At 35.5% G+C, this 144,179-nt stretch overlaps 3 protein-coding genes across 9 annotated transcripts in view; 1 reads left to right on the top strand and 2 right to left on the bottom strand.

The window, feature by feature from the left end:
- Positions 1-776: 776 nt before the first annotated feature.
- On the bottom strand, positions 777-55,864 carry Ifih1 (interferon induced with helicase C domain 1). 2 transcript variants are annotated; one of them, XM_063259167.1, is made up of 16 exons: positions 55,062-55,859; positions 49,000-49,168; positions 40,876-41,022; positions 26,938-27,042; positions 21,317-21,537; positions 15,746-15,956; positions 14,513-14,730; positions 13,373-13,489; positions 11,148-11,271; positions 10,386-10,652; positions 9,625-9,884; positions 7,208-7,357; positions 5,564-5,725; positions 3,431-3,621; positions 2,561-2,651; positions 777-2,463 (listed from the first exon to the last, which is right to left on the bottom strand). In XM_063259167.1, the coding sequence occupies exons 1-16, from the start codon at positions 55,515-55,517 to the stop codon at positions 2,284-2,286; spliced, it is 3,069 nt and encodes a 1,022-aa protein (XP_063115237.1). In that variant the 5' UTR covers positions 55,518-55,859; the 3' UTR covers positions 777-2,283. The 2 variants fall into 2 exon arrangements, with proteins under 2 accessions (XP_063115237.1, XP_063115238.1); XM_063259168.1 differs by lacking the exon at positions 5,564-5,725 and having other exon boundaries at positions 55,062-55,864.
- A 31,128-nt stretch (positions 55,865-86,992) lies between these two features.
- Gca (grancalcin) lies at positions 86,993-105,902 on the top strand. Of its 2 annotated transcripts, none has more exons than XM_063259175.1 (8): positions 86,993-87,235; positions 90,160-90,303; positions 93,432-93,501; positions 98,368-98,411; positions 98,694-98,841; positions 100,978-101,091; positions 102,534-102,592; positions 103,464-105,902. In XM_063259175.1, exons 1-8 carry the CDS (start codon positions 87,005-87,007, stop codon positions 103,488-103,490), a joined length of 837 nt encoding a protein of 278 aa, XP_063115245.1. In that variant the 5' UTR covers positions 86,993-87,004; the 3' UTR covers positions 103,491-105,902. The 2 variants fall into 2 exon arrangements, with proteins under 2 accessions (XP_063115245.1, XP_003478721.1); XM_003478673.5 differs by having other exon boundaries at positions 87,105-87,291.
- Kcnh7 (potassium voltage-gated channel subfamily H member 7) overlaps positions 105,823-144,179 on the bottom strand; it is a 444,168-nt gene continuing 405,811 nt past the window's right edge. For 4 of the 5 annotated variants that reach the window (XM_063259170.1, XM_013142651.3, XM_063259171.1 and 1 more), the window contains 7 exons: positions 138,042-138,294; positions 135,235-135,440; positions 133,352-133,427; positions 127,140-127,403; positions 122,459-122,627; positions 116,822-117,014; positions 105,823-115,655 (listed from right to left, as the gene is read on the bottom strand). In XM_063259170.1, coding sequence (XP_063115240.1) covers positions 115,389-115,655; positions 116,822-117,014; positions 122,459-122,627; positions 127,140-127,403; positions 133,352-133,427; positions 135,235-135,440; positions 138,042-138,294 — 1,428 coding nt within the window. In that variant the 3' untranslated portion in view covers positions 105,823-115,388. The remainder of the gene's footprint in view (positions 115,656-116,821; positions 117,015-122,458; positions 122,628-127,139; positions 127,404-133,351; positions 133,428-135,234; positions 135,441-138,041; positions 138,295-144,179) is intronic. The other variant, XM_063259169.1, reaches the window with a different exon arrangement.

Raw genomic sequence — 144,179 nt, forward strand, 5'->3', positions numbered from 1 at the left:
CATTGGAGTTTCTTACAACTTTTTTTCTTAAAAAGTCTTTACATGGCAAAATAATGAACACCATTTTTTGGCTTCCAAAATTTAACTTGACATTTGAGCCATTTCCAGTAACTAGAACCATTTCTCTCAATCAGTACCAAAATCAAGTAAAAATGGATCAAAGACCTGGGTATAAAAACAGAAGCACAGAAACTGCTGGAAGATAAAAATAGGAAAAACATTGCCTTGGGACGATTTAGCTGGTGTATCTACCTCCTCTGTTGGGTCTCTGGAGAATCCTTGAACAGACATGAGCTACATTTAAGTGTGGAGTATACACATTTGGTACTTAGGTCGCAGTTGATATTACCACAAGTCATTAGACAAGGCCTTAAAAGCAGCCAGAGTGCCAGAAGCATAAAATATGAGGATATTTTATGAGCTATAAAATATGATGGCTCCGTGGGAGCTTGGATATCATTGAATCCAACTTCTCATTTTCCAAGAGAGGAAACAGGATCTATGAGATAAGGGTGCTCAAAGTCACTCAATCGACTAAGATTCTCCTAGAAACTAAAACTGAGGCATTCTAACTCCCCACTGACATCTACTTGTCATGAACACATTCTGAGAGTCACACTAAAATATTATGACTATTAAATTGCTGTGGTTTCAGCAACAATCAAGAAAATGCTATAATAGTTATATTTGTTTTTGAATCAAGTATATATACCTAGTTCAAGTTTGAGGTACTATCACAAACTAAGTTTTATACTATTTGAAACGTAATTTACAACTTAAATTAGAAACAGCTTTTTATTGGAAAGAGTTAATAGAAAACATAGATGAAAAACCTGATATTTGTTGATACCTCAAAAACAGTCCACATATGTTAGAGTAGTACATTGAGCTATTTTTTGCATTTGGTTTCCTGCATATTTTCCACAACATTCTAGGGGACAGCAATAATTTAAATGGAATCAGCTGGGATTTTCTAAATATTTTAAGAAAACCACAATTATCTTTTGCCCTCTTTCTAACCAAGAGCCCTCACTGGATAATATTTATTTTTGCTAAGTTGAAGAAAAGATTCAAAACTATTATGATACTGAATTCAATTAATCCATTAGATTACAAAGTATTTTTTCCTCCAACATCTTTCTTCTTGGTCACAGGAGGTAACTGTTTCTGTGGTACAAGGCAACTGTGAAATTTTGTAAGTATCAGTTAAAATGGCAACCATAGTTTCTTTCTCAATACTGTGACACTTTCCTGATAAAAGAGGCTCCTTTTCCACCAGGAGAACATCCTGTGGCATTCCCCATATCCATCTTATAACTGCTGGTGCTACATCCATCTTCAAACAATAGTTCTTTATTCAGAAACACTGAAAGTGTCATTGCTCGCAGAAATTCTTCTATTCTCAGAAATCACAGATAGAATCAGACATTTTCTTTTTATTCTTCAGTATTTCTTTCTTGAGAAATCATGAGAACATTACACAAAAAGAGGAACCGCTCTCCCCACAGATAATCCCACAGGCAGTATTGTCTGAATTTAATCACGACTTTATTGTTAGGTAGTTATGTCTGTAGAGAAGAGGACTGAGGAAGTAAGCCCTAAACTATTTGATGCTGGTTCCTCCAAACACTGTGTTTTTATGGTGCTTCATGTTTATCAAACTGCTTTCCTCTGGATATATTTGTACCACTGGACAAATGGCATGGTGCCAGAATTCTAAGACGGCCCCAAGATTCCGGCCTGAGGTCTGATGCCTTGAAGTCTCCCTTGCCTTGATTCTTTGCAGGTAATACGGGTATGATAAAATAGTTTGTCCTATTATCAAAGTTAAGTTCTATGAAAGACTCCATCTTAGCAGGCTTGAGAGTTTTCCTGCTGCCTGGAAAGAAACAAATGTCTACACTGGGAAAAGACCTCCAGAAAGTTACATAGTAATGGCATTCCTAAGAGCTGAGAACAATTCCCTGTGCACATTCAGCAAGAAAAATAGAAATCTTGGTCAGACATCTGCAAGGCAACAACTTCTAGCAGTAATTTCAATGAACTTAGAAATGTCAGTTCTCCTTCCGTAGTACTGTAATGCTCAACACTGATGATTATTTTTGATAGGTTTTTTCCTCTGTTAGTTAATAAGATGGATAATTGAAAGCAAAATTAAAGTGCTCCTTTAAAGTGCTCAATATAAAGTTTATTAATTCCACACCAGTTCTTTAGTATAAATATTTCTCAAGGTAAAATTAAATGTTAAATTGAAAATATTCCAAGAAAAACTTGACTCAGATGCTAATCTTCATCACTAAAGGTACAATATTCTGAGTAGTCAAGCTCAGGAAATGTGATAGGTAATTCAACCCACTTTTTGTATTGCTTCTTTTGTGAATTATCTTTGAAAACCACTACAAAATTCTTTATTTTGAGACAAGGAAAATCTAAGCCTTTGTGCACCATCATTATTCCCCAAGCCTGGAAAACAAAACAGAGAGTGACAGTAAAGTTAAATGTGCATTCAATCAAATACTCCCGGTAATCAAATAAAACTGAGCCTGTTACATTTACTCACTTGGCCACATTTGCAGATAATCTCTCCATTTGTTTGATAGTCAGCGAACTTACTTTGCAGTGCTTTGTTTTCTCTTGTAACATAGAGTCGCCTAAAATGATAAGGAAGAATCATCAGTAGGAATCGGCAAAATATCGATGTGCAGCCAGTGGCTCTGTGTTGGACCTGAGGCTCTTGCATACGCTTAGCATTTCACACCTCATTTCTTCTCCCTCCGCTTCCCAGGTCATTGTGGAAACTGAAGTTGATATCCTCTTTCTACTCAACTGTCAAGTGCCTTGTCTTTTGTGAGTTCTTCAGTTACGTTAGTTATTCTGAATTGATTTTTGTTGTTCAAAATTTTGAGAACAAACAAAAACATCCATAAATTCTGTGGATCAATATGTGCTTGAGTCTTAAATCTCTCCCTTCCAGCCCAGAACACATTATTTTAAAAACAAACTTAATATACAAATAAAGAATTAAAGTAGTTAAAAAAAGAGAGAGAAAAAAGGTTATGTTTTTTGCACTACTAGTCTGGTTTTTAATCTTACACATGGTAATTCACTTTATAAGTTCCTATGCAATAAATCAATGATATTAATCCTGGCATAATAAAAGAGGGATGGAAGGAAGGGGAAAAAAGAATCAAAATATGTTATGTACATGTACCAATTTACTATAATGGATAAAGTCATGTACTATAAACATGACTAATAAAAGTTTAAAAATTAGGAACTAAATTAAGTAAATAGAAAAACATTTGAAATGGGCATATAATTAGAGGGTGTAAAAAGAAGTTCTAAACAAAACTCTCACTTTCACAATTTGTGAAGAATATGGCAGTTCATTGCTAGTTGGAAAATATTCAAAGGGTCTTTGTGGACTCACTTGAATTCTTTTGTCATATTGACATGATGCATCCTCTCAATTACATGAATATCTTCCCCTGAGCAGGCTAGTATTTGACAGTTTTTACAGAGAAAAGTTATGGATGATGGGTTGTTCTTGAAATGCTTTACATTATTTCTCTTTGTTTTCATTTTATTTTCCATTATGTTTTGCATCTGGAATACCAAAATCTGCGTAGAGAAGAAATATTTAATTTTTTTATTTCATTATTCTGTTGAAATAGAGCTTCTGGAAATATTTGCAAATATCTTAAATAGTTAGAAAACTATACACTTAGCTAGTGGTCCAAGACATAAAAATAATGAGATTATGATTCCAGAGAAGTTCTTTGGTAATTATAATAAGTCCAAATAAAATGTAAAAATGTGTAAGAGCTGTTGGGTTAATGGCAGAGAAAATGCTTAAGATTCTCATCTTGCCCCTAGAAGTCTGACTTGATTTTAAAAAGTTTTGTTATCTAAGGTCTGCATATGACATGGAAAGTAAGTTTCACCTTATGTGCCAACTCCTACCATTTATTAGTAGCCAAATGAATACTGCATTTTACAAGGTTCACAAATCAGAAGAATGGAGTCATTTTCCTAGCAGCTGTCACTTCATAATAGTTTTTACCAGTTTTTGAGTGGTGTGGAGTGGCATGTGCCCTAAATCATTGTCATTCCTCTTACGCTCATGTAACTACTGCAGTCTCAGGACACAAAATCTCTTAGCCAAAGGAAAACTATAAAGGTATTTTATTTTGGGATACCTGAAAGGACTAGGTCTACTGTGATTTGAATATGGTTTGTTCCCCCAAATTTGATCAGATGTACAGTTCCCAAAGTTTTATGTAAATAGTGTTGTGTGTGAAGCTTAATGTGGCCATAATCATGAGCCAAAATAAACCTACTTTCTTTAAAAGTAACCTACCTCAGGGATATCATTATAGTAATAAAATACTGGTCAATGCATTATTTTATCCTAAAAATTGTCTGGGGCAATTTGACTCATAAACTCCAGAGATTTTCCTGGAGTTTACCTGAAAGAACTAATCTTGAAATATCAGCCTTAATAAATACCTACTTGATTCATTCTCTTAGGACATTACATGTGAGGCAGCAAATTCTGAGTGGAGTTATTTGATGAAAAAAGTTTGATTCTCCAAAATATTTGGTTTGCTTTATATTTAAAGGGGTTTTAAAATATAAATTTGAATAGAAACCTGGCCAGGAAACCTTGGAATTAGTTAAAGCTTTGCCACCAATTTGAAAGCAGCCCTTTCCTGAGACTCTATTTACGGTAGAGCCAATTCCAATGTTAAGAAACTAACATTCACACCCATATGCAAGGGTGTGAATTTTCGTCTAAATGGATTGTTTGCTATTATAGTAGTTACAGTCTTTAATTCAGTCATATGAAGGATTGCCTGAAATATTGCAGAATACATTCTTTCAGTATTCCTTCACACAATTCAAATAACCCTGTGAGTAAATTGAGGTGCAGCTAGAGGACATATTAAAATCATTCAGATGTAACCTCAATGTACTTCCCTAAGAGGCCTTCCTCAACCATCCAATCTAAAATAGCCATTGGTAACTTATTTTATATCATTATTTCCCAATTCTTTAGCACTTATCTTTATATGATTATATGTTGCTATTTAAATTATTTATTTGTTTCTCTTCTCCAAACCTCCCAAAGGACACATCTGTCTTTTTTGTGTTATTTCTGTGTTCTCTGAATCTAGAGCATTCCCTGGCACACAATAGGCATTTTATAAATATTTCTGGAATAAGAACAAATGTGCTTGTATGACAGAAAAGACTAAACTAACATTACAGAATTAGGTTAAATGGTTAAGCTGAGCTAGTCTTTTTGAATCAAGGAAATTTCAAATTTACCGAAGTTAATGGTTTATTTCCCTGGAAAACGCAAAGACTTCCTGACAATTTCCTGCCCACTTAAGATCTTAATTCTTTGTATGTGACTATGGACTAAACACAACTCATCAAACTGCAACTTATCTTTCAGTATAATTTCTGACTGGAGAAATAGCCAGAGACATTTCAAAGATAACAACATTGCAATAATTTTAAAATGAAAAGTAAGTTACAAGGTGGCCCAAAACAATACCTTCTGAGCATACTCCTCTGGGTTCATATTCTGAACATGATGGATAGCTTTATACATCATCTTCTCTCGAAAATCGTTAACTGTCTCACGTTCAACAACTCCCGAACCACTGTGGGCAACCAGGACATAAGTGCTCTCTTCAGCTCTGGCTCTACCTCGGGCCTGAGAATACAAAGCATTTCAACCTCATGAAAGGCTATGCCTTGCTAACTTTCCTGTGTCAGGCCTGAAATGATATTCCTTGCTCAATTTTAAAAAGTGAACTTAAATACAGAGAATACGTTCTACAGCAGTGATGGTCAGGCTTCCACCCCAACATTCAAAGGCCTCAATTACATAATGCTACACTGTCTGGCCCTCTTGTCCCCAGAGAAATCCTGTCAAACCATGGGAACCATAGCAGTTGTTTGGACTGGACGCCCTGCCACCCAGGAGGAATGAAGGAAGAGAATGGGCATCCTTGATCCTTGCTTCCAGGCTGGTGAGAATGTAAATCTGTTCCTGGCATCCCGCATTAGATTTTGAATTCCTCTTCCCATGGAACTATGCTCACTTCGAAGACAAACTTTTACAGACCTCCTTAGAAAATGTTGTTTCAAGTACATTTTGAATACTATAGGCTTTTTTGGCCTGGCTCAGGAGCTGAACTATCAGCTGTAATATCCTCAAGGAAAAATGCATTCCCAATGACAAATCCCTCTGATTTGCAAATCAATTCTTTAAATACTTCTTAATGTGATAGCTACTTGGTTATCTCAGCCCTCTTTGATAGGCCTTCCAGTTAAGGATGCAGTTTTAATGACTAACAAGAATCTTTTAGTTAATCTGGACTCTTATGGAAGAATGTTAGGACTCTTAATTAGCATAAGTCCTATACATACTCATCAAATGTAACTGTAGTACTATCAATAGAGGCAGATAAGACATAAGGCAAAATTTGAATGAAAACTTGGATATCTTGCTTTCTTATTTGTTTACTCCACTTGTAAGTCTGCCCTACTTAAGATTTCATCATGAAAGATTTTGAACATGTAGAAAAGTTGAAAAAATAAATGAAAGAAATACAGAAATAGTAGGGCTCCCTAAGGAGGTTACTTTGTGAGACATCTGTGGACAGTGTAGTTAAGATTCCTGGTCCCTCTAGGGAGTCACAAATATCTTTGGAATTAAGGAACTCTTCCGACTTTTACGAATAGGGCTACTGGCCTGGTTCAGAAAAATCTCAGGACACAGAAATAAGAGAAGACTTGTTTAAAAACATGCATAAATGAATTTCATTTGCATTAAATAACAGGAATATAAGTGGCAATACTTTACACTTCTTTAAAATTGTGTTTTTAAGTTGAGTATGCCTATAACTTGAGGCATATGCCTGTGACTCCGGCACTCTGAGAGGCCAAGGCAGGCAGACATCAAGTTCAAGGCCAGCCTGGGCAACTTAGTGAGATGCTGCCTTGAAATAAAAAATTAAAAGGCGTGTGGGTGTAGCTGATGTAGTTGGTTGAGGAAGCTCCAGATTCAATCCCCAGCATTATCAAAGATTAAAAAAATAAGATATTTTGTGCTATTTTACTAAGACCAAGTAATTAACATAGGCACACAAAAGTAAAACTTAATATATTAAAAAGAAAGATCTTAAAGTACCTGAACCATTGCTATTTCATTAGTGACAAGACTGTAACGGATAATAATATTACATTCCTTGATATCCAGACCTTCTTCTGCCACTGTGGTAGCGATAAGCAGATTTATTTTTCCAGTGCGAAATTTACTAATGACTTCTTTTTGTTCATTCTGTGGAAACATTTTATTAAATCAAATTTTGTGATGCTAAACACACGCAAAGCTTCTAATTAGAAGAAATAGTAAATTACAACTGGTCAGTGTAAATCAGGAGATTAGATCATACATGGATTTGTTGCCATCTGTTTTTTGGCATTGAACAAAGACACGATGGTGAGACAACATTTGATTTACAATCTGGGATTACTACACAATAATAAAAATATTTCCATCCTCCAGTCTGGAGGTGGAAAGAGCATCATTTATGCCAAGGAAATAACTGATGGTGGTTTGGGAGGATGAAAAGATGAGATGCTGTTGGCTGAGAAAGGTACAGTAATAAAATGTTAAAATTGGCTACTCTGTTTAGTAATTTAACTTCTGAATCTTTAATATTCTGAGAATATGATGCAGTGACACTTTTATAGGCTGTGAAGTTTTGAGTTACAGAGAAAATTATACTGCTTGCTGCATTCAGTTACTTTAATTTAAGGATCATTCAGACAAAAAAACTGTGACGTACTTCTGAAGGACCACATTGGCCGGAGAACTACAAGGGTAGAGAGCTATCTCATGCCTTATACCTTATTAATTGATCAAGATAAATATATGACCTATTCAAAGGGATAATATAAATAAAATGGAAGAATAGATTGCTAAATACACAATTATAACATGTATTTTTAAATGAAATAAAGTTTGAAAGTTGACATAAATATATTGAAATACGCCCTCTTGGCCTTGTATAGAATGAATAGGTGAGCTAAATCAAACTCTTTTGTATCTATACATTAAGTGGAACAAACTTCCTGCACCAACTGTGTGTTCTCCCTTCTTTCCCTTCTCTTTCTTCTTAGTTACATCAAGAGTTTTTAATTTGACTCCTAACTACTGAAGAACCCCGTAAAGACTCCTCAAGAGTCTTTGATAATTTTTTCCTAAGCACTCACATCTACTGATAAAAACTTAACACATTCTTGGATATTAGCAGAGCATGTCTGGGCCTTAATTCAAAGGGACAACTGTAATAATGAAGTTTCAGACACGGTGTCAGATCTTGCAGTCTCATCAAGGAGACTCTTAACTCCCCACTTCTGTGTCATCTCCTCCAGTTTACAAAGTAAGGATGTAGGAAGCGAGGAAGAGAGTTCGTTCTGTATTTTGCCACGTAGTTCTCAGATGAGAAGCAAATAAAGACTAAGTTGTTTAAAAATTGGCTTTTCATTTGAACCTCACCTCTTTTTAAACAGGAGCTAAGGCTACTTACAATAAAATCTATAACACTAAAGCTAATAAATAGAAACTGAAAAATAGACTCAAAGTAGAAGAGTATAGATGTATTACTGTAAGGATTAACAAAGAGATTATGAGACTAAACCAGTTTTGCCTTCAAGTTTCTTGGAAGCAAGGATAAAAAGCGACAAATTAACCAAATTCAACCAATTCTCATCCACTAAGAGGAAACAAACTCATTACTCAAGGAAAACAGTGTTTCCTCTGGCCCTGCATGTTAGAGGGAATTCTAATATAAGTGCATGCAAGGGGTATATTCAGAGTTATAGTGAACAATTGCACAAACTTGTTTTTTTCTGAGCACAAATTAGATAGATTTACTTCTCTCCATAGTTCTGAATTAAATGATCATGACCGAAATGAAGTGTCCTGTTGTCTGGTAAGACTCAGGGTTACTATGACTTTAGCCTTCAGAAGAGCCCTGCAGTAAGACAATGACTTACCCATGTTTGTAATGTCTACAAGTGTCATTTTTGTCTCCCAAGGACTTTGTTTTAAACTATTCACACAATAAGTAGTAGAGTGGAATGAAAAATAAAATAAAATGAAAAAAATAATAAAAGACAGAAATCCTTCCCAAACCCCAAATCTGTAACACATCAAATATTTTAATTTTATGAGTTCTCTTATAGGTTTCATGCTATGCATAATTATAATTATGAAGCATATATTTTCATGAAATTTTGATTTTTGTCACGTGATTTCATATGGTAATCATTTCTCTACATTGTTTTTTAAGTGTCACTCATTTTTGCAAAAGAAACCCAACTTAGAAAGTTCCTCCAAGTATGTGAAAAAAATCTACTGACGATATTTAGAGTATCACATACCATAGACTAGGTTGCTGCTAACCTTTATTCCAAGAATAAGTGTTTTATTTTGTAAATATGGTTGTAGTTGATTGAGAGAACTGATGAACAACATTACAAATAATTTTACAAGAGTGAAGACAGCATAAGAAATGAAGCGCAAACAGACGTTTATACCTGTGTCATATGCTTGAACTCGCTGCTGTGCCCAGCTCCAATCAGATGGTGGGCTTTGATGCCTACGTCTGCAAACTTTTCATTTTCAGCAATCCACTGGGAAAGGGCATATGCACTTTGTCGAGTTTTTGTAAAAATTATTCCACGTGTTGGTTTCTCAGTCCTTGTAAATTGTTCCAATATGGTATTCCTCAATTTGCTCAGCTTTTCATTTTCATGCTCTGGGTTATCAGCCAGTTTTTTCAACATTTTTTTGTTTTCTTTAAGAAAGAATTACAATTGCTAATGTTAATTAGCTTGATTTAGCCATTCTACTCATGTATGTATATATATTTCAAAACATCATGTTTTATATCATAAGTATGCACAATTTTTATTTTCAAGTTAACAAACAAGTAATTTAAAAAGTTATATGTAAAAATTAGTGTAAATTAGTAAAATATGTGAATAATTCAACTGAAAGATTTTATGTAGCGATAAACTGAGTTATGACTTATCTGTAGTTGATTATGCATTAAATCTAAAAACCAGGCTGCTCTAATTAATAAATTAACTTTGATGACAAAATGATAATAAAATGATCGATATGATCATACAACTAGTAACCTGATCACATCAACTGGAAACAGCCACAATGTAAAGTAATTTCTTTCAAAATTAATTTAAAGCAGGCTTTTGGGAATGCTTATAGGAAGCATAAGTAGCTTCATGTTAAACAGTTAAATGCATAAGACCACCCAACAGATTACCTTTGATCTTACCAAAAAATAAAGTCATGAGAAATCTATCTGTTTTATCTTCTTTCACCAGTCTCTTCGTATTGTCCTTATCTTTATCACCATCACAGCCATCATCATCACTGTCATCTTCCTGAACTGCAAACTTCTTTGCAGCCTCATCATGATAGAAAGTTTCAAGGTGATTGTATGCATCAATCATTCGGATTGTGTCATTGATTTGTAGGGCCTCATTATACTTCCTCAAATGTTCTGCACAGACACGGATTTTTCGATCTCCTTCTCTAGAAGCTAAGGAAGAATACAATATGTAAGTGAAATAGTGAGTGCACAAAACCTACATTGCGGGCAATATGTTATGACTCCAAAACTGGGTTCACTCTGGTTTTCAAATAATTAAGTTAAGGCTCAAAGTGCACCATGAATTCTAAGAGGGCTCAGGTTTTCTGACTCCTAGATTTGTCGTTTGAGCAATGTATCAGCAAAACCACACACTGGTTTCTGGATTCGTGGAGGAATGACATGCCAAACGTGTTAGTGGAGTGTGCCTTTGGAGATGGAGCTGTTAATATTTAGCAAAGATTTTAAACATTAGCTAAAAATCAATAAATGAAAGAGAAAACTGGCTGATTTGGGATGTCTTTCTTTAGATAAAGAATTAGAACAAAACACAGAAATTCTATTTGATATTCTATTTGCTTTCAGTTTGGTTGTGACTGTGTGATAGAATCACTGAAAATCTTGGTATAGAAATGGGATACACTGTTTGATCCAAAACTAAATTACCTTTTTTTTCCATTTGAATGGTCCATTGCTCATAATTTTGAGTTCCAAAATCTGACATCGAACTCACTTGGCAGTAAGCTTGAATGCTTGACATTATTTCTAGTAGTTTGTCTTTAAATGGATCCTAAAAATAAATTATACACATATTCTTATCTATCTATATTGTTAATGAATACCATTTTGCTAAAATAATTTACATGCTAATAATTTAGCTAAACATTTGTTTAGCTAAAGTAACAGGACAGCCTCTAATCACTTCTTTACACATAACATTTACTTCAGTCAGCTTCTTTTTTGACTCTCTAAGCCACACCCAACTAACATATACTGATAGAGACCACTTTGAAGCAGTTCTGAGCAGGATTAATAAACCAACTGGCTTTCTATGTTTACTTGTGAGTGTGTCCCAGCCTAAACTCCTTGTCTGGAGATGGACAGCAGATTCATAGTAAGTGAACTTCTATGAATCACTGGTCTCAGCTGAGGCCTATATCTGTGATGCTGTGACCCCCTCAAAGGACAAGATAAGGCCACAGCTGGGGATATCTGGCTCCAATCTCAGTTAGCTAAATAGAGACTATAATTTTAAGCTCCACTACTGCAGTAAATGTCAACCTGGAGATAAGCTTGTTCTCCTAAGTAGCATAATTTACTATTTGAAGAAGTCTTTGAACTGACTCCCAACATCTTGCTCAGTTTCCTCGGTATCCACTCATTTTGTTTGAAATCCAAATAAACATGACCTGCCCAGAGAAGTTCTTCGTCTCAGCCCCCAGTGAATCTTGAATTCTACTAGATTTTGATCCTCCTGGAGCCCTAAAATTAGACCTATTTATTTGTTTATTTAAACCTTCGATGTCCACCACTTCGGGACATTGCGGGTCTGAACAGTCTACAATAACGAATTTCTGCTAGCATTTCCAATTTAAAGATTTTACAAAAGTAAATGAATATTATAAGCCTAAATGTGAAACATAACTTTAAAAGACCTTGTGAGTTAATGTCACAGTTTAATTACAATGTCTACAATCTGTTAAAAAAAAAACATTCCTCTTTGAAGAACTGATTTCAGTATTATTTGTACCAAAATAAAAGGTTAAGATAGTTTGAAAAAGCCACATAAGCAAGGGTATATATGATTAGATTTATATAACATTCCAAATCAGTCAAAACCCATCGATAGTTAGAAATCAGGATGTTGGTTCTTTTTGCGAAAGAGTGATTGGAAGGAGAAATGAGGGAATTATTTTAAGCAAAAAAGATGGCAAATACTTTTTAAAAATATCCTGAGAAAGAATTTTCATGACTCAAAGCAGAAACATGCAGTTAAAATTATCAACTAAAACTAGTTGAATAATAAAAGACGGAAAGTGAATAAAGTATATTCAATTGTACCAGTACAATTCTCATAGTACTGTTTATCAAAATTAAAAAAATAATCTTTGAAAGTCGGTTACTAGTACTGTTTTAATACATATGATATTTCTAAGCAAAGTATTATCTACCGCATCTTTTTGAAGCCATGACTTTGTGTTTGCTCAGCAGGCATTTACACTACTGAGCTATATACCCAATCCTATGAAATACATTTTAAATGATATTAAAGTTATTAGTGATTTCAGTTAGCTATAATTTATCATGCTTTTTCAGTTTTACAGAAGAAATTAGTGATATAACGTGCTGTCCATAATGTCCAAATTGTTTCTCAGTTGATTGTTATAATCAGTAGAATATTTATCAGAAAGCACCATTAAAGTTTCATTTCTTTATAAAGGCAGTACTTTCCCCAAGAGGTAAATATGCAAATATGCAAATGAGGTATGATTTCCATTAAAATTGTCAACTATTATCTGGTAATAACAAAGTAACTCTGTTGGATGTCAGAAGATCAATGCCAGAATACATTAAGAAAGCAAAATTGAGGATAAAACCAACTGTCATAAATCCTCCAGATTATTTATACAACCTTTCCTTAACTAACCCTTCCAATGTTCCTATGTAAGAATTACTACCGAGCTACTATTTATACAAACCAGAAAATTAAAAGATAGATGGAGGAGTAAACAATATTGCTTTGCTACCCAATATTAATTTGAAAAGTACTGTAACTTGTTTTCAAAACTTGTTAAATACTATTATTTAAGCGGACAATACAAATTAGCCTTGCTATTCTTCAACTAAATGTGGTGTTACCAAGCATATAGGCTGAAAATATTAATACATACTTCTCTAGTGTCATCTGCAATCACAAACTTCTTACATGGCTCCTTTATTTGGTCTTTGAGTTGATTATAATAGTCTTTCACTGTTTTAATGGTAGATGCATCAAGATTGGCACAAATCTGGAAAATAGACATATTTAAATATTGAAATACCACTAAACAAAAAAAAATACTACTTCCTTATAATTGATTCAGCGTATATTTTTTTGTGAAAGAAGTTTGTAATGTTATTTGCTAAATATTTTAGTATTGCTTTACTGTGGATATCATTAACCAATATTTATCCTGATAGAATAAAAAGAACTTCTAAATCCAGTTAGTGGGAAGTTCTAGAAAAGAAGTATTTTTCTTTTCATCCCTTAATTTCCATTTTGCAGCTGAAAATTAGATATAAAAGAGTACAGCAATGTATAGAAATTGAGAAAATGGTAATGAGATAACTGTAGTACATAAGCATATTAAGGGTCAACTTGACATCTCTGGATCACATTATCAGCCTTTTCCACACATAAAGAAGACAGGACAAAGCTGGAAGCTGATTTAGCATTTGCAGATTGTAGATTACAGCTAATCCCTAATCCCAGTAATATATTACATTTTGGAGCCAATGACTATGCCTCTTGAATTTCTTTTTCTGCTAATGATTTTTACTAAATTCAACTTAGAGGAACTTAAAAATTCAAATGTGCCACATACTTTTGAATTACAATGATTCATTTAATACTTGAGACCAACAGAAGCACATGTTAATGAATTTTTACCCCTGTACTGGGGACTGAATTGAGGGTTTTCACACTGGGCTACATCTCCAGTCCTTCCCTTTATGTTTTCTTTTTCTTTCTTTCTTTCTTTCTTTCTTTCTTTCTTTCTTTCTTTCTTTCTTTCTTTCTTTCTTTCTTTCTTTCTTTCTTTCTTTTTTTCTTTCTTTCTTTCTTTCTTTTTCTTTCTCTCTCTCTCTCTCTCTCTCTCTCTCTCTCTCTCTCTCTCTCTCTCTCTCTCTCTTTCTTTCTTTCTTTCCCTTGAGACAGTTCTCTCTGAGTCTCTGAGTTGCCTAAACTGGGTTACATTTGTGATCATCCTGCCTCAGTCTCTCAGAGTGCTGGAAATACAGGTGTGTGCCACCATAGCCGATTAATGACTTACTTTTAAAATGTGTTCTTCAGCCTTGGCTTGCTTCGTGGCGCCTCCAACACCAGGTGAAGCTGTTAGACCTAATATCTGAGGCAGGGGAACCACTGATTTGTTTTCTTTCTGAAGTGCCTTATTTTTCAACTTCTGTTTCAGATAACGCCTCATGATGTTGTTATAGACATCTTCTTTGTTGGTGTGATGACATTCATCAATGATAATGAGGGAAAAATCTTAAAAGAGAAATTGAGTAGTTTATTTTCCCATGCACCAAGCTACAATGACAGAAATGTCGTAACCTATGAATTGCACAGCTGTGAAGTTTTCATGGCCAAGCTTCTCACACAATCTCCTTTGGTCTGTAGAAAGAAGTTTCACTATATAAAGCACCCACACAAAACAAGTCCATGTATACCAACCATGATAATGGTTAGATGTTATCCCTCTTTAATAAATGATAGCAAGAAAGTGCACAGGCCTAAAAATATACTAAGGAATGAAATTCACACTCTGCTTTATTGTAAAAAGCACCCAGGATTATACTTTTATTCTTTAGTAAAATATTTGATTTGGAAATTTTATTTTGATTACATAAGATGAAAACTGTGTTAAAGATGAATTTTATCTCGTATTCATATTGCTTTTAATTATTATACTTATTTTTGCTCTCGCCTTAACTTTCTCCTACCTTCTCAATTCACAGAAAATAAAAGGACTATATTTTTACTCTGTGGAGAAAAAGGCAGTTCTAACATAATCCACTAGCCAATAAAAATATTTGGAAGATATTTCAGAAATAAAGAATCCATGAGTGCTTGATTTAATAATGATATTGTTTTGCAGAACAAAGAGGCCTATTTGATGTGTGTGTGTGTGTGTGTGTGTGTGTAGTATTGAGGATTGAAATTGGAGTCTTTGCACTGAGCTATATTGCCAGACTTTTAAAAAAAATTTTTTATCTTGAGACAAAGTTTTCTAAATCACTAAGTTCACGCTGGGCTAAATCTTGGGATTCTCTTGCCTCAGATTCCCAGGGTTCTGGGATTATAGGTGTATGCCACCATGCCTGACTTACTTTTGTTTGCCTATTTTTCCCAGGAAATAGTTACTGAAAGCTTAATGAATGGAAGACAATCTGAACCAAGGTTAATTTTTATCAGCATTTATGATTCAACTAATAGAGTTGGTATTACTGACTATAATCCTGTTAGCATTTTTTTTTTTCTAAAAATAAGCATTTCAACCAACCTGATAGCTGGACACCGGCATCTTCTCCACTTTCTGAATTTAAGAGGGAGTTTTCAAGGATTTGAGCTGTACTGATAATAACATCATGGGATTTGACAACTTCTGGAAATGATATTTTCAGCTGAGTGTCACCACTTAATCCAGTAACACGATACCATTTCTTCAAAAATGGTTTGAACTCTTTAGTGAAGAGCTGTTCAACTAACATCACCTTAAAAATGAGAGGATTTAAAAACGAGAAAAAGAGAAAAAGTGAAGTCAGAGCAAAAAGAGTATCGCTCAAAGACCTACTATGTGCGAGACATTAGAAGTGTTTATATAATCAGTTAATTGGACATAACAACCTCTTCACCATCTCTTGCTTTCATCAGGAGGCATTTATTGTTTACTCGTTTGCTGTGGACATTGTAAAATATGTTTGGTGCCTTAGAGACATTCAGTCTAGCTGGACATATACATCAAGATTAAATAAAATTAAACACCTTATTGTAGCACAGTGTGATAATTCACTCAGGAAAAAACATACAAAGTGATAGCAAAGAGGAAGAAACAACCACCGCTTAAAGGAAGGATTTGGAGTGAATTTGATTCTGATAAACAATGCTTCAGTCAAGATTTAAATTGCAACGGATGTTGGATATGGAATGTATTATTATAATTTGTGGAGCAGGGCTACGCTGTGAACATTGGGCAGTGTATTTTAAATTCATAGAACAGATCACAGGAACCTTATGAGTTGTACCGTAGTGATGACTCACCCAGTTGTTTGTTTTGGGATCAAGCCTAAAGGGCTTGATGTCTTAAGGGCTGGAAAGGGCAGGGAACCAGGAGGGAAGAGTGAAGGCCCTGACTGGAAGAATGAATGGGAAGTGAAAGAATGAACGGCTGCCACAGCTTTGGTGATTGCAAAAAGACAAAATGGTAAATTGATGTGGCAAAGAAGTGGACGTTTTCCACCCTGTTCAGTTGCCTGTATGTTATAATGTCTAATGAGGTGGCTGGACTGACACCTCAGCGCTACACCTTACTATAAATCCAAATTCCTCTAGACCAGCAGAGATGAGGCAGCCCATCTTGAGGGGCTGATCCTAATAGGATTTGCCCAGTGAAAACCCAGAGGCACAAGTGTGACAAATAGAGGGCTGGCAGGAAGAGTTTCAAAGGCAAATTTCAACCATTCACAATTATGTCACTCTTAGTGTGATTACCTGACAATGTAATCAGTGGGTATCTTGCCAGTAATGTGCGGAATATCTGTTCTTCACCTTTTTACTTAAGGTGAATCTCATTTATGTGTTAAATATGGATTGACAATCCCATTGGCTGAGGCTAGCTACATATGGAGAGCATCACTTTAATTTTCAGTAGTGATTACGGAGGCTTCTAAGAATGGATGTGGAGAGGACAGTGAAGAAAGAGGTAACAGAATCCATAAACTCCAAGGGGGTCCTGGGGACCTAAAGTGAATAATTAAGGGTGAAGAGCACGAGAACTTTACATAAGGTGGAAAGACACTCAGAAAAACTGTCACAGTGTTTATTTTTTTCCCCAAAGGACACTCTTTCTGGTTTACCTGCCACCAAATCACTTAAGAGTTTTGGGAAGTACAGGTGCTAGAGTGCTACTCAAAAACTTCTGAATCTAGGGACTAACTCAGGACAGGGCCTTAAAATTTTCACTTAATGAAGTTCCCATATGATTGTTAAGGCCTTAAAATTAGAGCACTACAGCTTTTCACTCTGCTCCACAAAGCCATCCCTGACTGATTTTTTGCTACAAGTACTATTTCCACTATGTAAAACATACAGCATGATCTGGGATGGGAGTTGGGGAAAAAAAAAAAAAAAAAAACCCTCTGAGAAAGAGTATAAAATCGGCTGGTGGGAAAAGACAGCTTTCTCAGGAGGAGAGCGCTTGGAAAGAGCCACTCAAGTCACTGCATGTGGGTGACTTTGACAAAGTCTAGATCATTTCAGGCATCTTCATTTTCTCATCAAAAATAATCACGAAGGTTTACCTGTCACATGGTTAAATTAAGTAGAGGCTAACACATTGCTAGTACTCCAAAAATTTCTCTGCTATACCTTCCATCTTTCTAGCTGTAGAAGATGGCCAAAAAAAAAAAAAGGATCAGATGACTTCCTAAGAGAAAGGTTAAGATTTCATCTCCGCTTCTTATAATCACTGGGTGGTCCCAACGAGGCCAATTAAAACATTGGAGGCTCGACTTTCTGATGGGAAAAATGATTACCTTGGAATAACAATGTTGGTTTAATGAGATAATATATAGTAATATTTTCAAGTGTGGTAAAAATTTATTATAACCTAAACATAAACGTATCATTTTTTTAATTTATAGTTTCCTTGGGTATAGAATCTGCATTTGATTTATTTTTCAATACATTCATGCTGAATGACATAACCAATAATCTGTGTGCCATGGAATTACATAGCAACTTGAAGTCCTCCCATAAAAGTTGAGTCAAAACTTTCTAAAGGCAAGCAGCATTGTCTCATGTAGAGAACAAAAGGAATTTATCACTGGAGATAGGGGGAGATGGTGTTAGGATTCACTCTAAGTGGCACGGACTTCCTACTGAAGGACACAGAGAAAGCCAGATGCAAGCATGACATGGCTAATCAGGAGGTGTGTGGTCTCCTTGGAGCCTTTTCCTGAGATGTGACAGAGTGCTTGCCAAGACTAATCAAACCCAACTGCTCCCCACTTCTGCTGAATCATATGGGGCTGCACTGTAGCATCTGAAGGAACCTGGGATTTGTCTCTTGTGATGTGGAAGCCTTAGATAGGAAATGGAAAGTCTGGGAGCACAGGTGGTGTTTTCATTTCTCCCTGCATTTGAAAGTGATAACTCTGGAAAGGGCAGAGGAAGCGAAAGTAAATCGTATGAAGAAACAAGATTTCTCTTTTCTAGATCAAAGGTTACAGTATCTTGAGATATTGGGCTTAGGTACAGATTCAGGGTATTTTGATTTACTGGGCTAGAGATTTCCTAACCCGATTAAAAACAGCTGAAATTATGGTAAGATTCAAAGAAATGGGGGCAGATAACAATTATGGAATAAGTGGGAGGACTAGTGTAGGAATTCCTAGGAGGTCTGAGGAGAAAACAATAGAAAAGAAGATCGGGGCTTCGAGTTATGTCCTCAGATGTTCTCAGAACAGTACAGGGAACAATACAGATAAATTAGACGGCCATCCTCAAGAATCACCTATATATGGTGGGATGAGAGATTTCTGTCTAGACTAAAGCACTGAGAGAATGGGAGGTGCATTAGACAAAGACACGAGACCTGAAAGGATCAAATAAAATGAATGATTTCAAAAGATACACATAAGTATTTGCATTTGAGCTTAAAATTAATTGCATAAAAATAAGGGAGCTGTGGCTTAACAGGTTTCAAATGAAAAGAACTTAAGACTTTTAGAATGGCAAGGCAGATGAGTTTGTGGCTGTCAAGGGCAACCCATTCATAGGCAGAGGAAAGGTGAGATCTCATCTCTCCTGTACTCTGCTATGGTAAGACCATGTCTGTAGCATTTTCTTTCTCTGGACGTCATGTTTTAAAAGGGCCCAATAAACGTCTAAATGAGCAGGACAACTTAGAATAATGAAGAATCTGGAAAATATGCCCTATGTACAAAAATCAAGACTATGAATGCTTATCCTGGAGTAGGAGAGAAAAATAACATAGGATCTACAAGACATGGTTGTGAAGAGTTACTATGAGGCAAGAACATTAAAATTTACTCTATATAATCACAGAGGAAAGAATTATAACCAATGAGTGTGAGCATCAAAGAAACAAATTTGGTTCAACGTATGTATGACTTTCTAACAGTGTCAGTTTTCAAAGAAGGGCTAGATCCGTCTTTTTAGGTGAGATTGGCTTGATATGTGGAAGTTACCTAGCAGAAGTGAGACTACCACTCTGCAAAGAAAGAAAACTGGATCTCAAAGGATGCTTCCATCTCTGACCCTGTGACCAGATAAGGAAAAAACAGAAAGAGATGAATGAAAAACAATTCCTAGCCTTTGGGGCTATATGGTTTAGAGGAGGTGGTGTAATTAAAAAAGAGACAATAAGGAAAGGTGCTCTTTGAGAGGGTATATGGAGACGATGAATTTCAGAAAATGACAAAATGATCAATTGGCATAAAATATCAGTTTAAATAACTTTGAGGCCAACTATCTTTGTTCTTTTCTCCACATCTGGCACTTCTGGCTAAAAGGACTCAGGCCAAAGCATTTATTTCATTAATTGTAAAAGTGAGGTAAAAGGATAGAAGGAAGAGTTAATATTTTTTGGGTCTGACTGGGAATTTAGCTCAGTGGCTCATGTTCTTGCCGGGTAAATGCAAGATCATATATATATGAGTTCAATCATATATATATATATATGTATCAGACTTTTTCTCTACACACACATACAATCTAATTTGAGTTTCAGAATGTAATAGTTACTATTTTGTTAATTTTATGAGAACCAATTATGGATAAACAACTTGTCTGAACTACACTGGGAGGTGAAAATAGGATTCTAAATTATTTTATTTTAAAGGGTGATATCATTTATTGAAAAGTTATGGACAAATACAGTCTAATGAAGCACTACTATCATCAAACTAAGTAGATAAATAAAAGTGTTCTAAAAGTAGATATCAGGATGTAAAGGGAGCTCTTTAGGGTTACCAGAAACACACGAAGTGCATTTGGAATTACATGACAGAAATTACTCAAAGCATGGATTCTGAGTATATTCATTAGCATTTAAAAGCAGGTTAGTGTTAAAAGGTTTTTAATAACAGACATCTAAAACATGAGAAGTTTTATAGTCTTACTATATTCTATGTAAATGAAAACATAAGAAGGGAAAAAAGACTACTCTTGCTTGTGAACAGAATACTTACATTTATTCCATAAAATAGAAATAATTATCTTCTTGATCTACAAATTTATAAGTTAATAAATTCTCATTTATGTGAATAAAGCTTGAATAATTAGACTATTTTATAATGAAGAAAAAAAACTTCAGGTACAAGATACAAATTATCAAAGAAAAACTTCAGTTGCATTTAATGTTACATGTATATAGCACGTATAATCTTTGAACAGTGTTCATGTATATAAGTAAACCAAATATTCATTTAACTTACTTTTTATCCTCAAACTACATCATAATATATTCTAGATAAAGAGGTTTGGCCATCTTTGAGTGTCAGTTTTTAAAGAGACTCTAAAAGATAGTATTTGATCTAGATTCCAGAGATACTTTCAGATCACTCGTGTTTATATGCAGTGATAGCTTAAATCAGTTGCCACTGGAATACATTTTGGTAAATGCAATATTTATACATAGGTTATACCTATATTAATTTAACATTTTGGCTTCATAGGAAGGATACCATGCTAAGGCTAATCCCTTACTTGCTATATTATATTATGCTAAATTAAATTAAATCTCCTTGTTACATGGCTACAAATGTTATTACAGAAAAGAATAATACAAAGAAAATGAAGAAGAGATGTGACTTCTGTGTTGTTTGAGTACCTTATTGACAAGCACGATAACTTTTCCAGGCTCAGATGCTTGTCCCTTTTTATCCAAGTGATCCTTGGCAATGTAAACGGCTACTCGGGTTTTCCCGCTGCCTGTAGGAAGGCATATGATGATATTTTTTCCTTCCAAAGCTGGCTGGGCAACTTCCATTTGGTAAGACCTGAGCTTTAGTTCTGGCTCAGGAGATGCTCTTTTTGCCACATTCTCTTCATCTATAGAAAGTTAAAAAGAAAAAAGAGAGAGAAACAGTAAAATAACTAAGGCCAGGAAGCCTGTAATTGATCATAGGCCTCTGTGGCTTGTTTCCTTTTCAAACCTACCTTTTTTCTGTTTTCTGCACCCACAAATCAGTGGCTTCTCTGCATTTTCAGGTTATAGCCCAGAAACTGCATCGTGGAAGTGGAGTAGGGGTGTGTGCAAGGGAATGAGCTAACAGTATAGAGGCCTGGGGGTGCAGGAGCTGGGAGTTTGTTCTCAGAGAGTGCACAAAGCCAAAGGGATTTACAGAAATTGCTGCCGCGCAGGACTGACAGTTGTGGCTGTTAATGCATCAGCTTTCCTTGCCTTTGGTTAGCCATTGTGCCTTGTTTTTCTTAGCCCTTCCATCTAAAAAAGTCAGGAGGAACTAGAACAGTAGAACTCTTTGATCTGTATCACCTTTATTCTTTACTACATAGAAGATATTACAGCTGATATTGGCTCCTTTAATGGTCAAAAATTTGTCTGACAATGAAACGTGAAAAAACCATGTATATGTACAAACACACACACACACAGAGGAAGAGAGAGACTGAGAGAGAGAGAGAGAGAGAGAGAGAGAGAGAGAGAGAGAGTCTTTATGAAGAATTGGTTCTAAAACCCCTATGGATATCAAAATCTTCATCACATTCCCCCATACCCTTCAAATAATTTTTACATTGCTTATAATATCGAACGCAACGTAAATATTATGTAAATATTTGTCATTTTGCATTATCTAGGAGGCAATGATGAGAAGAAAAGTCTGTGCTTAGTATGAAAAGTGTTTTGATCGGCAGGTGGTTGAGTGTGCAGATGTGGAACCTGCATACAGGGTTTGTGTGTATGAAGTGTTCTTTTCCTACTTGAAGAAGTTACATTGTACAAGGCAATATCCAGAGAGTAGGAGAAAAATTCTTCTCATGCTACTCTTTAATTGTTAGGTTTTCAATTTTGGTTAAAGTAATTTTATTGCTTAGAAATAGATTATGACTAATTTTGCCACTTAGTTTTGATGTGTGAACTGTGTAACTTCCTTATATGTATACTACTACATATTAATAATTGTCCTGAAATCTAAAGCACAATATATTAAAATATTTCCAAATAAAATAATTTAGATAAATTGAAAGTAATGATAAAGTAGGTACTAACATACATTAGTTTTATGACTGTGAGGATAAGATTATTATGACATATCTGGGTTCAAATTTATTTTATCTATATTTGACAAGGCAGAAGATCTAAAAAGGTATAGCTTAAAAATTAATAGCAAAATAAATACTAATTTAAAAGTCTATCTTATGTTTTATATAATCACCAGAAAAAGTGAAGTGTCAGTACTTACCAGTATGCTCTTTCTCTTATCAATGATTATACTAAAACTAAACTAATATAATCCCATTAACTTCTAAAAAACTTGCTGATCGCTTCATTTCACCAACTGAATGATTCTACTTAAGTGAGTTTTAATTTGTTCTACTACCTGAATAGGTAGGAAAATTCACACCAAATACCACTTAGCAAGAATCGTCTACTCATCTGGCAGGAAGTTTGCTTTCTGTATGCATGAGTAAAGACAGATGCAAGACATTTAAGCTATCAGTGGATCATCTGCTGATTTACGTAATTTAATATGACTGTCATGAAAAACTCATATTAAGATCATCAGCATTTAAAATGCACATTTTACAAGTATTGTATCTGTGTTTGTTATGAACTCTGTAGTACTTTTAACAGTTCATTGTATTATGTTTATGTAAAATTCAGATTTATTTAAGAACATTACTTCTCTATTAAATACGTACATACATATATATATATTTTTCTTTTGTATAGGACATGGAACACATGACCTTGTGCTTGCCAAGCAGGCACTGTTCCATTGAGCTATATCCCTGGCCCAACTAAATGGTTTTATAATCCTAATATTTCATCTCCATTATGAGCATATATCATGTAACTTTCCAAAAAGAACTATATTTACAAGTTTATAAAGGAAGATGTATTTTCAGCAATGTCTAAAGCAAGATCCAGTAGTCTATACTTGCTAAATTGTTATTTGCTCAATAAAATTTGTTAGACGATATCAATGCATTCTTTTCATTGATTTTCACTGTGGAAATGTCTATGTAGATTTTAAAAACAACAAAATTCTGTCTTCCTAGTACCTTTCAACAATGATTTCTTATTTTGTTTTTCATATCCTTCAAAGTAACAAAGTTTAAAAAGAGAAATGTATATTCATATTCTAAATTTCTATCCTAAGAATGTAGAACCAAGTCCAATTAGTTAATATCACTTATGCATGTTAGGTATTTACTGTACTAATAAATTTAAGAAATAGAATATTAAAAGGCTTATTGTGTTCACAATGTAATCAAAACCAAACTCCAAAATGTGAAGTTGTTCTGTTAATTAACTGCTTGTGTACCACAAATTCATTTTTGTAAATATTTACCGAACACCTATTATCTGCCATAAACTGCCAAATAATACTCATTGTAAGGTATTTGGTCAGCTAGATACCTCCACAATCGTCTACATTTTTTAATTCAAGACAAAGAGATCTGATGAAAAACACCAAGTTTAAGAAAGAAGCACACAGTGGGTGTGTAAAAAAATTGAGTTGGATTCAGTGTGAGAATAGCATCCAAAGAAAAAGAGCTGGGTGCGTGTTAAATCTTCAGCCTGGTTCTTCCCTTACCACATCATCTGATATAGGGAAGGGAGAATTTACTCACATAATGAAAAAAAGAGTTTCTCTTCTGTGTAACCAGAAGGAGAAAACCGGGCTGATATCAGTGAATGAGGAGCCAATTTCCTTCATAAAAAAGAAATTTGGATTTTTGCTTGTTTGTTTATTTTTGTCTCTCTGAAAAGCATAATAAATTAAACATGATAATGAAAATAATACTTAAAACCCACGCAGGTTTTAAATTACTCATGAAATAATGATTGAAGACCTTAAAGCATGCTATACTACATAAATGGTCAGAAAAAATGAAATCAAATAGGATTTAAATAATAATATTCTATTGGAATTGCACCATGTGGCAAATTTCATTCTCACATTGATTTTGACAGCTGAGTTATTCTTGGAGAGAAAAGGTCTGTCACTGCATGTGTTTGAAATCGACAAAGTATTCCTTTACCTATAGTATGAAACCACAGAAAAACACACTATTCCATTTGGGCAAATATTAATAGACATTACCTTGAAATAGTAAGGAAACACTTTCTATATGTCAGGCCAATGTGTGTTGACACAAACATTGCCACTTTTGAGAAGTAGTATCTCTCTCTCTGAAAATGGGTAATGGAAAAACATGTTTCTTAATACAATTAGAATATTTAAACTTTAAGGAGCTCTGGTATAATACTTCCGCAGAGAGCATAATGTGATCATGTTGGCTCATTTCTATGATCTTATGGCATACTATATGATTTCTGGAGAAAGATGAGAGACATATCCAATAAGATATTTTTATGTAAACCTCAAAGATGAAAACATAATCATAAAACACTTTAATACTTTTTAAATGATTCATTATATATTTGAGAGGTCACAAATTTACAAAGATCTTTTATGGAATTGATCGTTAGTTTAACTATAGCATGCACCTGAGGATAAGGAATTTAATATTTTTATTATTTCATAATTTTGCTACTCACTATGCAAAGCAATTCTTTGTTCCTAAACACTAACCCATCAACACTTCAATAATGTCCCTTGAAAATGTGTTTGTCTTAAAGAGGTATTAGTCAAAATGTATTTGCTTTCCAAAAGTAGGCTGTATTTGGATTTATCACGTCTTTCATGCCACATTGAAGACTAAAATCAGCAAATACATTTGCTAACAGCTCTAAATAGGCAAGATGTCGTGCACATAGAGGCTATGCTTTAAATATTTATTGAATGAATAAATATTGTTGAAAAGCTCTTACTTAGACAAATAAAAATTAGGATGAGATCCAGAAGTTTAAAAATAATCAAGAAAGATGTTAAATATTACCTAGAATGTATTTTGAGATCTAGAATCAATAAAATGTAGTAGAAATGTTAATAATGTTAATTATTAAATCTAACAATTTTATGATAACAAAAACAAATACAATCTATAGAAATAAGCACATGATGAGAACTTAATGAACACTGATTTGATTATAAAATCATTAGCACTTATAAATTATAATTAAAGTTATCACTGACATTTGGTGAATTCTCTTTCCTCAAACTACTTTAAATTATTCTAAGTAATTCAAGACTGTGATTGTGATGGAAAAAAAATATAAATAGAAGCTTCAGTCCAGTGTAGAAAGTTTTTAGGGCACATGACCACCTTCATGTAAACTACTTTTCCCTGGTAGGCCTCTTACGTGCCTATATTTCTCTCCTTCTGATAGTGTAGGATGGTCTGAATTACAGAATTTTTTAAAGTGAAAAAAAGGAAATCACAAAAAAAGAATAAAATAATTTGTTTCTTCATTTGTCACTTTTCTCCTGCTTCTTATCTAGACATACTACAAAGCATTTTGTGATATATTAACTATAATTATGAATTATTTAAAAAATATGGACAAATACAGAGTTGTGTACAAAAGACATGCCAGAACTCATCACTCATACTTAGGGAATGATAATACTTCAGCTCAATAGTAACCATGGGATATGCACTTAAGCAATATAGAAAGAAATAAGGTGACTACCAAACTGACAAGTGAAAATCTGATAAAAAAGAAAATATTGCTGAAGGTGTGGGGGTTGAGAACAGGTGCTCTCATTTATTGCTGGTGTGATATACAACTAACATGGAGAGTAATTTGGAAATATCAAGTGAAGTTTTCATTTTGTGAATAAAATATTTTGTAAGCTCTATTCCCATTTAAAAGCTATGTGCACAAGCTAGAACTCTTAATGCAATTTCTAGCTCTTCTTTCTAAGAGAGGTCCTGCTTGTTATCTCCAGTCCTGTTTCTCTTGTTCATAGTGTTAATTTTTTTAATTTAAAATGAATTCTAATAAAAAGTAGCATTTTGAGATAGTTGAATGTACCAATTATGTACGGGGTTTAAGTGTGGTCCAAATTAAGTGAAACATCTCATAAATAAAGTAGATAGCATGGCTTTATGAAATGTGATATGTATCAGGCCAAAAAGATATGTAGTGGATCAAAATTAGGGCTTGGTTTTAAGACTTTTGTAAGTTGCACTTTTAAAGAAAATAAATGGCAAGGTTCCAAAGCAACCCAGTGTAGAAAAGAATTGCTTTAACTGCATAAATACATTAGGGAGGGTATGAACAGCCCCCATGCATCCCACTATATGGTGTCTTATCTCACACTTTTTAAGGTTTACACAACAGTTAGGCAGTACCTGAATCACTTCCCATGGTGCCTGAATCACTGCCCATGTTGCTGTTATGTCCAAGACTTTCATCTAAGCAGCTGACACTTCCTTCTGCCAAACTTGTGTCTGATTCTGCAAAGGAAAACATTTTAAAATATTTTAAAAATATTTCTAAGAATAAACGTATTTTAGCTGCACACCTCTACAGCACACAGTACATACAGTTCAACGCAAGTGGAGAAGGCATACTCAGACAATCACAAACAAAAGGTAAGAGTTTCTGGCAGGCTATAGTTTAAAAAAAAATCTACTATGAATGAGCAGCTGCTGGATGGTGACTCAAATACATATTATCTACTTAAAATGCTGTACAACCAATAAGAGAACCAATGCAAACATTTTTGAGAATTTATGTTTTTTGTCATCTCTCTACATGTACATTTTGTACCCCCGCCCAAAAGAATATCTATACTTGGTAATGGCTTTTAAATGAAAATTATTACATAGGAACCACTGAGCTATTTTCACGTGAAGTAGCAGTAAACTAATAAATTCTAAAAACAGAACTCTACTGATTAGTTGAAAAAATAATAGTTCAGTGACAAACATACATTCAAAACATCAAAACAGTTCTCAAAAAATATCACTAACATCTGGCATCGTAGTCATACTAAGCTTCTGTGATGTTAGAAATAAATATTTTTCTTTACTGTAATTAAACAGAGTTAATTTAAATCAAAGAGTTACAGTTAGTATGAATGGCTAGTACATACTCTTCCCTTCATCCCAATTTTTTCAGTAGCCAATATCAGTTCTTTTTGAATATCTTTTCCTCAGAAGAAGAATTTCTTCAATAGAGCTTATTCCCAAAGACATACAATTCATCCTCAATTAAAGCTAGAGTGAAACCAGTCAGAACAGGGTGCTCTGGTTCCTAGCAATGGTTTTGAAACCAGAAGAACTTGTGAGATTTGTTATTAACATTGCTCTCAGCCTACTTTCCTCTTACTGAAAATGGGCCTAATGTCATTTATCTCACAGGATTTGATAGCCATTAAGTACAAAAAAGCCTGTGGAGAAGTAACTTAACTGCTGGTAATTAGGAAATAAAATAAAAATCAAGTAAGCAGTATAATACTAGGGCAGAGACTCCATCTAATAATGTTTCCATTTAATAGCACTGCATAATACTTACCTGGTTACTATCATTTCACCCTATAGCTCCTCAATACACTAATAAGTTATATTGCCAGCCTTTAGTTATTTATAATTGCTGCTGCTAGACATTTAGGGTAAGCTATTGAAATGGACAGACCCTTCACATATTTAACAATACAACGTCTCCAGAAAATGATGCTATACAATTCTAATCTACAAGTATGTTCTGTTTTTTTTTTAACAAGCTAATTTTTCAAGTCAGATATTTCTTCTACTCTGTAGGACCCACTCTTTTTAGATGTGTAGTTGACAAGTTTGATAAATGGGTACAGCTTTGTAAGCACTGTGACAATGAAGACTTTTTTTATCACTCCAAAAATTTCCCATAAGCCCCATGTTAGTCAGTGCCCTCCTGGTATTCCCTGACAAGTATTGATCTGGTTTCTTTGCAGCATTGCCCTTTAAGAGCGGATTCATATAATATGTAATCTTTATATCTGGTTTTCTTAATTTAGCATAAGACTGAAATTCTTCCGTGTTGTTATATATCCTTAATTTCTTCCATTTTATTGTAGACTCGTATTTCATTGAACACTTGTGATATCTCACACGTTCTCCTTCCAATTTGGCTAAGCCTCTTTAGCCTGGACATTCAATTTCCTCCAACACTGACCAAATATATAATATTTCTTTCTTAAAAATTAAAAGAAAGCTAATAAGAAAGTTGTGGGAAAATTCTCAATGGACATGCATACTGTTTAAGTATATTAGCACAACATAAATACACTAATGTGAAAATACTGTGCTTATCAGTTGTCATAGATTAGCTCTAAAACTCGGATTTGAGGAATCCCTTATGATCACACAGGGAAACCTGTATATCTCACTGAGAGATTTTAAATATGGCACTTCGCAATTCCCAGAGGTATGCCTTGTTAGAAGCTCAGAGGCGAGTGTGGGATAGAACTGTCAAGTCGAAGAGCATTTTGGGCAGATGTACTGATGAAAAGAGAATATGATTTTGTAAGGAAAAGGCAAGGTGTAAAATGAGATGAGGAAAATGTCACTGCAAGGATAATTCCAGATCTGGAAATATAGGCCAAGATTTTTGAGGCAAAAAAGTAAATTTTGATATGCTTTCATTTGCTGTTTTAAATGAGAATTGAGAACTAAAGAGCTAATAACAGAATTAGTAAAAGGAAAAAAGAACCAAATTTGAAACTATATCATTATTGTTCTCCATTAATATCATTAAGTTCTCCATTAAATATAGTAGTGGAAATTATATTTGATTTTCACTTTATTTTCTAATTACTAACAATTAAAGCAAAATCTTAATCGTACTCTTAAACCAAAATCTTAAACCTACAAGTAATTTATTAATAAGCAAGTTGCTGCTCAAAATAAGGCATTGTTAAATTCATTATCTAAGTTATTTTGATCTCACAATCAAATCTGCAATGTGTCACAACTCAGTTTCACAGATGTATGCAGACTGTGTTTTAAAACTCTCAACATCCTCTGTGAAGCACTTGTTATCAGCTCAATCTTACAGACTGACATCAAGACTCAGAGAGGTTAAAAGGCTTATCTATGTCACACAGCTATTAAGCAGACTTCCCATTTTCTGAATGCTTGACCTGGGTTCCATAGGATTTTTTCCTCAATGTTAAGTAAGGCTGAAGCATTTTATGAAGCTTTGTAAACAAGCAGACAATTCTGCGTCTATAGTGTTGAGCGAAATGAAAGTTGCCTTTAAAAAAAGCAATGGAGATTTTCATTGTAATGACAAATTTTCCACCAAAATTAACACAAATTTTATCTTTCCAAGAAAAATACAAGTTAGCAAGATGATTATGCTTTTCTAACATTTCTGTATCAATAATAGACTGTCACTAACTTTATATTTCAATGTCCATGCTCATTTTGGGCACAAGTAAAAAAAGAACACTTCTGTCCTCGTTGCACAAAATTAATTGCAATATTTCTGCTAGAGATTATTATAAAAATAAAAGGGAATACATACAGCTCTATTTCTTTGTCACTTGAAGAGTATATAAATCTCTAGCTTCTCCATACAAAAATACTTTAGTTTCCTAGGCAGCAAAAGCTTATGCATTTTGATTTTTCCTTTCATAGAAATATTAACTACTAAAGGAAATAAATTTAATAAGAAAAGAAAATATATCTCTCATAAGTCTGTAAATGACTTCTTCAAAGATTTTACTCCTGCATTCACTTAAATTTATCACACACACACACACACACACACACACACACACACACACACACATTCAAGAAGTAAGATCAGCCAAGTACTTTTGTGATACAAAAACAAACATATTGAGTGTAGGTTCCAAAAATGTCCTGCAATTGACTTATTCAGGCTTATCTTGTCTTTGTACCTTTCAAGGTAAATCAATCTGGATTTAGGTTCTAATAAAGGAAATCCTGTGTATATGATTTCAAAGTAGAACATGTGAAGCAGTCAACTGGCACCAAGATGCTGCCATCAAAAATAACGGGGGTGGGAGTGACCCCATCATAACTCAGCGACTGCCATCAAGTAACTTAACCCTTTAAAGAATATAGATAGCAGTTTTTGCTTTTATTTATTATAGGAACGATTCTGTTCAATTAGGGAAAAGAAACTTGAAGAGAAAAAGGTCTCAAATGTTCCTGAAGTTGTGGCTTAACAGAGTTGAATATAGCAGTTAAGAGTGTGTGGTAGATTTAGTTAGCTTTTACCTAGGTGTTATTTTCTCTATGGAAAATAAACGATCCATGAATACACTAACAGTAATTCTATTTAAAGAAAAGTAATTATTCACGTCAAGTTCTATTAGAGTGAAAGAAAATTATACTAGTTGAGTTAAGAGGCAGAATATTCTGTAATGATTTTGTAAACAATACAAAAAGAACAGTTTTGCTTACGATGACAGTGTATGTTTTAAACCAATCCACGGGTCATGGGAAAAACTGCCTGTTTGGAAATGCTTCTTGAATATTTTGCTAATATGGCAGAAATATTAACTAGAATCCAAGAAATTTCATATTTATCATATCACAGACCTTTAATAGTTTAAAATATCTTTAAATCATTTTGAAACCAAAAATATTGAAGTTTAAAAAAATTCAAGAGAAAAACCTCTTGAAGACCTTTTCGAGGTCTATTTTAATGCTAAGTCTGCCCTCTGGTGGAAAATATTGATTTAACATGCAATGAACAAATGATACGGTGTTTAGAGCTAAACTTTGCTGAGTAGAATATAAATTGGTCCTTGCTTTTCTATTCAGATAACATCACTCCTGTTTTTAGTTTGGTTGCATTTTCCAAGCCACGGACTTGCCTTCATTTTTGCCGCTTGCCTCAGTGGATCATAGGTAGTCTTTTTGAAAAAGCAGTTTTGCGTTCCAACAGGAAACAACGAGAAAGTAAAAGGCCTCTTAAAAACTCCAGTTGCTTGGCTCTCCTAAGCTCTGTGCTTATAAGCTCATCAAGTCGTCTAATCTTGCTTTTCATGGTAATCGCCTGTTTGCTCTGGTTCTGACCTCACCATGCATTTTAGCAGTATCACACCTAAATACTCTGCCCTCCCACCAGCGCCGCAACCCTCTGCTTGGAACGCACATCTATACGTGGCCACACATATGGAGACTGCAAAGGCTTCATGTGCTCACTTTAGTACTACTTTTAATACTGATTTCCTTTACTATTAAAATAATTTAATCTTTTCTCCAAGGAAATAGATTCCTTTTATTTTCAGCTCTCTATATATGAAGCTACACACACACACACACACACAGACACACACACGCAGGCACGCACATGCACGCTCACATTTTGGTCTGTCAGATTTTGCTCTCTATGCCAGGGAACATGTGTTCCTGCAGAATGGAGAGAAGCCACCTCCACCCACCTTGCATATTCTCTTCTGGATCCAAGCTTCTAGGAAATGAGTTCCCCAAAGAGAAAAATCTCTCTTAGAGCCACAGGCCCACATGGCTATCCACGGAGCTCCTCTGCTCCTGTTTATAGATTTTCTACTGCTGAAATGTTTCAACCAGAATTAAATTTGAATTGTGCATAATGATATTGGCTTAAATTTTACCATCTATCCTCGTGAGCCTTTCAACTTCAGTCCTAATACAGAAAGTTATTAAAATATATAATTTGGAGATTAAGCACACTTCCCAGAATTCAATCACTGCCCATCAGTAATGGAGGCAGAAAGATGTAGGGTGGACTGGATCCTGACCAATAATCCAGATGACCACATAGGAAGTCTTGCAAATGACAAGGATTGAGAATGGTAAAATCGATTATGATGATTTGGAAACCTCTTTAATTTGTAGCTCTCATCCAGAAAGGCTGTGGGAGTTAAGGAGATTTAAGCATACAGAAAGAAAGTGAAAGATGTGTATTTAAGGATGTCCAGGTAAGGTTCTTTCTAGGGGAAAAAGGCATGATTCAAATGTGTTTACCAACCTTCAAGGTTAAAATATCTCTGCCACGGCTAATATTAAGGTATCAGTAAGGAGGCAGGAAGTGGAGGTGCCTCTTTCCTTTCCCACAACTATCATCAGAAGTGATCATTTGTGCATTGTACTATTTCATAATTATCAAATAATGAAACATTAATTTTGTTAGGGTTTTTTCCTCCTAAGGAAAAGTATCTATAAAACTTACACTTAGAGAAACTCATGAACTCCCACAGATCTTATGGGTCTTATCTCCTGCCACTCTCCTCCCTTCTCATCAAACTGTCCTCCTCCTCTCATATGATTTGTCTTCCTGAATATATTTTGAGCTTTTATACTATGGCTTTTGATGTTCAAGCAACCGCAATGTCGCCTGCCAACTCTATCCACAAATCCAGCACAAGACCTTGAAGGCTCAGACAAAATGTTCTGTATTCCTTCTCTGTTAACCTGTCCCATATGTTAAGGCTTTTGTCTCAGCCTCATGCAGTCATAGGTAGGGCTTCTCCAAAGGTGGCTGCATGTAGTGTATGACCCTGGGATTGATTCATGGCACTAGGATAGCCGCCAGGGCATCAGGACTAAGGGTGTGAGTACTTGCCCTAAATAACCTGGATAAAATATAAGGGACAGAAAGAGCTGTGACTGTCCCTTGTTTGTTTTGCTACTTTCTATCTTGCATGAACTGTTTCTCCTCCGAGTTGCTTGTTTGTCATGTCACAGTCCCTTGGAGCTAGCTGATTACAGACTGAATTCTGTCTTACTTACTTTTCTGGTTGCTGAGACAAAATACAGAACAGCCAAAGGTAAAGGAGGAGTAGGGGTTATATCTCAGTGGCAAAGCACCAGCCTGGCACATATAAGGTCCTGAGTTTGATTCTTGCTTAAACAAAATTAAAGGAGGAAAGGTTTATTTAGCTCACAATTCGTACAGAGTTTAGTCCATAATCAACTGACTCTCACTCCAAGGGATGGTGGTACTAGAGAAGGGAAGTTGTTGTGACTCTTCCTGATCATGTGGTTCAAGAGCCTGTAGGACTGGGTTTTGGGAAGCGTTAAGAAAGGTTTGAAATGCTGGCTGAAACAGTACCATTGGAGGGCGGAGGCTGTATTTGTTGGGATATTCTGGTCAGAGCTCAAAGTCCAGATGGTTGATAGAAACCTTGCTGGTAAAGACCAGGCTCAGAAGGTTTCTGCTAGGAAACAGTATATTGGTTGTTGGACTCCAGATGATTTTGTTATGGTTTGGTAGAAAGTGTGTCTGCATTTTGCTTGTGTCTACAGATTTTGTACAGGTGTCTACAGGTTTTGCCTGAGCCTGAGATCAAGGGCAGTAAACTAATTAATCTTGCAGAAGAAATTTCACAGCAGTCTAATATTGAGGCAGTGGCTTGGCTACTATGGGGGCTGTTAGCCAGATTTATGTTGAGAATCAAGGGCAAAGAGTCCAGGAGAATTTTTTAAAACTTTTTGAGTTTGATGAGAAAGGAAGCTCCAGTAAAGTTGCAGCCTAAGAACACGGAAGAGAGGAAAAACTGGTTGCTGAAAAGACTCACAAATAAAATCCAAGTATTCCAGAAGAAGAAAACACAAAAGATGGCGTGAAGACATAACAAGAAGGAATAAAACACAAGGCTTTGTAGCCTCCAAGTTGCAAAGATTTTGCTTTGAGAAGACAGCTCCAGAGCATCATGTTCCAGAATGGTGGTGGCTTAGGGAAGTTGCTCCATTGGGTTTGCTTCATAGGTGCTCAATCCCACCAGCCAAGAGAAAGAAGCCTGGCTATTGCTCAGGCTGGTAGAAGAACATGGTATCAACCACACGATGCTGGCTTTAGGTACAAGTAGAATGCAGAATTGTGGGGTTGGGAAGTTTTCCACTCAGACTGCTGCAGAAAGCCTGAGAGGCCAGGCAGCGGGTCCTTGAGAGGGCAGTGTATGTGAGAGGGCAGAAACTGTGAGTAGGAAGCCAAAGGTGTACTGAAGACCCAAGAAGTTTGGAGAAGCCAGAATATAGATTGTCTGAGGAAAACTGCAAGGAGAGAACACAGCTAGTTCAAGCAGCAAGCCATGGGAGCTGTCACTACTAGAAATAGAGGCAGGGTCCTCCAAACCCTGTGGAATTCACATTTTGCCACAGATTGTCTCAGATGCTGCATGTAGAACAATAAAATTTAATGTTTGCCCTGCTGAATTTTGGACTTGGTTTCTTCCCATTCCTTTATATCCCCATCTGTACCTTTTGAAATGATAAAATTTATTTTATGCCATTGAATGTTGGGAGTGTTTAATTTTCTTTTTATTTGTATAGGAGCTCAAGGCTAAGAGTTTGCCTTAACTGTCAGAGGAGCTTTATTCAACCATGCTGGAAATTTTTAGGACTTTATGAAAGACTTAGAGATGGACTAAATACCTTTAGCATAAAGGAATGTGCATGAGTCTTCGAGGGACCAGGTGCAAAATGTTATGGCTGTGTTTAGAGGTCCTCCCAAAGCCTTATGCACTCATAGGTGGTCCCCCCTTCTGCCCCAGAGATGGCTGAATCTAGAGTGTGTGGGATTAATTTAAATTACAATGCTAGGTCCAAGAGCACGAGGATTAAGGGTGTGAGCGCTTCCTGTCCTTAAATAGCCTAGAAAATATATATGGGTTAGAAAACAACAAAAACCTGTGATTGTCCCTTGCTTTTTTTGCTACTTTTTACTCATCATAAACTATTTCTCTTTGTAATGTCTGTCTGCCACAGCACCCTGACTTGGAGCAAACTGATCATGGGCAGAAACCTCTTCCAACTCTGAGTTAAACAAATCTTTCCTCCTTTAACTTTGTGTGTTGGGTATTTTGCCTCAGCAATGGAAAAAGTAACTAAAAATCATATGAGTCTTCTTTCTTGTGGAATTTCCCCTCAAACATCTTGTAATACACAGATCTTGTGCTTCTCTTTTCCAAGACCTGAGCAACTCACTTCTGTCTTCCTACTACTCTGGGATCACATACCAAAATTGAGAAGGTAAGGTTCGGTAATCAAGTTAAAATTAAAATCATCACTTGTGATAAAACTTTGCGGTAAAGATCTTTAAGTCTGTAGCCATAATTGGTGATATGATAATAAATCCAGCCAATATTAACTACATACTAGGAAGATTTTTTTTCTGATAAAATATCTATACCTTTATGCCTGAGATCTGAATGGTAACCCTTTTAGAACTATTATGTAAGTGTAAATTACATAAGTGACCCAGGTGTCTTATGGTAGATTTCAAGTAAAAAACAAACCTATATAATCCCGGAACAAGCACTGATACCAGCAGTGTAATTAGCATCTCTCCAAACTCAAATTACTGTCTGCCTCGGAACTGCCTCAGTAGTATTTTTAATTCTCAATAATTAATGATAAGTAAATTTTTAAAATATAGAATAAAGAAGCATCTATGAGACATTCTGAGACAGTGTTATTATATACTATATATGATATCATTATCTCTTTCATCTAGATCTCAAATGCTATGATATTTTATTTCTAGAGATTCTGAAAAGTCTTTAGATTTTTACAGGTTTCTGCTGCATCACATTCTGGTCCTTAAGTGCAAGGATAAATTGTGTGGCACTTTTACAGAAATTAGTATAGACCAAATCTAAGATTGGACTTTGGTCTATAAAAAGGCAAAACAAAACAACAACAACAAAAAAAGTGCTACAACAGATTGGGCTAGGGAGAAGAAGGCTGTTTTATAAAGGTCAATTTTTAAACCCCTCCTACAGAACATGATCTATGCAAAATATATCCACAATATATTCCAAAGCATAATGTCACCGGATAAACCTAAGGAGTTGAACATATGGGGGAATATGAAAAAGAAGGTATTAAAGTCTGAAAACAAGCAGGTTGGTGAGCTCATTAGCTGGGGTGGAATTTTAAAATCTTCACGTGAACGAATATATAAATCAAAATATACACATGCATTCATAGTCATGCGCACTATGTGTTCACACATGGCACATTCTGCAGTTAAATGATAATTTTCCACACTGCAGCAGTGAAATTTTGATCTCTTTATAAGTGTAACGTCGCCCTCTTCTGGTCAATAGAAGGCATTTACACTTCTAAATCCACAACGGGAAAATCTAACAGTGACAAAGTTTCTGGATTTTCGGTTCAACTTTGCTCAAAAGTAAGTTTACTTAAATTTTACTTATTTCCAAATATCATTTATTTTATTTTATTTTATTTTATTTTGTTTTATTTTATTTTATTTTATTTTATTTTATTTTATTTTATCATGGGGCATTAATTCCTAGGAAAATATAATAAGGGTGATTTAAAATAACAACTTACTTGTTTTGATAAAACAAGTAGGCAATTAAAAATGATTGAGCAACTTAGCTGCAAATTACAAAATTAAACTATTTTCTTGCTGTAATGTATTTTAACAGAAGAAAACAAATGTACATTTTGTGTTTCTCTGGTGTTTTCCAGAGAAATATGGTTTGAAGAAATACCAAAGTTTTGCAATATACTTTTGTTACTTCCCAAATTGCAATATTACATACAACATTAAAATCATATTAACAGTGTGAGAAATGTTCAAATGTTGTTTAGAAATTAGTGTATTAACTTGGAAAAGGGTAATTAATTTTTCTACATCTTAATGTGAAGCAACTGATTGTCAATAGAAGAAAGGAGGGAGAAGCGCCAGCTCTGCATGTAGAGACAAAATAAAACTTCTCTCCAAAATCATCTGTGAGAGAATTTTGATACACTAACCTGCAGGTGAAAGACAGATGCGATTATGATCGGTTTCAGGGTGAACCACTGTTACTAACACTAGTGGTTAGATGTATTAAATAGTAAAGTATGCTAAAAAACAGTACATGAGGACTCTTTGGATTAAAAATATAAATGATTAACAGTATTTGGATGCCCTAATACAACTGAAATCAATCACAAAACTGGTTCAGAAATAATCATGGCATGTCTCAATTTCGGTAATAATTTGTCACTTTTTTCTCCCTGTACATGAAAAAATCATATTTAAAGAATGTATATAGCTTAAGTATAAGTTTCTTTCATTACTATTTTGGCAACTATTTGAAATGTTAACCCAATATTTTGGAATTCAAAAGAAAGATACATTGCCAATATCAAGAAAATATATGACAAATTATGCAATACAAATTAGGGACCATGGAATACTTTCACATTTATTTTGATTGTTAATTCTGAGAATGCCTTGGTATGCAAATTTCTTCTACATTACATTTTGCTACAAAAATTCAACCAAAACAGCTTCAATAACTTCTCTGGGTGAATGATGTTTTATATTATTTCTATCGATAATTCTTAGTTCTTAAGATGAAGAAAATCAACAGACAATTTGAAATGACTCATAGCATGTATAAGCAGCAGTGGCTACAGCAAGGCCTAAGAACAAAGGCAACACATATTTACAAATATGTTACCCTTGTTATTGCCCTAGGAAGGGACTGCATGGATCGGACTATCCTGCTTACAAATATATAAGAGAAGCCTAGACATCATAAATATGCCACATTCTACAAGATGATTGTGAATTGGATGAGACCCATTTTCTATTAGCTAACTGAATAATTGGATAGTTCGGGGTTTCTAGATATTTCAGGGTATCCCATGTTTTAATATTCTGTAATTTTTTCCATAGCATTTACTGTGAGTAGAGCTAAGGATGACTTCCACATGGGTGACAGTCCCACAGTGGAAACAAATAAATCCCTCCAAAACTTCTCTCTCCCGTATGGTTATTATCAAAATTGAAATTTTCTCAAAAGATGAACTTAAAATTGGAACAAAATGAAACCTTTTAACAAAAAGTGAAAAAGGAGAAAAGTATTTAAAATCTTTGCCTTTAATTTTGTTCACTTTGAAACTAAGAGTAGATGAACAGAAAGCTGATAAGTTGCACCTGGTACATTTTGATGAAAAGCCCTCATTTAAAATGCATGATTATCTTTTGGCTTCAATTTGGTTTCCAATCCTTTTTAGGGTGGATTTATAAAACTTCCTAAGAGATGTCGGGGAGCCTATCAAGAGAGTTTATTAAAACATAAAAATTCCACCTTCAGATTGTGGATTTTGGCATCCTCACAGAATACTGATATCTGAAGGTATTTAAATGGGGTGGGTGGAGCTCCACTGGAATTCAGGTTTCAAAGTTTTGTTATTTTATAAATGAAATTTTCTCTTAAAGTATGATCCATAACCAATAGCAGCAGCAGCATCTGAAAGCTCGTGAAAAAGAATGTCATGCCCTACTCCAAAATTATTGAATCAGCATCAGAATTTCAATAAACCTCTCCTCCATATGGTTTAGAAGCATTGCATTAAAAAACAAACCTAACATACTGTGTAACAGAAAGCAACAAAGCAATATAGTACAAGCCTAAAAAGCAATCAAATCCTAAAAACTATTGACACAATTTATACAAAAGAACGATACCCGATAAATTTCAATAGTTTATATAAATCAGCAAGAAGAACATAAATATCCTGATAGGAAAATGAATACACAGTCAACATCAACACGAAGAAAAGGAACTTGCAAAAATAGTTAAGTAGAAATTCAAATAAGAAAATACCATAGCAAACAAAACTGGCCAAAGACTGAAAATGGATGATACTCTGAACTTGCATAGAAAAAAATTCACTCTCCTCTACTGTAGAAGGATATGTAAATTGGGACAGTGAAATTTGACTATCAAACAAGTCATTTGAACCAGAAATTTCAAATTACATAGGTGAGACAATATAATCAGTAGTTTAAAAAAAAAAAAAAAAAAAGCAAGCTGCAACACTAGTACAGAAGGATACCAACACATTATTCATGATGTAATTTGGAAAGATACTAAATGTCTTTTTTGTTTTTTGTTTTTTTGTCTTTTTCCTTTTTATCGGGACCAGGGATCGAACTCACGACTGCCTGCTTGCAAGGCAGGCACTTATGCTGCTGAGCTAAATCCCCAGCCCCTATACTAAATGTCTAACAATTGGTTAATTAATTATACTGCATCCAAATTATGGGACTAATACTGAGTCATTAAAAGTCACCTTATAGAGGAACACATACTGAGCACAGGAAACATGCCATTATACATACATAACTTGCCATGTGAGAAGACATGCATTAGTATCATTGCTATACTGTGCGAACATGAGAGATTTCTTTGTGTGTTTCTGTGCATCCTAAGTTTTCTGCAATGCAGCTCTATTACTTTGTAAGAAGAAATAATAGACTTTGCAGTGGTATATGAGAGTTAATTTATACCAACTCACAAAAGCCAATGGTTAAAATTTTAAAAACATTGTAAGTCAATTCTTAAGCACAGCCTTTTAAAAAATTATGCAAATTTACAATTAGATAAATTAATTTTAAATGGGAGAAAACACTTAAAACTCATCACTTTCTAATCATTTGAAGATTTTACTGTGATGTATGATCTTAATCCATGTACATATACATTGCAAATGCTATGCGGCGATACAGTATTACTGCACATCTCTTCTCAGACTGGTGACTGGGGACCTTAGGCCAAGGAGACTGAAATATTCATGCCACAGATATTGGCAAATGATATTAAACATCAAGGCTTTTTTCCTTCCCCAGAAAGCTACTTTTTACATTTATTAGCATACCATAGACTTTAATTATTTCTTGTGAAAATATAATGTGGGCATTTGAAAGGAAAGAAAAGAGGATTCTCCCACCATGAGTATATATTAAAGAAGGGAAAAAATGATTACTTTGCCTTTTCCAGGGTTGTTTCAATATCAAAAAGGTAGAGATGTTGGTATTTGGTCTTTATACCAACTAGTTACTGAAATCCAAGCCAACTCTACTTTAGTATCTGTTCACCTTCCTTTTTAAAACAGTTGAAAATCTCTGAGCTCTCTGTCTGTAAAACTAGGGAAACGTAAGTGTCCTAATTCTTTCGAGGAGGTTTCAGTGAGTTAAACTGATTAATGTATTTATTTTGGGAACCATGAAATACGGCATATGCTTATGATACTAATCATATTAGAATGACCACCAATTTCTTAATAAATTTAGAAACAAATTGTTCATATTTATAGCACATTAATGTTACATTTATTTAAAATGGTTAAGCCAAAGAGGAATTATTTTAATCTAATCTTCTAAAAGTATTATTTTAATAAAAATGCTCACAAAGTCCAGTGCTTAAATCCCTCCCACCTCCATGTTTAATAGATACTGATGTCCTTCATACTCCAACTGATTTTTCTGAAAAAAACAACTCTGAAAGTGTATGTAAAGTATCTACACATTTCAAGTACCTGAAACTACAGAAGAATCTGCAAATGACGACTCTGACAAATTATTCTCCACGTCCCACTCCTTTTTCTCCAGATTTGGCTGCTCTTTGGCTGAACAAAGTGATTCATTAATGTCAGGACCATCTTCATATAGCAAATTCTCAATCTCTGTGAATAAAATATACAGTATAAATGACGGACCAACATTTTTTATGCTAACAATATAAATAAATGCTGCTTTTATTAAAAAAGAAAAGAGGTTATCAACTGGAGATTATCTGCATACACTTATACACCTTGGAAGACTGAAGTGTAATGTAGAACTGTATATAATTTCAACAGCTCTTATTGTTAGTTTTGAAAATAAAACTGAGGCACAACAGAGATTTGCTGTGATATGCTTTAAAACTGTGAAATCTTGAAAGGCTTAGAATGAGTGTTTTGTTATGACACAATATTTTTACTTTCAATATGAACACAGTGAGTAATTTTTGTAATGATTACATTTTACCTAAAACTATGACCTAATAACTATTATGCTAATCCTGAGGACAGTGAGATGACTTCCCCTCTGACCATTTTCCGTAGCATTAAGTCTCTGACTCGGTGATTCAGATGACTTAAGGCTGAATTAATGAAAATGTAAATGTGGTAGTTTTTCTTTAGCTGTGCTCTTGCCATTTTGTTCCCTCGCTCTGTATGTTATACGTGATGATGTACATCTGCTTTAATGTCAGACTAAATTCATGTATTCTGAATTCTTGGAGCATTTTTCTTAATATGCAAAATTGTCTGTATTTCTTTTTTCTTCTTTCTACCATTCCACTTCGTGCCTTTCAGCCCTGAACCAATGTGCATTGAGTGTTTCACTAAAGGCTCTGTGGAATACAAAGAAAAACAATAATTTATGTTTCTTTTGAGGCTACAATCTGTTAGAGAAGTTAGATGCCATAAGGAAAAAAATTTTTTTTGTATTAGTAGAGATTGAACCCAAGGTCTCTGCTCTGATCTATATTTCCATCCCTTTTTATATTTTTACTAATTTACTTTTTATTTTGAGAGAGGGTCTGGCTAAGTTGTCCAGTCTGAGATCAAACTAGGGATGCTTTTGTCTCAGTCTCCAAAAGTGTTAGGATTAGAGGTGTGTGCAACCACACCTAAGAAAATTTCTTCAAGTATGGTTTCAAATTAGCCCCCATCACCATCTGAGATGAATATGCACTTTTCAAATGAAGAAATACAAGCAGCAAATAAGCATATGAAAAAATTCAACATCACAGATCATTTGAGTATTACAAATTAAAATAACACTGAGATTCCATCTCACTCCAAAAAGAATGGCTATCCTCAAGAAATCAACCAATAACAAATGCTAGTGAGGCTATGGGGAAAAAGGAACCCTTTCCCCATTGTTGGTTGGAGTATAGACTGATACAACCACTGTGGAAATCAGTGTGGATATTCTTCAAAAAAACTAGGCCTGAAGGTCCCATTTGATCCATGTATTCCCCGTATAGGTATTTTCCCTGAAAAAATGAAAACATCATACAACAGTCGTATATTCACATCCATATTTATAGAAATTTGTAGTAGTCTAATCTTGGAAACAACTCAAATGCCCACCAACCATGAAACAGATTAAAAAAAAAGATGTGGTATTTTTATACAATGAAGTACTACTCAGCTATAAAGAAGAATAAATTCAAGGCTTTTATAGGTAAATAGATGCAACTTGAGACCATTCTCACAAGTGAAAGAAATTAGAATCTCATGGAAACATGATATTGTCTTCCCACTGTAAAAAAAAAGGAAAGCATAAGTATCGTGCATCCAAAATGCACGATAGATATTGTAAAAGTGAAAGACAAACTTCTCAAAAGGAAAGAAAAACTAAGATAAGAGAAAGGAGAAAAGAAAGAAGAGAAAATATTTCATATATATAATTATACATATAATTCTTCTACTAATCTGTTAGGTCATCAAAAAAGAAGTTTGTGCATTCATTGTTTGATCATTTTTCATGCCTGTATCTTGTAATCTGAGCAACTACTTTAAAGATAACAACATGCAATGCAATAACCATTGTTAATCTTCTATTATTAATGCTGTTTTGAAATTCTGCATCATTATTGTTGTTTTAAAATAAACACCCCAAATTAGTAGCCACCTTAAAATACAAGAGGAAATGTGTCTAACTTTGCATGGAGAATTTTCTGGAAGAAAATGATTGTGACTTCAGATAAAAAGCCAACTTGAAAAAGTTCAAAATTAGTTATTAAGTATGTTTGGGGTTTATACTTATAGTAGCCAATTTATTTTGTGCTTATAATAAAGCACTTCATACATAGCAAGTCTTAATGTGCAAAATAAATCTAGGTGATAAATAATATCATGATCCTCATTTTACAGATGAGTAGGGTGAAGTCATGTTCTTAGACAGAGGTCACAAATTCAAGGGCAGAGCTAGGAGTTAATGGGCCAAAAGAACGAGGATCTTATATCCATCTGTCTGTGCTGCCATAACAGCACACCACAGACTGACTATTGGAACAACAGAAATTTACTTCGGACTTCTTTGTGAAATGTTCTTAGCTACTGACACTAACCTCACATGATGGAGAGCAAAAGAAGTGCTCTTTTTTCTTCCTCCTCTTGTAGAATCACAATTATATTGACATAGGTTCTCACCTTTATGAATTTATTTAATCTTAATTACTCCTAAAACACTATCTCCCGATTCAGCTATAATGGGGATTTAGGGATTCAATCTATGATTTGGGGGATCCTACATTTTTCCATAACATAACCCCACTGCATGCAAAATACTTTCATTTTCCTTAAAAGTTTCAAAAGGCTTATCTCATTGTAGAATCAAAATGTAAAGTCTAAATCAGAAGTCTATCTAAATTATGTGTAAATTAGATCTGTGTAAGACTCCAGGTATGATTCAGCCTCAGGTAAATTCTCTTCCAGCTCTAAACTCATGGGTTTATAGCAAATGAAGTTATGTGATTCCAAAATGTAATTGTGTTGCAGACTAATATTTATACTGCATTCAAAGTGAAACAAAACAAAATATATGATATATACACATACGAATGAAAGAAAAAGCTTTGTTTCAAGCAAGTCTAAAACCTAGCAAGACAAATTCCATTAGATTTTAAAGCTCAAGAATAATTCTCTTGAACTCTGTCCTGCCAACTAAAAAACAACCACCAAAGGGGGGGAAAATGAAGGATGCGGTACACACCCATGTAATGCCAGCATTTGGGAGGCTGAAGCAGGATTACTGCAAATCAGAGACCAGCCTGGGCTATATGGTGAGTTCAAGGCCAGCCTGAACTACACAGTGAGATCCTAGAGAAAGAAATCAAACCACTCCAGGAGTGGGGCCACATGCTTGTAGTGCCAGCACTTCAGAGGCTGAGACAGGAGTATCACTGCGAGTTCAAGGCCAGCCTGGGCTTCGTAGTGAAACTCTCTCACAGAACAAAACAAAACAAACAAACAAACAAACAAACAAAAAACGCTTATAAACCAGAAAAAGAAAATCAAGCCAAAAGAAAAGAAGAAACTAACAACCCAACTAATAACCCAAACAAACAGAGAATAGTACTTTGGTTTAATATTCTGCCCTCTGAACCAGCTGGGGTGGCAGAATCACACCAGATCCCTTTTGTTTTCTTAGAATCTTGCCTTTGCAGCAGTCTGTGAGGTATTTCCACCTGCAAGACATCTCATCCAACCCAAATATGCAGCCACATCCTTTGAAACCAAGGAGGAAAAAAGCTCTGCTCCCTGGGCCATGGGGGAACAGGCAACCCTGATGGGCTCTGTATTGCTTTGGGGTTACTCTGTGCTTTCCTTGAGGAACAGTACCTAGTCACAGACAAAAAGCTTCAACAGAAGTGTGACAACCTTCCTTCGTTCCATTCTGTCTTCTCTATCCCCTTTAAGCAAACTGATAGTGTCTCTGCTGGCACAGTGATGTCTTTATCCTTGGCTTCTGCCAAAATGAGGAAGTACACGAGTCACCCTATCATCTCTTTATCAAATACAGTATGTGTCCATCACACAATAATTCAGAATATACCATCTTAATTTTTCGTAATAAGGATAGGCTGAGAATTTTTCAGGTCTTCAAATTCTGGTCCCTTTTGAATTAGCAATTGCTTCTTTAGTTCACATTCTCTTCTTTTGAATTTTACCATAAGCAGTTGAGAGAAAAACACTCCTAAAACATTTTATTTAAATATCATCCCTGATAAACACTGCATCCAATTTCATTACCCATAAGATCTACCTTCCCCAAAATATAAGAACATGTATTCATCAAGATCTTTTCCATTTTATAAGGACCATCTTTCTTTCAGTTTTCAGTAACATTCCTCATTTCTTACTAAGAACAAACCAGAATCACCCTTAACATATCTATGGCTAGCATTCACCTCAACATCGTCCTCTGTCTACCCATTAGCAGTTCTAAAGTCACTTTCACGTGCTTTCGTATTTTTTTTTAAAAAGCAGGATCATGATGTTTGATACCAAAATATATATTAGTTAGCTTAGGTCATGAGAACAAAAATAGCATAGAGTAGGTTCCATAAACAGCATCTTTTCCAGTTTTGGAGACTGAACATCTAAGACCAGGATGACAGTAGACACAGGGATGCGTCTTTTCTTGCATTGCACATGGCTGCCTTCTCACACTGTTATGCATGACGGGAAAACTGAGATTTCTTTCTCTTGTTCTTACGAGGCCACAGTTGTATTGTATGGAGGCCTCACCACTGTGACCTCATTTGACCATGATCACCTCTTAATTCTCTGTCTCAAGCTATAGCCACACTGAGGATTAAGATTTCAAAATATATGCTATGAGAGGACACCACAGAGGATCATCAGCTCATCTTTCAGTGCTTGTTCTTCCCACAAGAACAGCCACAAATGAATTTGCTCCTGTCATGTAGGCCTGCCGGAAAAACACTCTGTATTCACATCACTGACAGTCCTGATTTGGATTTTCTGAGGAAATGAAAAGGAAATTCATGTGGAATGGTTAAGGGTCTGAATGGATGTTTGGTGGTAGAAGAGCCCATAGGGTTTGGCATTTTCCATTCAACCTTCAAAGGACGTTTAGAGACCCACTGCTACAGCATCCACTGTCTGCATAATGGCTAGATAGCTGAGTTAATTAACATCTATCATCATCCACTAGAGATGAACTCCAATCACAAGAGGGGACTTCTGTGGACCCAGAGAGCAAGGAAAAGATGAGTAATTGGTGCCTGTTTGTTTTGTTTTTGTTTTTGTTTTTGTTTCATTTTGTAATCAGGCTTTTCCTATTTTTCTGAGGTTCTTGATTTTGGCCAAATAGTAGATGTGGCTGGGTGGAGGGAATCAAAATAAATTAGTCCCAAAGCCATTCTTAGACTCACAAACACTTAGTCACAGTATGAAGTTATGGCATATTAGGAAAGTATCAAGGAAGGCACAATGATATTATATGTGTATGATAAATTTTGTTGAAAAACTCACATTACCTTGAATTTATGAGATATACTTCACCTTTTGTTTTTGCTTTTTTAAAAAAACTGTCATTTGAGGGGGCTGGGGATTTAGCTCAGCGGCATAAGCGCCTGCCTTGCAAGCAGGCAGTTATGAGTTTGATCCCCGGTACCCATAAAAAGGAAAAAGACAAAAAAAACCAAAAAACTGTCATTTGAAAAACAACAATAAACATCTACAAGGCATCTGTACAGTGGAACTTAAAAATCTCTTAGTGGCCGAGGTATACAGCTCACTGGTAAAGTGCTTACCTAGCTTGCATTAGTCTCTGAGTTTGAGCACCACAAAGCAAAAGAAAAATTAGCAAGAAATATTCTGACATAAGGCTCTGTGTCAGGAGGATGTGGGAACATAAAATGAATAGATGCCCTCTAAGGAGATGAGTATAACAAGGGCTTTTGGTATGAAAAATTGTCCTCCGTAACATTCCTTGGCACAATAAGGCCGAAATTTCCTCAGAAAAAAACAAACAAACAAGGAAACAAAACATCTAGACCATTGCCATTCTTCATTGTAACTCAAGGTTTAGAATGATTATCAGTAGATGCTAATCATCTCATGAGGTTGTAAAAAGGTGTTTAACAAAGATGAGGTGGTCTAGACACGGGAACCCTTGATGTGATAGGTTTGGTCCATACTTCTGACTATAAACCCTTTCAGACTTAGACAACTGACAATAGACTTACGCTATGGGAGAGTGTCTGGGGATTGACATTTACAAGAAACCGTTGTCTAGATGTTGCAGGTAAGTGGACCATTTTATTGGTCCACTTGGTAGGATAACACTTGGTAAAATACACTTGGTAGGGTAAATGGAAACAGTGATAGGTTAGAAACCCTGGACTTTGGTGAAAGAAAGATCGTGACATTTCTATCAAACTTGTAAAAGTCAGATTGATTATGTTTGACTAGGTCCCCAAATTCTTGAATAATTCCAGAAAGAAATGCTAAGTGTAGGGTCTTTTGAGTTTTTTACTTTTCGTTGACCTCAAACATATGACACTGCATAATGTTTGTGTGGGGGTAAAGAGCGGTGACCTCATCATGTCATTTGATTACACTCTACTTCTCCTAGTCCATTTGCACATAGGTTTATTAATGCTCTTGTATAATTCTTAGCATTTTAATAGCTCACATTAAAATACTTGACTGTCTCTTTATTCTCTCTCTCTTCCCTCTTTTCCCTCTCCCTCTCCTTTCCCCTCTGTCTCCATCTCCTTTCTCTGTGTCCCTTCTTGTCTCTCTCTATATATAGGTACATATATGTACCCAAAGAAGCAATGAGAGTAGAAACACAGAGTTTGCTGGTGGATACGCCATAGAATTATTGTCTGAATTTTTTTTTAAAAAAGAGAAGATGGTTTATTTGAAGGTGGAGAAAAAGAGAGGAGAGAAAGCGAAAGAAGATAGCTACCCTGAACGAGTAGGGAGCATTCGAAAGTGAAATACTCCTATTGTCTGACATCTGAAAGCTGAATGAACCACTTTTAAATGAATAAAATAAATACATTCATACATTTCTGTATTTCAAACTATTGGGAAAAATTAAGATATTTCAAAGAATAATATACCATGAAGCATAATGTGCTGTTTCTTCAATAATTTAGTTATTTTAGTTCACTGCTTGCTTTTTTTATACCAGGTAGGACTGTCCGCTTGTACATTGCATGTGTAATTCAGGAAACAGTGTGATTCTCATTCCACTAGAAGTTATGGTGTGTGGATCTAGGTGCCTAGAACAGTGGTAAGCACATCTGACATGTATTCATTGAAGACTGAGTGAAGGGAAGTAAGCTTTCAATGACTGTAACATTTATAATTAATGGGTTAACAATTAACTTTGAATTTGACTAATATAGGATAGCTTGGAAAACATAGAATTTTTTTTTTCAGTTTTACAATCACTTTTAAAATGTAATTAGGATTTAGAGATTCTTTTTTCCGAAAAGTACTGACTCTTCCTTTGGGCCTGAAGATATCTGACTGGTAGCTAAAAGTTTGTCATGTCTCCATACTATGAAAACTAAAGTGGCATTTTAAATTAGATTCACAACTAACAAACACAGAAGGTCTATAAATAGTATTATTGTCAAATACTTATAAAATTTCATATTAAATAAGGTTGAAATATTTTGGCAATTATAAGTCCTTTGCCAAATGGTTTAAAAATTAATTAAAATATTCGGAAAGATATGGAGCAGTTACCTTAAATGCTGTAGCATTTTCTCAATTTACTTGCATCTTGTGTAATGTTAAGATTATCTTCATAAAAGTTTCAGCCTGTTATCATATTTCCAAAATTAGACTGATAGTAGACTGTTGGTTGAACTAGACGTCAACCACCAATATTCAAGCCTTGCTTGCCAAACTTCATGGTTTCTGATAAGCTAAATTTTTTCTCAAACATCGAGTTCCTCACTTGTAAAGGAGATTAAAGTAAATGATCTACCAAATCCCTTCTCACTATAGAATTGTGATTCTAAAAATCTTGATGTTTGACATTATGTTTCCAGGCTTCATTTTAAACTGCATCACTGGAAAAATGTGTAAAATTTTCCTTAGTAAAATTAGAAATACCTGCATTGCTTTCAGAGTGATCAACACCTGTTAAGTCTCGGGCAAGGGCGCTGTTTCCTGTTTGATGGAGAATATTCAGAAATGTAGAAAACCAGTTTTCTTTCTGTACAATCCTTTGCAGTAGTTCTCTCACACCTGATTCATTCCCATTGTTTTCTGCAGCAGAAATCTATTTTAAGGAACAAACAGAGTTAAAGAACATGAAACATCTTATGAATAAATGTAAACAGAAAACATCCTTTAGGAAAACTGAACTGTTAAATACAATATAAAAGGCTTATATTTGAACATTAAAGAAACCCGCAGTGCTACTAATAGCAGTTCTGGAGTCAGTCTGCAAAGAACATCATTAAACTAAGAAACTTTTTCAACATGCGCCACTTTTTAAAGTCACGGAAATATTCAAATCTGACATTTGGGAAATAAATCTTTTATTAGCCATTCTGAATAAGGGTTGCAAGACAAAGGATATTTAATCTGTAGCCACACTATGCCTCTTTTCACCCACTTTTTTCTGCGTATCTGTGGTTTGCTATTTCTTTCCAACCTGTGACGTTTACAAGTGGAAGTATTTGTTTTCTAACTCTTCCTTTATTTCATCATCAGATTTATTAAGCAAATGTTATTAGAGCAGATTTATATTTTTTCTATTTAATAATTGCGTTATTTATTATTGCTATAATAAAATTCCCAAAGTTTTGTTAATGTTTTGAGAACTATATTATGATGAAGATAACAAGTTATGGGGAAGACTTATTTTTATATCCATTGATTATGATCATTAACTTTTATTTGCATTCTCTTTTCTATTAATCTTAAAAAACTTTTAAAACTATGGATCATTTGTGTAATCATTATCACTGTGACTTTTCTCATATTCTAAAAGTGTAACAAAATGGACAAGAAACTAACAGAAGCCACAATGAACCAGAAGAAACTCTTGTCTAGGGAGTATCCCTAAAAGATTCTGGTTTCCTTTGTCAAAACACATATTTTTCAAGCAATTTTTCAGCAATCTCATGTGTTTCTAATATGCATCCTACATGAGAAATAATGATTTAGATATTGTTTAAATTCTTTCTTAACACCTGTCAGTCATATGTGTAATTTGGATTGCTTAGACAAGTTTTTTTTTGATAATGTATATACATTTCTACTTCAAAATCTTTTAATGTTAGGGATTTGTTAGCAGTGCAACCCTGTCTGACACAAATTTGGTACTGTATCAGCTATCACTAAGATGACTAGGAAAATTATTTACTTTTACAAACACATTGCCAGTAGACACTACTACTTAGAACAGAAGTGTGTTCGGTACAATTTTCACTCAAAGAATATTTTAGTCTTGCTACCTAGTAGTTTAAGAATGCTGTTCCAAAGATGATATATACTAACCCAGAAGCACTAGAACAGGTATCAAATCTTCCTTTTTTAGGCTAGAAATTCAAAATAAAGGTATTTAGTTACATATCTAAGATCGCCAGCTAGTACATAGCAAAATAGAATTCCATCCTAGGTCCTGTAGGCTAAATTCTGCTTTTTTGAGCAATCACTTTAGCTAATAAATACCTCCAATTTTAGTTTGATTTCCTGGAAAGTAGTGGTTAAAACAACTCTGAACTAAACATGTAAGTGACTTTGGTCCATGTCTTCCATAGTATTTTCTAAGCAGTTGCTTGCTCATTTCCTAATTTTTCCTTGACTTCGTCAATCTCCTAATAGAAATTCTTTACTTCATCTGGTGTTTGTAAAGCTTTGTTATCTGCTAATTTGAGAATTGATTGCTATAAGACACAAGAAAGACTGACTTAGCATCTTATTTTAACTGAAAACATTTCTGTTTTTATTAATCCATCTTTCAGATATGTTAATATATGTCTAACAGGAGTAATCTAAAAGTCTCCCCAAAGAGGGTCAATAAGGTATCTTTAAAATGTTTTTATTGAAAATCTAAGCATACTTTACCTCGTTTTCTTTAAGTATTAATCTGTTAAATTTATTTTTTCTTGAGAATCACACTTGTAAAGTTTTCTTTGCTTTACTGAACTCAGGAATTTGAGAATCACGCTACCATTATCTCCTACAAGTATAGTATCTGTGCAGTTTAGTAGCTTCATCAAGATTTGGGATTTTTTAAATAAATCTTTTAAGTTTTTCACATTTCTAGTGCTAGAAAATTCAAAATTCTCTTTGGAATGAAGTTAAAAATGTCTGAATACACTGCTAAGTAGTGTATGGAATATAGAATATAGATGACTTTGTGAGCAAAACAACTCAAAGCTTCGATGTTCTAAATTCTTTGATATAAGTTTTCTTTCCAACACAATCAGTGGAGAAACCAAAGATAGTTTCATAAAATACTGGCTTGCTAAAGAAGTATAAGTTTTACTGAAAATGCTTTCTTTCCCTCTTATGATAATCTTAGATAGATACTGTACTTAACTATAATTCTGATCTTTGAAGCTAGCAGACTTCAACTCTCACGTAACAGTAAATCAGCAAACAAAATTTATATCTTAAAAACAAAGAATTTTTTCATGTCCTAATGAAAGGAACCCTGCTAAAGTGATACAACTAATTTCCCATTCTCTTCTTCCTCTTTTTCTCCTCCTCCTCTTCTCCAGCTCCCCTTTTCTCCTTCTGTCTCCTCCTCTTCCTCCCCTTATTTCTTCCAAAATGTATGTCCTTCATAGTTTTGCTAACATTACAGTTAACCAGGGGAGACTTACTTGGAAATGCCATTTCATGTTTTGTGTTGGAACTGGGCTCTCTCCAGTTTCCAACTGGACTACTCCTGGTGTCTTGGTCTTCTTACATAAACGGAGGGCAAATGGGGACAGCAAGACTACAGGTGTTTAATATTTCATCTAAGTAAGACACGTGCCTCTCTTTAGCCGTTCAAACTGTTGTTATGACACTATGGAAACATTTATATAATCCCTTCTGTTTCAGAGTTCAAGACTGTCTAAGAAAGTGGATGTGCCAAGTTGTCACTAAGCCTCCTAAAACAAACAGAACACAAGGAAATGTCCTTGCCATTAATCAACCTACTATGATTTATAAAATGGCTTGTATTCATTGTTGAGTTCTACAATTTAGAATTAATGACTCACAGAAAGTAGACATTCATTAATTATTGGTTTGAAGAATTAACTCTGATTATTATTATAAAATAAACTCCAGGAAAGCACAGGTCATGTCGGTTTTTGCCTTCTATCATAGTATCTGGTGGAAATATGACACAAAAGCTCAGATTGAGTGAATGAGTAAATCAATGAAGTAAATACATTCTTTGAATACTCATTGGGCACAGAATGAAGTCTCAGATGATTATCAGAAACCATGATGTAATTGAGAGCAGGAGCTGAAACATGGGCTTGAGGATGCTAAACACATAGTGGACCTAATAAAAAATGTCAATTTGATACCAGAAAAATTAAAATTAACACAACATTCTTAGAAGACTTGATTAGTTGCCCTAAGATTAAATTTTGACACTAACTTTAAATTATGAAAAATTAAATTTATAAATTTATTGATCATCATTCATCCATTCTCCAGTGTTTGGAAAGTCAACTCAACTTGAACATTGTGTGTTTCAAGTCTTACTCCAGGTAACTTTTTGAAAATAAATTCAAGTGATAGTACTTAATTTGTGAATCTACTCTGAGCCTTGACTAGGTTTTGGGAGCTTAAAAGATGAAAGATAGTTTTTCCTTCGATTACATTTTATCTAGGGATTTTAAGACACATCTGAATTTTTACATCAGGGACTTACCTACACCATGAAACTGTAACTTTATGAGGAAATAGAACCAGATAAATGATAGTAAAATTTAACATAACCATATCAAAATAGTTCTTTTTTGTAAACTGTTTTCCTAAATCACTAGACCTCAAATGCATGTCTTTCCATTCTCAATTCTTATGATTTTCATTTCATATTTTGATCCTATAAAAGAAATATCATCAATGACCCTCTTATGGACAGTTTCCCAAAAGTAATGCTTTCTTTCTATTATTATCATAACTTAATTTTGGAAGTGATAATGTAAAATGATGCATATAAAATTATCTGCTTACTGATTCTTAGACACATTACTGATTCTTAGAGAACCTGAAATACAGCTCTTCACTCTTCTAAGACTTCTTTAAAGTACAAAGCTAACGGGAAAATTGGTTACTTTACTCCCAATACATGAAAGTCCCTTTACTCTCTGTTTTCTTTGTGTCAGATCCCTTGCATTACTGCTAGCTGCCTCCAAGCCTGCCAGAATCAAGAACTTGGATAAAATGTAGCTGGCAGAAATTGAATCCAGGCAAGACAAAAGTGATGCTGATAGGCAGAAGTATTTAGAGTAAATACAGAGAAGTGCTGTTTCGCTGGCAATCGGGACATCATACCCACGAAACACAAACAGCTTTGTGGTGTTACTGGACTCTGTTGCTTCTGGACTTCCTAACAGCTACTGTGGCTGGAAATGCCATCTTCCAACTCCAGCTGGCTTGAAGGCTGCATACTTTCTTCCAAATTAAGATTCTGCCACAGTGATGTACACATTTGTCATATCCAGCTGGACTACTATAATGCGTTCTAGTTGGTTCTCAATACACAAAATGACATAAATGCTACAGACAACAGTGAAAAGTAATTTACTGGTTGAGAAAACTGGTCATCAAATTTGGATGCAAGTTAGGTCTTTGGATAGGGATTGTGGCTGTTAAGTCTACACAGGACAATAAACTTTAGTTACTAAAGACCAACTCAGCCCATAGGCTATCTTCAATCAATCTGGTACTTGAACATTGTTGTGAAGATACAGCTGATGAACCAAAAAGAAAAAAAAAAAAAAGAGTCAAAATCATAACAAAGTATAGACAAAGCTTTGACTTCTAGTAATGGGTTTATCTGTTTAAATACCTTTCAAAACTTATAAGCCTGAATAAATCAGATTCAAGTAGGTCAGCATTTATATACCTTGTGGTATGTCTGCACTAGCTGAAAAATAATAAACATTATATTAAGTATAAAGACACCTGTAAAAACCACCCTACCAAAATGTTACCTTAAAAAATCTACTAATTCTTCATAAATATGAAAACTGCAAATAGCAACATATTTTTCAATGAAGTATATCTAAATTTTGATTGCAAAGAATGAAGATATTCTGATTAAAGACAAAGATTTAGAATGTAGGTATTTGGATTGAATTTTAATTCTAAAGATTGTAGATATTCTGATTAAAGACAAAGATTCAGAATGTAGATTTTCTGATTAAACGGTGTATGTGTATGTGTGTATATGTGATATATGTGTTACATATAATTTATGTAGATCAACACTAAATGGTATAGTGTATAGTACAGGGCAGAGTGTGATCTGTTTACCTGGAAGAAAGCAGTAACAAAAGTATTTAAACAAATGAGCATGATCGTGTTCCAATAAAACTTTATAGACATTGAGAAATTGAAAGTAAAAAATCTCTAAAGACTACCTTTAGCTATGGGCATGCAAAAATGAGCAGCAAGCTGCATTTAGCTCGCAATCCATAATTTGCTGACTTCAATTCTATGAAATGAAATCAAGGAAGACATAATACTGAATACCATCAGGACCTTCGCTCTGCCAGCATTTTTTTTTTCTGCCAGCATTTTTCCAGGGAGGCCTTGAAACATTATTTGACTTACCTTGGTTTTCTCATCTGTAAAATGGAATTAATAATATTAGGACTCTATGGGCTATTTTGAGTAGGAACTGTGATACATTTTAAAGATTATACTAACTGCACATAGCGTTTATGTGCATTGTCTACTAGTATATAGCTCATTCTTATTCTAATGTTATTTCATTATATCAGTGAAAAGATTAGAAAATTAGTTCTTTTGTGATTAAATTTTTAAAATTATCTTTTAAGTGCCTACACGTTCTCTTTTTAGAGAAGGAAATAAGATTTACCCAAAGAAGTGAAAGGCCATTGGGAATGCGACAGATGTGCAGGAGGCCCCTGCTTTGCAAACTCTTGTCTAAAAGGCCGGATTCCTTCATCTGAAATGACACCTACCCTATTTCGGTCTTCAATGGTCAACAGATCCACCTCCGTGCATTTATCCAGGACGTCTCTAACCAGAAGCTTGTCCACCAGAGTGGGCTGAAGCAAGGTCAGCAGCTGGAGACATTCATCTTGAGTAGTCTCAAAGGACGGGGAGGGCAAGTCAGTGAGATCCGGGTTCACGTAGCGGGCGGCCAGGGCGCTGCCTGCTCTCTGGAGGGCATCCACGAACTCCCGGGTCCAACCGGGGGCCCAGCCCTGCTCCTGCTCCAAGGTGTTCAGAAGCAGTTCTACTGCCTTCATGTTCCCAGAGGTGTTCGCCGTCCTCATAATCTGCTCCTTCACATCCCTAGGCAGGAAGGTCAGATAGTCCAGCACGGGCTCTACCTGGATGTACATTTTCACTCGCGTCCTGAAGCACGAGAGGAGATAGCGGAAGCACTTATCCGTGGAATACGCGTTCGACATCTCTGGTTCCCAGAGGAGCGAGCGGGTCGTCCCAACTGTAAGCTCCACGGGTGACACAGTTGGGGCTCAGTCTGCTGGCTGCCGAGAATCACAGGTCCCCAGCAGCGTGTCTCACGACGGGCGTCCCGCGGGGCTCCCAGGCCTTGCCCAGCAGGGTCTCACCTGGGCAGGTGTGCAGGTGCCAGGTGCGCAGGTGGCGAGGGGCGCGCGCGCGGGCGGGCTGGACCCCGGACTCGGGATCGCGCGGTGCGCAGGCAGAACGCTCTGAGTTCTGTCTTCTGACCGGCCGCGCTTTCTGTTTGCTTGACTTTAATTTCTGTTTCGATTCTCTTGCCCAGACTTTCCTAACGTCATTTTCTCGGGAGGAGTGTGTTTTCGCGGGGGAGGAGTCACTTTTTGGTCTTTGGCGGAGCGCACCTTGGAGAATAGAAAAAGAAACCAAATAATTCCTTCTGGCGCAGGGTAAGGGCAGTGCTTTGGAAATACCCTCCTCCTGGCGGGACTGTGCTTCAACAATCAGACCCTTTGTCAGCTAAAATGCAGGCGGTACAATGTGTGTGATTCGGAACTTCCCAACAAAAAGTGAAGAGGGAGATCCCAGATTTTGATGCGACCCGGAAGAAGTTAACATTTTGCGGTCTGGCCGGGCCTGAGGGGGAAACTGCAAGGGTCAGGTGGAGAGATGAAGCTAGGAAGACCCCAGACCCCAGGAGGAAGGCATTTCTGCACCCTTCCTAAAACGAACCGGCCTTCCCGAAAACAGTGTGTACCTCTGCGAACTTGCAGGTGTGCATGAAACAAGTGAGCAAATGTTGCCAGGCTGGTTGTCTCCTGCTAACATTTATATTGCTTTGACGAGGTCCCTGTTACTTGCAAAGGAAACTTACACCGCCAACTCAGTTTAAGAAGAGGGAGCCAACACTAGGTTTCCTATCTCCCAGCATGTAGTTCCCCATATTTTTTAATAGACAACTTTCTTTTAACAAAACAGAACGACAACAACAAAAATCCCCAACAACTTATTTTTGACATAGCTGCCATTCTTTTCTTGGATTCGGTACAGCAAGTTTTGGCTGGAGCAGCTAGGAACTTAATTAGCAACTAATGTACTGACTTGTAGTAAACATCAACATTTGTCTATGTCACCAGAGAAAAAAAGACATTCACATTGAAAAATGGCAGCTTCATTTCAGTGCAGAAGCCACATGAACCAGAGTTTTTAAAGTTGCTAACCATGAAGGAAGGAGGCAGTCTGCAGCCCTAGGTGACTTGTGGTTACTGTATGCCTGACATAGTAAGAAGCTCATGACCCAGGGTTATAAGGAGGGTGAAGAGGAAATTAGGCTTTCAAAAAAACATACTTAGGAAAAGTTATCTGTTAATAAAGCATTTTCAATGAAGTTCAGGGAAAGCATTGTGGCTCTTTTGGCATGATGAGAAAATTGCAGTTATTATAAGTACATATTTACTGGAGGCATGCAAAATATTCCAGGAAGTACTTTGTAGCATGGTTTTTTTTGTTTGTTTTATTCTCCTACTGTATTACCTAATACTTTCCTTTCCTGAAAGAGTGTAAATTATTATGAGAAAGAACATATTTATGGTAGCTAGTAAAATAAAAATAGTACTGGCCCCTAAATGATTTCTCCTCTGAATAAGAAGTTTTGAGTTGACTGTAATATGTGTTCCAATATAAAATACACAGTTAAAGATGGTGAAATGAATGGAACTGTGGCCTTGTAGGTTTTTTTCTTTTCTGCCTATTCATAGAAATCTACTATTTATTTACTTCATTTTGGGAGTGTTGACCTTCTGCCCAAGTAGATTTGAATCAAACTTGATCTTTCTACCAAAGTATTCATATTATTAATTTTATTTATCGAATATACAGAAATAATTTTGAGGGGTATTGAAAAACTCTTCCCCCCATTTTCCAGCTGCCCGTGGGTTTTGTTGAATATATTAAAACAAAAAACTGATCAACCAACCAAAAACATTCTGTTTCTTGGTACCCGCTCCATGTATTCTGGTTTCAAATACTAGGGAATGAAAAGGGATTGCTAATTAAATGTGATTTTTCTTAACAATACAGGATTTCTTTCCTATAGAGAGAAGGTCAAAGATATTTAAATGTTTGGTATTAAGATTGTATCATTCATTCACTCAACCACTTAAAAAGTATTTACTAAGTATTTATTACATGATTGGCCCTATTCTAAATGTAGTTAACAAATTTCTTACCTTAATGGAGCTCATATTTCTAAATGATACTGAGTCAATAAATAATAAGTAGAAACTAAAAATGCAATGTGACAAATAAGGATAAGCACTGTGAAGATTATAGTAAGACCTATATGAAAATTCACTACAGTTTTGGTGGTTAGTTTGCCATGTAGTTATCCTCAGTTAACCTTGTCAGCATCACATAATAGTCATTGATTTATCCTTACTGGAAGGTCACTCTTACTGAGTGAGGATTCAGTGATGAGGACAGAACATGGATTTCTTAGGGATCTACAATAAATTTGATAGGAGTTTGTATTAGTGCTCTTTCCATTGCCAGGAAAAATAATATCTACATGCGCCTCACAGATTCAGAGGTTTCAGTCCCTGGTCAGCTGGCTTCAAGACACAAATGTTATGGCAGATGGGAATGGTGGAAGCAAACTGCTCATGTTATAACAGCCAGGACACAGAGTCAATAAGGAAAAAGCCAGAGAGAAAAGGAACAGGAACCAGACCAGTCACACAGTCACATGGCCAGCCACCATCCAGACAAACCCAGAAATGTGCTTTACTAATCTTTTAGGTGTTTCTCAAGCTGATCAAATTGGCAATCAGGATTAACTACTACCTGATCTCTTTTAGAGAAAGAAGGGCACAGAACCAAAAACCAAGACACAATTTCTCAAAAAGTAGCTCTTTTCTGTATCTGTATTTTTGATTGGTGAAATAGCTCTTTCTTTGAGTAGATATTTTTCATGGTCAAATTTCCTCTAATAATTTTCGTTTTCATTTTCCTCATTATTTTATAAATGCAAGTTTCTCTTTTCTTTCTCCTTTGAAGCAAGAAAGGCTGGTGATGTTTGTTTTATGCCTGACTGTTCTTTTTAAAACCTTGCCAAAGGACTCTAGTAGTTTCTTCTCTGGTAATTCAAGAAGATCCTATATACAACAGATTCTTATTGTTGCCCAAATTCTTATTTGAATTTTTAACAATTAGGAAGTAGGAATACTCATTTTTGCCACTGTAATTTAATGGCTATATATATATATATCAATAGTCATTTTTATTTTTTGGTATCAGGGATCAAACTCATGACCCCATGGCTCACCGGGCAGTACTTGAGCCACTGAGCTAAATCTCCAGCATCAATAGTCATTTTCAAGGAGAATGGCAATTAAATGAGAAAATCTTCAGATTGTTAATCCATTTCTCAATTTGTTTACTACATTGTATTAGTAAGTAACTGAGTGTGTAAGTGTTAGATATTCTTAACTCCACTAGTAGTGAGGAGTTGTGGGTAAGCACAGACACTCAGCACTCGGAGTATCTGGGTTTACATCTCAGCACTACCTTTTAATTGCTTCTTGGTCAGGAAAATCACCTCAGATACACCGACTAACATGAAATCAATACAATCAATCAATACATATGCCATATGGTTGTCATAGGATGGACTTACTTACCACTAAGCCTGGATTGTTTGCAGCCCAATAAATGACTACCGCCCCAGGGTGTATAAATACACATAAAAAATACAACCAGTCCTTAAACAATATACAGTTTCTAAAGGCAATTATTTAATTAAATACCAAATGTATAATAACTAGTCATTTAAGTGATGTTTACCAAGGATCCATTTTTTTTTTTTTTTTGCAGGAAGTGGATAGTGGGACTGTTCACTATGTATTTCTTTATATTTAGCTTTATATTTCAAAGACATTAGTAGCCCCAAAATAATAAAAGTTCTGCCTTTTACTAGGCCTTGATATTCATTTTCTAATTACTTCCACCGATTCCACTCAAGTTCTATCTTTAAATGTATACATACAAAAGTTTTTCGACATAACAGTTTTGGCAAACAAATCACATTTCAACTAATAATTTTCCAGCTACTTCCACCAGATTTTAAATCCTTTCAGAATCATTTCCTCCCACATACATTTGGTAAGAGAGTATTTTTGCTTCAAAGCCATAACTTGTGCTTCTTTTACTTTATTTTGGAATAAATATCAAAGAACAAGTGTTGGGAGCCGCAGCCCCGAGCCCGGTCGCCTCACTTGGCGGACGTGAGGCCTGTAGTAAAGAGTGAGGCCTGAGGTAGATTACCCCTCCCATCGAATATGTTAGTTTCCTGCTTACCGCGTAAACAACCCGCTCAACAATATAGTCTGCCTGGCAACTGATGATGTTAGCCAATCAGCTTGCCTTGCTTACTTTAACATGATTGGACACTGTACCCGTATATATACCGGTGCCACCCCTGGGCGGAAGAAAAAGCCAGATAGAAGCCCGAAAGTAGAAGCCCAAAAGGAGCCGCGGAGAGCGGACCGGTAGAGGCTTTGGGGCAGGCTGAAGCACAAAAGGAGCCGCGGGGAGCGGACCAAAGGAGGCTTCAGCTGGGAGAACCCAGGGCAGGCTGTACGGAGAAGGAAAATAAAAAGAAAAGGTTGTCCACTACCAGACTGTGTCGTGTGTCCTTCCTGCCGGCCGGGAGCGGACATCGACATTTGGTGGCCCGTACGGGGACTGATCACCCCCGCGACGTGGAAGTGGACAACGCTCCAGTACAGAGCTGCGAGACAGGTGAGTTGGGGATAAGCCTGGGCTCTGGGTGGCGCGCACCTACAGGGCTTTTAGACTCCCCTCAGGCTCACGCGTAAGTGGCGGATTCCTTGGGCCTCACGCGGTGAGTAACATATTAAAAGATGGGAAACATGTTAGGTAGCGGCACTAAGAGCGAGGGTGGTTGTGGAGAAAGCTCTCAAGAGCTTACAAAAGTATGCAGGGTATCTGAGCAGGCCCAGTCAGGGAGCTCCCGAGAGGTGTCTGTCAAGGGGAACAAGGATGCTAAGGAGGAGGACGGGGCTCTAGCCTCGGAGTCGTCTGACTCCGAGGACGAGGGAAAGTTAAATGGCAGGGAGGCCAAAGAGACCAGCTGTCAGGAGCCTAAATCGCTCAATAAGGAGTCGCAGGGTTCTTTTCCAGCGTTGCCCCGCGAATTGCGCTCTGCTCAACCTGGTCTGCGGAGGAGTAGAGAGCTCCTGAGTGCGCCCCGGCGCGAGAGGGAGGCGAAGCCTTCCGCCCCACCTTGGGGGCCGTTTCCGGAGGCGATCCCTCGCCGCGGGGCGGCCGCCCGGGAGCTCCCTTCCTCTTCGCCAGAACAGGAAGTGATGCACGGGCCCCCATTTTCCGCCCAATCACGGCCGCTGTCTTATGCTCCGCCGCCGGCGGGTCGGTATTTTTACAGGCGGCTTTGGCAGGGGGGACGCTTGTCTCATGAGGTACATCCACCTGGGATAGATAGTGGCCCCTACGAGATATTTCCTGTACAAGTAGCTATGGGCCAGGGACGCAATGTATGGGAGCCTTTTGAGATAAAGCAGATTAGAGAACTTAAAAATGCAGTTACAACCTTTGGGCCGACTGCGCCTTACACCATTGCCATGCTGGAGAATCTGTCTTCTGGGCCCCTCACCCCCGCGGACTGGATTCAGCTGGCAAAGGCCTGTCTGCCCTCGGGCAGTTACCTGGATTGGCGAGCCTGGTATGCAGAGTTCTCTGCCGAGCAGGCTGAGAAAAACGCCAATCGAGGAAACCGGGGGTGGAACAAGGAAATGCTTATGGGAGAAGGTCGGCACGCTGATGACCAGACCCAGTTCCCCGGCGCTGTCTATGAACAAATCAATGCCATAGGGCTCCGCGCCTGGAAGCAAGTAAGTGGTGCCGGAACAGCCTCCTTGTGTCTTTCAAAAATAATTCAGGGTACCACAGAGCCATTTGTTGACTTTGTGGCCCGAATGCAAGATGCTGCCGATAAGATATTTTCTGATCCGGGAGTGGCTCAACCGCTGGTAAGACAGCTGATTTTTAAGCAATGTACAAAGGAGTGCAAGGCAGCGATAGCTCCTCATAAGAACAAGGACCTCAATGCCTGGATTAGGATATGCAGAGAGATAGGGGGGCCGCTCTCCAACTCGGGAGTGGCTGCTCTCCTGGCCGCGGCTATACAGCAGAGGGGACCTCGCGGGTTAGAAGGGGAATGTAAGGCTAAAGGGTGTTTTGCCTGCGGGGAGCCAGGACACATTAAACGTCACTGCCCAAACAATACAGATGCTAGGCCTCGTCCTAGGAATAAAGAGCCATATGTTTGTGGGCGATGCAAGAAGGGATCACACAAAGCTGAGGAGTGTAGGTCGGTCTTTGATGCTCAGGGCAACCGTATTTGTGGACAAGATGCTAGAGAGCCAAAAAACGGCCAGAGGGGGCCCCCTTCACAGACGGGCCCCCGCCCCAGAGACAGGACAGCTCAGGGTGGCAGCCTTCAACAAGGGCCACCCCTGGGTCAGCAGGTGTGGACCTCAGTGTCGCCTCCAGACTTATATGGGTGTTCATCTTGTCATTTGTCACTCAGCACCCTATAATTTTTCCAAAGGTTACTGCCTCTGAGCCATTAGTCCCAGCAACTACAATATACACAGATGGCTCTAAGACGGGGATAGGCGCCTATGTGATCCTAGGCAAGCCCCCGGTTACCATACAATTTGAACCAGATCAGCCTCAGGTGGTGGAACTACAGATCGTTAAAATGATTCTTAAACGGTTCTCAGAGGCCATTAACATTGTCTCCGATTCTAGGTATGTGGTCAATGCTATGCAAGTGCTTGAGACTGCCGGTTTAATTAGATCCACTTCCACAGTGGCTGGACTGTTCCTGTCTATCCAGACATTGCTTCAGAACAGACACCATAAGGTCTTCACCACCCACATAAGAGCACATACATCCCTGCCAGGGCCCATGACACAGGGGAATGCGGCTGCTGACACTGCCACTCGCCCGTTATAGATTTTTACCTTACTAACACCAATCGAGCGAGCCCGTGCCTTCCATGATAAATTTCATGTTAATGCCAGGACACTAGCAAACCATTTCCATGTTTCTAGAGCAGATGCACGAGATATCGTGCGACTATGTGACTCCTGTGCCACATACAAACCTGCCATACCGATGGGAGTAAACCCTCGAGGTTTGATCCCTGGTGATGTTTGGCAGATGGACATCACACATATACAGGAGTTTGGGACTCTTAAATATGTTCATGTTTCCACAGACACCTGTTCTCACGTCATATTTGCAACAGCAGAAACAGGTGAAAAAGTGTCTAATGTGATCAATCATTGCCTGGCGGCTTGGGCCGCATGGGGCAAACCAAAAATATTAAAAACTGATAATGGACCAGCCTATATAGGCAAAGCCTTCAATGAGTTCTGCAAAATGATGGAGGTTCAATTAAAACATGGTATCCCATACAATCCCCAAGGTCAAGAAATCATTGAGAGGGCTCATAGAAGCCTCAAAAAAATTTTACAAAAACAAAAAGGGGGAGTAGGCCAAGGCCTGGCCCCAAAGGCACGATTATCCATGGCACTATTCACACACAATTTTTTAAATTTAAATAATGATAATCGCTCCCCAGCTGTGGAGCACTGCAACCCTTCCCCCAACCATAAAGGGTGGGTGAAGTGGAAAGATGTCCTGACAGGACAATGGATGGGCCCGGATCCGGTAATCAGCTGGAACCGAGGCGCGGTTTGTGTTTTCCCACAGGAACCGGGACGAGAACCACTGTGGATACCGGAGAGACTGACACGGGCAACAAAGCCCTCGACTGAAGATCAGACCTGCCCTACTGGAGATCCATCACAGACCAACCAACAAGATGAATAGAAATAGCGGTAGCCCGAAATGGACAAGAAGATCCTCAGGCATATGCATGGCTCGCTCGCCTAGCCTACGACCGAGTCTAGGGACGGTGAGCTTCCCACACTCCTCCTCTAAAAAATTATGATATAGCAGGGTAGATGAGTCAATGACGGGTAAGAGCGTGCCTCCCCAGCATGACTCGACCTAAGCCAGGCCCTACCCCATCCTGCACGTAAGCCGCTGGACTGTTAGATGCTGCCCAGGTCTAAATTTCTCTCCGAGGGGATTTCTTTACGGAGAGGAAATGAGTGCAAGCTTGTGTGCATCCAGGTTCCGTCCAGTTTGTGCCTGGCCCTAGAAAAAGGACGAGGGCCTCAGGGCCTTGGCAGACCATGGGACGGCCGACCAGGGTCTAAGCCAAGGACCTACGGTGGGCCTACGCATAGGGCATAAGCCTCTGCACCCAGTCCAGGAAGGGCTACGATGCGCACATTCATAAAAAATAAAAAAGGGGGAGATGTTGGGAGCCGCAGCCCCGAGCCCGGTCGCCTCACTTGGCGGACGTGAGGCCTGTAGTAAAGAGTGAGGCCTGAGGTAGATTACCCCTCCCATCGAATATGTTAGTTTCCTGCTTACCGCGTAAACAACCCGCTCAACAATATAGTCTGCCTGGCAACTGATGATGTTAGCCAATCAGCTTGCCTTGCTTACTTTAACATGATTGGACACTGTACCCGTATATATACCGGTGCCACCCCTGGGCGGAAGAAAAAGCCAGATAGAAGCCCGAAAGTAGAAGCCCAAAAGGAGCCGCGGAGAGCGGACCGGTAGAGGCTTTGGGGCAGGCTGAAGCACAAAAGGAGCCGCGGGGAGCGGACCAAAGGAGGCTTCAGCTGGGAGAACCCAGGGCAGGCTGTACGGAGAAGGAAAATAAAAAGAAAAGGTTGTCCACTACCAGACTGTGTCGTGTGTCCTTCCTGCCGGCCGGGAGCGGACATCGACATTTGGTGGCCCGTACGGGGACTGATCACCCCCGCGACGTGGAAGTGGACAACGCTCCAGTACAGAGCTGCGAGACAGGTGAGTTGGGGATAAGCCTGGGCTCTGGGTGGCGCGCACCTACAGGGCTTTTAGACTCCCCTCAGGCTCACGCGTAAGTGGCGGATTCCTTGGGCCTCACGCGGTGAGTAACATATTAAAAGATGGGAAACATGTTAGGTAGCGGCACTAAGAGCGAGGGTGGTTGTGGAGAAAGCTCTCAAGAGCTTACAAAAGTATGCAGGGTATCTGAGCAGGCCCAGTCAGGGAGCTCCCGAGAGGTGTCTGTCAAGGGGAACAAGGATGCTAAGGAGGAGGACGGGGCTCTAGCCTCGGAGTCGTCTGACTCCGAGGACGAGGGAAAGTTAAATGGCAGGGAGGCCAAAGAGACCAGCTGTCAGGAGCCTAAATCGCTCAATAAGGAGTCGCAGGGTTCTTTTCCAGCGTTGCCCCGCGAATTGCGCTCTGCTCAACCTGGTCTGCGGAGGAGTAGAGAGCTCCTGAGTGCGCCCCGGCGCGAGAGGGAGGCGAAGCCTTCCGCCCCACCTTGGGGGCCGTTTCCGGAGGCGATCCCTCGCCGCGGGGCGGCCGCCCGGGAGCTCCCTTCCTCTTCGCCAGAACAGGAAGTGATGCACGGGCCCCCATTTTCCGCCCAATCACGGCCGCTGTCTTATGCTCCGCCGCCGGCGGGTCGGTATTTTTACAGGCGGCTTTGGCAGGGGGGACGCTTGTCTCATGAGGTACATCCACCTGGGATAGATAGTGGCCCCTACGAGATATTTCCTGTACAAGTAGCTATGGGCCAGGGACGCAATGTATGGGAGCCTTTTGAGATAAAGCAGATTAGAGAACTTAAAAATGCAGTTACAACCTTTGGGCCGACTGCGCCTTACACCATTGCCATGCTGGAGAATCTGTCTTCTGGGCCCCTCACCCCCGCGGACTGGATTCAGCTGGCAAAGGCCTGTCTGCCCTCGGGCAGTTACCTGGATTGGCGAGCCTGGTATGCAGAGTTCTCTGCCGAGCAGGCTGAGAAAAACGCCAATCGAGGAAACCGGGGGTGGAACAAGGAAATGCTTATGGGAGAAGGTCGGCACGCTGATGACCAGACCCAGTTCCCCGGCGCTGTCTATGAACAAATCAATGCCATAGGGCTCCGCGCCTGGAAGCAAGTAAGTGGTGCCGGAACAGCCTCCTTGTGTCTTTCAAAAATAATTCAGGGTACCACAGAGCCATTTGTTGACTTTGTGGCCCGAATGCAAGATGCTGCCGATAAGATATTTTCTGATCCGGGAGTGGCTCAACCGCTGGTAAGACAGCTGATTTTTAAGCAATGTACAAAGGAGTGCAAGGCAGCGATAGCTCCTCATAAGAACAAGGACCTCAATGCCTGGATTAGGATATGCAGAGAGATAGGGGGGCCGCTCTCCAACTCGGGAGTGGCTGCTCTCCTGGCCGCGGCTATACAGCAGAGGGGACCTCGCGGGTTAGAAGGGGAATGTAAGGCTAAAGGGTGTTTTGCCTGCGGGGAGCCAGGACACATTAAACGTCACTGCCCAAACAATACAGATGCTAGGCCTCGTCCTAGGAATAAAGAGCCATATGTTTGTGGGCGATGCAAGAAGGGATCACACAAAGCTGAGGAGTGTAGGTCGGTCTTTGATGCTCAGGGCAACCGTATTTGTGGACAAGATGCTAGAGAGCCAAAAAACGGCCAGAGGGGGCCCCCTTCACAGACGGGCCCCCGCCCCAGAGACAGGACAGCTCAGGGTGGCAGCCTTCAACAAGGGCCACCCCTGGGTCAGCAGGTGTGGACCTCAGTGTCGCCTCCAGACTTATATGGGTGTTCATCTTGTCATTTGTCACTCAGCACCCTATAATTTTTCCAAAGGTTACTGCCTCTGAGCCATTAGTCCCAGCAACTACAATATACACAGATGGCTCTAAGACGGGGATAGGCGCCTATGTGATCCTAGGCAAGCCCCCGGTTACCATACAATTTGAACCAGATCAGCCTCAGGTGGTGGAACTACAGATCGTTAAAATGATTCTTAAACGGTTCTCAGAGGCCATTAACATTGTCTCCGATTCTAGGTATGTGGTCAATGCTATGCAAGTGCTTGAGACTGCCGGTTTAATTAGATCCACTTCCACAGTGGCTGGACTGTTCCTGTCTATCCAGACATTGCTTCAGAACAGACACCATAAGGTCTTCACCACCCACATAAGAGCACATACATCCCTGCCAGGGCCCATGACACAGGGGAATGCGGCTGCTGACACTGCCACTCGCCCGTTATAGATTTTTACCTTACTAACACCAATCGAGCGAGCCCGTGCCTTCCATGATAAATTTCATGTTAATGCCAGGACACTAGCAAACCATTTCCATGTTTCTAGAGCAGATGCACGAGATATCGTGCGACTATGTGACTCCTGTGCCACATACAAACCTGCCATACCGATGGGAGTAAACCCTCGAGGTTTGATCCCTGGTGATGTTTGGCAGATGGACATCACACATATACAGGAGTTTGGGACTCTTAAATATGTTCATGTTTCCACAGACACCTGTTCTCACGTCATATTTGCAACAGCAGAAACAGGTGAAAAAGTGTCTAATGTGATCAATCATTGCCTGGCGGCTTGGGCCGCATGGGGCAAACCAAAAATATTAAAAACTGATAATGGACCAGCCTATATAGGCAAAGCCTTCAATGAGTTCTGCAAAATGATGGAGGTTCAATTAAAACATGGTATCCCATACAATCCCCAAGGTCAAGAAATCATTGAGAGGGCTCATAGAAGCCTCAAAAAAATTTTACAAAAACAAAAAGGGGGAGTAGGCCAAGGCCTGGCCCCAAAGGCACGATTATCCATGGCACTATTCACACACAATTTTTTAAATTTAAATAATGATAATCGCTCCCCAGCTGTGGAGCACTGCAACCCTTCCCCCAACCATAAAGGGTGGGTGAAGTGGAAAGATGTCCTGACAGGACAATGGATGGGCCCGGATCCGGTAATCAGCTGGAACCGAGGCGCGGTTTGTGTTTTCCCACAGGAACCGGGACGAGAACCACTGTGGATACCGGAGAGACTGACACGGGCAACAAAGCCCTCGACTGAAGATCAGACCTGCCCTACTGGAGATCCATCACAGACCAACCAACAAGATGAATAGAAATAGCGGTAGCCCGAAATGGACAAGAAGATCCTCAGGCATATGCATGGCTCGCTCGCCTAGCCTACGACCGAGTCTAGGGACGGTGAGCTTCCCACACTCCTCCTCTAAAAAATTATGATATAGCAGGGTAGATGAGTCAATGACGGGTAAGAGCGTGCCTCCCCAGCATGACTCGACCTAAGCCAGGCCCTACCCCATCCTGCACGTAAGCCGCTGGACTGTTAGATGCTGCCCAGGTCTAAATTTCTCTCCGAGGGGATTTCTTTACGGAGAGGAAATGAGTGCAAGCTTGTGTGCATCCAGGTTCCGTCCAGTTTGTGCCTGGCCCTAGAAAAAGGACGAGGGCCTCAGGGCCTTGGCAGACCATGGGACGGCCGACCAGGGTCTAAGCCAAGGACCTACGGTGGGCCTACGCATAGGGCATAAGCCTCTGCACCCAGTCCAGGAAGGGCTACGATGCGCACATTCATAAAAAATAAAAAAGGGGGAGATGTTGGGAGCCGCAGCCCCGAGCCCGGTCGCCTCACTTGGCGGACGTGAGGCCTGTAGTAAAGAGTGAGGCCTGAGGTAGATTACCCCTCCCATCGAATATGTTAGTTTCCTGCTTACCGCGTAAACAACCCGCTCAACAATATAGTCTGCCTGGCAACTGATGATGTTAGCCAATCAGCTTGCCTTGCTTACTTTAACATGATTGGACACTGTACCCGTATATATACCGGTGCCACCCCTGGGCGGAAGAAAAAGCCAGATAGAAGCCCGAAAGTAGAAGCCCAAAAGGAGCCGCGGAGAGCGGACCGGTAGAGGCTTTGGGGCAGGCTGAAGCACAAAAGGAGCCGCGGGGAGCGGACCAAAGGAGGCTTCAGCTGGGAGAACCCAGGGCAGGCTGTACGGAGAAGGAAAATAAAAAGAAAAGGTTGTCCACTACCAGACTGTGTCGTGTGTCCTTCCTGCCGGCCGGGAGCGGACATCGACAAACAAGCTATGGTAACATGTAGTTAATCTTATTGTTAACCTACTATCTTGGTTGACATGCAGCCAGTGAAACTTTGGAGTCCAACATTTTAGACTATGTCCATTCTGACTGAGAATTGGTTGTTCTGACTGCTTCATACTCACTTATGTGAGTTGTTGAATATTTTTGTTTCACTTATGCTCATGTTACAGCTGACAACGTCTTGAAGTGGCAATAAGAGGGCCACAGGGGTGAAATGAAGTGCTGAGGTACACTGGATTAAACGTGAATTTCTAAATCTACCTTTTGTCAATCATCCTGTTTCCTAATTTTTAGCTGTATTTGTATTTTGTAATCTTATAGTTCTACCTGTAAGGATTTTCTAAATAAGTGTATAATCATTTATTGTGTTCCATGTTTAAATATTCTATTGACAGGGATCAAAAAAATCTAATTTTAAATCTTATAAGGATACAGAAATGAGGTACTTTATTTGGATATTAAAATAAAATAAGGCAAGAAAATTGCTTTCCAGGGAATACATACTCAGTATCGCTAACAGGAAACACCAAATAAGTCCACTGAAGTCCTTGTGATGACAAAGTAAGTGAGGTGACCATTTGAGAAATTGTTTTCAAGCTTTTCTGTACATGGAAAGATGTATAAAATCAACCTTTGCATTAAAACCTTCATGATTGGAAATTTAGTGTCATTAATTTTCCTTTCAATCCCACTTGTTCTATTTTCCAGCCAGAAGTGACACCAATGGAGAAGAAATCTCTGCTAGCCTAGGATAGCCAAGGATGCAATAGATATTTTTGGTTTTAGTGTTGTCTGTGGAGTTCTCAAGAGCAGGGCATTGTGAAAATTGAGCCACTATTCATAGGGGAAATCAGGATTGCTTTTCTATCTGGCCATGTTTCCATTAGCTGATCAATACATAACTTTGTTTTGTGTGTATTTTTGTTGAAATACATACATATTTGATTCATTAACATTGAATTACTCATAACCAACAGTGCAATAACTTATGCCTGAACAAAACTTACCTAATAACTTTTCTTTGTAAGGCACACTACAGTCTTCCTTCCTGGACTTAGGAACATCCCAGCCAGCACTTCAGTACTATGATGTATTGGATTGTGTTTTGTGAATGTATTCCTGAATTGTGCATAGTTCAGTTTGTCTAATACTATGATTTAAATGGACATATATTTTCAGCAGTTTATTAAGGAATATGTTATAGTCTGGATCTTTCATCTGTCAAATACATGGATCTGGGCAGTCTAATGTATTTGGTTAGAACAAATGAAATGTATGTATTAAAAATCTACATATCTTCATGCCAGTAGCATCCTGGACACTTCAGAGCATAAGCAGTAGCTAGTATTTGGGAAAAAGAATCATATTAATTTAATTGCAAAAGCCACTTATTGTCTAAACTGGAGGAAAGTAGCAAGTGTAGGGAATCTGATTGTAGGAATATTTGCTTACCTTTGCCTCACTGTTACCTTTCTCCTTGGTTCTCCAGCCTGTTGGTTCACCAAATTAAAATGATCAGCTCCCACCCAAAAATAATGCGTGCCCACTTTGTTTCAAGTTTTTGATGCTATCGGTGATTAATATTCACACTGAGAAAATCAATGTTGCCTTAATGATGTGAGTGAAGGACGTAGACTCAGTTGGTGATGCTCTGAGCATCACTTGCCACTTCAAAAAGGAAAGATTATCTTTGTTGTTTTATACTTTGGCATTGTATATTTTGGTAAAACATTTGATAAAACATTTAAAAATTCTGTGCTGGGAGATCAAAACAGGTTATATAAAGAATTTTTGTAATAGAAATATTGCATCAGGACCTTTTCACATGACATCACATTTATATATTTATATAGTCAGCAAATAGCAGTACAAGAGTAGCCCAGGCAGCTATAATATCCAATCGGTGACTCATAGGGTCAAGCCCTGGAAGGCTGGGAAGGTTCTGAAACCACTATTCCATTTTCTTGAGGGAGGAAAAGAGGAGTTAATGATGTTATGCTGCTTTTGTTACAAATCAAAATAGGGTAAGTTAAGCTGGTAAATGAATGAAAAGGTAACACATCTATTTATTGAGGTAACAAATTATACCACATTTTATAAAGTCAAAATAGTATTACATGATTAAAATATTCCCTGATTACTGCTAAATGAATTTGATTCTTTCTCCTCTAATTAATAGTACGTGTGTCATGTTTCCCTGTATGTCTGTTTGTCTTGAGGGTATCTAAATTTAGCAGCTCTCAAACGTTTTGCATAAACCTTAGTAATCTTCATTCAAATTTTTAGGATTCATTTAGAGTAGATGCTGTATTTCATTCATTCTTTTCTGCTTCAAATGTAATTTTAAAAACTCAAAAATAACATATGTATACTATGTGAGAAATTTTTCCCTTTTAAATTATATAGTTGTCCAAATTTTTGTAGTACTCCAGTATATATGTAAAAACACTTCAGGAAGAAGGATTTATGATTTTAATAGACAACAAAAGTTAATAAAGCAGCAGAAACTGAGAGTGATTTTTCTGTATGTTTCAGAAATGCTTTATTCATTTCAGAAACAGACTGCTTCAATGTTCATAAATGTTATGCATTCTATTCATTAGGAATTAAGAATAATATTAACATTTAATATTGTGGAACACCCACGATAGACTGTAGAGAAAAAACCCAGAAACTTATCTCACGAAAGGAGATAAGTCTGGAGATGGACCACAGTTCTCAGATGAAGGCAGTTCCTGCTAAGGTTCATGTGCCCCGAAACCTGGATTACAGGGTGTGTTCTTGGAGGAGTCGTACACACCAGGCAGCCCAGGCCATATGCGGGGCACTATAGGCCTGCGCCCTTTGAGGGAGCTAAGTAAGGAAGCTTCCTCTTGCTTTTGGTCTCTACCTCTAGATGAAGTTTCCTCTGCTGCCACCTTGTGGGGGTTTAACAATTCGGTCTAAACTGTGTTGGAGGAGATTCAGCTGGTATCCTGTAAGTAAATTTGTAACTAGGCACAATTAAAGATTTTTTTGGAAGTAAAGAACGAAGGCAATCTGTATTTCCCAGTTTAAAGAGAAACTATGGCTTTAATTTAAAGTATTATCTTTTACAAAAGCATAAATGGTGATCTTCTAACTCATTACCTGTGCTGCTTATGCTGTGCTAAGTTTTGAAAGAAAGCTGTTTTAAATTAAGCTGCTGAAGGCCCACAATGCTTCTTCTATGGCCTCAGAAGAGGAAAGTCTAAACAGCTACATTTGCGACAGACAGGGTACCACACATCAAAGCTGTTTATAGACAAAGCTTTTGTGATTATGCTTCTTTCTTATGGCACCACCCTGCACCTTCCTTATGTAATCTTGTTTTGGTTACTTTTTTCTTATGGCTGAGACAAAATACCTGACACCCAAAATTAAGGAAGGGAAGGTTTATTTAGCTCAAGTTTGTGGACATTTCAGTCCATAATCAGCTGACTCCAAGGCAAGATGGCATAGTAAGGGAGGACAATTCAAGGCAGCAGAATACAGAAAAGCAACAGGAGCCAAAGTAGGGAAAGTAAGCCTCTTTTCCTCCCCTAGAAGCAGGTTACCCCCACCCACAACCCCGACTGGGGGTGTAGTAATCACACCATATTCACTCCTCCCCTTGCACAGGATGAGAATGTTTACAAACTGAGGACCCCTGCTGAGTCACTTCCTTAAACTTCTAAAGTCCTGAAATTGACACAATGCATCAATCATTACAATCCGCAGCTTTTCAACTTGGCAACCAGACACATTTATTTATACTGGTTTCCCGATAAAAAGACATGCTTATCTTATTATTTCATAATTTGAACATTGTAACACAGGTTTAACAACCCCTAAGAGTCAGTATTAAGTCTATCAACACTATATTACATTAGAATCAAAGCATTTTGCCCCAGCCCCCCAAAGACTCAGCTACATACCTTTATGTAAAGGCATTTAGTCCATCTCTAAGAGTTGCAAAAGTCACAACAGTTTTAGCATTGCTAAAAAGTCCCAAGTCTCCTCAGAGATGTAAGGAAAACTCTTAGCTGTTAGCTCCTGTACAAATGAAAAGTTAAATACTTCCATGATTCAATGACACAAGATAAATATTTCCATTCCAAAAGTTATAAATGGGAATACAAAGGATTATTGGAACCAAATAAAGTCCAAAATTCAACTAGGCAAATATTAAGTCCTATAGTTCCATGTGCAATTGATCAATTTGTGACAAGTTGTGAACTCCAGAAGGCTTGAATGGCATCTCAATAGCACTTTCCCTAGTTGTGGCTCCCATGGCTTCTTTCTTGGGGTGACTTTACTCCTGCATTACAGGTTTTCTAAGACAATCCACAGTCCTGGCTTTTCCTAACTTTGGGATCTCCATTGAACCTTTTGCTTCACTCTCACAGTCTCACATACTTTCTTTGAAAAGGGTATAGACTTGCTGCTTCTTGCGATGCCCTTGTTGGGGCATCTTTTATATTCTCAGCAATTGAAATCTCCTCAGCTCTGTTTTTGTAGTCCAAAGCTATACCAGAGCTTGCTTTCTGGCCAAACTCACATTTTAAATCATCCTACAGAGCTCCTTGCTCTAATTCTTAACATAGATGGGGTTAAAAAAAAAAAAAAAAAAAAAAAAAAAAAGCCAAAGCAGCCATGCCACAGCCTCAATATTTGACTGCCTTGAAATTTCATTTTCCAGATTAATTAATCCACTGCCTTTAATCTCAGTCTCAGGCAAAGTCTCTGGACATGAGCAAAATGCAGACAAACTTTCTGTCAAGCCATAACACACATTGTCTGGAGTCCAGCAGCTCATGCATTCTTTCTTCACAGCAAAAACCTCCCAAGCCTGGTCTTTGCTGGCAGGATTTTTATCAGTCATTTGGTTTTGTAAGCTCTAAGCAAAATCTCCCATAAGGAGCAAGCTAATGTGTTCCACTTCTGCTTCTTCAGGTGACAACTCCAAACCTTTCCAAACTCTTCCCACAAGGCATTCCCAAAGGCTTTTGAACCACATGACCAGGTATAGTCACAGCAATGACCCCACTTCTCTGGTACCAAATCCTGTCTTGGTTACTTTTCTCTCACTCAAAATGAAGAAAGGGAAGGTTGGGTTTTCTCACAATCTGTGAAGATTGCAGTCTGTAATCAGCTGGGTCCAAGGCTGAAGGGCATAGTGAGGGGCAACAGGTTCAAGGCCAGCAAAAGAGGAGAACAGGTCTCTTTCTTTCCCTTGTTGTAAGCAGGTTATTCATCCCTCCTCCCCGTCCCTGGGCAGGTATAGCAGCACTCACACCATGTCTCTGCACACTGCTTCCACAAGAATAAGGATGTTTACAAAGTGAGAAGGCCTCCTGCTGAGTCATACAGTGTTAAACTGTTAAACTTCTAAACTTCTCAAATTGACACAATGTATCAGTCATTACAGATCTCCTGATAGCCTCAACTTCTCTCTACATCCTGTACTTCCCTGATTTCTTGCATTTTATTCCTCACTTTGTTGCATTTTGACTTATCTAATGTTCCTAGTAAGTTGTGAGCTATACAGAATAAAGCAATACATCTTCATTCTTTCTGAAACCTAATATGTCCCCAAGTGGTATAGAACCCAAACATAGGAGGTTACTCAAAGAATATTAAGTGAATGAATGAATGAATATCTACTATGCGTTAGAAGCTGACGGAAACTAAATATTTATGTCTACTGTACATTATTTTTTAACATACAGATATTTAACATACAGAAACCTCTGTATGTTACTACATTTATTCTTTACAACAATGTGAGTCTCTGAGTGGTGCTCTGATTTCATCTGAATCATTTATTGTTTTTTGGTAAAACTACTTCTAGACTTTCTTTGGATACTCATTTCCCACAAAGGGGAAAGATACAGGGTTGGGACCTGATAGCATTAAAATGATCAGTACTCCCCACCTTCCAGGCATGGTGATTAGATGAGGAATGGACACACTGCCCAGTTAGATCTGCAGAGATAAAAGTGGAAATTCCTATGCCAATTTGTGACAATATGGAGGGCACCTATTTTCTACCCTAAGGATATAGGCAAAGGGGACAGATAGTCTTTAAAATGCTGGAAGAAGCCTAACCTGAAGCCACATTTGGATTTTGAGTTACTTGAGTGAATAAGTTCACTAGTTTAGATATACTAAGTTGAAAAGAATAAATGGATCTAATAGGAATACCTTCATACAAAGGAGAAGCCTAGATTCCAAAAGTTGCATTATCCTTGCCCATATCACAGAGCCAACAGATAAACTTGGAGTCAATGTCAATTCCTAAAATACTTATCACACAATTCCTTCGAGAGTTAGCATACTTAATTAATATACTTTTTAAAACTCAGTGTGTATATTAATTAATAAAGTTTAAAATATTAATAGAGTTTAAAATAATCACATGGCAGTACAGAGAAATTGTCCAAACTCTGGTCTTGTTATTAATTTATTATCTACATATGTATATAGATTTTAGGGATATGCTCTTCCAAAAGATATCAGCTTTGTTTCCTGTTAACTCTTGGTTTATATTCAAATTCATTAAAAATAACGTACAGCAAAAGAATGGACATCTTATTTTCCATAAGATGTTTAATATAAAAATATTTGGTCTTTCTTACCTTGATATGTTTCCCCCTTGTGTTCATACTTAGCCCTTTTTAAATATAGTTTCTTTTTATTTCTTTATGTTTTCTGATATCACTAACTAGAATGATATTCTATAATTTACAAGTAAAGTGTTGCCAAAAGTTTCAGTTGCTAGGTAACATTCTCTTCCTCCTCCCCTCCCTCCCATTCCTTCCTCCTGGACTGGTTGCCATAGTTCCTCTTCAACTGTGTGGCCCAGGTCCTGAGTGTAATAATGATGGCTGAAGGACAATGTAAGTTTCTCTCTCATACCATGTCTCTTTCCCTTTCTTTCTATCTTTTTACTTTGTGATTTGGTTTCTCAGTCATATATTTGGTCTTAATTTAAAAAAAAATAGATGCACCATTTAATTATTCTATATTTATTTATTTTTCTGAATTTTTCTTTCCTTATGGAAAAATTACAAAGATTGAGACTTTCACTGGGGCAGGAGTGGTACTGTAAATTTTGGAACTTCTTTTACTTCAGTGTGAGTAATGTTCTGGTTTATACCTAGGTGCCCCCCCCCCCAAAGCTCATTAGATCATTGGCAGAAGCTTTAATAGGAGACTAAGTTATGGGGGCATTAGAGCTCACTTGCTTTTAGGTGGTAGGGTAAAGTAAGAAGGAAGAGGTCACTGGGGCGATTCCTGTTTCCTGATTCCTGTTTCTCATGCTATGAGTCACTCTCTTTCACTATGCTCATCTGCCACCCTGTCTTGCTTTTGAACCAGGGGACTCTGGACTGAAAGATGAGTCAGAATACACATCTTCTCCTTAAAGTTGCAGATGTCAGATATCTTATCCCTGTGAGGAGGAAAGTAACTAAGATGGGTAGTATTTTTCAGTTGTCCCTGAAGATCCACTCCTCACCTTTATCCACATTTTTCGCTGTGCTGTGACACTGACATTTATTGACTACATCAAAGAGTTTCTTTCCCTCTAGTTCTGATTAGGTTCAGCCAATGGAAACACTGGCATAAGGTGAGAGGTAGGGGAGAAGGGTGAGATTTGGGTATTTTTTCCTTCAGCTCTACTTCATCTGGCTCTTCATGCATCTCCCTCTGCCCCCGACAGATGAAATCTTCATACAGAAACTCTATCCAGATTTCAATAACTCCTTTCCAACCTTGCATCTTCAATTTAAGGGTGGCAGTTGGGCTCTATGCTAGTACTATATTATACTAGCACTAATATTATAAATCTTATCTGTGTCTTTTTTCCTATGTCATTATCTTTGTAAATAATATTTTGTTATGATACTTTCATTAGTGCTTTCGAGAGTATCATCTACATTTTTCTGGTAGGAATGTTAGGAAGTGAATCTTATGGTTAAAGACTAGAAAGCAGACCCTCGAGGCTTCTGGGTGCACTGGAACAGTTGGGCAGGTCTGAGGCACCTACATCTGCCTCCCCGTTCCAGATGTGCTTGAACTGTGGAGTTCTAAGCAAGCAGGCAGGTGCCCACTTTCCCCCGGAGCCCAGCTTGTTTGGGACCCTCAAATCTTCTGGGGGCACTGGAACAGCTAGGTGGGTCTAGGGCACCTGCATCCGCCTTCCCGTGTGCTTGGAGGACTGTGGAGTTCTAAGCAAGCAGGTGAGCACCACCAGTTCCAGAGGCCCAGCATCTTGGTGTAAGTTCCCCGCCTCGCGCACTCCCCCCTCCCCAGCCCAGCTTGTTTGGGACTCTTGAGCTTTTCGGGTGCACTGGAACAGCTAGGTGGGTCTGAGGTGCCTGCATCTGCCTCCCTGTTCTGGCTGTGCTTGGAGAACTGTAGAGTTCTAAGCAAGCAGGCGGGTGCCCACTTTCCCCAGAGCCCAGCTTGTTTGGCACTGTGGAGTTCTAAGCAAGCAGGCTACTGCCACCGGTTCCAGAGGCCTGGTGGCCGGGGGGAACTGGGTGCCACAGTCCCAGGAGCTGAAGGCATAGAAGTGGATTTCCAACAGACCCTGAGGAAGCTTTCGAGTAATACTAGAAACACTTGAAACACAGAAATATAGGAAAATGACAAAACGAAAGACCAAATTACAATCTCAAACCTCCAGCCTATCCCAAGAAACTTTAGTGGCAATGTATATAGAAGAAAATATATGCCATACATCTCAAATATCGGACATAATATCTACTGAAATAAACAAGAAACTCCAGGAATCTTTAAAGGAATTCAAACTAGAAATAGTCTCCCAGGTAAAAGAAGAAATAATAAAAGAAATGAAAGAGATGCTGAACATATCTAAAGAAAACACAGTTAAAAAATTGGAGGGACTAAACAAAAAGATAGAATCCCTAGATGAGCAATACAAGAAACAAACAGAATACATAAAGCAGATGCACAGAGATATACAGGAAAAAAAAAAAAAAACTCTACTGAAAGCTGTAAAAGCTGTCTCAATGAAAGTGAAGATAGAATTTCAGACCTTGAAGACAAGATTGCAGCAAGTGAAAAGGAAAGGAAAGATCTCTTAAAAATAACAAAGAATCAGGAAATAACAACTCAATAACTGCAAGATGACCCAAAGAAAAATAATATAAGGTTGATAGGGATTAATGAAAAAAAGGGGACAACATAAAGGACGTCAAGAGGATATTTAGAGAAGTAATAGCTAAAAATTTCCTAAGCATGAAATCAGAAACTGACATCAGGTTCAGTGACGCCTACAGAACTCCAAATAGTCATAACCAAAATAAAACTATACCCAGACATATAATAATCACCATCCCAGAAATCCAACACAAGAAGAGATTATTAAAAGTTGTCAGAGAGAAAAGAAAGGAAAACCTATCAGAATTACAGCAGTCTTCTCAGCACAAACAATAAAGTCAAGAAGAGCATGGAATACGTCAGTATTCCAGATCCTAAAGGAAAATGATTTCCAACCTACACTGATGTACCCTGCAAAACTATCCTTAAAAATCGATGGTGAAATAAGATATTTCCATGACAAAAAACAGCTGAAGAACATCATGATCACCAAGCCAACCCTGCAAAAAATATTGAAAGACAGTTTAGATACACTTAGGAAAAAACCACTAAGCAAAGTAGATAATTAAACAGAACACAAAGATAAAGATGCAACAACAGAAAGATAACATGTCAACAATAAACCAACATATAACAGTTATAACCATTAATGTAAATGGTCTCAATGCACCAATTAAAAGAGACAGACTGGCAGAATGGATCAAGAAACAAAATCCAACCATATGCTCTCTACAAGAAACCCATCTAACCCAGTAGGATACTCACAGACTGAAAGTCAAAGGATGAAAAACAATACTTCATGCAACAGGAACCCCCCAAAAAGCAGGAGTAGTCATTCTGTTTGCAGACACTGTGAATATTAAACCAATAACGATCAGAAGAGACAAAAAAGGTCACTACATACTCATTAGGGGAAAACTTCAAGAGGAAGAGATAACTAAAATATACATGCACCAAACTCCAGAGCACCCAGTTAGATAAAACAAATATTAACAGAAATGAAAAATCAAATTATCAGTAACACAATTGTAACATGAGACCTTAACACACCATTGACACCAAGGGACAGATCCACCAGACAGAAAATCAGCAAAGAAATAACAGAACTGAATCACACATGTGAACAAATGGACTTGATAGACATATACAGAGTCTTCCATCCAACAACATCAGAATACACATTCTTCTCAGCTGTACATGGGTCATTCTCTAAAACAGACCATATATTAGCTCACAGAACATATTTAAATTAATACAAAAGAGTTGAAATTATCCATTGCATGTTATTGGATCATAGTGTTTTGAAATTAGAAATTAATGATAAAAGATACTGCAAAAATCCCACAAACACATGGACACTGAATAACACACTCTTGAGTAATCAGTGAGTCACAGGGGAAATTAAAGAAGAAATTAAACAATACCTACAAGAAAATGAAAATACTAATATAACTTACTGGAATCTGTGGGATGCAATGAAAGCTGTCCTCAGAGGAAAATTTATTGCATTGAGTTCCCACATCAGGAAAACAAAACAAATACAAATAAATAACCTGATGCTACATCTCAAACAGCTAGAAAAAGAAGAGCAAGACAAGCCCAAAGCCAAAAGAAGAGACGAAATTATAAAAATCAGAGCAGAAATCAATGCAATAGAGACTAAGAAAACAATCCAAAGAATCAACAAATCAAAGAGTTGGTTCTTCGAAAGAATAAATAAAATTGATCAGCCCCTAGCCAACCTTATTAAAAAAGGAAAGAAAGAGCTCAAATTCATGCAATAAGAAATGAAAAAGGTGAAATCACTATAGATTCTATAGAACTACAGAAGATTATCAATACCTATTTCAAAAACATCTACTCTGAAAGGTTTGATAACACAGAAGAAATAGACAGATTTCTAGAAACATATGAAGTACCAAAGCTTGGTCAACATGATGTAAAACTGCTGAATAACTCAATTTTTATTCATGAAATTGAAAATGTAATTAAGTCCTTATCTACAAAGAAGAGCCCAGGGCCAGACGGATTCACTGCAGAATTCTACAAGAAATACAAAGAAGAACCTAATGCCCACACTCCTCAAACTCTTCAATGAAATTGAAAGGGAAGCAATCCTTCCTAAGTCATTCCTGGAAGCAAATATTACTCTAGTACAAAACCTGAGAAAGACCCAACTAAAAAAGAGAACTATAGACCAATCTCCCTAATGAACACAGATGCAAAAATCCTCAATAAAATATTGGCAAATAGGATGCAGCAAATCATCAAGAAGATTATACACCATGACCAAGTGGGATTCATCCCAGGCATGCAGAGATGGTTCAACATACATAAATCAATAAATGTAATCCCCCGTATTAATAAAGCCAAAAGTAAGAATCACATGATCATTTCTATAGATGCAGAAAAAGCTTTCAATAAGGTCCAACATTTATTCATCATAAGAACTTTACAGAAAGTTGGACTAGATGGTCTTTACCTCAATTTAATAAAGGCCATCTATGACAAATCAACAGCTAGTATCATTCTAAATGGCCAAAAATTGAAGGCCTTTACTTTAAAATCATCCTTTTCAAGACAAGGATGTCCTTTATCACCACTCCTATTTAATATAGTACTGGAAATACTAGCCAGAACAATTAGACAAGAGAAAGAAATAAAAGGGGTAAAGATAGGAAAAGAAGAAGGTAAATTATCATTGTTTGCAGGTGACATGATACTCTACATAGAAGACCCCCTAAACTCCATTGAAAGACTCTTAGATATAATAAATTCAGTAATGTAGCAGATACAAAATCAATACTTAAAAATCAATAGCATTCCTATACACTAACAACAAAATCACAGAGAGAGAAATAAGAGAAGCCACCCCTTCATACTAACAACCAAAAAAATGAAATATTTAGGAATTACTCTTATGAAAGAAATGAAAGACCTACATAGGGAAAATTATAATACTCTGAAAAAAGAAATTGAAGATGATCTCAGAAAAAGGGAAAACATCCCTTGCTCATGGATAGGAAGAATAAATATTGTGAAAATGGCCATTCTCCCAAAACTCTTATACAGATTCAATGCAATCCCAATAAAAATACCATCAACATACCTCATAGATCTAGACAAATCATTCTTAAAATTCATCTGGAGTGAAAAGAGACCTAGATAGCAAAGACAGTTCTAAACAACAAAGGCAAGGCAGGAAGCATTACAATCCCTGACTTGAAGTTATACTACAAAGCAACTGTAGTAACATCAACATGGAATCAAAACAGAGCCGAAGATCAATGGAATAGATAAGAATAGACAACCGCAACTATAAACACACTCAACCACCTTATCTTTGATAAAGAAGTCAAATAGGTTCACTGGAAGAACCAGTCTCTTTAATAAATGGTGTTGGAAAAACAGGCTCTCCATTTGCCAAAAACTAAAACTAGACCCATGCCTATTACCATTTACTAAATTAAAACCTAAATGGATCAAAGATCTGAATATTAAAATGGAAACACTAAATCTATTGGAAGACAAATTCGGTAGAAACTTTGAAAACATAGGGGTAGGTAAAAGAATTCATGAAAGGACTCAAACCACATGGGAAATACTTCCCAGAATCAATAACTGAGACCACCTCTTATTAAAAAGTTTTTGCATGTCAAAAGAAATCTCCAGCATAGTGCAAAGAAAACCCACAAATTGGGAAAAAAATCTTAATGAACTCTCCCTCAGACAAAGGGAGAGTTTCTGTCTAAAACGTATAAAGAAGTTTAAAAAATCAGACCCCCTGGGGCTGGGGATTTAGCTCAGCGGCATAAGTGCCTGCCTTGCAAGCAGGCAGTCGTGAGTTCGATCCCTGGTACCGATAAAAATGAAAAAGACAAAAAAAAAAAAAAAAAAAAAAAGAACATCAGACCCCCCAAATTCAAAGATCCAATCCAAAAATGAGCATCTGAGATAAATACACACTTCTCAGATGAAGAAATACAAACAGCAAATAAATACATGAAAAAATGTTTGTCATCATTAGTCATTAGAGAAATGCAAATTAAAACCACACTGAGATTCCATCTCACTCCTGAAAGAATGGCCAAGATCAAGAAAACCATCAACAACAAATGCTGGAGAGGCTGTGGGGAAAAAGGAACTCTTCTGCACTGTTGGTGGGAGTGTAGATGGTGCAACCATTGTGGAGGTCAGTCTGGAGATTTCTCAAAAAACTGGGATTGGCAGTCCCATTTGTTCCAGCTATTCCACTTCTAGGCATATTCTCAGAAGAACTGAAAGCATCATACCACAGTGATATATGTACACCTATGTTATAGCAGCACAATTTGTAATCATCAAATCTTGGAAACAACCCAAGTGTCCATCAACTGAGGAATGGATAAAAATTTGTGGTATTTTTATACAATGGAGTACTACTCAGCTATGATGAAGGATCACATTGAGATATTTATAAATAAACGGATGCAGCTTGAGACCATACTCATAAGTGAAATAAATCAAACTCACATGTATGAATAATGAATAGTTTCCCTATTGTAATAAATGATTCAAATATATAAAAATATGTGGTAATCATGATTCCCCATTATGTGGCTTTGAAGCCTAATAAAGTTTTCACTCATTAATTGGAATGGCTCTGGGCTGTTTGATATTATTGCCTGTGATGAAATGAACAGCTGTTTTGAAGAAAACAAGACATCATAATAGCTAGTGCTGATTAATACCATCTTGTTTTGAAGTCCCACCAAAATGTTGCTCTTCTGTCTCCATTGGTTTTATCATGTTGTATCTTACTGGATTTTATTATATGTGATAGTATAAAAATTTTATAGGTAAAGTGATAATATAGAAACCATTTTCATTTTCCGTTAGCTGATTCTAAATACCCTGTAATACTTTCATCCACTTGAATAGTTTCGTATAGTCTTGATATGTTTGATGCTATAGTATACGAAGTTATATTCAAATATTTCAAGGAAAGAGACACTATGGTAACTACTATTAAGTCGGGTTATCTTGTGGTGAAGCACTAAGTTGCTGAAATTGTCTTTGACCTGTATTGTTATGTTGTTATGTCCTCTTTTATCTCAATCTCCCCCTTATTCATAAAAAATAGTTATTTATGTTATTATTTTTAAAAACAGGGTATATTGTAGTAACTTTTTTGATTTCCTACTAACTTGATTTTAAGCCCCGCATTACTCCCACTATCTTGTTTTGACTGATTTTACTCTGTTCTGTTCTGTTTGATAGTATCAAGTTTGACGGTCTAGGCAACTACTTTGAAGGCAATAAGATTCACTATGATGCCCATTCTGGTTTGACTATTATCTTCTTTTGAAGTCCTGTAATGTTTAGGTTTTATTGGTCTTGTTGTGTACTGTTTTGTTCAATTGTATTATACCTAATGATATAGGCAATTCTTTTTAAGGAAGCAAGAGGCATTATGGTAACCATTGTTGATAACTTTGTATTCTGTTTTTCCATCATGTGCTATGTCTATCCTTTTTTGTGACTGACTGCTTTGTTTTGTCATATTTGGTTTTATTCTCTTCCAAAAAAAGTAATAAGAACTAAGGGAGTAATAAAACCCAAAATGTGTACATTTTGCTATAAAAAAGAGAGGGAAAAAAATACTGTAAAGGATACAATGACCGTAATACTTAGTTTTTGTTGGATCATTGAACCCAACTGTTTGCACTCTCACTGTTTGAATGTCCACTTTGAATGCTTTAATCCTGTAACTTGAACAACTATTTTTAAGATGACAATATGTAATATATTAACTAATGATTTCTTGCCGGTTTTTTTTTTGTAATTCTGTATTGCTTGTACCCTTATACTATTTTTTTCCCCTTTAAATAAAAAAAAAGTTTTTAAAAAAGGCTAGAAAGCAAGGCAAATCTCTAAGGTAAACTGAGTTTTGTGGATATTGGGTTGTGTATGTTGTACCCATTCAGGGTTCCCCTGGCACCATCATTGTTTATGAGTCTTTGTCTATGTTAGTGTATATCACAGCTATTACTTTCAGGAACTCCACAAGGAAGAATACCAACATTTTTCTTTTATTTGACATTAAATTTTAATATTGGGCAACTCAAGCTACTTAATAGGTTATCACTTAATTCTCATATATTAAATAAATTACTTTAAAGTTTGTGCTTCTGCTAAAAGGGCACTTAATATTACTAGAATTAGAATCAGAAAATGATGGTTGAAAGCTCAACTGAAGAAAGGTCAGTTTGTCAAGTGGCTTTGTTGAGGTGACAAATCGTAAATAGTATTTGTTTTTGTCGTCTTTGAGAAGGTTATTTTTTTCTTTGTCCTCACTGGTAAACAGTAAACTTTAAGTAGTTGCTGAAAGAAATCACTGGGGCTCATAATTGTTACTGAATTAATATTTTACAGCTAAGTTTATGCGTAATGCAAAATAGCATATGTATGTATATATATATATATATATATATATATATATATAAGCCTTTCTTATTATATTTTAAAAACACTGTCATTTCTAGAGAAAATATGATAATTACTGCATTGTGTATCAAATAAACCCATGGGAATACATTTTAGCATACTATCAATAAATAAATACTAGGGTAGATTCAAGGTAACAACTGTAGACAGTATGACCAACTTTCTCCTCATTATGTTAGACTTTGTTTACCCTCGACTGAATTGTGTCCCTCCACAAACTCAAATGCTTAAATCTTAATCCTAAAATGATAATATTTGAAAGAGGCTTGTAGCAGGTAATTTGACTTGGGAATAATAATACATGCTTGATAGCTATTTTGATGAAACTATTTTCCAACAATACAAAGTATTTGCTGCATAGCACTCATTCTACAAATAGCTATTTTATAGAATAATGAAGCATTTTATGAAAAAAGTGATTTGTTTCTACATTCCATTTTCATAACATGCTATTATTCGTACGACACTAACTGAATCATGGAAACCAATTATCACTATTTTTTAAAAGACTATCTGGATTCATATGAGTTTTTATATTAAAAATATAATTTGAGCCAGGTGTAGTGGCACACACCTGTAATGTTAGTACTCAGGAGGCTGAGGCAAGAGGATTGCTGTGAGTTCAAGGCAAGGCCAGCCTGAGCTACATAAACGAGTTCAAGGTCAGCCTGAACTACATAGCAAGATCCTGTTTCAAAGACAAATATAAACTAAAAAAAAAAATACATATATATATGTTTAGTGGAGAGATTACAGCAGACTGCTGTAGACTGTGGTCTTCAAAATCTTCTCCATATTCATCTCCATAGTAGAAAATTTCCTTAATGGCCTTTCTTTAACAAACAGATACATTGTTAGGAACTATGGAGAATCTGATAGTTTACCTGACTTGCCTGCTAATATTTCTGTCAGTTTCATAAAATCAGGCTGAAAGGATGGAATTTCTGGGTCAGAGACCAAAGATTATTACTTAAAGCCCAACATATAATATGAGCAAAGTCCTACCAGGCAAAGTCCTACCATAAGGGTAATGCACCTTTCAGTGGGTTTGTTATCAGACAAGGAAGTCCATGTAATTTTGAAAGGATTGCAAGCAAAAAGCAAAATTTTGCCCTAGAGAAAAATGTAATCTTTGAAATCAGACCTTCAGAAATGCAAGAGACCTGTGGAGATTTGACTTTCAACAAACATAAATGTGATCCATCAGAAAGTCTATTTTGATGAAAAGATTCATTAAAAAGCTGGCACTAGATTTAGACTAACATTATAAAAGTAACATACTCAATCCTTCCCAAGCATTTCCTGGAATATGTAATCAGTTATATTAAGTTGGCAATGATGATTCTGCTTTCTAACACTTTATCACTTGATATTTTGAGGAGTCATACATTCTTTACTGTCATCAAGTACTTTACTATACTTCTTTATTTATCCCAGCAATTTAACCTGATTGTACAGTTTCTTATAGCATTAGAGGAACTGACACTTTCCAAAGAGTAGCTTTTAGGCTAGCAATTTCCTTTTCCTCTGCCTTTTTCTGAAAACTTGTTTCACAAGGTCTTGTATTCTTTCAGTGTCAGGTAGCTGAGCAACAGTTAATCTGCTCAGCTCTGCAAAGTTGACGTCTCTTAATAGTTAATGCTTTTTATTTGGATAATGCTAGTTTATGAAACAGATTACACTCTTTTTTTAAACTCAGAGCATCATCCTAGTCTTTTTATTTTTTAAGCTAAATCTGTAGCTACCCTGTTTTTGCTTGTTTCTTTGTTTTGCTTTGTTTTATAACTTAGAACTACAGAATTCATTTGGGGTCCCCAGAAAAGCAAACCTCTCAACTGCTAATATTTAATAAACCAAAATAGCTGAACATTTAAAAGATAAAAGCTAGCCTGGCTAGCGCCGTAGGCCAAGCATGAGATTCTTAAAAGATTTTTTAAAAATACAAAAGCAAACAAATTAAAAAAAAACCCAAACCTGGTCTTACAGTATACATAATTACGGAAGCATGTCTTAAAAGAGTTTGCCCAGAAGTTGAGTCACAGGTTACCACATAATTTCCAGAATGTCCCGCATTATTAGCATATACACATAAATATCTTTTTTGAATATAATCTAATAAAGTGGTATGCACATTAAAATTCATTTATTTCAAAAAAGAAAAAAAAATGTATCAGGAATGAACTGAGGACCTCACGTTTTCCTGGCAGGCATCGCACCTGAAAAATCAATTTTAATTAGAATTTCTATAATTTTTTTTTTGCTATATTTGACAATTATTCACCATTTATGAGCCAGATTACAAATAATCTTTTCTTCAATCAAATATAGTGGGTTTTAACGCAGGTTCTTCCCTAAAAAAGTTAGCTGTGGTCATGATTTCCAGGTTCTCTTGTGGCATCAACACTACAAAAAGTAAATATAAACAACTTCTGATATTCACAGTTGTGTAGTATTTGATGTTCAGATCAAAACAGTACAAGAGGTCACTGATTGGTGGATTTGAGGTTTCAGATTAACAACAATAAAAAAAAAATCTTTAAAACCTGAATATCTTAAGAACCTTTTTAGAGAGGGCGGGAATTACAGAGGGAAAGGATTCTTTGATTGAGAATTTGGTTAGCCAGGAAGAGACAGGCAGTGATGAGGAGGGCTGCAGGCGACAGAACGTAGCCAATGAGTAGCGAAGGGTTCAGCTAGACTCCTGGAAGGGGCGGGCTCTTGCATGATGGGCTCTGGAGGGCGAGAGTCAGCCAATCGGAAGCGGGCAGGGGCGGGGCTGGCCTCAGCGGACTGGATAGGTTCTTGGAGGGTAGTAGTGAAAGGCCCGGGGACCTTGGCCTCTAAACGCACCCGCACCTGCGCCTGCACCTGCGTTTGCACCTGCAGCTGCGGTTCACCTCACGTGCGCCTACACCTACGCGCTTCTTCCACCTGGCAGACGCCGATCAGGAAGGTGAGCACGGGTGACGCGATCCGCTAATCATGGCCTACCCGGGATACGGAGGAGGGGTGAGTCCTAGCCGCTTCGCCATCACCTGCGCCCTCGCGGGGTGCGGTGGCCCTGCGGGTAGTGCTTTGTGTCGGGTCCTCCCTCTGTCCCCGCTTCCTTGCGGGCCACTGGTTCTTCCCCTCCTAGCCGCACTTCGCGCTCGGAGCCTGGAGGAACCTGAAGCCACAGGTGCCCCTTTGTGAGGACCCGCCCTTTGCTCAGACATTTCCTTCCTGGAAAGAAGAAAAGAAACACTCATTTCTCTTTCTGATAATCTTTTAGTTTTGCCATAGACCCTCTTACTAAATTTTTGACCACTTCTTCTTTTTAAATTACATTACTTGTAGGGGCGAGGGATATAGCTGAGTGGCATAGTGCTTGTCTGGTGAGCGTGAGGTCCTGAGTTCAATTCTCGGTACAAAAACAAAACACAAAACGAAACAAAACCCCAAATTCCAACCCAAATAACAACAAAACAAAGCACGAAAAAATTACTTGTAATAAATGATGAAGTATTCTGTATACATCCTAAACGTTTCTATTATACCATTGGTTGTTTTTCTAGTTTGTTTTTGGAAGCGAGGAAGATTATTTGTTCTTAAAAACTTTTTCCTAGATCGCCTTTGAGAGCACTTGTAATTGTAGTAACCTGTGACTAGTTGTTTCCTTTTTGAAAGGAAGCCCAGCCGTAAGTATTTACATCGGTGATCCTCAAAGTGCAGTTCGCACAAGTGTGGGGTGAAGAAGTATATCGACTCTTATTATCTGTTTATTTTATTTAGAAAGATGGTTTATGCTTTGTTAATTATAATATAGGAGCTAACAGTGGCATATGATAGTGTTCTTCGAAGGAATTACTCCTTTTCCTGGGAGTAAGAATTAATTTTTAAGCTAAAGAATTTCCAGGCCCACAATGTAGCACATATTCATTCCTAAACTTGATTTACTTGTACACTTAGCCGAGTTCTCTTTGGCATCTTCTGATCTTCAACTTTGACCCCTGTGTTAGCTTTCCTCGCTGTAACCAGATACTTGAGAAAAATGATCCGAAAGAGGAAATATTTATTTTGTTCAGGGTTTCAGCAGTTTCGGTTCAGTTAGCTGACTGCATTGCGGTGGCGGAGGAAAGCCCCTTACCTTGTGACGGCCAAGCTTGGAAGAGAGGGAAGGGAAAGCTGAAACCAAGAGAGAGCTTGAGGGAGAAGGCCTTGACCAGATCACCCCCATGATCCCAATTCTTCAACATGCTGGTTCTTCTGCTTCTCCCAAACACCGAGCCTCATTTTTCTTGAGAGAAACAAGCTTCTGGTCCTCTTGAAGATGAAAGCCTGGAAATGACTCGATGCTGTTTCTACCAGGTTCTACCAGATGGAGCTCAACACAGGCCCTGTCTAGATTAAAGGGAAATCTAGCTTCTAAATGGGAAGAGGCACAAAGACTGTACAACTATCTTTAATCTGACCCCCAGGTTCTCAAAATTACTGGCTTGGGGAAACTCAGTGCTAAAAATTGGGAAAGGAGGATAGATAGAAATGATCCCTAAAAACAGATTTTTCCCTATCATACTCTTCATAAAACAAAATACAGTTGTCTTTCATGGCAGAAATGGAGATGCTACAGTAAAAGATCCATACCTGGGCTTTGGCACCATCTCAGTAGTACCTTTCCATTACTGAACTTATATTTAGTGTGGTCTCTCTTTTCATAAAACATCTTTAAATTTTTCATCTTTGTGTGCAGCTTTAGGGGAGAAAGGTCTCCTCGAGGACTTTAAATTATTGTTTGACGTCTAGGCCTTAGTTGTCCTGCACGTTCTTGTAGGCCTTGAGACCAAATACTAGGTGTTGATAACTACCTCAAGCTCACAACATAACATCCTTTTACTCCAGAGTTTATTCCTATCGTCAGATATTGATCCTGAAACTTGCCTTTTACTAACACCGTTAAGGGACAAATAATCTTTTGTGGAACTCTCTCTTTTCAGTAGTAAGGTGTATCAAATTATTCTAGTTGTGAAATTGTTAGAAATAGCAAAGATTTTACCCATGAATATTTTTTTTATAATTTATATAATTGTGTTAAGTCTCATTTTTTCAAATATGTTGATGTAAAGATGTTCATAGGATCTCTCTTTCTCTCTCTCTCTCTATATATATATATATATATAATATATTTTTTCAAGTTATATGATGTTATATATCTCTTATTTTTTATTTCTGAAACTGGTTTGCCTTGTTCCAGTCAGTCTTTTTTTTTTGAAAAGTTATATTTGGGACTCAATATATTGTGTTTAATATTTCCTGTTTTCTGTCTTGTATTTCATTGTTTCATACTCCACTTTGTCTGCCTTCTAGAGATCCAGTATTTCCTCTCTTTGTCCTTTCCACCTATACTTATAGCTATTCAAATCCCTTCTGTTCCATATTGTTTTGTCATTCTCCATAGTTGTATTTCTTTTCTCTTGCCATCTCCTGACAATCTGATCATTTTTCTATGATTCAGGTTAAAATTTCTGTTCAAAATGGAATAATCTAAAAATACCTCTTTCTCCTCTGAATTCATAAAATGCTGAGGAAAATGGTTTTGTAAGGTATTAAAAATATTTACTAAGTCTCAAAGTGAAAAGAAAAAAAAACATGATTATGGTAAAAACTTTTAAAACCTATATATTTTTCTGTTAAATTAAGTTGTTATTGGCTAGAGACTTATGTTTCTTTTAATCCTGGATAATATGTTAAAGAAGTTGGTCTCATTATAGGCTGTCCAATATTTTACAGCTTTTATGATATTTATGCTTTATTTTTAATAGACTAATAAGCATTTTCTATTAAATGAACTTTAGTAGGTAACTTTGATATTATTAATATTTTCCTCTTTTACTCTTATAGTTTGGAAATTTTAGTGGTCAGATACCAGGAACAGGTCCAAACATGTTCGCTGGTGGGTATCAGCCGGGGTATACACCGTATCCAGGCAGCTATTCTGCAGCCGATGACTCCATGTGGTCTTACTTCACTGCTGTTGCTGGTCAGGTGAGATGATAAAATTACTGCACACATATTAGTTTATTAAAATGGTTGCTACTTTAAAAATGTCAACTATTTTACTTAATGTATAAAATATATTTGAAATTTGTACTTTAAACATCTGTATCAAATTTTTCTTGAGTTTAGAGATGAGGGCAGTCATAACTATTTCTACTGGCATATGTTTATTTAAGTAAAAGAGAAACAAATTTGCAAAGTGAGGAAATCTGATTTGTCTGTATGTAGCATTCTTTCTGCTATGGTTCTAAGGTTACTTGTCCCCACTGGAACGCGGGTTGAGATTTAATTGCTATGAATTGGGGACTGAGTCCCACAGTCATCTTTGAAGATCTGCCCCCAGAGGCCTACAGATCTCCTACTAGGTCCCAGGCCCTCCTGAGGGGCAAGCCTTTAACACATGAACATCTGAAAGTTATTCAAATTATTGTGCTAGATGGTTAGTTTTTAGATCCATTGAAATCTTATGCAACTACTGCCTATATGTAGTCTAAAACATTTTTAGAAATCCAATCTACTTACAAATGAGGGTTATTTAAAAGCAGTGTGATAACCGGGCATGGTGGCACATGTGTGTAATTCCAGAACTCTGGAAGACTGGGGCAGGTGGATTGTAAGTTTGAGTTTAGCCTGGCAACTTTAGCAATTTAGCAAGACCCTATCTCAAAATAAAAATAAAATTAAGAAAGGGGTGCGGCTCAATGCAATGGAAGATCCTAGGTTCAATCCCTAGTACCACTAGGAAAACCGAACCGAACCGAACCGAACCGAACCAAACCGGTGTGAAAATCATCCCAGTAAAATGTGAGGTCATCTGGGGCAAATACTTGTTCCCCATGCAAATGCTGTCTCCCTTTACTTCCTAATTTTATTTCTACATAATGTGCCTAAACACATTTTAGAGATGGAATTTCATATATATGTATGTATACATACTACATTGTCCAGGTGGGTCTCCAGCTCTGGAGCTCAACTGATCTCCCACCTCAGCTTCCGGAGTAGCTGGGATTGGAGATGTGTGCCACTGTGGTGAAACACTGGCTGACTTGCTACATCCTCATCTTACAAAACTTTTATGATGACTATGTTTTTAAAAAAAATTTTTTTTGTAAAAATTTTTTTTTTTGCATAAAAGAATCATAACGCCTTTCAAGTTTCCTTCTTTTCTGTCTAGATTAGAATTTAGAGGAGTAGCCTTGAATAAGGAGGCTTGTTAGACCTTTGTGTGAAATGTTACAGAAGAGCCTAATACTTGAGCAAAAAAATATCATCAGACTGCAAAATTTAGTTCTCTTCATTTTAATTGGAATTTCTAGCAATTTCAGCAATTCAATTTTTTTCTGGAAAATTTTAAGTTTATGTCTTCTACGTTTTATTTAAATGATTTATATTGTCTATACAATACATTAAGTGGGGAATAAAATAAATGAGAATGAATGGTTCACATTAATTTAATCCTTAAGGAGAATAGCATTTTCTCACCTAAAAAGAGTTTAAGAAGAAAACTTGTAACTGTTAATTTTAGTGTAGTAGATTTTTTAAAATCAAAAAAGGAAAAAAGTCATTTACTACCTTTGCTTCTGTTTTAATAGTTTTTAGGTCTTTTAACATGTATGGGTGCAGTATCTGGAAATCCAGTGTTTATTTTCATCATCTCCTTGAGATGGTATTAAAGATGACAGCTCTCATAATTAATGTTTTCCTGTTGATTTCTGTTTAGAATACAAACATGAATTCCTGCTTTTTAGAAGTCTTGAAATACAATAATGGTTTGTAACAGTTGCTGTAGTAGTTAAAAATGAAGACCGATGATTGGTAGTTAAATAAATATGCCAAAAAGCCTTGTACAGTTGTTTTACTTTGAAGAAAAATTGTCTACTATTTGTGGCTTTGTTTTGAGACAAGGTCTCATATAGCTCAGGCTGGTCTTGAACTGACAATGATTCTCTTGTCTCAGCATCACAAGTGCTGGAATTACAAACATGCACCATCTTGGAAAAATATAGTTAATTTTTCCAATAAATTGTTAAACATAAGAGTGTTTGGATAATAATCTGAAGAACAGCAACAAAATATGTAGGAACTCCAAAAATTTGCTAGAAGTAATGGTGAAGAGGAGAAAAAGATACTTTTCTCTTCCAGCAAAAGCATCAGTGTAGCACGGGCTAGCCGCAAACTCACAGGATCCTCCTGCCTCAGCCTCCCAAGGGCCACAATTAAGGCATGTGCCACAATGCTCTGAAAAATATAATTTTTCTAAAATATGATTTTGTAGTTATAGAATTTAAAATTTAGTAAGAGCCCTCAACATATGTATGACAATGAAAGGAACATTTAGAAGAATATATCTCAATATTTTCTTTTATTTCTGTTAGAACCACCAGAATTGCTTTTAGTATCAATAGTTCATAATAGTTTTTGTTTGTTTCTTAGTTCTTGTGGAATAATATTTTAAATTTGCCTCCTTAATTTTCTGTATAGCTGTTGTGTTGCATTTGTTCTAATGTATGCTTCCAAATGAACTACTTTACATTGTATTTGTGTAGAAAATTCAATGAGGTACTGAACATAATAAGAATACTCAACCTGTTTCATTTGTCATTTCTTGTTTTCATGTAAAAACATTTGTATCCAATAAATTCAACCAATAATGTTTGGACAATCATCTAAAAACAGCAATAAAATAGGGAGGGACTCTAAAAAATTTGGTAGAAGTAATGATAAGAAAGAAAAAAATATTTCCCTTTTCAGTAAACGCTTCAAAGTGAAGTTTTTTCTTAGGAATAATCCCTCTTTTCAAAATGAGCAAAAATTGGAAAGTTTTTGAGAGTGCTATGCCTACACTTCAGGTATGTTTTATTTTAAATAGAAAACAATGGCTCTCACATATTACTGTGAAGTATTCTAGGACAGAATGATAGTGCTGTTTTTCTGAAGTGAAGGTAATGATTCATCACAGCATGTTTGTAATATTTCTTTCCTGTCAATAATTACCTGTAGAATTTTGTAGTTAATGCTTTGAAAATTGCATATTTGTTGATTAGCCTAGAGCATTCAGTTAACATCTCAATATGCTTTTGTGCAGCTGCACATGAAAACATGTTGTTTTTTAACAGGATGGTGAAGTGGATGCTGAAGAACTGCAAAGATGTTTGACACAGTCTGGAATCAGTGGAACTTATTCTCGTGAGATCTTCATTATCTAATTTTCCCCATACTTGAAATTTTTTAAAAATTTCATACAGTGTAATTTAAAGACTCAAACAGTTCTGTTGCCAACTCTTGGTGTTAATAGCTTGTAGTGTTACTACCTCTTAGTGTTACCAGTTCAGCCTTGGATTCTTTTGCTAAATTTGAGGTGGGAATCATGAAGAGGCAAGCAGTACCAACTCAGCAGGGTTTTGCTGAGGCATTGTTTGGGCATATGAAAGGGGGCACATGGGATTGGTTCTCGGTCTTGCTTTCCAATGATGGGAAGAGTAAAGCTTTATAGGCAAAAATGATAGACTTGTGTAGATGCACAATCCATTGTTGCACAAGATTGCAGAATTTCTGCACATATCTTGTCAGTTCTTTACATATTGCACTTGAAATGGAGATCTGCTTGAGTGGATTGTCTCCATTTATGCTCAGGTAGCAAAAGCAGGTGGAGTTGCTCTCTACTGCCACCCAAGTGACATACTGAGCGTACTGGTCAAGTTCAGGAATAGGGAGCCTTCCAAGGTTGCTGGAAACCTTGGAGGAGGAATCAGAAGCTCCTGAACCTGGACAGTGGTAGATCCATCTCCTCAAGATCTCTTACATCACAGATCACCTTGGTGGAGGAATTAGAGCCCTCTGGAATCTATGTCAGTTTTGCAGAACTTGTTATGCAAATAACTTCAGCATACGTTCCTGGCTTCCCAACACTAACCTGTCATAAAAGAGACCTCTTTCAATTTGTTTTAGATGACTTTTATGAAATTTTCTTCTAGATATCAAAATACTTGACCTTTAACAATATTATAGTCTCAGTTTAATGATTATCAGTTCATGTCATCCTCTGGAATGAGAATTTAACTCTCTTTTAATCTTAAAGTCTCTTTATCCTTGATCTCCACACAGGAATCTTTGCATTTTCCCATCCTTCCAATGCAGCTATATAATAACATCATTAGGTCAATAATCAACATTTACCTTATTTTTCCTATTTACATCCTGTTCACATCACTATCTTGTGATAATGTATGAATACTTTTCTTCTTTATCTAACTTTTCACTTTGCTTCACATTAATAGCTGTGAGACTCTTTCTCATCAGAGTGGGGCTTTCTACTCTGCTCTCTTTTCTGTGCACATCGGTCATAGTGGTTTTCTTTATCATCTTTCTGGACTTTTCTTTCCTCTCTCTGGAGCTGTCTTTCTGCTTTCTGTTACATTGGCTGTTTTCTGTTTATCTTTTATTTTTTGCTGTTGGGCATCAAGTCTGGGAGAACACTGTTCTCTATGTCTTTTATTTCACTTGAGATGTGGTCTTTCTAAATTGCCCTTTCTAACGTACCTTTCTAATTGCAGGGCTCAAACTTCTTTAGCCTCTCTGGGTACTAGTTTAAAGGCTGGTGTCACTACTCCAAGCTATTGCATTCTTTCTTCTGAAAAGGTTCAGTCTCTTATTTCAGTGAAATACTATAGCTTTAGAAAGCTTCTAGCTAAGAGAGAACACAGGAGGCAAATTTTTGAGCCCTTGTGTACCTAGGATTGTTTTCATTCTACCTTCAGAATTGTTTGAGCAGGTAGAAAGTTCTAGGTTAGAAACCATTTTCTTTTTTTTTTTTTTTTTTTTTCAGTGTAAGGTTACATATAATACAGAACTACAAAAAAAAAGCATAACAGTAAGAAATCACCTGTTAATAGATTACATATTATCATCTTGGAAATAGTTGCTCAAATAGAAACCATTTTCATATAGACGGTTAAAAGGATCACTCTTGTTTTTAGCCTCCATCGTGGGTTTGCTTTCTCTTTCCTTCCCCATATGTGATTGATTTTTTCACACTGGAAGCTTGTGGATGTCCTCTCTTTACCTTTACTGTTCTGAAATTTCATTTGATGTAGTCTTGTCGGGGGAACTCAGAGAGTATATTGAGTTGCGTTCCTAAATACTTCTTGGGAGTGTGTGTGTGTGTGTGTGTGTGTGTGTGTGTGTGTGTGTGTGTGTGTTTGTGTGTGTTTTCCAGTGATTTTCTCTCTCTCTTTTTTTCAGTGTGTATTATTTGAATTGGACTGGGTTTTCTACCTTTTTAAAAATCTTTTTCACTCTACCTTTTGGAAAATAATCTTTTACTTTCTAACAACTCTTTTGGGTCTTTCATTTATGCTGTTACGTTTATAAGAACTCTGTGTTTCTGTATATTTTTTCCCTGAATGTTTCTATAAGGAATAAATAGGTTTTTTTTTTCTTTCTAACATAACATTTCCTATTTCAAATTTATTTTTATCTTCTCAGTTTGTATGATTATTTTTCATGTCTTTTCTTAATTATTTGATGATATTTTGTTGCTTGTATTTTACTAAAACACTGGCTATAAGACATATCATTATGAAGTGCCAATTGTTGGTCTACTAATTCAGGATATGCTTGGCTGGAAAGTTTTATTATGGATTTTTGGATATGCCTTTAGAGATTTTCTTCTGAGTGGTTTTTTTTAGTTGATTTGTCTGGAGAGGAGGTTCTTCAGTCTTTTGTAAAATTTCAATTGGTTACCTTGTTTTGCTAGCTCATACCAATGTGCCTTGTATCCTATAGTCCAGAGATGGTTCCCAAGAATAAAACAGCAGACTTTTGCTTGGGTGAGAGTAAGTGGGCTGGGCATCCCCTAAACAGAGGTATGGGATGTTTGGGAACATTAGATGCTCCTTAAACAGACAGCATGCAGTTCTTTTTTTATCTGCACCTTCACACACATTTTCAAAAGTACTGCTAATTCTTAGACATTTGGAGTCTTGACCAAGATAACTAGGTGCCTTTTCAGACTTTCTCATTATGAGTAAATATTAGGTTAGCTTGTATCTGTTGACTTTGTAACTTGCAAAATTTTCTTTTTTACTTTTGTTTCTTCTTGCACTCTCCTTTTTTGTAAAAGTTTGTGTTTTGTTAAAAAAAAGTAAGCTTTTCATTCAAATGGGTTGTAAGGAAAGGGTGTGCACTTCTTTGTCAAAAATACTTCTTTTTTTCCATTTACTTTTTTTCCTGTTGTGAAATTGAAGATATCTGTCATTTAATTTTTTCATTTATGATTATCCATCTACATTTTACCATTTCATGATTGTGTGCTATATAAATTTTAAGTACAACAGATTATTTTGTAAAAAGATGGAATACTATCCCGTAAATTTCTTAGGTAACACTACTCCATCAAGAGTTTTTGTTTGGAAGTCATGTTGAGTTCCAATAGTGATGATTTCTCTTATTAGTTGTATAAACTTGGGAAACTATCTTATTGAACATCAGTTTCTTCATTTGTAAAATGAGGGCTCTAACACATTTGACAAGTTTACTGTCATGGAATGCACTCTTGGAAACACTAAAGTAGTCAGTGAGTGAGTTATATGTTGACCTGTAAATTTGAAAATAGTACTGTACACCCAACAGTCCTACACCAGCACTATATTAAACATTTAAAGAAAATCAGCTGTCTTACTTTGTAGACTATTTTATCATTTTTTCTAGTGGATCTAAAATTTAGCAGAAATAATTTATTTTTAAAAATTTCAAAATGCACTATCCAGTATCATAATATAAATTATTTAATTTTAAATTTATCTATGTATTCATTTAGTCAGTCATATTGAAGAACTGATAATTAAGAACTTTGTAAGCTTAAATGACCTATAATATAATATCTCCTTTATTATATACATTAATTATGATGTAATTAATCTTAAGATAAATCATTTTGTTAGTTGGATATAATTGTGATATAATTAGAAAATTAAATATTTTCTAGTTGGCTTATTATATTACTATCATTATGAATGTGTTATTGTCTCTTTTAATAACCCTTGACTTTAGGATAGTTTATGTTGATTTTTCCTTTGTTTCCTCTCTTTCAAGGAAAAACAGTTGCTCCAGATTAGAGACATATCTTTTTTTTAATTTGGTCTACTGCAGTAAGCTTCCACTTCCACTGTAGTGCTCTAAACTCTTTCTAGTGGTATTTAAATTTCCTAATCTTGTCTCCATTTGTCTTCCTGAAGTCCTCTTGTACCACTCCTTAACTTGTACTCTGATTCCTTCAAGATTATTTGATTGCCTATCAAACCTACTTAAACCTCACCTATCAATTTGTGATATGAAAACTGAAGGCCTTTCTTTATGGGCTCCAGGCAAAGCCACGTGCTTTTAAACACTTCAAATACATTGTCTTAGTTACCTTTCTCTTGTTGCTGAGACAAAATACCTGACACTAAAAATGAAGGAAAGAAAGGTTTATTAGGCTAACAGCTTGTGGAGTTTCAGTCCATAATCAGCTGGCTCCAACGCAGAGTGGCTTGGCACAGGGGCAGCACTTCAACGGGGCAGAAGACAGCAAAGAAATGAGGGCAGAAAGGGGGTAGAACATCTTTTCTTCCCTTATACTCTAAGCACGTCACCATTCCTTGCCCCAAGGAGAGTGTAGCAATCACAAAATATCTTGTGCCCTCCTCTTGCACAGAATGAGGATATTTACAAAGTACAGATCCTTACTGAGTCTCTTAAATTTCTAAACATCTCAATTTGACACAGTATATCAACCATAACACATATCTATCAGTAATTTTGAGTTATTTTATATTTACTTCTTTAATTATTTTAATTCCATTACTAGATATAAATGGTTTGAAAACAGTATTTTGGGGATTCGTTTTTTTTCTTAGTATAAATGTTTAAAATTTATGAAAGTTTTTTGATTATAGTGGTTGTGAATTTTTGACAACTATTAAATGTTTTGTATCAGAAGTAGAGATGTTTTTATCATTTTACATAAATAAAACTTAAAAGATTTTAAATCAAATATTGAATATGTTTTTGCAGCCTTCAGCTTGGAAACTTGCAGAATTATGATTGCCATGTTGGATGTATCCTTTAATAAATTAGAAACTGCTAGACTATAGACTTAATACTCTGAATATCAAGCCGGTTGCTACTTATAAGTGCCTATAATGTAATAAAGAAGGTTGAGAAATACTTTGTGAGATCCTGTTTGAAGTCTTGACAGTTACATGGTTATGTGGAAATATATTCATGTGGTGAATTAAGCTATTCTGAAGAAGCATATTTTTCAATCATTGATTTGGAATTTTGGGTCAGGTAAATCCTCCAATATACGAGAACTTTATTTTTGTTAATAAAACTATCAGAGAGATTATACAGGAAAAATGGGATTTAAGGAATTCAAGGATCTTTGGGCAGCTCTTAGTGCCTGGAAGCAGAACTTTATGACCATTGATCAAGACCGAAGTGGCTCAGTGGAGCATCATGAATTGAGTCAAGCCTTTGCTACCATGGGTAAGAAAGCTACATTTTAAAAGAATCTATAAAGCTAAAGAATCTTCATTGCTTCAGTTGGCTAAGTAATAACGATTATATATAATCTTTTTACAAGCAATTTAGTTAGTTTAGGTGCAAATTTGTAAGTAAATTCTGAATAAAGACTTTTATAAAATTACTTTTCAAAAGATGAATACATGGATACATTCTGAATTTCCTCTAAGTATATTTTAATTGATTTTGATTTGGCTTTTCTGAATCAATGACAAATCTCTGCATTAGCCTATAGTCTGTAATCAAGAGCAAAAAGCATTTATTTTCTTCCTTTGTTTTCTTACATGGTACACATACAAGGTCCTAGGATATTGCATTTTAAAAAATATGAGTTTATTTTCATTTATATTTGATAAACTGACCTTCTTACTCTAATTTCTAAAATTATAATATACAGTGATGTGTAAGTTGCTTATAGTTAATGTAGCTTTAAGTAGCCTTGTTAATTGTTTTTATGATTGTAGTTTTATTTACTTGTGTCTTAAAAAATTTGTATAAAAATTAATGTTTTAAAAATTAAAATTGAAATTTACTATACATATAAAATTATCTCAAATTACAATTTAAGGCACTCAAACTGTTGTTAAGGCACTCAAACAATTGTTTTGTTTTGTTTTATAGGCAAATATTTGAATTTAAGAGTTAGGGATTGTCCTGGCCATACAAACATGCATAGATCAGTTTTAGCTCCAAACTTATCTTTAATTCAGTGTAAGGTGAAAAATTAATACAGTCTTAGAAAAAAAGAAATATTCTAAAGAATTCACATAAGTGAATGAAGAGGAATTCTGAATTATTAAAATTTGCCATATTCAGATATGGTATAAAATATTCAAATTATCTTGCTGAGAATACTAAAGGAAAATTATAGACATATTATTACCACATTCAGATTGTAACTCTAATGGGAAACCAGTTGCCTTTTCGGGTAATATTTTATATATTGTTACTCATTTAAATTTACATTTTTTACTTTACTTTTAGCAATTTTCCTGTTTCACATTTTATTTCTTTTCTTACATTTATTTTCAGTTTTTTTTTAACCTTTGGAAGGATGAGTATTATTTTTTTACATGTCCCTATCCATCAATATACTGAAAATAATATTTAGCTATGTACACATCTCACTAAATGGATCCTAGCGATATAACAAGTAGAGCACATTAATTGTTATTTCTTTTTATAAGTATTATATTCTTTTTAAATTTCAGTTTTTATGTATATTTTAAAGTATAAGTTTTCAAACTGTAATATGTATATATTTAAAGCTAATTTAAACAAGTATATTAAAAAATTTGTGTTATGGATAAGAATTTACAATCAAATAATTTTAGAGACAAGAAGACTGGAAGAAAGAGCCCTCCCTAAAATATGTGAAGAAATACAATAAAAGGCTATAGGATAAGCAGGAATAGCATTTTCTTATTTCTTCTATTTCTGAGTAACCATGCTTATCCTCACATTTTCTTTAGGTATAAAAGACACTTTCAGTGGCAAATACAGGATTTGAATAATAGTTAAGATCATTAATAATCTTTCCTTTGATAGGCTTTGAGAACTGTAAACTGGGTTTGGGGATGCAGTCTTGCAATCCCAGCGCTTTAGGGGTGCAGGAGCCCAGCCTGGACTCATAAGTGACTGCCTCACAATATAAAGAACTCAGGGTGTAGCTGGGTACAGAGACTCTCAGTCCCCAATGCTATGTAGCAGATGAATTAAAGAGAACTAAGTGAATGCATAAATACTTAAGAAGTTACAGAGTGGAAGTAGTAGAGCATTGTCCCTGTGAAATAGTCTATAAAATCTATGAAATATCCCTAGACATTATTTCAAAATCAAAATTATTTTAAAAACCCAAGAAGATAATACATATTTCTTCTTCCCTTTGACTTTATTAGAAAGTTAGAATTGTGTTGTTCATGAAATGCTAAATAAGATTTAATTTGGTCAGTCTTAATATCAACGTATTTTATCTCTAAAGCATTATTTTTGTGAGATAAATTATGGAAGTTAATTTATTTTCTGATCTCACTAATCAAAAAGTTAACTTGCAGTGTTTTCATGGTATTTTAAAAAAAATTATTAATCTTTTTTCCTTAGGTTATAGACTGAATCCCCAAACAGTAAATGCTATTGTTAAACGTTATAGCAAGAATGGCAGAATTTTCTTTGATGATTATGTTGCTTGCTGCGTGAAGCTTCGAGCATTGACAGGTATTAACCTTTTAAAATGGGTTCAGAGGGCCTGGGATTTAGTTCAGTGGCATAATCACCTGCCTTGCAAGCACACGGTCATGAGTTTGATCCTCGTACCAAAAATAAAATAGGGGTTCAGTATTGTATGGCTGTTTTTGTTGTATACTGTCTCTCTTTTCCTACAGAAAGTATATCATAATATGTTTTTCCCTTTATTCACTATTAAACCTAGTCAATGTTTTAAAGCTTTAAAATTAATGAATATAAGTAGGGAAAAATATGACATCCAGGTTGTAAAAGCTTTTCTTCATAATTAAGTTGCCTGGGATAATAAATCTTTTAATTCTCCATCCAATTTAAAAGATAGTTTTGGAAGGTATATCAGTCTGGGTTGAAGATTGTTTTCCTTTAGGACTTCAAATATCTCACTTCAAACTCTCCTTGATTTGAGGGTTTGTGTTGAGAAGTCTGCTATGATTCTGATGGGCTTTTCTTTATAGGTAATACGGTTCTTTTGTCTAACTGCTTTTAATATTTTGTTCTTATGCTGAATTTCTGGAATGTTGATTATTGTGTGTCTTGGTATAGATTTATTTTGGTCATGGCTATTTGAAATTGTATATGCTTGATTTATTTTTATGTCAAATTCCTAGTGTAGAGATTCCTTAAAAGAACTAGGATTAGAGGTTCCATTTCAACCCAGTTATTCCCCTTTTGGGTATCTTCCTGGAAGAATTTAAAGCATCACACCACAGACATATATGTGCACCTACATTTATAGCAACACAGTGTGTAATAGCTGAATCTTGAAAACAACCCAAATGTTCATTGTCCAAGAAATGGGCAAAAAATATGTATGGTTGTTTTTTTTTAAATAATGGAGTACTACTCAGCCATACAGAAGGATAAACTGGAGACTTTTATAAGTAGATGAATATAATTCGAGACCATACTCATAAGTGAAATAAATGAGACCCATAGGTATAAACATCATAGTATCTCACTAATGTAAGAGATTGAATGAGTAAAAAAGATCCAAAATATACAACAGATATTGTGAATTGGGGATAAACTGTACAAAAGAAAAGACAAACTATGATGGGGGGAAGGGGAAAGGATGAAAGGGAAAAATATGCATATCCAAGATAGTTATGATAGTTATACGGCTAGTTTCTTTTAGTTCATTGAAAGAAAGGTTTGTGCTAATATTATTTGGAGAAGATGTCGTGCCTGTATTTTGTATTTAAATAGCTAGTATAAAGACAACAATATGCAATGTATTACTTATTGTAACTCTCCTATTGACTTGTGCTGAAGCTGTTTTGTTATTTTTCTCTTTAAAAGTTTTCTTAATATTTAATTAAATATGAAATTCTTCAGTCTCTGTACTTAGAGATATTAAGTATTTGAATTTATAAATGTCAAATTATAGTTTTAAAATGTTATTTCTTGGTGGAAAGATTTCTTTAGGAGAAGAGATCACTTGCAACAAGGCTGTGTGAATTTCACATATGACGATGTGAGTATTTTGCTTAACCTTTTGATATTTATACTGTGTTGTCAAAGTGTTCTTAGGTATCTGAAAGTTCAGTGATCTGATATACAAACACTGTTGTTGTTTATTTACTTATTTTTGCTGTACCCACGACTGTCACACTGGGTTACATACCTAACCCTTTCTAAAATTCTTTATTTTGAGCCATGGTCTCACTAATTCATCTGGTTCCCCAGGCTGGGATTGGATTTACAGTCTTTCCATTTCAGCTTCCTAGAGTGCTGGAATTACAGGCACGAAGCTTGGGAAGAAATCATATAGTTAATAGAGCATACTCTTTTCTGTGTTTTTTCAGGGGAACTCAAATAGAAGATTGAATAATGGCTTAAATACCAGTTTTACTTTCTGTTATATACAAAAAGGCTCTTTTATGATATTTTGGCAGTTTGCCTTCCAGGTTATTTTAAGGATAAACATTATCATTTTTTATGCTGAGCAGCTTACTTATAGTAATATTTCTAAAGCAGGGTCTTTTACTGTATACCAAATTATGAAATTGCTCATTTCTCATTTCAAATGGTTTCTATGAACCTAATTCCAGTTTTCTTTTTAATTGAAACTATAGGAAGTAGTATTTTGCATATGTTTTTACAAAGATTTACATAGATTTACAATGTTTTTACATTTACAAACATTCTTGTTTGCTTTTATTTTTGTTCTTACTGATGTGAGTTATAGGATCAAAAGTACTTGACTAGTGTATATTGGTTTTAATTATAAGCCCTAAGTCTCTTGAAGTTTCCTTTTTTATGCAAAAGTTCTAATGCAATATAATTAGCCCTGAACAGTTAAAAAAGTCTTATTTTTGCCAGATGATAACTTTTTTATGTGTTAGTTTTTGCAGGGCACTATGACAATATGAATGCCTAGGATTTGAAAGGTGAAGAAATACTGTGAATCCTTTTGCTTGAAAGAAATGAAGTGGACCAACTTAAATTAAAACCTGTGGGGACTTACCATGTTTCTGGCTATTAAATCTCTTCTGTGTGTTTTGATTTTAATGCATAATTCAAAGCAGAAAATGTTATGTTTTCTTACTTGGGATATTACTGCTTTTGGAAAAATTATAACTACAAATATCTGAATACTATTATAAAAAGTTGATAAATAATTAAATTAGGTCAATAATTCTTAGACTTAATTTTTAACAATAAAGGCCTAACTAAGAGAAGCATGCTAACGTGATATATTGTATAACGAGCGAAAAAAAGAAAAATCTAGAGAAAACTTACTTACACTTATCTCAAAACTGTATATTATAATTTGAATTTTCTTTATATTGTGGATATTTGAGAGTAGGGGGAAAAGGAAGTGTGAATTTTGTGCCATTTTGTAACAGGGTTATTCGTTGATCACATAGATGAGGATGTATCCTGGTGGAACTTTGGGAGTAAGCAGATTGTAGTTCCTAAAAGCTGATCGAAATTTGAATTTATAGTGAGGTAAGAGTACAGGAGTTACTGGTTTTCCTTTTATGTTATTTTCAGTGCAAATATGTTTCTTCAATATATTTGATTGTCTTATGTAGAAAAAAACAGTTTTGAAATATAGCTTTTTTTCTTTGTACTTTATTTTAATGGTGAAACTATAGATAACCCGAAATGACATCTTTTTCTAAATACAGATTTTTTTTTTTTTTTTTTTTTTAGGAAACACATATTCTTAATTAATTGTCAACATTTACCTGTTCTATAAACTAAGTTTATATAACAGTAGAAAAATTAAGTAATCTACCATTCTTTTTAAATGTTCAGAAATGACAAATTTAGGTTATTTAACAGCATTAGTTAAATTCTTCTTCTTTTTCTTTTTTTGTATTTGTAAATCAATATGTTTTCATTATATCTATGTAATGTAGGCTGTTGAGTTTAGGAGACTCCCAGCAACATGTCTGGGTAGTTTTACAACAAAAATCACAAAGGGGTTTTGCCAAGTTCTTAGCATTTTTATCCCTATATAAGTTGGCCTTATGTAATTTCTTTTTTGGCAAACAGCCTGTCATTTTTAATGAAGATTTAATAAATCATGTTTTATTTTTACTCTTGAACGGAGTATCTTCCAGCCTGGAAAGCAAATATAAATTGACATAATTTTAGTCTATCTGGCAAGCAGAATAATATATTGATTTTTAAGTTGGAAGATACATGGTATTATTTTTGGAAAAAGAACTCCCTGAATAGACAAAATTTTAAATCAGATTTTACATATTTGTAAAAATCTTGAGGTGGAAATAATGTATAATCATTTTGACACAGATTTTTTTTGTATAATTTATATTTTGCTGTCAGATTCACTTGGTCAGTTTTTCATGAATGAGCCAATAATTCAGGTTTTGGTCCTTTGGTTATTATATTTTTTCATGCACTTGTAAGAAGACATTAACTGAGCCATATAAAGTGTGTAGAATTCTAAGCAGAAATGTAGGGGAAAAAAAGCAACTATGTAGTGCAAACTCTATATGTCCTTGTGTTGAGTAACAGTAATGATATAATCAGTCACCTTACCAGGTGATAGATTTCCGACTCACTGTAATGCTGTGAGGTACATTATGATTATCTTCCTCACTTGAATGATCATAGTTTATGTAAAACTTTAAATATCATATTATTCATAAAAATTCCTACAACATAGCCCTTTGTGTTAGAAATCTTTACACAATCCCAAATTTATCCTTTCTTAAAGCCTTTCCTGTGGTGTTGGATGTTAAGAGCTCTGTGCAGAAGCTTCCATGGCCAAACATACTTAGAAAGTCTCATCTTCCCAGAGAGCTTGGTAATGTTAGTATGTGAAAGCCTAACATGCATATAGTCTTGTCTCATTTTATTTGACCAAGTTTGTTCCAAACTCTTCAGTCATAGAAGTCCTTTTTCTGGAAGGCTGTTCTGGAATGACTGAATTGCATTATCAGGCATTCTTTTGCACTGGAATTAAATGAATAGTCTTATAAACACATTAGGCATAGAGAATATTCAGGAAGTTTATACTAAAATTTAATATCCAGGATGTTTATACTAAAATGCAATTTATTTTTTTGATGTTTTAAAAATAATTACTGTAAGCAGATAGCTTTTACTAAGGTAAAGATAAAATAGTTTTATGATGAACACAACTGCAATATGGATATAGTTGATAGTTTGTACTGTTGAACTCATACCCCAGTTGCTTTTGATGATGTAAAATATTAATATACACTCTCAATGTATAAGTGCTTTTATTTATACAATAAACATGTTTCCATGTCATTTTGAGAATTTTAAATAAACATTCAAATAGCTTGCTGTAAAGTTTTATATAATACAAAATTCATTACATATATGATATGAGATGCTTCAGTCTAAACAACAGTGCATTAATTCACCTATATCTAAAAGACTGCCATGAATTATTGCGCTTCTATTTTGAGTGGTAGCTTATATACTTTGAATTACATAAAGGGGAAGTCATTATTATAAGAATATTAATTTGATCCACTTTAAATGTAATTTCAGGGACTGTGCTTATTTAATCAATATAAGCATGCATCCAGGAAGAAAAAAAGTAACAAAGAATGCAGTGAAGTTTTATATAAATTTCTGAAAAAAAATCATTTACCCTGGAAGAAAGTAGAATTTATTGTATTTTAAACTCTGTGCAATTGAAAAAATAACAAAAACTCAATTTGAGATTATTTCTTTAATTCAAATACACATATCAAGTTCACTTGCAATCTTATAACATTACTAAATTGCACAACCAAAATAAACATTATTTGTTGAAAATGTGCTTTTCTTTGTCCTTTCATTCATACATGGTATGTTTTCTTTTTTATTTTTAATAATTTTCTGGCAAATTTGGGGATAAATTTATTAAAATCTGGTAAATTAAGTCAGTTGAATAAAATGCAAGACTTTTTCATATTCTTTCCCTTAAACTTTAAAATACAACCATGAATGTTTTATTACTTGGAAACTTTCATTTAAAAAAACCTCACTTTTGTCTCAATGTAATCATTGAATAGTGAATTAATCACTTGAATCAGTGCATAATGCTCAGGTATCATCTATGAATATACTTAGGTGTATATGCAATATTAGATGATACAAATGAAAATGTCTAGAACTTCCTGTTAGTGATGAAAATAGACAAGATTTTAAATGAATATTTTTGACACTTTATGGTAAGAGTAACACTAAAACATCACATGCAAATTTAAAATTTAAAATTTCTTGTATTTTAAAATACTTAGCATAAAACTACTTGCCAGCAGAACACTGAAAAAATTAGGAAATGTCTTTCTTGCTATCAGTTCATTATCTTAAGTGCTGAAAAATCTGTGCTTTTGTTTCCTGCCATATTTCTTTCTACTTGTTGTTAAACGTTATTTTTCTGTCATGTAAAGAAAGAGCCTTATATATTTAATATTTCTTTTTTTTCCAAGTAGTGTGGTAATATACTGTTTTGTGTTTTTATTTGCGAGCATTCAAAACTCAGATTTTCCTCTCTGTTTCTGAGTACCATCACTGAATTAGCATACGGCTGGAAAATGCATAGGATTTTCCTATGTGCTATATATGTTTTCAAGTGTACCCATTCTGTAACATCAAGATATGGTGACAATTTGGAAAGCTTATGGGTATGAAGAAAGAAGTCATCGTTTAATAACTACTTTTCTGTGATATGTATGCCATGAGTTTTTAGTTTCCAGTTCTGATATGTGTGGGGAAACTCCACCTTTTCCCTTAAGAATAAAAATATGAGTATGTACAGGCCATGCACACAATCATCTGCATTCTAGTTGGCTACGAGCTAATCACATTTTGTTCTGCTATGACTACTGAAGTTTCAAAGGATGACCTGAACAGTGCTAGTATGAATGTTTATGGAACTGAAGAACCATGTTTTTTTTTCAAAATTGTGGGCCGCTTGAAAATGGTCTTAGGATTTATTAAACGTTTAAGCACATATTTAATTTTTCCCAGCTATCTAAATAATTTATTCCATTATAGGATATAATTTATTCCATTCTAGGAAATAATTTCTCTGATGGATAATTTAAAACTATTTGGCCCTTTTATAGTTAGATTCTCATTTTTTCATCAGTTTCATTCAGTTATAAAATTGAGTATTTTCTGCTTTCTGTATTTGCTTTCTTTTTTTCATGTATCACATAGGGAAATGTTCTGCTGTGGTTTTTTTAATATTAGAAATAAACTGGGGAATTTTAAATAAAAAAATAAACTGTCCTTAGCTTATTATATGCCTCATAAAGGCCAGCAAACTTTATTTACAAGGTTCATTTTTTGAAGATCATTGGATTTTTGCTTTATAATAGAGAAGCAACTAGTGGAGATATTAAGAACATATTAAACTTAAAAAATATTATTTGCATACATTCATCCTCACTATGAAAAAGTTATGTTACACATAAGGCCTGTTTAGACATCAAAAATTCTATGTAAACATAAATGTTTTAGCCAATTACTACTGCGGTCTTGAGGGGCAGTAACTAAAGTGCTTTTAAATTTCTCTCATTTCAGATTAGATTCTTCTTACTATGCAGTCTGACTTACTAGTGTCCCTGTGGAACTCAGTAAAATTTTAGCACTGTTACAATTATGTGATTTTGTAAAATACGTCAGCACCACCATGCTTATATCTAATACTGTGCCTAATAAAGTGTTGGAAATAGTTGGCTTCTCTAGTAAAAGTATCCTAGCTAATGATATTTACTTTCTTTTTCCCCAAAATAATTTCTTTTACAAATTATTGAATTTTTCATGTATAAATAGATCATAAAGTATATGATTCATTTTTAAATTATATATAGTATATTTTCAATACAACTTGTACACTTTTAGCTACCAAAAATTTGCAACCATTTGTACATGAAATTTACATTTTACTTATTTACAGTTATTTGTATGTTATTGCAAAACTAGATGTGCAAGTAGATTACACTGTCAATACCACATAACAATCTTTGAAGAAAATATTTGCTAAAAAATAAATATTTCTGCACAGAATATTTTAAAAGCATCATGATTTCATGCTACATTATGTGCATAAAGAGTACAAAGTACTGTGTGTTTTGGTAGATTGTTTCATTTAGTTTACAGCATTCCAAAATACTACTTAACCTGTTGTGAGTGAGCTTCTTTATGTCAGATGACTGACATTTTTAAGCAAGCACACACATTCTTTTTGGAAATACATTATTCTCTAACTCGCAAACATTCTGATATACATTTTCTCATAAAAATTATAAAATGAAAATTTCAACTAAAAGGAGGTAATGAATTTTTAATTAAATTCAGTAGATGCCTAGGCAATACAAGATTTCTCCATATTTTTACCTTATTTCTTTAACATTTGGAAGAAAGGTGCCATATCATTTCAAAGCTTTATAATCATATGAGCACTTGAGACTATGAGAGAGTTCGTTATAAGATTAATGATCCTTAAATTTTACCTCTAAATAAGGAAGATGCAATTGGTGTGGACTTTTCATATATATATATTTATATATATATATGAAATATACATATATACATATATATGTACATACATATATACATATATATTACAGCTAAAATGCTCACAACTGTGACTTTTCAGTTAAAAACAAAATGTACACAAAGGATACACAAATAGTATAGGTCAAACATAATGCTTTAAAACCACAGGCATATCAAATTATTTAACATTTTTCAAAATAGAAATTGAAGCCACAGATAGCATGAGTACAATGTAGAACTTCATCATTTTTGCACATTATCTTTGCAAGCATAACAATATTAATACTGCCACTCTTCATAATAACTTTTATGGAACATTTCTGTAATCTTGCTATTTAGAAATTTGATTATGATTGAGCAATAAAATTCAATTGATTATATGATTCCATGTATATTGCATTTCTATCAATGTTCAGTTCTTATATTCATAGTAATAACCTGTTAGCTTTAAACAACTTCTGGTTTTCTGAACTTCCACAAAATATTCTATATAAATAATTACAGTAATTTCTTCTTATACTGTCAATTATTTATTCATGTCCTCTGTGAATTTTCTTTTCTGTTTTGGACATTAAAGCCAAATGTATTTGTTCCACAAAAGAATGAGATAAATTTTTCTTTTCTTGGCCACTGATCCATCATAATATCTAATACTTTATAAAGCATTTAAAATATGAACCTTTTAGTTTTTAAAGGTTACTATCAGTTCATTATAAGTAGGATGACAAGAAAATAGCTTTGTGTGAAAAGACCTATAAAGGAGAAAGGAAGAGAAACTATGTCACACCTTGAAAACAACTGCATTGTCAATGTGCAATTTTGTGTATGCTGGAAAAAGACAATATTTGACTTTTAGGTCAGGATGAGAAAATACAGAAAAGTTCCCTGCCACTGACATTCTCCTATTTTGTGCAACTAGATCCTTGGAAGGTGTGTGTGAGTCATGTTATAGATTTTCATTCCAGAATTTAAGAAGCCTTGGGAGCATTGGATCGAAGAATAAACAATGGGAGCTTCTTAGATCTTGAGTGGTGATATTGGGCTACCAAACATTATGTGAGTTCTACTGTACTCCATAATTCACAAAGCACTTCTGTATTTACATTTGAGAGGATCTGCAACACTTTCAAGATATATCAGATGACACCTCCATTTGCTTAACACATGGCCTCATTTGTCATTTCTACCATTCTGCATAAGAGCTTTGGCAGTTGAAGATCTGTAAAATGTATCTGTGCAATGACAGAGTGTATATAGGTGCCTGGAAAAAGCCATTTACAACTGCAAAATTCTATTTTTTTATGTGAAAATAGTGCACTTTCAAAATTGTATTTTGTAAATATATTTTCAAATGTCCCTTTGAGAACTATATCATGTGTAACAAAGGAACTTCCACAGTGTGCCAATGTTTATAAAATACATTCTAATAGTACTGAAGTGGACACATCACCTTTGTATACATGAAGTTTAACATCAACTCATAGTAGATAGATTTTAACAATGAGATCTATACCTTCATTATTGTTTCTTTACATAGTATCACTTTAAGGTCATAAACAATAAGTAAGTTTCTGACTTACAAAATAGTTGCATTTGTAAATCAGACTTTGACACAAATACACAAGTAAAGCATAAAGCAAACCCACAAAAATACGGTAAGTCTCTGCACTGTACTATATTGTACACTATCACATTATACAGTAAACACAGCAGCACAACTGTGACAATGTCTAGTAGACCCATAAGCTATTTCCACAATTTGTTTACATCTATGAATGAACTGGAGGTCCATTCATATTTGTGAATTTGCAACTCTAGTATTCATAAGTTGAAGATTGTTGTAGTGCAAATTACAATAAATATGGATATGATAATACCTACACTTACGTTTTCTGATTCAAAAACTTCAATCTTGATAACAGCTATTCAACTGAAGACAGCACATTGTGCAAAAGCTAAACTGTGGAAGTACATATTCCTGATTGTTTTCACTATCATCCAGAATGAAAAACAGTCTGACTTTTTGAGTACCTACTATGTGCTAGGCACTTTATATCTCATTTCTTCTTCAATCTTGTGAGGTGAGTACTACCATCACTTCTTTATAGATTCAGGAAAACAGATTATGGGAGGTAAATTCATTCAGGGTCACACAGCAGGTTAATGAATGAATCTTGTGGAGATGAAGTTAGTCTGACTGTAGGCCACTTTGCCCTTCCACCTGCTGGCATCAAATTTTTCATGTATGGAAGGATCATGTGGGAGAGAGTTTGTTAAAATTTATTTGTTGGGTCCAAACCCCAAAGCTTCTGATACAGTAGATCCAGACGTTTGGCTAAGAATGTGTCTTTAGAACAATTCTCAGGTGATGCTAGCACTGTTAATTTAAGAACCACATTTTAAGGTCGACTGTCTCACATTAGCCTGTCTTCCAAGGGCATTTGGAACTCATATGATAGACCTATCTGTTTTACTATAAAAATGATTAGAAATACTTGAATTTATAATTATGCAATGCTTGATTTGTAAGAAAGCTAACATATATTGATGTACTTTTAGATTTCCTCATGGATTTGCAATTTAAAGACTCCACTATGTTAAATTAATTATAAATTAGTCAATGTTATAATTAATCTCTGATAACTGGTCAATCACTGAATTTCTTTAACGTAAAAACTTTCAGAAGACACTTGTTAATAATAATTAATATTTTAAATATGCTTAGGAAATAAATTTTATTTTGAGCTAGTACTGTTTGATAGGATTTTTAAATGACATTTATGTCAGAACATTTTTCTTCTAGGAGTTTTGAAACAATCACTGAAGATCAACCTCCATAAAAAACTTGTAAGCAATTCCGATACATATATTAAACCTGATTCCCCCTAGGGTGTAGCACAGGTATAAAGCCAGTTCCTGGAGCAAAACTCCAGAAAATAATAAATAAATAAAATTTAAAAATCTGACTCCTTCTGCTACCATACTCTGATTTAGTTGCCATACATCCTGACAAGAGTAGGAAAATTCAGCTTACATACCAAACCACTAAAATGTACATAACAAATCATGCAGTACCAAGTCTTCCTCCTCCTCCTTTCCTATGTTTGTTAGTGATTATTAAATTAAAACCTCTGTGAAACACTGCTTCAGCATTTTTTTATTCCTCATTGTCTTCTCAACTGTAATTCAACACTACCCCTGTGGGAACAATCAGTCTACATATCAGCTCTCTGGTTGGCAACGAATTAACAGGAGTGCCTCCAAACTACACAAATTTTAGATTTAGCTGGCATTTTATTTATGGTAGGGAACCGGGTAACACTGGAAAGTGAATAGGAGTTATACTAGTGCTGCTGACTACCGTGAAGGAAAGTAGTTGCTGTGATGCTATTTTGAGTGGCTGCAACAGTGAGACCTGGCCTTCAGCAGGATCCCAGGATGGAGGTGTCAGACGGCTTTCTTCAGATGATAGAAAGGTTATGATGGTTTTAGGCATTAGATCTTTGGCTGGGCAAGGGAATGTGTTTTGTGGAACAAGATAATTGCTTTGGTCATCTATAAATCAGTTTAACCATTGAGTCTTCTGACATTTATGCCAAACTAAGCACTTCTATCTTGTTCAGGATCTTTTAAAGCTAATATTCAGTAAGAAAGGACCTTTATAATCCTGTCCAACTCACTGAGACTTAAGATTTTAATATGAAGCAATCATTTTATATCAAGGACCAACAACAACAAAAGATTTATGTTATGTTAGAATTTATAGAAGATGGTTGCTTATATTCTATTCTCCATCTTTCTTTTTCCTGAATGCTATTTTTATAAATAAAGGTTTTATGTAGAAGGCTGAATTTTATGCATGGCATACCAAATGTTGCAGCTGAAGCATTTAGTAATCAAACAATCAGATCTTAATTCCTCACCTGCCAAATTCTATCTCCCTACAAATTGACAATCTCTGGTGAATTCATTCTGAAAGTGCTTGGAGCTTAGACAGACAATCCTTATAAAATTTGTTGCAGCTGCAAAAATGTGCCCCAATGTGGAAATAAAATCCCTAAATCGACCTCAGAATCCAAGTTAGCCATTTATAAGACTCTTTCCCCTTCTAGAATCCAGTGTTGAATGAAGGGTTGAAATTGGCCATTACTTCCTCAATTTTTATCTGCATAACAATAAATGCTTAGGGAAGGGTTTTAATTATTATATGAATTTAATTATGGTTTCACTGAATTATGTTTTATTCCCCATATTTGATGACATTTTTTAAAAAAATTAGAGATAAGAACATGTTCATGTCTATAGATTGCCTCCTATATTGGTTAACAATTTCTGTGACCAATTCAAACTACACTGGGAGCAATTTAAGGTCATTTTAATAACATTTTAAATAGTGAAAGTTTTTTTGTAAATTTAAATAAATTATTTCTCTAAAGCTGTTGGTGAGATAATAAAGAACTAAGATACTTCCAATGAAGTTCAAAAATTTTGTACAGAAGTGATATAATGAATCTGTAATAATTTTAAAATTAGAAATTTTAAAATTTTAAAATTGAAAATAAAATTTCTTAAGTAGAACTTGACTCATCAGAATCTTTAACTTTTAGTGTTTTTCTGTACACTGATTTTATGTTCCCAGACCAAATAGCTGAACATATTCTAATATTTTAAAGCCAATATGTATCCAGTCTTGCCCATATATAATAAAATTTGCCCATATGTAATAAAATTTCAATCAATAAAAATGTCTGAATAACAAAAAAAAATTGAAATTTTACTCCAAGTGTGTTTGTTTTCTTTTTGAGTGGTAAATACACACCTGGGATTAGAAAGCTGGAGTACAGCATATACTTATTGATAGGCTGTTTTACCATGCAAATCCATTGAAACTGCACATTCATTAAAAACTATGTTCCTATTTTAATCAAATTCAAGATTTCTCTGAAATATGCATAGGAAGGAAGCTATGGATATCAGTTCGTGTCTGTTGCATTTTAATAATTCTTTAGGAGAGCTACACACACACACACACACACACACACACACACACACACACACGTGCACATGTAAGTACATTTTGTTTTAGCCTTTGAGGAAATGTGTAAGAAATTTTAGATAGTTTGAAAACACAATTAGTGCCAAGATTTTAATGACATTTTACTTTCGTTAATGTTGGCCTATATTCATGTTGAAGAAAACCAAAATATTTCTCCCCAGTGTATGAAGGATTGTTTAGCTGAAAACAATAAAAATGCAGTAAAGCTTCCAGCCTCTGCAGTGTGCCTGCCTAAAAGCAGGACAAAGATGCACAAAGACAAAGTCTTTCTATATTCCTCCCACTTTCCTGACTAAAGGATGTAAATTGTCCTCTGCAACAGATTGCTTTTTAGCTGAGACACTGCAGGCCTAGAGAAATCCGGGAGCAGACCTATGCCTTCCCACAGTTTCCCCACATTTGGAAGCCTGAACTGCTTTCTTCTTTGTCCTGTCACTTTTCTAAAATGTATTGCTCTTTGTTGAAAGTCTTACATAAGCTGAGCTACCAAGCCATTGGGCTGAGTTACTTTAGAACTGAGGGGTTTCTCTCATGTGAGGTGCATTGCACTCATTAACAAACCCAATTATCTTTCACTTGATCTCCTCTTTTTCCCTCTACAGATTGTGCAGATTAAAGAAAACTTATTTTTTCTTCACTATATTTAGAGATGGCTTCCTTTTCTATCTGAGATTTATAAATCTCAGACTCTGTATTTTTATCAGTATGGGGAAATAAATGTAACTGAATACAAAAATCTCAATGTGGAAGAATATCTGTTCTCAAGAGTAAGTTCCCTTCACTCGCATTGAACTTCTGCAAACTCAGGATCATCTGAGTTGTATCTGTGAATAGTTTTATTCCTTGGTTCCTATTTGCTTGGAAGGCATCTTCACAGCAAAGTACTTGCTCATTAAAAGCAATGAATAGGACTCTCCATGCAAGAGGAATTGGAGTTTCCTGACATGCACATGATTTAGAAAATAAAAACAAAAAATAAGATGCCTAGAGATGCTGGCAGTTTTAACATTTGTAAACAAAAATTCTTATGTATATTTACAGTCTAACTGCTCAATTTTACCTTACAAGCTTCAATTTAGGAAAATATACAGTACTTTTGCATATAATGGTAACTTGTGAGCCCCTGAGTCGAGTAGAGAATTTAAATACAAAAAGGAAAACAGCCATTAAAAGCACTTACATTGTACGTGGAATAAATAGTACAAAATGATTATTTTCCTGGAAGACCAGGATCAGAAACATGCCTATGAAGACTCAAGATTCCTACGGTGCTTAGGGAAGAATCTGGTAAGGAGGGATGCCTAATTGGGTGAAAGTAAGTTTTTCTTTGCCGCAGGTGGAGCTCTAAAGAGACATCACTGTCTTGTTTTAAAAGTGAAGTCAAGTTGTCTTCTGAAGCTGTGTTCAGATGTACCCCACTTGAGAGAGATTCTTTGGATTTAAGTTTAGATTTTTCAAGGTCTAGAAATTCAGGACACTGACAGAAAGAAAAAAAGAAAACACTGGTTGTAATTCACAACATCAGTCACCTAAAAATTACACTGATAAAATCCAGATATATTTTCTTTCTTAGCCTTATTTGATTACTGTTATTAACCAACATTTTCCCCAAAACAATTAGAATATTGGAAGCTTAGTCATCAGTTTAGGCAATCCTAAAACAATTCCAAGAATTTTAATTTTACGTTGAAGTCAGATTAAGAAGACTAAGTTTGCAAACTGTGCAAATTATTTAACTGTGAGTTTTCCAAATGAGTTTTACTTCACCATTCATGAAAAGCTAGGACAGGAAATATGGTCATTTGATGATTAGTTTGTACATGAGAAAGATGAAGGAAAAGAAAGGAGTAAAATTGACAGTCTCATCAGATAACGTATTTAAATCCATTGAAAGCAAACAACAACATGCATGGTTTTACAGGTTTTGATTTCTTGGCGGTCCTCTTGCCTCAGTATCCTGAGTGATGGGACCACAAGCATGTGTCATCATGCCTGGCTACTAAATGCTCAGTGAAATCATCATTCTTAGATTGCATTTGGCTATGCTATTTACTTAACTAAAACGAATTCTCAAAATAGGATTCTAAGGCAATTAAACCTTTCATACTAATATAATTCAAAGAGGCATTTTCTCTTCAATGAAATAATAATCAGTTTAAACAAAATTAGAAATCAATGGTAGTGAGTGAAGCACAGAGGAGTTACTAATCTGATTACATTTTAATCTCAGGTGTAATCTGGCCCATGTGCTACTTCTCTTTCCTTCCTGAAACTTGCCCAACCTGTCTCTCTTCATTGGATCAAACTGTGGATTTTCCTCAGATGGATATTTTAGATCTAGGGCTATTCTTTAGCTTTTGAATCTCTAACACATGTAAATTTACACAGGTTGATCCTTGAAAAAAGGAGGTTTTTTAAAAAAAATGCTTGCTAGTATAAGAATAAGATTATTCTTCTAGGTCTGTTATTCTCAAACTTTAAAGGAGGATAACACAGAGTAAGGGGCTTATTATCAGAAATTCTGAGTAGAAATAGAAGTGGAGATGGAAATTTATATTTTGCACAGCATTCCAGGAGATTCTTCTGTGGCATTTGGACGCATACTGTGAGGTATACTCTTGGCTGTGAAATATCTACACTCACTTGTGAAGAGGGGCTGAAACTTCGGTCTGTCTTAATGGATGCTGTGGGGTGACTGGTTCTCATCAAACGAAGGATGGGTCTCTGATACTCTGCTCCTGCAGTTACCATGCTGTAGGCTGGAGGCACTACAGTAGTTTGTTTCTGCAAGAGCTGTAAGATGGTCTGGATGTCTGCTGTCATTTGGGATTCAAGTCTGCAAGAGGGAAAGAAAATTGTAAAATACTCCAAACATTGCAATAGCATCTTAACAAACTTCAGCACTACCAACAAACAGAAATACAGCCTTTCTTTAAACAAGAAAGACAGGAGAGGGAGCACAGAGATTCTTTCCTGACTGATGCTCACTCTCTGTCCCCCTAATGATTTGATAGACGATTACTTTCCTGCTCATTTATTGAGAATTAGAAGGACAGCAGATGAAGGGAATAGACCGCATCTTTACTAAGATTTATTGAGTTCAAAACATAAAATTTTTAAATTTCTTTTTAATCCATAACTATTTTTGACTTTAATAGACTTTTCGATTTCTTTTCAACATTTGCTCTTTAAAGAAGAGGATAGTAGCATATTTCTTTCACAGTTACAGAAATTCAGGACAATTTTTATGTTTCAAATTCACATTTACATTTTTTTACTTTGCATTTATCCTATTCAAAGCAAGCATTACATATATATTATTCATTATATTTTTTCTTTAATGTTAAATGCTGTTAAATAAATTATTTTCTACCTATAGCACAGCAGCCCAGAGCTTCAGTATTTAAAACGCAATCTAACATTAAAAGTGCATTTGTTTCTATAACCTATGTGACTTGCAAAATATTAGCATGATAGTTATTTTTCCAAAGTTCATATAACCGGATCACTAACATGATTACCACTTAAAATTAAAATTCAAAGAAAGAGGGAAAAATATATTTGGCCTGATTTACCTCTGTTGCACTTGTTAACATTAAAAATAGTGGAAATGTGTAGGTTAAAGCACAGATGTGTGTGTGTTCCTCTTTGGAAGATTCTTCTAAATTGTTCCTTATTTGTTTGTACTGCTTTGTGTCCAAGTAAAAATATGCAAAGAAAAAGTAAATCTTAGAAATAAGTTTGCTCAATTGAGCATATTATTTGTCTGTGGATTTCTTTTTTTTTTTTTTTTTTTTGTCTTTTTCGGTACCAGCGATCGAACTCTTGACGGCACACTTGCAAGGCAGGCACTTATGCTGCTGAGCTAAATCCCCCAGCCCCTGTCTATGGAATATAAAGTGAGGTAAATTAGACTTTGAGTTGAAAGAAAGCAAAACAAACAAAACCACTGAAAATATGAGAAAGGTCAATTTTTCCTATTTCTAATTGTAAACACTTCAAATCTTCCTTTTAAACATCATAATAAGATATTGTTATGAATGATTTGTGTCTTGGTTCCCCCATCCCTCGCCCAAGCTTCATGCAGTCATGAAGGCAGCTGAATCTAGCCTTTGTGATTGCTTTGTTGTCTGGCTCTGGGATTGGCGATGTGAGCACTGCACTCACCCAGAGGTGGGTAGCCGGCATACAATATAAGGGAGAGAAGGAGCTGTGCTTTTCTCTTTTTGCCCTGTTTGCTCTTGTCACTTGTGGCTGCCAAGAATGGCTGCCTCTTGGCCATATTACCCTGCCTTAGAGCCAGCTGAGTACGGAATGAAATCTCCAAAAACTCTAAGCTAATAAAACCTTTCTTTCCCTAATTTGTGCATCAGGTATTTTGCCTCAGTAATGAGAGAAAGATAACCAAGACAGGATTTGGTACCAGAGAACTGGGGTCATTGCTGTTATTATACCTGGCCATATGGTTCAAGAGCCTTTGAGAATATCTTGTGGGAAGAGATGCCTGAAATAGTGGCACTAGAACACCTTAGGCTGTTCTGCATGGGAGATTATGGTCAGAGCTCAGAAGACCAAAAATCCAGTAAAGACCAGGTGAGAGGTTTCTGCTGGGAAGAAGGACCACACTGGTTACTGGACACCAGATGATATATGTTATGGGTTGGCAGAATATGTGTCTATTTTTTGCTCATGTTTTTGCCTGGTACTGAATTAAGGGTGGTGGAATAATTAATTTGGCAGAAGAAATTTCAAAGCAATCAAATGTTGAGGTGGTGTCATGGATATTGTTGGGGGTTTTTAAGCCCAATTTATATTGCTAATCAAGAGCAAAAAACCCAGAAGTGTGATTTAAAACACTGTGAGCTTGGCCAAAAGGAAATCTCCAGTAAAACTGTGGACTGTAAAGCTTGACCTGAGATCTCATTTGCTGAAAAGGAACAATAAAATAAAATAAAATAAAATAAAATAAAATAAAATAAAATAAAAAGGTCTATGAGCATCACAGAAAGACTCAGACTCCCTTTGCTGTCTCAAAACTGCAAAAGCGACTTTGCTTGGAAGAGAAAGCTGCAGATGCCATATTCCATCACGGCTACAGAGACCACATGAGGTTTCAAAATGGCAATGGCACCAGGTTCCAGAATGGTGGAGACATAGAGAATCTGTTCCTCATAATCAGATTCATAGTGCTCAGCAATCCAGGTACGGGACCCCTACTGCCAAGAGAGAGGAAAGACTGGCTACTGCTCCAGCTGGCAGTGTCCCATGGCAGCATCCACTTGGTGCTGTTTTTAAGCACATGTAGAGTGCACTAGTTCTGAGGTTAAAAGGCTTCCATTCCAATTTCAGAGGGCCTGGAGACGAGGCAATGTGCCCTCAAGACGGCAGTGTGTGAAGCTGTAAATGTAAAGCCAAGATACAATGGAGAATCCAGAAGTTTGGAAAAGCCAGGAACATGGATCATATAAGGAAAATTGCAAGGACTGAGCAAAGTGGGCATAAGAAAGAAGCCATAAAAGTTAAAACCTCTGAAAGTATTAGGGAGATGGAATCATAACCAGATTACTTCAGATGCCAGGATTTAATGTTTGTCCTGCTGGATTTTGGACTTGTTTTGGTTCCAATCCTTTGTATCCTGTTTGTACCTTTTAAGATGATAATGTTTATTTTGTTCCACTGTATGTTAAAAGTGTTTAACTTTGTTTTCATTTGTACAGGGGATTACAACTAAGAATTTGCCTTGGATCTCAGAGGAGTCTTGGAACTTGCCCTTTTCAGCAATGATGAAACTTTTAGGACTTGGAAACTCTTGGAGATGGACTACATGTCTTTTGCATAAAGGATGTACATGAGTCTTTGGGGGTCCAGGGGTAGAATGTTATGGTTTGTGTCTTGGTGTCTCTCAAAAGCCTCATGTAGTCATGGAGGCAGCTGAATCTAGCTTTTGTGATTGGTTCATTGTCTAGTGCTAGGGTTGGTGGTGTGAATGCTGCACCTGCCTAGGAGTGGATAGCCGACATATAATATAAGGGAGGGAAGGAGGCATGCTTTTCTTTTTTTGCTCTTTTGCTCTTGTCACTTGTGGCCACCATGAATGATAGCATCTTAGCCTTGGAGCCAGCTAAGTGTGGATTGAAACCTCCAAAAACTGTAAGCTAAATAAACCTTTCCTTACGTAAGTTTGTGCATCAGATGTTTTGTCTCAGCAATGAGAAAAAAGTAACCAAGACAGGTATCCTTAAAAATTTTCTATAATTGATAAACATAATTAGATATTTCAGTGTTTTCTAAATCAATAACTATAATTTATACCAAATACACCTTACATTTACCAGCACCACACACCAACAGAATAAAAATGAAGTTATCAACTGGTTTGCTTACCTTTTTACTTAAGACCTAGTATTTTATGGCAACAACTAAACCAAATACAAACTAACCAGTTTTTCTTTTTATTCTTCAAGATCCAGCTCAAATTTTGTCTGCACCCAAAATTTTTACTTATTTAATTCAGTCACAATTACTGTATATTCTTTCTCTGAGCTTCCAAAGAAAATTTTATATTGACACTTCATTCTAAGTATTTATATAAATTTATCTCATTATTAATAGCATTTACTAATGAGTGGCTTACATGATAGTTACTAAATGACATTTAGTACTATTAGCCTTATTATTTGGACAGATCATTGAAAAAAGGATTTAGGGGCAGGTAATAGAATAAAAAAACTCAATCAACAAGTAGAATTCAAGGTACAATATAGAGTTAAAATTTATGAAGACTGTTTTGAGTCCTGTGAAACTTGTGAAGCAGTGCAGTCTCTGAAAAATAGAACCTATTTCCTATATATTCTATGTGAAAAATATATAACTTCTGGACTTGGGCAGAATTAATAATATATATTAAATACAGACACACATGCTAGTGAATAGTAAAACATACCAAAGACAGGATGGAACAGTGATATAATAAACAAGAGTGGTAATTATAATAGAAAGAAATGGAAACAATGAATTATTCTTATGTCATATCTGGAAAGACAACTCCCGGCCCCCAATTTGACCAAACTCACGACTGCCTGCTTGCAAGGCAGGTGCTAACACCGCTGAGCTAAATCCCCAGCCCCCTCCAGTATAGTCTTATTTTGGATCTCAACACAGTCTAATAAGAAAGATCAGCAAAACACATACACAGCTGTTAAATAGGCTAATTTAAAAGTCACAGCCGGGTCCAAGTGGACCAGTTCATGTTTCTGTTATGGTACCAGTGTATTGCATTGACATAGATTTTGTGTTTGCCTCTGAACTTCTCTGGGGAAACTTCAAGTCTGGTCCTTATTGCCATACCACAGATGAAGAAGGCTGATAAAAACAGATGTATGACATCATATAAATTAGTATTCAAGTAGTGTGGCTCTTTCACCATACTTGCACTTATTTGAAATGTACTAGTTACTCCATCTGGTTCTCCTTATCTCTCATTGTGTTCTTTAAACTGATTTAATAAATTCTATGATTTGAGCATTTTATCTTAATCCATGGAGATTTTCTATCTGTAACCACAGGGATACTTTCCCTGGGATGTACATGAAGACTGCCATTTGATCAGGCAAATACTCAAATAAAACACAACCAAAACACCTATAACATAGTAGTATTTTTCCCCCTGAATCTTTTTAACTCATTTAATTTTAATGAAACTACACCGGTTTGGGTGAAGTCATTATCTTCTCCCTAAAATCAAAATGTATTGCTTATAGTAAATGGTCTAAATCAAAATTGAAAGGAAAATGGAGATATTTTGATCTTTAACTTGTAGAATTTTAAATTCATTCACATTTTGGAAATTTGGCTAAACAAATAGTTGCTTAAGTCACTTATTTGGTATTTTTAGATACCACAATACATAATTAGACTATCAAGGACAATTGAAAATTGCAAAAAAAAAAGTTTAAAAGAAGAAAAGTGTTAGTTAAAAAGTAAATATGAATTATTTTGAGGGCAGAATAAAAGTAGTTTTCTAAAGCAGTCAGTACTGATGATACAATAATTGGATAGCCTAGAATAACTAGGGTATTTACTGCTAAAATATGAAATATTCTAAACAAATGCTCTGTGCAATATAAAATAATAATTCTGTCACCTTCTAATCTTATTTCAAATAAGTTTGTATAAAAACCGAGAGATCACGGCAAAAGAGATTTCACTGCTCACTAAGAGCAAAGTTAGACACATCTGAAGGATTGGTGAGGTCCTCCTTTGGTCCGCTATTGCTCACACCTGTTAAGTTGTTCTTGAAGCAAATCCAACCTTTGTTCCACCTCCCCATAGGTGAGGTCGCTCTCAGTTTCAGAGGTCCCCCAGGCAGTTTGCTGAAGTGCTGGGGTACTGCACTCTTCAGGCTGAGTTCTGGTGTGGTGTTCTTCCCAACTTTGCATGCCAGTGATATCTGTGTAAAAAAGCAAGTGGAAGTCAGCTTCCTCAGGTGCTCCTTTGCCTCAGTAACATGAGTACCCCCAAGACAAGCTGGGAAGGATCTCAGTGAGATACAGAGAACAAGAGGAGCTTAGATACAGGACTGAGGACCTTGACCAGTTTGTGGCAGGGTACCACTGTCCTACTGCCTGCTTTATTCCCCGCATCCACTTTCCTAGAATTAAAAAAACTCTGGCAACAAGAGTTTTGGTTATGATTTTGTTATCTTTCTGTTTCCTGCTCAGAGACGATATGGATGGCTGAATCCATACTGATTAGAGAGCAATGGTGTTGAGCTTCTAAATTTGGGAAGAAATGCACATTTTATTCCTACCGCTTTACCTAGGATATAAGATATGGGGGGCTTCTTCTCATAGGACAATTCACAATTTTTGTAACTCAGAGAGAGGCCAAGGACAAAGTACTGAAAGACATGTTAAACTTTAGGATGATTCTCTTGGGCCAGCCTTATTTAAACCAGAGTGAAAAAGCTGTAAGCCATGAAAAATGGGAATTCTTAGCAGTGCTCATACCTCAAGTGATGGTCTATATTTTTATGTTTTCTTGTAACCTTTTGTAATGTGTTTTTAATCATATTACTTTCCAATGTTTTTCCTTGTGGCTATTTAAATTTGTTTTAAAATAAATTATTTATCGGTTCAAGCCTACTTTTCCAGTATTCTGGAGTGTTTATTATGTGCCAGAAACTGCTAAATGTGGAAAAATTAAGAACAAGGTAAACAAAGACCTTGGGCTTGTAGAATTAAGTCTAACGTGGTTGTGATCATTTTTTTATGAAGATATGCATTTTATAAACTTCATTTATTGTTTTTCTTAGACCCTATATTTCCAAGTTACCATTATTTGGGGAAAATATATCCTATTTTCTCCCTCATTTCTGCCATATGCTTTTTATATTTTGCTATACTTTCTTAGCCTCCACAAAATAATTAAAATTGTGGAAAATAAAACCCAGGAAAATAAAACCCATGGAGTTGAGATGAGGATGATGAGACTTTGTTTGCCTCACAGGATGGATGGTTAGCAGGAGGGACCACATCAAGTTGGTCTTGGTTTTGATGTGGACATAAATTTGAGCTAAAGAACGTGCCTTCAATATAAAGACTTGAAAATCTTGACAAGTACCTGTGATTAAATCCTGAGAAAAGTTATCATATGAAGTTGTAGAACTTACATCTTCAGCTATTTAAGAAATGGATATTAATTGGACAAAATTAACTGATTTTAGAAACAGAGAACAGAGCTGTGCAAGTTCTTTCCTATAGTTTCTCAAAAAGTATATTTATGGGGGTGAAATGTGTATTCTTTCTCTAAGTAGAACAAAAATTCTGTATTTTATGGTTTTTCTCTTACTGTCTTTAATCACTTAGTGTACAGAAATTTCTGTAATGAAGTGCCTAAAATTTCTGCTTCAGGAGAGAAAGTTGTAACAAAGGAATGAGCACATTCAAGACAGTAAGAGAAAAAGAGTAGGTAGGATTCCTTGTTTTTTAAAATGATGCTCGATAGTCCTTGGAGACCTGACTATGAATGCCAGAAAGGCTTTGGAGGATTATGACTTCTTTACAGGAGCTCACTGGTTACTATTTTTCTTAAGGTGACAATTTACCATTTATTTTGATGTGTTACTATACATGAAAAAATGGAAATGGACATAGAAAAATGGTAGCATTTTAGGTAATTTGTCAGATTTTCACTGAGAAGCATGATTTATTATTCATAGGTATTTGAACCCATTTAAATGCAAAGCAATCATGTAGTATCCTAGGCCACTAGGTTTTCAACTTTGGATTAGGGATGCCAAATAAGCATTGTAATGTGAACACTTGTCTTGTCTAGTCCCCTGATATCCAGTTCACTTATGAACATTCATTAAAGATGAGAAGAGTTAGGAAGTTACATATTGCAGTTACATATTGTGCTCAAGAAAAGTTTTGTATCAACAAAGCTTAGAGAAGTTCCACATCTGCTCAACAGCTCTCTCATTTTTCAACTCACACATAATAAATTGATTTTTAAATGACAATGGTGAATCATATGCAATAAATTTTGGAGAATACTATATCTTCTATTGTGCTCAAGAAAAAATTATTATCTTAGTAAAAGTGAATAAAATGTACTGAGATAGATGCTTCCTTTATTATAATTTACATGTATTAAAATCTAGAGATACATGATTAGCTTGTTTTAACAGAAACATAAAAAATCTTGGCGAGTGGTCTTAATCAAATGAACATTTTTGCAGGCACTTTCTAAATATAGTTCAGACAGAATCAGTACTTGGTTGCCTTGGTTGCCTTGGAAAATGTTGCTATAGTTGCAAGGCTATAGTTGTAAATGGATGAACAGAAAGTAAACTTTCACTTTGCTCTGGATACACAATTTTCCTGAAGTCAACCTTTGACTCCAACATAAGTAGGATGAGTCCATTTGTTTTACTCTGGATATAAAACTTTTCTACAGTCAACTTTTGACTTTAGTATAAAAAGAATGAGTCAAGTTTAAAGAGTCTTGCCTAAATGTGTTCTTTTGTTGGATTCAGAGTGACAGATACCAAGAATTTGATGGGGAAGCTAAAGTTTGTGAGAAGTTACTAGTTCAAACTGCAATAGTTATAACCACACCTTATATATCATTGAAGTTCTTAACTATTAAATAATATTTCTTGTTAAAGTTATTAAGGAATAAAATTTGCAGGAGTCAAATTTTAAAATTCTACATTAGTTTATAATATTAATTAATCATGTTATGTTCACTTTGAAACTCTGTGGCACTGATTATGGTTCTTTCATTTACATGCATGTTTAGCTATGTATTTTCAAGATATTACTCAAACATGAATTATGATATACAATTTTGAAATAAAAATTTGGAGACATTAAGATTGTCAGAATATTATTATTGGGATGATAAAATAGCTAATTAAAAATTGGAAGAAGCAGCAAAGAAAAATATATGACGAAGGGCGTTAGAATTTACTGCCAGGGAGAATCATTATAAAGCCAAATAAAATCTAAAAAAAATATTCTTATTGACTTCTCACTTGAGCATCTAAAATTCAGGATGAGAACAACAAAAAGTACGGGTTTTTTTTTGTTTGTTTTTTTTTTTTTTTTTTTTTAAAAGAAGCCCATCCCATGCTACTTTTGGATATAGTAGAGATCCTTTGGCAAGCTCATCAGAACTTTTGACTTCTATGACACAACCAGTTTCTATTTTTAGCACTTCTCAGAATCCATTTTCATAAATAACTAAAATGGGACATTTGGTAATCACATCTAATATTCCATTCTTCCACTGTGATAAATTAAGTACTATTTTCATTCACTTCATCAAGATTTTAAGATTGTCCAGAGGACATTTGCATATATTCTTAGCTTACTTCCATATACAGTTCTGGCAAAAGCTGATATGACATAATAGGAAAGTAACTCTGGAAAAATAGAGAGCCCAAGTATCCTAGTTTGAGTTCAGATATGATCTTTTGAAATACTATTAGTGATGATAAGCAGTTTTTATTTACGTTATGCAGTATTTTTAACATCTAGGGACATATTAAATTATAAAAGGGTCAGAAAATAAAATCTGTGAGAAAATACTAGATTTGGAGATTTTATTTCAAAGAAAGTAATTTTCACCTTAGTTAATAATCCAATTAATCCCTTAGGTAAAATTATTCCTATTTTCAAAATGTGCAAAATCTTAGTAGGATGGGTTAAGCCTCTTATCCAAAATTATAAAAGGAGCGAGTGACAGAGCAGTCTAAGCCGTATCTCTTACGGCTCTTCCTTAATAGCTAGATCTAGCTGCTATTATGCAAAGTTAATGTTTTCCATATAATAGTTTTTAAAGTTCTATAACTTAACATAAATGCTATATATATTAATCAAGTGTTATTACTCATCACTTATATTTTCAATCACAAAACCAATAATTTGGTGTTTCTTTTAATGAGGATATTAAGAGTTCTATCATGAATATACCTCATTTCAGGGTATTTCTCTTGTTTTTTAAAATTTTCATCTAAATAAAATTCTTTTTGGCATATATTGTAGTGCTACAGTACTCATGCTTCTTGCTGTAAAACTACAAAGTTGTCGGCAAGAAATAAGTACAGATAATACATATGAAGGACCAACTAGTGAGCTCTGTCAAAATAGTTATCAATTCTCTCTTCATTGGAACCATTTGCATCAATAGGTTTCTCACAGTTTTCTACATGGTACTATGTTAAATCTGGTTAGCCACAAATATTTCTCATGCTAATATTATTTGGGATTAATTACTTCTCATTCCAGAATTATGAAAACATGTTGTATCAGATTTAAAATCTGAACTGTTTGAAAACATTTCATTAATTAAAATAGATCAGACTGATATGTATCAGTATGATTTTTTATCTTGTAAAAATTTACCATTTTACGTTTAACATTAAAGAGAGACCTGAGACCTGAGTCTCCCTTACCTCTGCAAGAGTGACTCCTTTTATCTGTGTGCATTCTTCCTGAGGTGGGCATTGTCTCTTCAAACTGAAGCCCCGTTGCTTTCCCTAATCTTGGAGTAGAATCTACTGTTCCTGAGAAGAGTGGCTTTTGCTCATCATCAATGGAGGAGATGAAAGATGACGATCTACTTTTTTTCTCTTCAAAGTGTTTCTTGGAACTCTGATAATGTCTTATGGTATCCGTAGAATCTTCAGGATCATTTGTACTGTTTTCTTTGCCAAAATCTATCATAGAAAAGTTATTTTATAGCACATAATCTGATGTGAGACTCTTTGCATATCACACCCCTTAGCATACAAAACCTTTCAGCCATGGTAACTGTAGCTGCTTAGAGGATTTACTTTTTAAACTAAGCGGTTAAAACTACTTTTATGAAATGAATTATTAATTTCATTAATTTCAAGCTAAAATATTCAAAATAGTAGAGTTTAGGTTTTAGAGAAAACTATAGAATAACTTGCAAATGTATTTATACATGCTCAAATCTCACTTGAATTCTGAGAATCTGGTGTACTCTCTCTTTAGGGAGATAAAAAAGACAAGAAGACATGTGGATAAATTCTAAAATATTACCACTGTGAAACCTATCATTTGTTTTCAACTTTCCCATTTGTGAAGTCATTCACACATTGCAAAGGTCAAAATTAGGAGTCTTCTTATAGTGCAGACTGAAGGACCAAGTTTCCACCTTGTTCAATGCATGTAATGGCCTTGACATTCCAGGAAGTTTGGTTTTGTGCCATATTGCAAAGAATATAGAGCTTAAACACAGTAATTGAGATAGGTTTTACCTAATTACATTACAGCCCACTAGTGCATATTGGATGTTTTATACTGAAATGTCAGGATAATTTCATCCTTGAAGGTTGTGTTAGAATATATTTTAGCAGGAAAAATTCAGACACATCTCAGAACTTGTTTCTATTACTGTCCTGGGGAGACAGTATAATTCTCCATCTGGTTCCTGCTAATAACTAACAACAAAACACTGAGAAAACATCATTTTCCAGAGAAACGGTGAAAAGAGTGTCCCCAAATATTCTAAGCTGGGGTGTTTTTACTTATTTATAGAAGGTCAAATGAACTGACTCCAGAAAACTGTTTTGTTTTTTTTTTAATTCCCATATGGCATAGAAATTAAGCAACTATTTTTTCCTTTATTGTTTAAATCATAATTTAAAATATGAGAAGCAAGAAAGCATATTTAAAATATGAGATAAAAATGCAGAGATTAAAAGTGAACTTCATCTGAAATTATTATTAAAGAACTTATGTTCTGTTAAAGTGAAACTTAGCAAGTGCAAATTGCTTAAATTGCTACGTGGTCAGTGATTTCATCACTATCAAGAAAACTATAGATCTTTTCTTTCGCAAGTATTAGAGTCGACATTGATTACTCATTGTTACGGATACCTCCCTGTTCAACCACTAATCTAATCAGCTGTAAATATCAGATCATTTCTCCATGAGTCATGTTTTTCAGTTTCACTGTAATGAAGTCCTAAAACTACTAAACTTTATTCTTGTTATCTTATTTCCTGTTTTCTTTGTCTTTAACTTCTCCCTTCCTCCAAAACCCTCTGAAAATTTGATTAAGATTCTCCATTTTTTTGAACATTACATTTCATGCCTCAAAAAGCAACACATACTGGTTTTATATTTATAAAAGTGGAAAAAATAGAGCTTAATTTTCTAAACTATCCTCACATCTGCTAGTGATTTGCACTGTTTTGCAGCTCTTTAGTTGACCTTTGTTAGTTAACCTTTAGTTAACCAAAAGATTAACTTGAGATTGAATTCAAGCCATTCAATCCATGGCTTGAATATCAGTGGGACTAGAGTCAATTTAGACTTTTCATTACTCTTACAATGCTTTTCGTTCAAACATTTTCATAAATTTTTTTCAGCAAAATTTAATATAAACTGAATAAATCATTAATTAATATGGCTCCAATTTGGCAGCTATGGATAGTGTTAATATGAATATTAATATTGAATATACATTAAAAATTAACATGCTCTTTGTGACTTTAGCATGAGAGGTGATGGGAGTTCTCTGTAAATTTTCAGATCCTTAAATATGGTAGAATTTTTTTATCTTAACTACTACATTGGCTTCAGTATTTAACTAAATTATGATTCGAGTACTTAGGAACAAAATTCATTGGTGAGCACATATTGTTAGGTTGAATTATAGTGTGCTTGCTTTAAATCAGGACAAGTATTCACAAATTTACTGACTGAGGAATTACTTAGTTCTATAGTAAAATAAAATCAACTACTATATATGCATGAGACCCAAATCCTTTATCAAAAATTCACAGTAAAAACAAAATCATAAAATAAGAAGAAAAGGTTTGAATTTCTCAAATGTTTCCAATTTGTTCTGAGAAAAACTCACACTTATTTCCATACTCTGCTAGACTAGGTCATTGGTTATATAAACAGTTGCTTTGGTGCAGCCCCTCTGAAACAATGCTCTTTTTAATCCCATACTAGATAAATGGAAGTTTCACTTTCTGTCACATAAAATGAAAGCTGATATGACAATCTATTTATGGTTTAAAAATGAAAATTGCTCAGGCTTTTTCTGGATGTTGGCAGCTGTAATACCTGAAATTGGACAGCTGAACTACATTATAATTAGCCTCAAGCTACTTCTAGATTTTGATGGACTGTTCCATTTCTGCCATTTTCTAGTTATGGTGAATTATTTGGTAGACATTGAACAGTATCAGGCACTGCTTTTTTTCCTTCATGTTATTCACACTCTGTAGAAATAGTATTATTCTAAGGACATAAATCTGAGGTAGTTATATATTTTTCCCTTTTTCCAGAAGTGAGATTGTATAATCACTCCTGTGGCCATTATTTTACAAACAATAATTTTCACTTGTTTATTTAAGCATCAAATTTACTGATCTAAATGACAGAAAATCTTTCTTTTTCCCCTTGTTTCTGTAGACTGACAATTCATTTCTTCCATTTTTCTCCAAGGACATTGTTTTAAAAGAATATGTGGTTGTTTCTCTGAGTTCGGAATGAATTCAAGTTCATAGGATAAAAGTGCCCTGAAGGAGTGGTTGGCCCATATATTTTAGAAATAATAATATAAAATCCTTCCATTTCAAAGAAACTGGGGACTTACATTAGTACTCTCTTCATTGTTTATGGAGTCTCTCTCTCAGATTACTAAACATTTTTATTTATCAGACTCCACAGGGAGATATAACTTTCGGTAGAGAGAAGCATTTAATGTAATTTCTTGGCATTTGAGTTTTATGTTTCCCATTGGTTACACTTTTTAGATAAGATGAGCAGTTTCCAGTCTACTGCATTATAAAAATCTTTCAATGGAAATTCAGAGACTGAAATAAATTTCTTCATTTGGAATCAAGCACATTAAACTCTTTATAACTTCAGATAAACACAAGATTAAATTATCCTAAAAACTAAAATAAAGAGATGATGTATTTGGGGAGACATTGATCAAAGACATTGATAACAAGCTTCAGTTAGGAGGAATATGTTAACTAGCTTGATTGTATAATTATTTAAAACATATATCCATCAAAATATCACATTGCATACCATAAATACATATAACTTTTATTTAAAAAAATTCATACAACTAAAAAAAGATGAATTTACAAATCACTGAAATAAGTAATAAACTATTCATTGTTTGTTATTGGTGAAGATAATCCAAAGAAACAAAGAATTTATATTTCTTGATTATTAAGGACAAGCTCAGCATTCTTTAACTTTGTAGACCAACATTTACATATTTTAAGAACATGAGTTTTCTTTCTGATCTCATAAGTTTTTCAAGTCAAAAAGATTGAGACTAATTATTTCCCTTATTCCTCAAATTCATGTTTTAAAGAAAGCAAGTTAGAGAAGGTATAGAGGAATGATGTTTGGAAGAGGGTTAGATAACTCTGCAAAGGTCTGATGGGAAAAGGGAGGCAAAGTTATCAACCCAAAGACCTATGTTTTGGAAGACATTTTCTGTGCCATTATTTCCACTATGATAGTAACCCAAGGTGATGTCCATGCTTTAGTCTAGACAATTGTAGCAGTAGGCTTTCTCTTAAAATTTAAAATAGCAGCAGGAATTGCATATCATGCTTTTGAAAAAAATCTTAGTGGTATTTCCAAGCACTAAAATCAGTTAAATAGTGTGTTCTTCTAAATTCTCTTCTTTTCAATACACTATCTAGTATAAAAGTAAAGATAAATTCTTCAACATTCTGTATAAATCTTTATTTTTTCTGCTAAATTATCTAAAAGATATAACAAAAATGTTAAAAGGTAGGCATGTAGACAGTAACAACAATTTAGAAAGAATTTCTGTTTGCTTCTTTGATATGAGAAATCTCTAGGAAATAGGGAGTATTAAAAAATAGAAATAGTAACAAGACGAACTAAAAAGAGAAAGAGGAAAAATATAAGCACACTCAACATTCAATCAATGATTACTTGCCAAAGAAATTGATGATTGGCTTGAGCCTGTCATATTGCTGCCATTAAAGGATTACTGTCGGTCCAATAGTCATTGGTATCCTAATCAGCTGTTAGTAATATTTTAATACTGTATTTTTTGTCAATAGAAAGAATTGAGCCTAACACTCCAAATATTTGGTTATACAAGCCTTATCATTAAAAATTGTGTTTGTGGGAGCTGGGGATTTAGCTCAGTGGCATAAGTGCCTGCCTTGCAAGCAGGTAGTCATGAGTTCGATCCCCGGTACCGATAAAAAGGAAAAAAAAAATTGTGTGTGTGTATACGTGAGTGAGTCATGACATATTTTACACACACATATACTTAGACACACACCTATATATTTTATTTTATAGATAGATGTAGGTATAACCTATTCCATTATACATGCTATTATAGTAGTTTTATTGTACGTTAACAATATACCAACACGTAATTTAAAAAATAAAAATTATTCCCATGATACAGTGAATCATTTTAGCAACTCAGATGAAATCTGAAGACTATTTAAATAGGCTACTTTTGAGTATTTTCCTCTTTATTGTTTTTTGTGCAAACATTTAAACAATGTCCATGACCAATTATTTTGCCACTAATCCATCATTTTTGTTCTTTACTTGTAACAATAACATTTTGCTTCCTTCTTAGAAACTGCAGCACCTGTTGCTATAATGCTGCTAGTCATGGAGGCCAGATTCTGTGTGCTTTGGTGTTAGAATTTTAAAAAGGAAAGAGAACCACTTGAGGATATCAGTTCCTATATTTGAACTTGAACTGACAACTCTCTTGTAAGGAAGTGGGCTATTTCCTTAGAAAAAGTGAACACAAGTTCAAAAGGACATCTATTTCAACAAATTCATTATGTGAAGGCCAACTTGCCAGAGGATCTACATGTTTCTTCCTTTTAAAATTCACCTTTCGAATGTGAGCTCCTTAGCACATGTAGTAGACAAAACTGGAAGTGGGTGTGGAGAAGGATGAAGCTAGAAGAATTCCAGTCCCTTGGAGAAAAGTTCATGAGGGGTAATACAGAGCTCAACCTCTGTAAGCCTCCATGCTCTGTGATCTCCATGGTTTTCCTTCAGGTTCCTGATTGCCTCTGCTAATTGACTTCGTAATCCTCATTGCACTTGGGATTCTTCCTTCAAAGCTGAATTTTATGTGTGCAGTAAAATAGCACTAAACTAGTTATGATGTCTTACAAGATGATTTTAGTATCCATTGAGGTGTAGTTTTTGCTGTTATAAAATCCGCAATATTGAAAGGCTGCATTGACTTTCATCCATGTCATATAAGCAAATGGAGCATGTGTAGGTGATTGAGGTCCTGGCCTGTAACGGGGGGAAGTCCTCTTCCCATAACATTCTGTTCAGGGCTCTAAGACACAGTTATACGGCTATTCTGAATTGCCTTCCATTTTTAACCAACCTACTTTATTTCTTTATCTGTGAAATACTTGTAAATATTAGATGGTTTTGTTGAATGACATTGTAGAAAGCTATCCATCAAATTGCAGAAAATCATTCACCATTTTACAAAGCAAAAAATTTACCCTCTTAAAGTCTAAATGAAGTTTACTCTTAAAATCAGAAATATAGTGAGAGTTTTAGGAAGAATATTTAAAAACCACATGCATCAGATTTAAACTTTAGAAAGAAAATGAATTACCTTTGTCTCCTTCACTTTCAAAGGACAATCTCCTTCTTCGTAGTTTAAAGTTTTCTCCTTCAGAATCATTCATGGACTGTGATTATAGTAAGAGATCAGCCTTTGTTAATTGATCATAAAGATGAAATGGAAGGTTATTCACTAAAGCAGTGAATTGTCAGCATTCGTTACTATTTCATATCACTTCAGTCACTCAGAATCTTAATTACTAGAGTGCAGACAAATAGTTACAATACTTTGCTTAATGGTTGTTTCTGAAGTATGAAATGGACTGATGGAATAATTCTAGTGGTTTCACCATCTGATAGGGAAATCACAGTTGAAGAAGTTATTTATTTGGAATGTTTCAGATGATGCCAGTATTTAGAAACAAATACTCCTTTATGGTAATTGTATTTTATGTTATTTGGTAAAGTTAAAGCAAAAATAACAATAATTTAAGACAGTTTAAAATAGTAATTTCACAAAACCTATCACTGCACAGAAAAATGTGTAACCTAATTATAATTAACTATGATGTTTCAATTACATGGTAATGATCACAAGGTTAAATATCACAGCACTAAGTATAAGTTGTTGAATTCAATGAACATTATGTTAGAGTCCTTTATTTTTTGATCCGACTTCCTTCTCTTTCTCTGTTTCACTCTGTACAATATCCATCTTATAAGCAAGAATAGAAGCTCCTGTTGTATTCCTGGGCTGCCTGATTTTTTAAATAATGAAATGACCTGGGATAGATATTTGTTAATTTTCAAGACAAAATTGGAATGAAGTTGATGACATTTGATTAGGATTGTGTGAAAGCACATAATTAAAACTACTGTGAAAATATATGCTCTTAATAAGTTTTTAATCACCTAAATAAGTTTTTAGTCTTTTAGTGTTTGTAAAGAGGTACTTATCTAAGCAGGTACAGATGAACATTGAATAGCACCCTGGTGACCTTAAAATTGCTTTTTCTCTTTAAGTCTCTCAGAGTGACTGAGAATAAATGGCTCTCAGAAGAATCAAATCTACATTTACCTGGATATGGACTTAAAGATCTTTCTCTAGATAATGCACTAATTAGCATATAAATATACTAGCAGGCATCAAATGCCCAGCACTTAGTTTATGACTTTAAAAGTGTTTATGACTGGAAAGGGGTTTGGAGGTTCTGAGGATAAAGGGACACAGGAGGAATAACTTGTTAATAAATTGTTATCTGCCACAAAGTTCCCTTATTCATGGTATAGCAGAGGTTCACAAAGACATTATCAAGTGGAAAAGAGTTAGGAACATGAAAACTACACTCTCAAAATTTATTATAGGTTAAATAATGTGTAGAATTATTTAAAACATTGTTTCTATTAGACCATATATTATTCATTCTGCAACATTAATTTTGAGTCTACTGTAATACCTGATGAATATATAATATATCTTTGATTTAGAAATGTTGTTAATTATGGATCTATGTTGGAATGAGGTTAATCTTTTCATTATTATTGAAAAGTCAGTGGTAACAAATATGTGATATAAATAACAGCTGAAAAGATATTTTCTTTTGCGTAAGATAAACATTTAATAGTTTAAAGTTGACTATTTCCTACAAATAATTGACACAATCTACACCAAACTATTTTAACCCAAATATTTCACATAAGGTTTCCTAAACTTAATTAATAGACTTAAAATTATTCAATATATTTAAAAGTAAGTAGGTTGAATTTCTTCTCTATAGTTTAAATTTCAGTATCCAGCTGACCTTTCTTGCTCTATATTTAGAATTTATTAAGTTTTGCAGCAACATTTTGTTTAATTTTTCAGAAGTATTTGTGCAATTGAAGAATAAAGTAAAATGTCAAGAATACAAAAATAAGCAGACAGTTAACATATACCTTTGCACTCTCATGCCTTAGGTTGAAAGTCAATTCTAGATTTGTTAGAAAGTGATCAGAAAACTCTGGGTACATATCCAAAACTTCTAGCAAGTCTTCTCGCTGAATCTTATGCAAGTCACAATATGTGAGAGCTCTTACATCTGCATTAGACTTTCCAGGTTTGGCATAAAGATGAACCATTTCACCAAATATATCATTTTTTCCTAAAGAAAAAAAAATTGGAAGAAAATGAATCTACATATATTCCTTCCAAAAGCAGAAAGAGACCAATGGCCAATTGACAAATCCCTGAATCAAAGACCATCATGACCAACAGACATTTGGACAACAAGGTTGACAGGTCTGGACTGATTCTCTCAGTTGACTGATGTTTGCTGAATGGAGTTTCGACTCCAAAAGTCATTGATTCTGCATGCTCTCTTTCATTTGCCTGTTGTGAGTGTTTGGCTAAGTGTCTAGAATTAGCAAGTAAGTTTTCATTGTGGTACCCACTCCCACTGGTAGCAAAAGATCCTGCATAAAGTATTTTAAAGATACTTTCACAAAGGTATGTTCTGATTTTGCTGATCCAGGAATATGAGAAAGGCCACAATGTGTCAGATTTAAATTCATTCAAAGAATAATCTCCAGAGATAGTGCTAAAAAAGCTCTTTCAAAGCTTAGAAGATTGGAGCAAAAATGTGAACAGACCTTGTTTCTCTTAATAACCACTTTGATATTAGCCTTTAATAAATTCACCCAATTGTTTAAAATATCTAGTCAGATTTCTTCAACACATGTAGACATGCCTTTTGTCAAATGCCTTTTGCTTTGAACATTTGACCTCTTCGATTTCTGTAAAACCCATGATTATTTCAGCATCTGCCTTCTGCCCAGCACCCCCCCCCACCCCATCCCCACGCACACCATCACCTCTGACCATCCAAACCACTTGATTTTGTCTTGCTAATTAATAAGGATAAGGATGACACCAACAATAATATTTTTCTTGAGTATTAAGTAGGTGACAGGGATTGTGTCAAATGCTTAGGTGTATTGTTTCCTATTATTTCATTTTTATCCTCCAAATAACTTCATGAAGAAATTACTAATTATTATCCAAATTTTATAAATACTGAAAGAGGATTAAAGAGGTAAACTGATTAGCCCAAGGTCACCTTCTTAGCAGGGTGAAGTGGAGGGAAGGGAGCGTGTAGTCAGGATTAAATCTCATGCACTGTGATTCTAGAGTCAATGTTTTCACATATGTGATCTATTGAATTTCCTCCTGAAATTTTTTTGAATATTTGGCCCACTTTTCTATTGCTAAACATTATCACATATTTATGTGATAAATGGACTTAAATTCTGATGGATAATTTGGTTATGACACTTTTAAGGATCCTTTATGAGTATAAAATAGAATCTTTTTTATGCCTATTCTGAGGCTTCTTTTCAGATTTGGGAAAAATTTTACTGTTTATGTCATTTTAGATTTTTCTAGATAACTTCATCTATCTGTGAGAACTACCCACTGGGGGACTATCAATGTTTTTAAACAGTGAAATTGTGATGAGTAAAATTTGTTGTAACATTCTTATTTAAATGAGAATTTAACAGGAGGGAAGTCAAATACCATATCTTAACTACATAGAAAAATAGGCAGTGAAGATCAGAAATGCAAGGAAGCTTGCTCCTATTGGCAACAAACCAGGATAAGATGTCAAAGCCAAATCTTGTGAAAACTACTGTATTCTGTAACTTCGATATAATTTAGAATATGTTTTTATTGTTCGTTCATTTTTCAGATTGGGAACCAAACTGTATATCTTATCAACTTTATGAAAAATTTAAAAAAACTGTAACCATAATAAAATTGTCAGTCTGTGGAGGGAATCCCTCAGATGTCTTCATCTGTGTACTAAATCCTCTGCTCTGCCATAGTGTGGTTCTGCACAGCAACAAAGGAAACGCACAACACTTCTATATGTCTGGAACTAATCATTATTTGTGAACATCAAGACTGAAGTGAAAGGAAATTGCTATATTTCATGATCATTATTAACATGGAGCTGCAAAAAACCAGAAAGTTTCACAGATACTGACAGCAGGCAGCAGCATGAGAGCGGTGGGCCTGAAACCTCTTTGTTAGTGGAAGGAGAGGAAACAAACCCTACTCACTTTGGTCCCTTGCTGTGTCTTTGTATAGGAATAGTATGAAGATATCCCACACAGTCACATGGCATATGTTTATTTTGAAAGAGATAAAACAGATTAAACATGGGTTTTCTTTTGCACTATAACCAATTTATTATTAATTTTAATTTCATTATCACCTTTATCCTTGGTGTTATATTCACAGCTTCATATTACTTACATATAAACTCATAATTCCATTTGTGTATGTGAATACATGAAATTCATAAAACATAAACCCAGTTCAAGATACATCAATGGCACGTGCTAGTATAAATATAATTTATATTTTGTCTTAAGATGTTAAGGGAAAAAGCATGAAACCAAAGTTGTCTAAAATGAGAAGAAAATGCTATTTTCCTGTATTTGCCCTCAAATGTCTGAATAGCTGCCGAGCACTGAAGAAGTCATGGAAGCCTTTATTCCATGGAAAAAACTAAGACAGTCAATAAAACGTGTTTCTATTAAAATTAATTTGCTTTGAATGGAATTTTAAATACAGCTTTTGAATTACACACTGGTATTAAAGTCCACATTTTACCAATCATTTTTAAATTATGTACTGTGACAGCTACCAATAGCTATAGCTGATGACTGAATTTGTTACCTTCTGGTTCTGAAACACTCACCGAGAATAGCTACCACGATGTCATCTTTAAGAATTTCGATGGAACCTCGGGACAAGAAGTATAGTGCCGTCAGAACATCGCCACAGTGAACAAGGGTGTCCCCTGGAGGGGCATGAGTGGTCTTGAACTTCATTGCCAGAGCTCTCAGGCAACCTTTACTTGCGCCTCGAAAAGCTTTGCAGTTTTGTAGCAGAGTCTGGTTGAGATGTAGACAAATGTCAGCTTGTAAGCATTCTGGGAAGCCCTTTAGGACCTGAAGGAGAAAGATAAAGAATTTCATACTACCAGCGCACTGTGTAGTTCAATCTGATATAAAGTTTATTTTTTGATCAAGGAACTGCAGGTGTAGTAATTGTCACCAGGAGTTCTTCCAGTGTTTCTACCTTGCCTACTTCAATGAATACTTGGTTTGCTAAACATGTCAAAAATTTTAACTCAAATACCTGCTCTCTGAATTAACTTCAGGTATTCAGATTCAACACAAGTGCTGTCTCATTAAAATGCTATGCCTACAACTTTTCACATTGCTTCTCTTTTCCCTGTACTGTATTATGTAGCATACTGTGCACAGATATAATGCAATGTGACAATTAATAAGACATAACTAATCAAAGACAGTACAACTAGAAAGATAACAGTTTGATAGAATTTTGAGTCAATTTAGATTACCATTTGTGGTATATGTCTTAGTCATAATTAATAAAAATGTTAGTCTTGAAGTAGTCATGGAATTTGTAAATGTTATAAACCAGAGAGTCCTCTTAGTTAGCAATACTTGGACTACTTATATTTCTTTAATATATTGTATTATTAAAATTAAATATTTGGTAAGTCTAAAAATAAAGGAAAGAACAGTAAACATACTTTAAAAGTATACTTTAATTTTCAGAAATAGAAATTATGCCAGAATTTACAGTACATATACAAGCTTCTAAAGTGTTAGCATTTTGATAACCTATTCAGTGGTTATTTTAAAATTTGTGAATAGATTAAACAACAGTTAATGACCTTTGCTATTCAATTTGAAGTAAATACACTTTATGATACATTTGTAAATTCCCAGCATATGATGGATCAAAGACAACTCGTGCTTCTCTGTGTCTTGCTACTTTGGGTAGCACATACAGGTTTTACTTTGCTCTCTCTGAGTACTTTGGGATGGACCATTGTGCAGTGTAACTTATAGTGCAATAATGCAGTTGTGGATTTTTCTACTTTTCAACTCAATATTGGTGAACCAGTCAGTATAACTAAAATGATCATGAATCATTTATAAGCCAATTGAAATATACTTAGCACATAGAGGAACTTCAAATTGCATCATATTTTGATGTACTTACAATCATTAGCACTTTAAACATTAAAACATTAAATAGCAATAGGCATCCTCCTTCTAGTGTACCACCATGAGATGTAAGTGGTCAGATTGTGATATGATATGAAAGGATCAATATGAGACATGAATCTCAACACACATAATTCTTTGCTCTTATCTCTTTCGTTGCCTAGAAGTGTGTAGAGAGTATTTTAGAAGAAATTCATAGAGCTGAATTCTGGTCATGAATTTGCCACAGGTCGACTCTTGTGCAAGTCACTTTACTCCTCTGTTTTCCTATTGTGGAATAAGCATCTTCACAATAATGGAGTCAACCATAAGTTACAATCAATAAGGTGCCAAATGTCAGATATTGTTCACCCAGCTCTATGCTGCTCATGCTTTTGTCCTGTAGAGGCCCAGGTCTGAAAGGAAGGAGCTCTCCTTTGCTAGGAGTCCCTGAGTACTCATCAGCAAAGTCTCCCCTTACCTGTGGTTTTCATGCTTGGCTACATAACTACCCTTTTGCCTAGCTTCCTGTTGGAACTGAAGATCTCTCTAACACAATTTGTCTTGTCCCTACTTTTATCTCTGAAGTGGGAATTTTCTCTCTTATATTTTCTCTTGACAATATCCTATATCAGTTCAAACTCTTTTTAGGAACCAATTCTCTGTGCCACTGATACCTGCTATTATCTAAATAGTCCCATTAGATTCTTTGCCAAGTGGTGCTAGACTGAAGTTGAGCTAAGTATAGATCCTGTTTTCTGAAATGCTGACGGCTTAATTTTAGACTTATATTGGACAAAAATGCCTCAGCTTTTTGGTCTTTGTATGACTTTTTTTTCACTGGAGCCAACTCTTGTAGTCTCAGCATAATTCATAAATGATCTCACATAGATAAAGATGAATAGAACATCACAGCGAATTAGGTATGTGCATCTTTCTAGTAAGACATACATTGCCAGGCATGCTGGAGCACACCTGTAATCCCAGCCCTCAGAAGGCTGAGGCATCAGGAGGGAGTTAAACACCAGTTTGAACTACATACTAAGACTTTGTATCAAAAAAATACCTAGGCATATGGGGCTATAATATGAGAAAGTATTTTGTACTTCATATAAGTGGGGACCATAATTGTGACTGTAAATTATAATGGGAATATTGAGCTTGAGTTTGTAACTTTAATGTGAGGAATTTTCCCTGAAGTCTCCCTGAGTATAGCCTGTAGCAGAATCAAAAACCTCTTTGCGTGTGTGTGTGTGTGTGTGTGTGTGTGTGTGTGTGTGTGTATTCCTTAAATTATTTGGCAGAGATGAGACAGAAATGGGAGTCCTCACTGCTTTGAGTGTGTTCTGTAAGCTATAGATTTAGATAGCTATGAGCTACAGTTCTACTGAAGTAACTTACTATGAGTTTGTTCAAATTACTTCTTGTAGATTCAATTTCATCTTTCAACATAAAATTAATAACATCAACTCACAGAGTTGTGGCCATGATTACAAAAGACATTGTATGTAAATTAGCTCAACTTAGTAGATAAATTAATAGGCAATTTATCTCTGACTTTCTGTTTTTTGCTACACATACAGTATTGTTTTTGCAGAGGTGGTGTGTTTGTTTTTGTTGGAAATTGATATACATCCAATTTTCTGTGGTTTTTTTTTTGTGTCTCATATGAAAATTTCCATTCATTTTTGTGTTCTATTACTTTAGCATTAGCAAAGTTTAAATGAAAACATTTAAACTTTGTGCCATGTATCTTCAGTTTAAGAATCCTTTTTATTGCATATCTCTGAATTCTTTTCTCCTATTTCTCGCTTATCAAGTGTTATGGCTTACTTGCACTGAGCTTTTCATTGTTACTGCCTTAAATCCCCTTTAAAGTAAACAGTTAATAAAATAAATATATAAATATGTTTTTAGAATGCCGGTAGTCTTGGAATCACCCACAAAATCTTAAGGGTACTTGGGAAAGTTTTTACCTTGTTAAATTTGCCCTTAACATCCATTCTAGTAAAAGTGACATCCTTTGGGAAAGACTACATGACACTAGAGGAGTTGTAGAGCTTTTGTGTTTTCACAGAAGGAGGTTCTGAAGAGTTTAGCAGAAACTTGTCTAAATTAAGGAATTCTTGTGTGGTCTTAGCTCTTGACTTTCTTAACATATATTCAAGTAAAACTAAATGAGATTTAAAATTCAGTTGTTGAATCTTGCACTTCTCTAATAGTTTGATATCACAAATAAAATGTCAGGATTATAATCTTGAATTATGGTTCAGTAAAGGTACTGTGAATAGTTAAAAGAAAAATGCAGTGGAACAGATACAGCAGTACATTGAAAATCTGGGAAATAAGAGGTAATTTTAAATAGATATTTATCCAGGGGTCAAACTGATTCTTTTCTTTGCTTTCTAATTATCCTTTTATTTGTTCAGTTTGCTTTTCTGCTAAACTCCCTGAATTAATTTTTTTTTTCATTTATAACCCAACTATTTATAATGTATCAAGCTTAGCAGTTCTAGCTATGGAAGGTTGCTATGGTAAACATATACATAAGATAGGCTGGACTGGTGTTTGTTATATTCATCTGAGTACACTGTGCATAATCTTCTTATACGTCAAACTACAGTGGCAAAGGTACATGCTGCATTCTACTATGCATGGGTGGCTGTTATTTTATTGAATCAATCTGATTTTAAAGACAAAGATTCAATACCCAACACTAGTCATATAGCTTGTAGCTGGAAAACAAGTTCTGATTCACTTAAAAATATTTGTGAAATGTTTACTGTATGTCTGATATTAGGCTGTAGAGCATCACTATGAATAAAATGTATTCTGAAAATACACATGGTCCTCAAAACTTTCTTACAAATACCCAGACTAAAACAACCTTTTACAATGTTAGCAGAATTTCTCACACTCTCTTCTTCATATTAAGCTTGGGCATTTATAGTTTATATTTATAATACTAATGTCTGTTCAAATGAACCCTTAAGTAATAGTTAATTGAAGATGAAGCTCTGATTTTATTTTTCTAACATTGGCAGGCATTGGGAAGATTATTAAAAACTTTTTGAAGTTCTGGGAAACTTTTTTCAAGGTTGGCTGAAATCTCATCTCTATTTTGATATGGCAGTCTGAATAATTTACAAATGCAAGACTAATTTCCACTTACTTGAATTTATGTGACTAAGGCTCTTTAGGGCACTCAAAATCAAATTATGACTTACACATTAGAATTTGTTCACTTAAATAAGCATGAAATGCTATCTGTGATTGTTAGAAGAAATAAATTTCATATTGTACTACAGAGGACTTAGAATTTAAAGACATTTGAGCACAAGAAACCCAAGGTAGCACTATTAAATCTAATTAAAGAAATCACACAAGATGAAGAGAGAGGAAATAGTTATATAATAAACATATATCAAACATGATAAATTACTATTTCAGAAAGTACATATTAAAACTTTCCTAAAAGATATACAAAGTGTGATTAAAAATACAGTGAATGTTAACATTTTAAAAAATTAATAAAGTAAAAGAGTCATTACCATTAACTTCTGCAACATATGCAATTTCCCTTCCTTTAAATACATTTATCCCATCATCTTTGCCACTTTCTGAAGCAGTTTCCAAAATTTTCTTTTGTGTCTTTAGTTGTACTGCAGTGACTGCTTGAATTGATTCATTGTGTTTACCTTTATAGTCATTTTGACTTTGGGGAAGACCCAGAAGTTGCACAGTGACTGATCAGGTAAATAAAGCAGATGAGGACATGTTTTTATGAGCCTGCCTTTCTGTTGAATGATAATCAGCAGCAGCATTCACTGCGTTTTTGGTCATACCTTAAAAAGCCACTCACATAAAAAGGACTTCCAGAACTATTTCAAAACCTGGAAAGAATGGTAGGATAAATGTGTTTGAATTAGAGGGAATATTTGAAGGGGATTAATGGCTATGAATCTCTTTTTACTATAATTGAAGTTGCTAATCTTTTATTTGAACATTTATCATGTATTTGTGTTTTTAATCACACTGTGTATGCTGACACATAATCAAATTATGATATTCTTGATAGTTATAATTGTGCAGTAAGTGCATTCACATCTTCTCTATAATACCAATGAATGGCTTTAAAGTTAATGTAAGTTAATATAAGCCTTAAATATCTGACTAGGTATGTGTGCTAATCAAAAGGCATGTCCCATTAATTTTGATAAATTAATTCTTACATATAAACTTATACCAACTGAATAATTATGCTATCTTTTATATGTTGGGCTATAAAGGAAAAACAAGTTTGATTCAGGCCTATGACAGCTATAATTGAGCATTTATGTCCATGTAGTATCGAGCAGAGAGTTTTCTCTTGTTTATTAGATATGTCACCATTCTACCACATTTCAAAAGAAAAGAAGTATTTATTAGTTTAACTAAATTTTAACTGACTTGATAGAAAATAATTTCTAAATAAGAATACACATTTGTATTGACAATAAACTGTTCAAATTTAAGACACAGATTCGATGCTTGCTGTTCTCAGTCTGGATTGAAAAAAAACTCCAGTAGTGGCTACATTTTTTGAGATTCTGTTTGGAAATGCAAGTAATTGAATTTTTAAAAAAACCTCCTGATTTGTTTCACAGTGTTTTAAATCCCTGAATTAACTTTTAAAAATAAATCTAAATGTATACTCTAAGTCATTCTGCTTCATAGTCTAATAGTAGACATGGTTAACCTATGTTGTGATGTAGGTTTTTTATTTGTTTTAGTTGTTGTAGCTGCTTGAGGGAGCCTTCTCAGACTGAGTAGGG

The sequence above is a fragment of the Cavia porcellus genome, unplaced genomic scaffold (assembly GCF_034190915.1).
Source record: "Cavia porcellus strain 051 isolate PalLab524CR breed Dunkin Hartley unplaced genomic scaffold, mCavPor4.1 scaffold_12, whole genome shotgun sequence".
In the NCBI taxonomy this organism is placed as follows: domain Eukaryota; kingdom Metazoa; phylum Chordata; class Mammalia; order Rodentia; family Caviidae; genus Cavia; species Cavia porcellus.

What these genes read in the sequence shown, in the direction of transcription:
- Ifih1 (XM_063259167.1), bottom strand. Translation starts at nt 55,517, where the DNA reads ATGTCGAACGCGTATTCCACGGATAAGTGCTTCCGCTATCTCCTCTCG. An exon ending in CACCATGGGAAGTGATTCAG is followed by an intron (nt 21,538 to 26,937) that starts GTACTGCCTAAC and finishes AACTTTCTATAG; the next exon opens with ATGAAGAGAATGTGGCAAAA. An exon ending in ATGAAATAGCAATGGTTCAG is followed by an intron (nt 5,726 to 7,207) that starts GTACTTTAAGAT and finishes TTGTATTCTCAG; the next exon opens with GCCCGAGGTAGAGCCAGAGC.
- Gca (XM_063259175.1), top strand. Translation starts at nt 87,005, where the DNA reads ATGATGGGCTCTGGAGGGCGAGAGTCAGCCAATCGGAAGCGGGCAGGG. An exon ending in TCACTGCTGTTGCTGGTCAG is followed by an intron (nt 90,304 to 93,431) that starts GTGAGATGATAA and finishes GTTTTTTAACAG; the next exon opens with GATGGTGAAGTGGATGCTGA. An exon ending in TCAAGCCTTTGCTACCATGG is followed by an intron (nt 98,842 to 100,977) that starts GTAAGAAAGCTA and finishes TTTTTTCCTTAG; the next exon opens with GTTATAGACTGAATCCCCAA.